The 144,179-nt window shown below is 43.1% G+C and overlaps 1 protein-coding gene across 1 annotated transcript; it reads right to left on the bottom strand.

Annotated features, from left to right (window-relative positions):
• Window positions 1-31,182: 31,182 nt before the first annotated feature.
• On the bottom strand, window positions 31,183-109,170 carry LOC134603554 (venom factor-like). Its single transcript, XM_063449639.1, is given in 41 exon segments — window positions 31,183-31,324; window positions 32,876-33,011; window positions 37,135-37,218; window positions 39,180-39,263; window positions 40,570-40,659; window positions 41,332-41,437; window positions 42,989-43,078; window positions 43,348-43,435; window positions 43,964-44,015; window positions 44,513-44,612; window positions 47,162-47,221; window positions 47,480-47,638; window positions 50,023-50,186; window positions 57,423-57,573; window positions 59,127-59,225; window positions 70,792-70,951; window positions 71,127-71,202; window positions 73,370-73,573; window positions 74,106-74,192; window positions 74,529-74,595; window positions 75,602-75,656; window positions 75,658-75,812; window positions 76,059-76,198; window positions 83,437-83,522; window positions 85,264-85,375; window positions 85,844-86,041; window positions 86,359-86,433; window positions 86,608-86,737; window positions 88,414-88,575; window positions 88,901-89,104; window positions 94,468-94,680; window positions 95,589-95,735; window positions 96,115-96,230; window positions 101,171-101,291; window positions 101,585-101,687; window positions 103,564-103,651; window positions 104,974-105,056; window positions 105,350-105,444; window positions 106,717-106,787; window positions 107,458-107,620; window positions 109,088-109,170. Coding segments are annotated over 41 exon segments (4,719 nt in total). The 5' UTR covers window positions 109,091-109,170.
• Between the last annotated feature and the right edge of the window lie 35,009 nt (window positions 109,171-144,179).

The following is a 144,179-nucleotide window of genomic DNA, read 5'->3' as shown; positions in this document are numbered from 1 at the left end:
AGGCACTTCAGGCTTTTAACTTTCTTAAGACTACGTTCGCCTCTGCCCCTATTTTACAGCATCCTGTCCCCTCATTGCCATATATACTTGAGGTGGATGCTTCCGATATAGGGGTAGGTGCTGTCTTATCCCAAAGAGAGTCTCCTGACAAACCATTGCATCCTTGTGGCTTCTTTTCTAAACAAATGTCCAAAGCAGAAAGGAATTATGATGTGGGTAATCGCAAACTCCTTGCTATCATTTTAGCACTCAAAGAATGGAGACATTTGTTAGAAGGAACTAAAGATCCTATTCTCATATTTACAGATCATAAGAACCTATCCTACCTTAGCGAAGCTAAAAGATTGTCTTCAAGGCAGGCTAGGTGGTCACTGTTCTTGTCTCATTTTAATTATATAATTACCTATAGGCCAGGTGACCGGAACACTAAAGCGGACGCCCTGTCCAGACAATTCGAGACTATTGACAAACAGGAGATTGATGTCACTCCTGTCATTCCCCCAGACAGGATAATAGCAACTACTATATTGTCTATTTCCTCATCCCTCTTGCAGGCCATACAAGCGAAACAAAGCATGGCACCTAGCGAGAGACCTAATGATAAATTGTTCGTTGACGTTCCCGAGAGACGGGATATTCTGTCACTGTATCACGATACTAAGACTGCTGGACATCCTGGTATTTCCAAAACAGTGTCAGCCGTTTCTCGGTATTTCTGGTGGGATACCTTACGTAAGGATGTTACTGACTATATAAGTGCTTGTACTACTTGTGCATGTCTGAAAACCTCTCGTAGAGTTCCTTGTGGGCTGTTGCATCCGTTACCCGTTCCCGAGAGACCTTGGTCTAATCTATCAATGGATTTTATTGTTGAATTACCCCCTTCGAATGGTAACACAGTCATCCTAATGATAGTAGATCGGTTTTCCAAAATGGCTCACTTTGTGTCTCTTCGCAAGTTGCCCACTTCCAAGGAACTGGCTCTTATCTTCGCTAAAGAAGTGTTTTGATTACATGGTATTCCCTTATCTATTGTATCCGATAGGGGTAGCCAATTTATTTCCAGGTTCTGGAAAGCCTTTTGTTCGGAGATGGGTATTTCCCTCTCATTTTCTTCCGCTTACCATCCCCAGTCTAATGGAGCTGCTGAACGTGCCAACCAGTCTCTGGAGCAGTACCTCCGTTGTTTTGTGTCTCACCATCAGGACAATTGGTCTGACCTGCTTCCTTGGGCTGAATTTGCTCGGAATAATGCCACTCATGATTCTTCCGGCAAAAGCCCTTTTTACGTTGTCTATGGCCAGCATCCCGTTGTTCTTCCGGCTGCATTCTCCTCACAGGGCATGCCAGTTCTGGATGAGCATTTGGCTGGTTTGCGTAATACTTGGGAGCAGGTTCAGCGTTCTTTGGTGGACTCTGCTGCTCGCCAGAAGGCTCAGGCTGACAAGCATCGCAGAGCGGCTCCTTCCTATGTTGTAGGGGACAGGGTTTTGCTTTCCACACGGAATATTCGCCTCCGGGTGCCTTCTATGAAATTGGCTCCCCGCTTCATTGGTCCTTATCGCATTATACATAAGGTTAATCCCGTTTCTTATGCCTTGGGTCTGCCTAAGAATCTGCGTATTCCCAATGTATTTCACACCTCGTTGTTGAAGCCTTACGTACGCAACCGCTATACCGGGCATCCTCCCCCACCCCCTCCTGTCTCTGTGGAGGGTCATGAGGAGTTCGAAGTATCTGCTGTTATTGACTCTCGTTTCCTCAGGGGTCGGCTTCAGTACTTGGTACATTGGAAGGGTTATGGGCCTGAGGAGCGCAGTTGGATTTCTGCGGATGCTGTTCATGCTCCCGGCCTTGTACGTTCTTTCCATTCGCGTTTTCCTGCCAGGCCTGGTCCTGCCCGCCCGGAGGGCGTGTCCTCAGGGGGGGTACTGTAGCGGTACTTACCTTATCCGGGGGCCGGCCGCGGTCCTCTCTTCAAGCCGCGCGCGGTCCTGCGGCTGCACGAGACGCGCGCGGCTCATCCGACTGCTCAAACAGGAAGGCGGGCAGTGACCGCGAGAAGCGGCCACGTGTCCCGCCTGTAGCTAGAGCGCGCCGCGAATCTCGGGCGCGCTCTTAAAGAGACAGTGGGAGCCTAAATTGCAAAAAGGCTCCCATTGGCTCCTGTCATGCCAATCACCCCATACACTTACCTGTTGGGGGAGTGGAAGTGACAGGAGCCAATCACATTAGTTTGAAGGCTACTTATACTTACCCTTTTCCCTTAGTTCCTTGCCCTATCGTGGTTTCTGCTACAGTTCCCTTTAGTGCTTGTTGTGTTCAGTTGTGTCTCTCGTATTTGACCTTGGCTTTGTATTCTGACTTCGTTTTCGCTTTATCCTTGTCTGTACTGTTTGCCGGCTTGCTGATTCCTGTGTACCAGACCCCAGCTAGTTTTCGTTTACGCTGTCTCTTTGTGCCCTTGACCTCGGATCGTTCCTGACTCTGTCTTCTCCTATTACGTCGAGTCCGGCCACTCTAAGGTCCGGTAGACGTATCTCTCCTCTGTACTGTCTTCTGTTTGGCTGGATCCTGCGTGTAGGGGTATATACTCGTTACAAGTTGTACTCCCAGAACTGTGTGTCGTCTGGTTACTGGGGAGGATGTGGGATATTACTTGGCTGTTTCATTGTTCCTGATTATATTTTGGTGGATCTAGTGGAGAAGAGTCCCTGTTAGGTCTAGGGCTTCCGCTACACTTATGTCTTCCCTGGTGTGGTAGACTCCTGCTTCTATTGATCTGGTGCTGAGTGCCTATTCCTGTGCTGCTAGGATTAGTGCCTCAGCGCTGTCTTTCAGACCTGCCTTTTCCAACCACTATCTACCAATCGTACACCCCATGGAGAGGTTTGTCTTGCCATGGAACCTCCTCCTTTTCTGCATCCTTTATCTGTTGATGTCTCAGGCATTCTTTGGAAGCCATCTTTGTGATGTACTTGTGGATGATTTGTGTTTCAGCCAGGACTGTGGCCTTGGGACTCATCATGCCACAACCTCCTTCATGCTGATGTACAGTCTCTGGGTACTGGATTTTAGGTGGAATCATCCATTCATAGTGAGTAGTTTCTGGGTCTTGACATCCATGGTGACCAGTTGGGTACCTGATGACTGGTAGGGCATATGTGTTGATGGTTTGGATCTTGTTCATGCCATTTAGTTGGGACTTCAGGACCTGTCTGACTCTCTGCATCTTCCTCATGGTTGCCATGTGTTTGTGGAACCACCAGGTATTTGTAGCTATTGTCTACATCTTCTATTTGGCCTTCTGGTACATGAACTACATCTGTCCTGATCATCTTCCCTCTTTTTGCTATCATCCGCCCGCACTTCTCTAGTCCAAATGACATTTCTTTTTTTACAATTTGAATTTTTATTCATTTTTCCTTTTAAATGTCCTTGCTGTATATGCTAGTTAGGTGGATCAGTGAGTTAATGTCCCGCTCATTCTTGGCATACAGCTTGATATAATCCATGTGGAGTAGCTGATGGTAGCTCCACTCTTGAACCTGTATTCGTATCCACTCTTCTTGATGATCTGGCTAAGGGGGTTGAGGCCTTTGCAGAACAGCATTGGGGATAGCGCATCACCTTGGTATATGCCACATTTGATGTTCACTTGAGTTATTGTCCTGGAATTGGTTTCTAGAGTTGTTTTCCACTTGCCCATCAATTTCTTGATGAAGGCTCTTATTGTCTTGATGACCTTGTAGAGAGCCAATCATTCCAGTATCCATGTGTGTGGCATTGTGTCATAGGCTTTCTTGTAGTAAATTCAGGCTGTACACAGATAGGTCTGTCTGGTCTTAGAATCCCTTGTGACTGCTTGACCTACCAGTAGTTGGTGTTTTGATCCTCTGGTGTTGTTTCCAATCCCCTTCTGAGTATTGCTCATATGTTGACTCACATGACCTTGGATCTTGGAGGCTACGATGCCTGACAGGTGTTTTCATGTTGTGGGGAGGCAGGTTATTGGTCGGTAAGTGTTGTTCCCTTGTGCGGGTCCTTTATGATCAGTATTGTTCTGTCTTGTGTTAGCCAGTCAGGGTGGGAGCTGCTCAGCATTCATGCAGTGCTGTTAACATTTTTATCCAGTATTGTGGATCACGTCAGGTCCTGGGGCTGACCAACTCTTCATGTGTGCTGCTCTCTGTTGGATATCTTCGACCTGTTTTGGCAGCAAGCAGTGGTGTTGCTCTCAGGCGCAGCAGCCACTGGGCCTTGTTGTTATGAGATGCTTCTTTCTCCCAGATATTTTTCCAGTACTGTCCAGTCTCAGTTCTGGGTGGGTCTTGTGCGAGGAGATGTGGTGGTTACCCTGCAGCTGTGCATATACCTTGGATGATTCTTTGGTAAAGAGGGCATTGATTCTCTTAGTCTCTGCTTCTCTGGTGTATCTGCTCAGTCTGGTTGCCAGTGCTGTCAGTCTTTGCTTAGCTGTTTCCTGTCAGGATCCTGCGGGCGGCTGCGAGGAGAGGCTGCAGTCCGCTCGCGGCACTCACCTTCCAGCCGTCCGCGGTCCCCTTCCTGCCATGCACTCGGCGGGCAGCATCCTCCCAGTCACGGATGCCGGCCGCGTCTTCCTCCACATCCCCCAGCGGCAGCATGCATGACGCTGCACGCTGGGAGACCGCCCATTTTCATAAACGCCGGGGTCAGCCACCTGACCCGGCGTTAAAGGCACAGTGCCTCAATCACAGTGGGAGGTCTAGATATCTCCCACGTGTGATTGTTAATTCTGATTGGAAATTATCCAATCAGAATTAATCAATAGGTTTAAATACTTACCTTTCCTGTCTCTCCCTGCCCTGTTGTGGTCTTTGCTTGCTAGTATTGCTACTGAAACTTTTTGCTCCTGGTTACGTACTCTCTGGCTTGTTTATCTGACTTTGTGACTTTCTCCTACCCTTTGACCTCGGCTTGTTTCTCGTTATTCTGTCTTCTGGTTCCCCTTACTCGGCTTGTCTCCTGACTATTCTTTGTGTGCTTAGCCCGGCCACTCTAAGGTCCAGTACTGCACCTTTTCTGTGTGTGTGTTAGCGTGTTTGGTTCCCAGAATCGTGGCATTTCCAGAGCCTCTGGTATGGGCATATCTTACTTTTGCAGCAGGCAGGATATACATTTGATCTTTCCACCTCTGTTAAGTTGATCCAGCTTTCTAACTTCCTTCCTTCCTGTTGTCTTTATCTGGGCTTCCACTCATAGTCTCCATGGTGGGCATTGCGTCTCTTTGAGCTTGATCTTGTAGTCAAGTAGGTGGAGGACCACTAATGCTGTGGCATATATGAGCATACATTGTCCACAATCCCAACTTGCACCATCACAGAGACCAACAGGATCATATATATATATGATACAAACTGAAAGAATGGGATGGAAAAAACACTCACTCATGGTGAATGGGATTCAATCACATTCCAAAAATACCTCCTAGGGTAAACGTAATAAAAATATGGTAACAACCTTTATTGTAGAATAATAATAATTAATTAATTAAAATAGGTAGAAAAACTACCCAAAATAACTGCACCAAAAGTGTGTATAGGCAGTGGTAACGTGAAAACACCAAATCTTAGTTAAAAGCCTGGGAAGATGCTCCTAAATCTCACAAAGACAAATATATACATATATGAAGGGTCCACTAGGGTGAATTGTATGGAGCCTCAAAAGGATCAAAATGGTACCACAGAGACCCTCAATATATGAGCAATAGAGAGAGAAAGGGAGCAAGGTATGAACTGTTCCACATAGGACTTATGCAGTAAATCGTATAGCTCTATTGGTGGCAAATCCTTGGGTAATATTACTGGGATAGTAGGTGCCCGGCAGTAGATATAATACCAATGCAGTGATGGAACTTGACTGTGGTCACTATTATGGGTGCCCCAAAGGTGTCCTAAAGTAGCTCACTGTATAGAAATGGAGCCACAAGGGAACACAGAAGGGTGCTAATTGCTGTGTATAGCAGTCCCTGCTGTTGAGCCGCTCTGAAGATAATGTATCTCGCTTGACAATACAAAGTAAAGGAAGTATCCAGTAGTAATGAATCTCCTTCAAACATGAGATACAAATTAGACAGGGACAATAGCGATGAAGAGACAAATGCTAATAAAAAGTGCAGTAGAGAAGCCCCCACTCCAAAATTCATAACAGGAGAGGGAAGGAGGAAGTACCCTAGGACACCCATGACTCAATGTCTAGCCCAAACACAAGCCATGAATACTAACTGCTACTTTGAGGCAGCCTAGCAATATTCCTATAGACTTTAAAAAATGTTACAGAGCATAATAAGAAAAAGTAAAGGCATCAGTCACACCCAGGTACAAAAACAAAAAATAAGGAGAATTAAAAGGAGCTTAATTAAAGTAAATCCATACGCCTTTGTCAAGAGCTGACTGGTAACTGAGCTAGGAGCTTGTTATAAGGGAGCATAAGTACTCCCCTCAGGTCATAAAACACGAATTTAATAGGTCTGTCTCCCTTCTTAACATCAATGAAGACAACCTGAGATTCACTGCAGAATTTGGGGGGGGTCATCCCTTAATTTTTTGGATCTAACGATTTCCATATGTAAGGATAGATCCCTCAAGACCACCTTGTTTAGGAAACCATCTGCATCAAATTCCCTTCTAAAGTGGGACAGCTGTCACCCGAGACCTTTGAAACAGGGCATCCCAACTGGACAGTATCTTAGATTGCGACGCAACTGTACCTACTGTCAGGACTTTCAAATAAAAGCAAAAGTCTTGAGACAGCAATTTAAAGAGAAGGGATACCCTAACAAGTGTCTCAAAAGCCTATAAAAGAGCACTCACAACTAACAGGGCAGATCTTCTGTCAGACCACGCTAAACCAAAAAATATCACAAATAAAACTATAAGGATGATAGGAACTTTTGACACAGGCTGGAACGAGGTTAAAGGCTCCATACAGAAATTCTGGCCAATTCTTCTTAAAGATACTCACCTGAAAGAAGTACTGGGCCCTCAAGTTACTATAACAGCTCGGAGGGGCAAAAACCTCGGGGATATTCTGGTCCCCAGTCACTTCACGGTTAAACAAAATCTTCAAACCACGTGGTTAGCATGGAAAATACCTGCAGGGACATATCGTTGTGGAAGATGTGTGGCCTGCAAATACATTCTTAGGGACTCTAAGAAAGTGAGTAACAGTGAAGGCACACAGTCTTTCCAGATCACCTATTTCTTCCACTGTAATTCTGTAGGGGTGATCTACCTCCTCACCTGCAGTTGTAAATGAATGTATGAGGGTAAAACTTTCCGACCCTTTAAGGAAAGCATTAAGTTAGTTAGTTTTGTTAGATCTACTAAAAATCTCCTGGAGACTCTCCAGACATCTCAAGGAAAGCCATGGAGGGTCCTCAAGGGATATACGTTTCTGTGGTTTAGAGTTGGTTAAACGACAACAAAGACGGGGTGATTTTGATAAAATTTTGCGTCAAAAAGAATGCAGGTTTCATTTACAAATTAAACACCTTTTTTATTTTTTATTTATTTTATTATATTATTTATAGAGCGCCGTCAAATTCCGCAGCGCTTTACAATGGGTGGACGAACAGACATGTAGTTGTAACCAGACAAGTTGGACACACAGGAACAGAGGGGTTGAGGGCCCTGCTCAATGAGCTTACATGCTAGAGGGAGTGGGGTAAAATGACACAAAAGGTAAGGATAGTATTAGACTAGTGACAGTTGCAGAAGAGGAATCAGTTGGGAGCTATTAAGAGTTTAATTGATACGCTTTTATGAAGAAGTGGGTTTTTAATGATTTTTTGAAGGAGTGGAGACTGGGTGAGCATCTAACGGAGGAGGGAAGCGAGTTCCACAGGAATGGTGCAGCCCTCGAGAAGTCTTGAAGGCGAGCATCAGAGGTGGGAGTACGGACAGAAGATAGACGTAAGTCTTCAGCAGATCGTAAGGGCCTAGACGGGACATACTTGTGTATAAGGGAGGATAGATAGGTGGGAGCAGCATTATGTAAACATTTGAAAGCAAGAACCAGAATTTTAAATTGAGCTCTATATTTTATAGGAAGCCAATGTAGGGACTGACAGAAGGGTGAGGCATGGGAGGTGCGGGCGGACAGGAAGATGAGCCTCGCCGCCGCATTCATTATGGACTGTAACGGCGCAAGTTGGGAGCACGTAAGACCACTGAGAAGCGGATTACAGTAGTCAAGGCGAGAAAGTACAGTGGAATGGACCAACACCTTAGTCACATCTGACGTTAAGTAGGGGCGGATGCACGCAATGTTTTTGAGATGGAAATGACAGGATTTGGCGATAGAGTGAACATGAGGCTTGAAGGAGAGGTCGGAGTCAAAGAAAACCCCTGGCAACGAGCCTGAGTGGTGGAGCTGATGGTAGCACCGTTGACTTGGAGGGAGACAGACACAGGAGTAACAACACCCCAGAGGCCTCAATGAAGGGTTTTTATTCACTCCCTTTTTTTGATGTAAGAGAGTCTCCTGTAAACTTTTGTATAAAAGTTTGTATATTTTGTATATTCTGTATATATTCGCTATATTCTGTACATAGGGTGTTTGTTTTTCTTTTTTGCCTGTCTCCTATGCGGCATGATTTTGATTTTGATTCTGCGTTGTCATTAGATGTACGATTAGTGATCATTACATGTACACAATTTTTGGTAAATAGCAACCTTTCTGGTACACTGACCCTAGGTGTCCTGTATCAAGACGAGCGCACTCGAATACCTCTAGACTGATCAAAACACCCTTTCCTTATCTGGTGTGACCTCTTCATCAAAGTGCTATTTTTTATTTATTCAATTTTCAGTTTCCAGCACGAGTGGCCACTTGCTCCTGCCCACGCGATATGACCTAGGGGATGAATTACCGAAATTATATAAGATGGGTTTTTGTTATTTTTACCTTCATATCAATCAAACCTTGTAATGGGACACAGCATGACTACATATGTAATTTTTGACTTCAGTAACTTGTCGCACATCTCTCTTTATTATACCAGGTTGTCTGAATAAAGCTTCAGTCACAGCATTTTTGAATGATCCATATGTTATCCCCCATTCCATTATACTGATCACCATTGTATTGTAACTTGGTCCATTTATTACTGCTATATATTTTTTCTTCAGTCAGGGATATCTATAGTCCAACAATTCTTTTTTCCACTTACGGGTTAGGGACGTATATAGTCCGATATATGGACACATATGACATATGAGCTCTACCCTTATACACTCCCTACCTCGGGATATTTACTTTCATATCCATTTAGTTATTTTTAATGACATAATGTAATGGGATTGGGTCATTTCCTTTTTATCGCAGCACAAGCTTATTTTCAGTTCGACACTTGGTTACATACCATCTATTCATGTATCTACTTCTACACAACCTCTGTGCCACTTTACGGATTGAATGAATACTTTTTTAATTTCCCTCTTCCCCCTCCCTCCCCCTTACAGATCGGAGCGCGACATTATCACGCCCACCTTTCATCTGATACATAGGAGGAGGAAACAATACAGATGACGACCAGCCCATTAACGGTTCACATTCACGGATTGGTGTTTGATGACCTGATGGGAGTGCTTATGCTCCCTTATAACCAGCTCCTAGCTCAGTTACCAGTTAGCGCTTGACAAAGGCGTATGGAAACGCCAAAACGTGCGTCGAGCCCTTTGCTGATGCATTTACTTTAATTAAGCTCCTTTTAATTCTCCTTTTTTGTTACTTTTGTACCTGGGTGTGACTGATGCCTTTACTTTTTCTTATTATGCACTGTAACATTCCTTCAAGTCTATAGGGTATTGCTAGGCTGCCTAGAAGTAGCAGTTAGTATTCATGGCTTGTGTTTGGGCTAGACAGTGAGTCCAGGGTTTCCTATCGTACTGCCTCTTTTCCTCTCCTGTTACGGATTTTTGAGGGGGGGCTTCTCTATTGCACTTTTTATTAGCATTTGTCTCTTCACCGCAATTGTCCCTGTCTAATTTGTATCTCATGTTTGAAGGAGATTTATTACTACTGGATACTTCCTTTACTTTGTATTGTCAAGCGAGATACATTATCTTCAGATCTTCAGATCCCAGGCTCAACAGCAGGGACTGCTATACACAGCAATTAGCACCCTTCTGTGTTCCCTCGTGGCTCCATTTCTATACAGTGAGCTACTTTAGGACACCTTTGGGGCACCCATAATAGTGACTACAGTCAAGTTCCATCACTGCATTGGCATTATATCTACTGCCGGGCACCTACTATCCCATTAATATTACCCACGGATTTGCCACCAATAGCCCTATATGATTTATCGCATAAGTCCTATGTGGACCAGTTCATACCTTGCTCCCTTTCTCTCTCTATTGCTCATATATTGAGGGTCTCTGTGGTCCCATTTCGATCCTTCTGAGGCTTAATACAATTCACCCCAGTGGACCCTTCATATATGTATATTGAGATTTAGAAGCATCTTCCCAGGCTTTTAACTAGGATTTGGTGTTTTCACGTTATTTCACTACCTATACACACTTTTGGTGCAGTTATTTTGGGTAGGTTTTCTACCTATTTTAATTAATTATTATTATTTTTCTACAATAAAGGTTGTTACCACATTTTTGTTACGTTTACCCTAGGAGGTATTTTCGGAATGTGATCCCATTCACCATGAGTGAGTGTTTTTTCCATCCCATTCTTTCAGTTTGTATCATTTGATTTGCCTTGGGGTCAAGCCCGTTATTCCTCCTGTAACCTTTTTCGGGGTTCTGGCATTGGTCAAACACCACTACCCATATCTCTTATTTAGGATCATATATACATATATATATATATATATATATATATATATATACATATATATATATATATATATATATACATATATATATATATATATATATATATACATATATATATATATATATATATATATATATATATATATATATATATATATATATATATATATATATATATATATATATATACACACACACACATATATTTATAAGGCAAGTTGCATTGAGGAAACTAGCCATGGGAAAGTAAGGAGGGTAAATCGGCTTGGACTGCACCTTGACCACTTATGTGTTTTTATAAAACCAAGTAGATAAGCCAGAAACATAGTTGAACTTGGTCATTTCTTCATAAACTTATCATCAAACTGGACGATTCTTAGCAATTTTAGGTGTCATTATGATAAGGAGACATTCAACAATAATCATCATTATATTTATTAATCGTTTATAATCTTTGTGCTGCCTCTACAGGGAGCCTGTTTACACAGCGTATCTTATTTGTATTATAGCATACCTCTGTGTGGACATTGTCAACATTTCTGCTATCTCTCCACCAAGTTCACAAGGTATGTTAACTTATTTTTCTAATTTCTTGTTAGTAAAGTAGCTCTATAGTTCCTGAATTTTAACATTTATCTTCCCCAGAAATTTGTGACAACAAAGTTGGACCAGGATTTGCAAAATCCTATTCACCATTCGTTACAAGAGATGGCCTACTCTGCATTTCAGTCTGTGATTCACGATCCTCGAACTATTACGTATGTAACAGCGGCACCTGCATAGTCCAGAACAATACAGGACCAGAATGTTTGTGAGTGTTTATGGCAACTTATTAAACCTTAAATTCAGCAGATCAAAGTTAAATCAGAGAAAGATCTAATGACAGAGGCATTGTTCTGCTGAATTGTGTGCTAGAATTATTTTAGTTAAAAAAAACTATTTTACAAATGAGAAATGGTTACTTAATATTTGCAAGGCATCAATCTATAAAACATGATTTAACTCACTGTGCTATCAAGACATAAAACAAAAAGTATTCAGAGAGAATCTTCTCTCCGTAGATGCTTTTTTTGTTTTATGTCTTGATAGCCCAGTCCTGTCTGATGCAAAATAAAACAAAACCTTTATTGTAAATACAAAATTATTACGTAATAGGATAGGAGACCACATGGTATTTAACAATGGTTCCCAATTCAGTCATCAAGATCCACTGATGTTACAGACAGGGACGGACTGACAAGTTATAGGGCCCTCGGTCAATAGGAGATCAAGGGCCCCCCTCCCGGTGCAAGGTCTTTGTGCAGCTGTCATACAGATATGTTCGCGCTACCCAGCATGGCTGTGTGAGTCATGGCGTCCCCCAAACAGGGCCAGATATACTTTAAAGGGTTAATCCAACCAAAAACAGTGTTTAAATAAAACATTGTTTTTGAGCGGAGTGCCCCTTAAGAGCTTGCCTTACGCCCCCCCTCCCCCCCCCCATTAAAATAAAGACATAAAGCAAATTTAATTAAACACTTCCTCTGTGTTTGTTGGTGACATCACAAGCAGCATCTCCCACATGATCAACCATGCAAGCAGCCTCCAAACACATGTGTTTGGAGGCTGCTTGTGTGGTTGCATGTGTGGGATGCTGCTTGTGTTCCTGTATGTCAACATGTTGAATTAGAATTAATTGTTTGACTTGTTTTACCTATTGTACTGCGCTGCGCAGAATATGTTGGTGCTATATAAGTAATTGTAATAATTGCGTTTGTATGTATAAGGAGGCTGTATGCAGTATTGCCATGCTGGGGATGCCTCTTGTGATGTGTGTGTGTGTGTGTATAAAGAGGCTGTATGCAGTAATGCCATGCTGAGGATGCCTCTTGTGATGATTGTGTAGGGAGGCTGCATGTTGTATTAAATGTGTGGGAATGCGGTTTGTGGGATTACGTGCATACAGTGAGGTTCCTTACGTGCATACAGTGTCGTATGTTAGTGGAGAGGGCTGGTTGTGTTGCAGAGAGTGTGTGGATAGGGGTTGTTGTGTGTGTGTGTGGGATAGGGGCTATAGTAGGCAGCTGGGGGATACTGGGACTGTAGTGTATGTTTGTATGATACTAGAGGCTCTACTGTGTGGGGGAGATACAGAGGCTGCAGTATGTGTGTGGATAGTGACTGCAGTGCATGAAGGGGGATATGAGCTATAATAGGTGCAGGGGGCATACGGACGGTGGGGGGATAGCGGCTGCAGTGGGAGCAGTGAGGGATAGGGGCTGTAGTGAGTGCAGGGAGGGATAGGTATGAGAGTGATGAGGACTGTAGTGGGTGCAGGAAGGCATAGGGGTGAGGTGGATACAGGGCGAGAGAGAGGCTAAGGAGTGTACAAAAAGGCACAGAGGCTGTGGTGGGTACAGGGAAGGATAGGGATGAGAGTGATAGGGCTGTAGTGGGTGAAGGGGGAGTGGGATCTGGGATGGTAAAGGGGCATAGGGGCTGTGGTGGGTGAAGGGGCATAGGGGCTCAGATGGATAAAGAGGGCAGAGGAACTGTGAAAGGGGGCTCAGATGGATAAAGGGGCATAGTGACTGGGATGGGTGAAGGGGCACAGGTAGTGTTATGGGTGAAGGGGGCACAGGGCCTGGGATGGGTAAAGGGGGCACAGGGGCTGGGATGGGTAAAGGGGGCACAGGGGCTGGGATCGGAAAAGGGGGGCACAGGGGCTGGGATAGGAAAAGGGGGGCACAGGGGCTGGGATGGATAAAGGGGTACAGGGGGCTGGGATGGATAAAGGGGGCACACGGGCTGGGATGGGTAAAGGGGGCCCAGGGGCTGGGATGGGTGAAGGGGTACAAGGGCTGGGATAGGGAAAGGGGGGCACAGGGCCTGGTATGGGTGAAGGGGTACTGGGGCTGGGATAGGTAAAGGGAGCACAGTTACTGGGCTAGGTGAAGGGGCACAGGTACTGGGCTGGGTGAAGGGGCACATGTAATGGGATGGGTGAAGCGGCACAGGTACTGGGATGCATGAAGGGGGGCACTGGAGCTGAGATGGGTGAAGGGGGCACTGAAATGGGTGAAAGGGCACTGGGGCTGGGATGGGTGAAAGGGGCACAGGGGCTGGGTGAAAGGGGCACGGGGCTGGGTGAAAGGGGCACAGGGACTGGGATGTGTAAAGGGAGCACAAGGGCTGGTATGGATGAAGGGGGGCACAGGTGCTGGGCTGGGTGGGGGGGCACTGGGGTTGGGATGGGTAAAGGGGCACATGGACTGGGAAGGGTAAAGTGGGCACAGGGGCTGGGAGAAAGGGGGCACATGGGCTGGGATGGGTGAAAGGAGCACAGGGGCTGGGATGGGTGAAGGGGGCACTGGAGCTGAGATGGGTGAAAGGGGGCACACGGTCTGGGATGGGTGAAAGGGGGCACACGGTCTGGGATGGGTGAAAGGGGGCGCTGGGGTGGGTTAAGGGGGTACAGGTGCTGGGATGGGTGAAGGGGGCACAGGGCTGGGTGAAGGGGCACAGGTACTGGGCTGGGTGAAGAGGCACATGTAATGGGATGGGTGAAGCGGCACAGGTACTGGGATGCATGAAGGGGGGCACTGGAGCCGAGATGGGTGAAGGGGCTCTGGGGCTGGGATGGGTGAAAGGGGCACAGGGGCTGGGTGAAAGGGGGCACTGGGGCTGAGATGGGTAAAGGGGGCACTGGGGTGGGTGAAAGGGGGCACTGGGGCTGAGATGGGGGAAGGGGGCACTAGAGCTGAGATGGGTGAAAGGGGACACTGGGGCTGAGATGGGTGAAAGGGGGCACAGGGTCTGGGATGGGTGAAAGGGGCACAGGGTCTGGGATGGGTGAAGGGGGCACTAGGGTGGGTTAAGGGGGTACAGGTGCTGGGATGGGTGAAGGGGGCACAGGGCTGGGATAGGTGAAAGAGGGCACTAGGGCTGAGATGGGTTAAGGGGGCACTGGGGTGGGTGAAGGGGGGCACAGGGGCTGGGATGGGTGAAGGGGGAACAGGGCCTGGGATAGGTGAAGGGGGCACTGGGACTGGGATGGGTGAAGGGGGCACAGGGCTGGGATGGGTGAAGGGGGCACAGGACTGGGATGGGTGAAGGGGGGCACAGGGGCTGAGTTGGGTGAAAGGTGGCACTAGGGCTGAGATGGGTGAAGGGGGCACTGGGCTGAGATGGGTGAAGGGGGCACTGGGGTGGGTTAAGGGGGTACAGGTGCTGGGATGGGTGAAGGGGGCACAGGGCTGGGATAGGTGAAAGGGGGCACTGGGGCTGAGATGGGTGAAGGGGGCACTAGGGCTGAGATGGGTGAAGGGGAGCAGGGCTGGGATGGGTGAAGGGGACACAGAGCTGGGATGGGTGAAGGGGGCACAGGGCTGGGATGGGTGAAGGGGGGCACTGGGGCTGAGTTGGGTGAAAGGTGGCACTGGGGCTGAGATGGGTGAAGGGGCACTGGGGTGGGTTAAGGGGGTACAGGTGCTGGGATGGGTGAAGGGGGCACAGGGCTGGGATAGGTGAAAGGGGGCACTGGGGCTGAGATGGGTGAAGGGGGGAGCAGGGCTGGGATGTGTGAAGGGGGCACAGGGCCTGGGTGAAGGGGGGCACTGGGGCTAGGATGGGTGAAGGGGGCACAGGGCCTGAGATAGGTGAAGGGGGGCACTGGGGCTGGGTGAAGGGGGGCACAGGGCTGGGGTGGGTGAAGGGGCTGGGCTGGGTAAGGGGGGGATATTAGCTTAAAAAAAGTAATATTTACTTACCTGCTGTCTGCCTGGGTTCAGCAGATTCTGCAGGACAGGAAGTGATGTAACTTCCCCTATTTCGGCCCCACCTCTTCCACTCACACGGAGCTCCGCAGACATTGAGGAGACCTGGCAGGAGCAGCAGGATCACTGCCAGGTCTCAGAAGGTGGCGGTGGAGGGGGGGCAGAGGGGGGAAACAGAAAGAGATAGGTTGCAGGAGCAATCTATCCATAGAATATGTGCAATTCTGTTTGTTTCTGGCTGGAAAGATCTGTGATCTGATCTCCCCAGCCAGAGCATGTTTATGCAGCCAGCCGGGCCCCTGACTGCCTCGGGCCCTCGGTCCATGACCGATTTGCCCGAGTGGTCAGTCCGCCCCTGGTTACAGATTTTGTCACTTCTATTGGAAATGTTTAAATTCTGGACTGCTGGTATGCCGTGAAGATTGGGTTGAGAATAACTGGTATAGATAAATCATACAGTGAGGGGAAAAACGTATTTGATCCCCTGCTGATTTTGAACGTTTGCTTGCTGACAAAGAAATTATCAGTGTACAATTTTAATGGTAGGTGTATCACTGTATCTCAGTGAGAGACAGAATAACAAATAACATCCGGAAAAATGCATGTCAAAAAAGTTAGAAATTGATTTGCATGCCAATGAGTGAAATACGGATTTGATCCCCTATCAATCAGCAAGATTTCTAGCTCCCATGTGTCTTTTATACAGGTAACAATCTGAGATTAGGAGCACCCTCTTAAAGGGAGTGCGCCTAATCTCAGCTTGTTACCTGTATAAAAGACACCTGTACACAGAAGTAATCAATCAGTCAGGAGGAGGAGGAATGCTGCCTATGACCCCAAGAACACCATCTCCACCGTCAAACATGGAGGTGGAAACATGCTTTGGGGGTGTTTTTCTACTAAGGGGACAGAACAACTGCAACACATCAATGGGATGATGGACGAGGCCATGTACTGTCAAGTCTTGGGTGAGAACCTCCTTCCCTCAGCCAAGGCATTAAAAATGGGTCGTGGATGGGTATTCCAGCATGACAATGGCTCAAAACACACAGCCAAGGCAACAAAGGAGTGGCTGAAGAAGAAGCACATTAAGGTCCTGGAGTGGCCTAGCCAGTCTCGAGACCTTAATCCCATAGAAAATCTGTGGAGGGATCTAAAGGTTCATGTTGCCAAAGGTCAGCCTCGAAGTCTTAAAGGGACACTATAGTCACCTGAACAACTTTAGCTTAATGAAGCAGTTTTGGTGTATAGAACATGCCCCTGTAGCCTCACTGCTCAGTCCTTTTGTTTAAATCCCTTTGTTTATGAACCCTAGTCACACCTCCCTGTATGTGACTTGCACAGCCTTCCATAAACACTTCCTGTAAAGAGAACCCTATTTATGCTTTCTTTATTGCAAGTTCTGTTTAATTAAGATTTTCTTATCCACTGCTATGTTAATAGCTTGCTAGACCCTGCAAGAGCCTCCTGTATGCGATTAAAGTTCAATTTAGAGATTGAGATACAATTATTTAAGGTGAATTACATCTGTTTGAAAGTGAAACCAGTTTTTTTTTTTTTTTTTCATGCAGGCTCTGTCAATCATAGCCAGGAGAGGTGTGGCTAGGGCTGCATAAACAGAAACAAAGTGATTTAACTCCTAAATGACAGTGAATTGAGCAGTGGAATTGCAGGGGAATGATCTATGCATTAAAACTGCTTTATTTAGCTAAAGTAATTTAGGTGACTATAGTGTGGAGAAGATCTGCAAAGAGGAGTGGGACAAAATCCCTCCTGAGATGTGTGCAAACCTGGTGGCCAGCTACAAGAAACATCTGACCTCTGTGATTGCCAACAAGGGTTTTGCCACCAAGTACTAAGTCGAAGGGGTCAAATACTTATTTCACTGATTGACATGCAAATCAATGTATAACTTTTTTGACCTGCGTTTTTCAGGATTTTTTTTGTTTTGTTATTATGTCTCTCACTGTTAAAATCATTAAATGATAGACTGATAATTTATTTGTCAGTAGGCAAATGTTCAAAATCAGCAGGGGATCAATTACTTTTTCCCCTCAATGTATCTGTATACTGCCATACTTAGCGTACTGCCATCATGGGGATAAAATAGAGATTATTACCTGTATATTCTTCAGTTAAACATGTGTATTTTTAGACAATGGAAAAGGACTTAAAAAAGTTAGGACGCAAAAATGGTCTTGTTTATTCAGTCAATTGCCAATGAATTGACACATTTCTGGACTTTTATATCTTGTATTTGACAATTTCTATGCAGATGATTAATTGTTTGTTTGGGGGGGGGGGTTGGGGGGTAAGGGGTGTATACTGCTTTACTACTGATTTTATTTGTTCCCCGATAAAGGGTTTGTTCTACCTTTTTACTGGGACAAGCAGTCTTATTTGCTTTTCTTCTATTTATAAGGACAGCAGTATGATAGCTAGCTTCACTCTAAGTCTCATTTGTCCTACAATATATGAGAACATTATTATTTAAAGTAACACGCTGAGCACCATGACCACTGTAGCCTGCTTTAGTTCTTATGATGTCAGGAGTGCCCTGGCACCCGCACAGTGTGCAGTGAATGGCCAAACTGTTTGTAAATTAATTTGCAACTCACCTGGGGTCTGCCAAGCACATGTCTCCTCCTCCCCTGAAGCAGGAGCTTCAGGACTTCAGTGGAAGAGAAGAAAAGTACCTGGCAGACCCCAAGTACTTTTTTTAAATGGTTACACTGGGAAGGAACCAAAGCAGTTGGGTTGTGTTCGGCTTTATATTTTTATTTTTTTTAACTTTCAAGGCAGAATTTACAGAATATTTAGCGAGTAGAGTTCAGGTATGAGTTTGTTGTCTTGAACTGAACTGATGTGGTTAAAGAGACAATAAACTTGATGGGTTACAGTCAATTTTGCATGAAGTGTTATTGTGAAATAACATATTGATGTATCTCTTTACAGATGCCCAAGGACAGATAAATACCTCTACACTACCTCACAATGTGGCGGTCCTGTGTTATTAGCAGGCATCTATGGTGGTGTTGGATCTGCCATTGTTGTCCTCTTTATTGCGGCAGTTATCTTGGTAGTCATTCTGTTCAGAAAGAGAATGCATGAAAGAGTCCACATTTATGAAGATATCAAATAATAACTGCCTACTGCTGCCACTGAAAAACAATGACGTTTTGCAGTATCTTCCAAAACCTTTTTTTATTGGACTAACATAAGCTTGTATTGACGAGTCTGACCATGGTGAAACAAGCAACTAAGATATCTGCAATGCGGTTAAAGCAGCAAAACCTCTATTACAGGGTGTTGTAAATCTGCCCTGAGATGGGGGACTTGTAAAAAGAAACAAGAGTTAAATGAAGAGATAGCAAGTCAATTTCTCCCATCCCAGGATGAAACTCTGTAATAGTTGTTGCTGTTTTACTTCCTTATTGTACATCTACATGACTGGACTAATACGGCATCTCAAATATCATCACTGTTACTGCAGTAAGACTATATGATGTGTTTCTATAAATACATTCATTTCATTTGGATTCACTGTCTAAATAGGAGTCTTAAGGCAGAGAACTGGTCTGTTAGTATAATATATAATATGAAGGATGTGTATTCGATGCATTAATGATGATGTTCATTTTTTTTCTTTATTTGCTAATTCTAGCTTTTAATTTCAGTTTATTTTTTTTTATTCTTTATTTTTGTAGTGCAGGTGATTACATACAGCTTGTCATGCCACAATAGCATTTAACAAGAAAGTCAGGGTACATAGCTTACATGGTATACGGCATTGAGTTAGTCTTGCACTAATTTTTACAAGGGTATAATAACAGGTTTATAAACAAACTTGTGAGATCTATCTAGAATCCGTTTACAACATCAACATTCCTGGTAGGTGAGGTTATCTAGATATTAGATGAAGTGTGTTAATACAAAAGGTTATCCTTATTCTATTTCTGCTTCTTTTTGGAGCTGCTAAGTAGGATGTGTTCCAGTTTGGCTGCCCTATCTGTGTGAGTGGAATATGCTTTCAGCCACATAGAGGAAAGCTTCTTGGTTACTTTGGCACACTGAGTTATACATATGAGAGAAAACAATTCTGAGTTACATCCTAATAACAAACATGAGTAAAATATAGCGGTGGATGGGGAGTATGATGTAGCATGTGTGCCATGGCGGGTTCATAAGTCTCTTATAAGTAGGTGGGGCAGGCATTAGAGACTGGTGCCCGGCTGAGAGCTTATAGAGTATAGTCACCCTACCCCTTGTATGGGGAATGCCCAGTCCCGCACGGCATCCTGAGTCACATATGTCTCCGGTCTCCGGCCATGGCGATCCACCAGCATTCTCCAACACCATGTCGCCTTTTGGGTAGGTCTGTACAGGTAAGTCCCGGGTTGGTGCAATGTGCTGCGTGTGTGGGTGGAGAGGCGGCCGGCATTGTGAGGCCGATAATTAATCCCAGACCTGCATTTTCATGGATGCCGCGCATAAGTTGGGACCCTGGTGTTCAGCCCAGGTCTCCGGCTCCGCTTTGGGCCTTTGCTAGGCCTCGGTAGCAGTTTACCTCGTGTTGCCGCCGGAGGTTTCAGGCGTGGAGGCATCGCTGTGGTTGGCAGTTCCGGTGTGGGGCTCTGCATTCTGTTGGTCAGCTTGTTCCAGAATTCAGTAAAGAGTCTGTCCAGCCTAGACTCCAGGTCGAGGTGTTGGCCCCAGGAACACAAGGCATCAGCCATTTTAGTAGCGTCGGCATGTCGAGTTTGGCGTCTCAGTTCGGTTGTGGAGGCTTTTGTTGCCGGGATATCCCTCATCGGCAGGGGGGGGGGACATGTGTCTAAGAGACCTTCGGTGAGAGGCACCGCGGCCGATGGAGGGATCGCCCACCTCCCATGCGCCGTCCGAGCAGGCCCCAGCTTAACCTCGGGTCCATCCCTGCGCCGCTGAGAGCGGTCGTTTTCTCGCTTGTGTATTATTGCAGTCGTGGCCCCTTGTCTCTGGGGTAGATATACAGGCATTGTGAAGGGTAAGTGCTCGATTTGTCCTTGTTTTTGCCCGTTTGGCCCGGAGCTCCTCTGGCCTGCGACCACTCAGCTTGGCCGCTTGGCTCCGCCCCCAATTTCAGTTTATTTTTAATTTTATTGTTTTCATTTTTTGTGTGAAATACTTTTGTGGAGTCATTTTTCATCTCTTTTTATATTCAATAATTCATTTGTACTACTCTATTGTATATAAGCACACCATAGCCCATTTATTTTTGTTGTAAAGTGGATATATATATATATATATATATATAATCCATTTAATAAAAACAAAGGATTCTCTTGAAGATGTGTTAATATGTTTTATTAGTGGTTTATCAGTATTGCACCGTAATGGTTAATGCAAATTTTAAAAAGTATATGTATGAAAATTATACAAAACAACCATAAAAGTTCTTAAATATCTTAAATAATACACATGCTTTCTACAGAATAAAATGTTCTACGAATTAGTGCATGTAAGAAAATAAATAGAAACCTACACAAGCAAGCCCTGAGCTCAAGCTCCCTCTACTCCTGGGTGCTGCAATCACTAAAGTACACATCAGACCTAAGCGAAGCTCAATCAAGGTGAATTGTTAGTATAGGACTCCCCTAAGAGGTATACAAGTAGATGTGCCTTTAAGGGGGCTACTACACTTCTATGTACAGCAGCATCAGTAGATGATCCACCGTACAACTTAATATGTGTATAATCAAATTTATTGTAAATATAGTAAATAAAAACAAAAATGATAAATGAACACATACAAGTAAAAGAGTCCTGAGGTTCTTCTTAATCCGAAACGCGTTTCACTGTATAATAACAGCTTTCCCAATCGGTAGCTTGCTTGCTGTTCTGTGTGGTTTAAAATCCCCTATCCTTGCTCTGATTGGAGGCAGCGTTTGTGATTTCACCAACCACGTTCGTGGATTAGGGGAAGTGTGCTGGGCATCTGTACATCATTGGTAATCTCGCCCTTTCTTATGATGTCACACGCAATACGTTTAATTGCATGTGGCGTTACTTTTGGGCATGTCCTATTAGTCCAGTGGTTCACTTGTGAAGCATTGGTATCCAGGAAGTAACGCAGCAATACAAGCATTGCACCACTTCCCCAACGCCAGGCGGCCATCTTGGAATCGGTATAGTTAGTTCTGCATGGATGTGATGTGGCGTTCCATGCTGTTGACATTCCTTACTACTCCCGCAAGTAAGAATCGAGCAGGGTCCCGATTATAGTGTCCATAGATGGAGTGTCCAGCGGTCTCCCCATAGTAAACTACTCCATATAAGGCATGATGTTTAAGGGGTATAACAGACACATAATAGTAAAATAAGTGGAACATATTGTACTGGAAAAAATTACTTACAAATATAAAAATATAACCTAAATTAACACATCTGCAGACAATTCTATTATAGTTTAATATAGTCTTCTACATTTACATATATAAACAGTAAATATATTCAGATCCAAATAAAAGCTACAGTGGACTTAAATCACAATGAGTGGTGTATTTCAAAGGGGCCAAACTGGCATTGTACCCAGCGAATTAGGTAAATAGTAGTAGGATTCTAAAATAAATACAAAAGGGGGGCTTCACCTGATAGAAAGTCTTTAAAATAAAAAGTCACAAAATAAAAAGTCTATATTAAAAATTACCTAATTAGTAATACCTAATTAAAAAATAAATAGTGATGTGTGAAACAAAAAAAATAAAGAGAAGGTTAAAATGAGAATATACAGAACATATAATTTAAACTAGTGGAAATTAATAATTTAGAGGGATAAATGCAGTCATAAGGGATAAACAGCTTAATTACCAACTATTAAAATATCAAGGGGAATGTAGCCCATGGAGCAGCGTAGCTAAAGGAAGTGGGCCTTGACATTGCCAGGAGACAGGCATCTAAGGGTCAGTGGTTAGGGATTGGTTTAAGAAAATTGATTTGGGGTGGAGTTATAAGGGGAGTATAAGAAGGGGCCATTTTAGATCTAGGGATTACTTTAATCTAAGTTGCACTTACCTGTTGTTGTCCCACCCACCCTCCCTTTGCTTTCAGGTGTTTCCCGTCTGGTCACGGCAGCGGGGGATGAAGAGTAGAGTTGGGGGGGAGAAAACAGTGAGATGGGGTAAAAATTTGGAGTTCAGGGCTAATAGGTAGGCCTTTGGACTGGTTTGGTAGGTTTGAGCTCGTAGGTAGCTCCAAACCAGGGTGTGTAAGGGTGTCTCGGTATGCTCCTACACTTGTGGTGCCCTTTGGTGGCAATGGATGGTGCCCTTTGGTGGCAATGGTCATGTTTCAATGTTAAGTTAAATGTTACAATGTTTTGGGTATTATGTTATGTGGTTATGTGGGAGTGGGTCATTGTCAGGGAGTTTAAATTGTAAAATGCAGGATGGTAATTGTGCAGGCCAACATTGGCCTGCTGTTGACAATGACCTTTATATTTTCTGTTAAGAATCAATAAAGCTGTGATATCAATTTTGCCAAAAACTATGGTGTCAGTGTTTTATTGGAAGTGGGTAATGGTGGGGTTTATGCATATGCCGACAAGGCGACTATGCACATGTCAAGAAAACAAATATATAATCAAAAAAATAAATATATTATAAGAAATGACATAACTCAAAATCATTGTTAAGACCATGTGGCTGCATAGTGTTAAGTTTAAAAATCTATTGCATCTCTATTTCTCTAATTTTCTTAATAAGGACACCCCCTCTCCAATCCATTTTTATTTTCTGGGTGGCAAAAAAATTGGAGATAGCAGGAGTCGCTATTATGTTTGAGAGCCCCCCACTAAAGAGAAGCCCCATGGGCATGAGGTTAATAACTCTAGTTGAGTAACACGTCATCATTTGTTTTATCTTAAAAAAAAAATACTATCCCGGGGATGTGCAAACTCCTTTATTAGTATTTTCTTACTATTAGAGTTCTTACATGAGGTTTATCGCCATAGACCATATTCCCTCCCTTGCACGTGGAGGGGATAGATCCAAATTACTCCTACAAAGAGAGCCTCATTGGATTCACCGATTGGAAACTGTAGCTCCCAAAGTGCTTAATGAGAACATTGTATACTCTATATTCCTATGATTGGGTAAAATACTTGGTGGCGTATGTTGCTCAGCTTTTTTATTTATTTTTTTAGTGTTTTTTTTTGTTTGTTTTTTATAGCTCGCCTTTCTATGTATTTTGATACATAGCTTTGATATGTTAGTTTAATATTGAACATTAAGTACCATGATTTAGTCTTCCATATCTTCAGCTTTAGTTTTCTTGCTTTGTGCGCTATGAATTAGATATTGAAAGTAACATTGATGCATCAAATCTGCCACCTAGTGGTGTGATGCAATATCTTTCTATCCTTGTATTTTGGGGATCCAGTCAGTGATCTGGGCTCTTTTTCACTAATTTTTTTCACTTATTTAATTTTCAGCACTTTTTTTGCAGTCACACATATTTCACACAATGCTTCTTATCTGCACTCCTTACTTTGCCCTGAGCCTGTCGTCCCTTGCTCGCAACTTATTGTAGGTCCTCTCTGCTTCTCTTTTACACCCAAGGTGATTTTTCTGTCTTATGCACTTATTGTGTACACTTTTCCTTGCAACCACTGGAGACACGGCATCTCACGTCCCCATGTCAGGGGCCATATGTCACTATATAATAATGGTTTATTGTATTACACTGTGATCTTGAAAAAGACCCGAATGGGCCGAAATGTCGACCAGACACGTATGTAATTTTTTTGCTGATTTATTAAACAACTTCTTGTTTTTTGGAAGACCTCTAAGTGCGACCCTTCATTAGCCTTTATATATTCAACACAGGTTTTTGACACCTAGACGGTATCCATTTATATGTTTTATACATGGCGAGTGCCACGTGATTTGAATAAAGTATAGAATTTTATATTAAAAGACCGTGAGTTCAAGCCTTTTCCTCCAACATATATATATATATATATATACTCGGGACTTTCATCAGGATCAAAAATGACAAAACACAAAGAATGTAATTTTTTATAGCCAACAAGTTAGAAATAATTGACTTACCACCAGTGTTTTGTGTGTCCCTGCCAGCGTCTCTCAGTGCAGAGTCCGTATGCGTGTGCGTGCTCTGCCCCCAGGGCCGGACTGGCCCACCGGGATACCGGGAAATTTCCTGGTGGGCCGTCGGCACCTGGGGCCGGACAGACAGCTGGCTCTTCTGGCGGCCGAAGGGGGGAACTGACTCTTCTGGCATCCGCAGGGGGAGCTGGCTGTGCTGTCTCTGCCCCCCCCCCCCCTCCCGACATCATATTCTGGCCCCATATTCTGGCCCCGGTCTCATTAAGCTGCGCGCTGGTGAGCAGAGACAGCACAGCCAGCTCCCCCTGCAGCCGTCAGAAGAGCCAGCTCCCCCTGCGGCCGTCAGAAGAGCCAGCTCCCCCTGCAGCCGTCAGAAGAGCCAGCTCCACCCTGTGGCCGCCAGCACACCTGACCCAGCTGTGTGCCCTGCACGACCAGTCGCTCACAGGTAGCTATTATGTGTCAGTGTGAGTTTATGTGTGTGTGTGTGTCATTGTGTATCTGTGTCATGGTGTGTGTCTGTCATGATGTGTGTGTGTGTGTCTGTGTAATTATGTGTGTGTGTGTGTCTGTCTGTGTCATTGTGTGTGTGTGTCTGTGTCATGGCGGGTTTGTGTGTGTGTCTGTGTCATGGTATGTCTGTGTCATGGTGTGTGTGTCTGTCTGTCATGGTATGTGTGTGTCTGTCAAGGTGTGTGTGTTTCTGTCATGGTGTGTGTGTGTCTGTCATGGTATATGTGTGTCTGTCAAGGTGTGTGTGTCTGTCATGGTGTGTGTGTCTGTCAAGGAATGTGTGTGTCTGTCATGGTGTGTGTGTCTGTCAAGGAATGTGTGTGTCTGACATGATATGTGTGTTTGTGTAATGGGGTGTGTTTGTCATGGGGTGTGTGTGTCATGGGGTGTGTGTGTGTGTGTGTGTGTGTGTGTGTGTGTGTCTGTCATCTGTCATGGTGTATGTGTGTGTCTGTGTGTGTGTCTGTGTGTGTGTTTAGAAATAGTGTTTTTACTCACTTTTTTTCCCTACGCCGTGCTTCGGGGTTGGCATATATTTTATTTCCAGGTCTGCTCTGTATCCCCAGTCTGGCCCTGTCTGCCCCATGTCCCATGATGATGCATTGTGTGTTGTCCTATCAACATGTGCAAGTAACAATCACTGTAGAAACCAAACGTACACTGTGAGACAAACGACTAATATCACCCGTTGTTGAAGCGATCAGCTATGCGAATGGGGGTTTACTCCCATTGCAAATAGTGCATAAATTAATTTATATCCTGACAATCTATATTTATGGTAAAACATGAATGTAAAAAGATAAATGGTAAAAAAAAAAATAGTATAATGCTAAGATAGCTTACTGTATAAACAGAACTTGAAAGTGGCCTGTTGCTAGTGCTAACACTATAGTATATATGATAAAGTGCTCTAAATATCGATAAAATGCTTGATACTGTGCTGGTAAAAATAAAAATACATATGTTAAACCTTGATAAAAAAAATACTAGTGCTGTGTATATAAAGTGCACTCCCATCTTAAAACCAGTTGCTAATAGACATTACTATAAATTATTACTATACTAATTAAACATTCAATTAAAAGCAGATGATGCAGAGGAGTTATAAGAAAGAATGGTATGAAATAGTTTCAGTAAATCCTCCAGGTGATACAGTGTCTTATTCAAAAATCCAGAATGTTTTGGAGTTAAATAAATAAATAAATTTTGACTTGACTTTGCGGAATGTGGTCTATGCCAACAAATTTCAAAACTGTTAGTGGATGTTGATGTTTCAATAAATGTTTTTTTAATAGATGTATCAGAATAGCCATCTCTGTAAGCCGTTCTAATGCTAGACCTGTGACCCTCGATCCGTTCACATAAAGGAGTCTCAACCCACGTAAGGAGTCTTGCAATGATGTGTCTAATATGATATTTTCTGTTCTTGTGTGGATGATTAAAGATGCATGATGGCATTATTTGTCCACAACTGACACAGCCTAGGCACCTCACGCTGCCGCGGTTCTTCATCCTTTGATCATATTAAAACCTTCTCACCAGATCAGTGTGTGCCAGCATGTTCTTTTATTCCTTTGAAAGCAAATCAAAGGTAGTTCTAAGAACACCTTCGGGAGAGTATCATCACAGGATAACTTTTTCCAAATATTCGGCACAATTGAAGAGACCTTTGGAGCTGACTAAATGTAGGTCATAGGAAAGACAATCCTACCTTGGGGTCCCATTCATAGTTATATAGCTGAAAAGAGACTTACGTCCATCAAGTTCAGCCTTCCTGACGTATGTTGTTGCTGTTAATCCAAAAGAAGGCAAAAAACCTAGTCTGAAGTGCATCCAATTTTGCCACAAACTAGGAAAAAATTCCTTCTTGACCCCAAAATAGCAGTCAGGGGGCGGAGCCTGGCTGTGGAGCTAAACGGACGCACGCTGTAAGAGCTCCTGGGCCTAACCAAGCAGATTGGACTCTAAACAGGGGCCAACCTGGCGATTTGGACCCGAACCGGCAGAACCAGGCTTTAAGCCACTGGAATCCCCGGACCGAGGCGTGCGGCCTACACCGCGTGTTGCTGTAGAGAGGCGGCCGCTCTCTCAGCCCTCGGAGCCGCGGAGCAACTGCTGCAACACAGCTGCCCTCCTCCCCCCCCCCGGACCGGAGGGGGTTATCCCGGTCCAGCTCCAGACCCAAAGGAGCACAAGCCGAACACACAATGACACAGCACCTACCCAAAATGGCGGCTGCATACAGGGAAATGACACACGGGTGCCACGCTGGCCCACAACTACTAAGCGATGACCTGCCAGCCCACATCGACCAATTGTTTGCAAACTTCTGGAAGAGGCTGCAGGAGAAACTGGTACTCGGAGCTGGACAAAACACAGCACCAAAACGACCTGCCTCCCTCCTTCAACGTAACGCCTCTATGGCGCCGAGATCGGGACAGTCTGGGCCCTGTCGGACCCCACGGAGAAGGGGAGCAAGGGGAAGCCGTAAAGCTTCAGGCAGCCCCACCTGTCCGGTACAAGGTATGCCGACCCAAACCGCCTCACGAAGCACAACCGCCCTCCCACGACCCGAGGTCGCCAGACACAGTCCTCAAAGGCACCGGCGGCGGAAACCCCGTTCAGGCAGCGACCCATGCACCACTCACCCCACAAGCTTAAGACCGCACAGAAACACAAACTCAGGGAAGACCTCACCGGAGAAGCCGCAGCAGCAACCAACGTCCTTAACAGCAGCACGGTGCAAGCTCCAGCCTGACAAACAGGGACCGGACGAGCCACGGCAGACCAGCACCTACAAGTACATGACTCACCCCCAGCTGCTGATGCCTCTGACTACGCTGAAGGACTTTAACACTTTTCCTGACCGCACAGAGTCCCTGCTCTGTACCCTCATGCTGGACAAGTCGGTACGCCAGGTGGGCAAAGGCTGAAGGGACTAACAAAGAAACACTGTTACCACTGGCAACAACCCACAGCCCAGACACCTACCTCGCAATCTATGTACCTATTGAACTGTAAACACTCTATTACTATTGTGTCTTAATACTTCAGCAGCCTTGACTAACACATCTTCTATTCCACATAAGTTCTAAACTGTGTAGTCTCAGTGCAAAGTTGACCAAGGGTCATATTAAGGTGTCGTTTAACAGTTCACCTCACTTAGGGAAAGCATAAACCTAATTAACCTTAACACACAATGCTCTGTACTGAGGTTTGTTTTAACTTCAACTGCCTTACCGAGAGGTACCTGCACTGTTTAAGCCTAATCTCAAGCCATGTCTATTATAGTGCACAACACTTACTTAATCATTTTACCACCTACAAGCCGGATATCTCTCGGTTTGATGCTCCTGCCTAGTTGTTCCCACTGATGCGTAAGCTCAAGCATTTACTATACGGCAGTAATCCACAGCAACTAATCATTTATGTTCAACGTGTTATTATTTAGTTACATGGCCACTCGGGCAAACCCCGGACTGCCAGGGATTCTTTCTTTCCATAGTCCTTAATCACGCTAGGCTACACCCTAGACACAGCAACATACACCCACTCCCGTAGAGCGGCTTTCCGACCGTGCATTAACACGCCCCCGTACCCAACTGAACTACATTAACGATCGAACCAAGCAGCCCCTGAATCGGGCGTCAAACTCCTGGCCCCAGCAATAGTCCAAGCTATACTAGCAACGCTTACAATGCACACCTAGAGGTCTAGCAACAAGCAGTTACCGCCATGTACCCTAGACTGGCTAGGTAAACCAGCGATCAGACTACATTTAGTTTGTTGCTGCTTTTCGATTTTATTCACCAGCGCCCAGCAATATATAGTGATACACACACTAACTGAGTGGAATAACCTTTAAGTTGAATGTTAGGAACCTGTTTAAATGCGCTGATATGGCACGATGTATAGTCTCTGGGTAAAACTATAACTTACAAGATGCTCTGACACCATGGCAGAACAAGCCTGTCTAAGTTGCGGCCTAACCGCTAAACGCCTGTGTCTGGTCAACCTCCAAGGTATTATCATCGTTCAATTTTAGGACTGTGAAATGAAGCCTGTTTATACTTTTCTGTTTATGTAGCCTACATCGTTTACGAATCGTGCCGCTACTCTACGGCCATGCCGACATAATTAGATGTAGGCACTTTCCTACCGCTAGTATGGAACCTAAGTTAATGTATAGCATGACATATCCCGATCCTGCAGACTTTATTTGCATGTACCTACAACCATCGTAAACTCATCCTTATACTTACACTTAGCCTGTACCCACACACTAACCCTTGACTCAGCATGAGAATTTCCTGACTAGATAGCAAAGCGGTGCTTATGAAAATGTTTAAATGTTTAACTCTTACCTGTTGTTATGTTATAGACGAAAACATTTTTAATCATAATTAACTTAACCAGCTGAGAACCATACATAGACATGTTTGCCTATCCTGATCATAATATATTTAAAAATGTGCTGTTACCTACATGCCATAGCTATTTCAAACTGTGTTGTACCTGAGTTATTATATGCCGTTGTGGCATTGTCCAATGTTTTGTTACCGCATGCACAACGAAAAATAAAGAATTAAAAAAAAAAAAAAAAAATAGCAGTCAGATGTTTCCTTGGATCAAGCAGCTATTCATCTAACTTGTTACACGTGCATACTTTGTTTCACTATGCAGTAAGAGGTAGAGGCAGAAAATCTGCCTGCACTGATTCAATAAGTAGTAACAACAGTATAACCATGCAGCAAAAAAACTCCCACTGTAGTTCCTCCAGTGTATATCAAAGCAAGAAAAAATGGAGTAATGCGCAACTGGTATTTAAAGTGCACACCGGGGTGCTACCATATTTATTGGAAGGATAAAATAAGAAAAAGTTACCTGCGCTCTCTCCTTAATCCCTATGTATATTTAGACAAATGGAGGTCATTTAGTTGCTCCAATGGCCATTGGAGGGAATGCCCGCCTGCCAACGTCAAGGCAGACCCCCCTAAGCGGGTCCCAACACTGACCCTTCAGCCTGCTTCCTTGAGCTTCTGGCAAAGACATCTGTAGTCCTTGCTGCCGGCCCATTAGTGATGGGAGTGAGCGCAGGACTTCTCTTTTTGTATTTGTATTTACTTTGTATCACACAGCCTGGTTACAATGCTGCCGTCCATCCCATGTGTTCCCTATTAAGGGTTAATAAGTATGTAGGGGTGTATATAAAAAATACCCCTCTCTGTCTCATTAGAGATGTCTATGCCAGAAGCTCAAGGAAGCAGGCTGAAGGGTCAGTGTTAGGACCCGCTTAGGGGGGGTCTGCCTTGACGTTGGCAGGCGGGCATTCCCTCCAATGGCCATTGGAGCAACTAAATGACCTCCATTTGTCTAAATATACATAGGGATTAAGGAGAGAGCGCAGGTAACTTTTTCTTTTCTTTGGTTTTTACTATATATTGGGGCTGATGTGTACTGTAGTCCTTGCTGCCGGCCCATTAGTGATGGGAGTGAGCGCAGGACTTCTCTTTTTGTATTAGGATAAAATATAAGTTGCAAACGTTTCAGGCAATTTCCCTTTATCAATGCTAATGTCTTTGATAAAGCATGGATACAAACACACATGTATACATGAAAAGTGCTGCCACCCACGTATCAAACTATTTCCAGCGACGATCCACCTTACCGAGCATTCCATCCACTTCCTGGTAGCTGTAAATAGGCACACAAAGTAATTATGCATAAAAAAGACTTATAGAGAAATAAATACATAAAAACATCCAACTTTAAAACATTTTGTTATCAAGAAGCCTGTTGCTACTAAAAAAGTAACAGGGTTTAGTCACACCATGTGGTGAAGATAAAACAAGATTCCACAAATGAGAGTTACAAATGATATTTATTGAAGACATTGATATTTATGCCTATCAATTGCTGTTTTTGTTGTTGTTGTTGTTGTTTTTTAGAGTTGCAGAAGTTTGTAGTCATGTTGAATTGTTATGATGGGCAGCCAGCATGTTCCAGCATTTCAGCCACCATATTGAGGGCTTCACAGAGTTCAGCATTCTCTGCATTCTGACAATCCCGGACATTTGGCCACCACTCGATCCAAGTGTCTCTCCCAATGATATAGGTGTGGCTAAAGAAATATTAAATAATCAGCTTTGAGTACAAAATTAGCTAGACTAGTATGGTAACAGAAATACTTGTGCAAACAGGTCCCTAATCAATTATCGCTGTTATTTTTATTGATTTACAATATACCCATACTCTAGAGCTACATGTTTATATTATAAATATATAATTAGTTATTTTAAAGGGACACCATAGTCATCAAAACAACTTAAGCTTAATTAATCAGTTTTTGTGAATAGATCATGCCTCTGAAGTTTCACTGCTAAATTCTCTCCCGTTTAAGAGTTAAATCAATTTTGTTTCTGTGTATGCAGCCCTAGCCACACCTCCCCTGGCTGTGAATGACACAGCCTACATGAAAGTAAAATGGTTTAATTTTTAATCAGATGACACTTATTTTTAAAGTTTTTATCTCCTGCTCTGTAAATGAATTTAATTACATAAGGAAGGATCCTGCAGCGTCTAGCAAGCTAATACCAGAGCAGGAGATAAGAAATGATTAAACTGAATTTGTAATAAAGGAAGTGTAAACATTAGATGACTCTTTACAGGAAGTGTTTGGGAAGGCTGTGTAAGTCACATGCCTTGTGTGACTAGGCCTGCATAAACTAAGTGATTTAACTGCGAAATGGCAGGGAATTGAGCAGTGAGAGTGCAGGAGCATAATCTACATACCAAAACTGATGTATTAAGCTAAAGTCGTTTTGATGACTATAGTGTCCCTTTAATGAGAAACGTACACTACTGTCGATGTAGGAGGCAGGATATTGGACATAATGCTAGGTTCATTCTGAAAATATTTAATGTGTACTGAATAGCAGGTTAGGAGAGTAGAATTTGTTAAAAACAGCATCATAGCATAGAATCAGATGAAGATGATTGTAAAAACAATGGTATGTTTATACTTAATGTCCTCCTTTTACTACTTTGTCTCAAAGGCCTATATACAGATGTTATTTTGTTTGTTTGTATAGTATGTCTAATAGACATATAATACTTTTTAGGTAATAAAAATGTGGTTGAAATGTTATAAGTTAAAGTGGCACTAAAAGTACCCTAATTAAGTAGTTTTGGCACATATATCCTGTACCTGCAATTTGGCAATGTAAAACATGACAGGGAATTTTTATATTTGGCCTTAGTGGACTAGAGTCGATTCATATGTGAAGACTTTCAGTTATTGAAATTCTTCAAAGTTAGCAATATCATGAACAGCGTGACGTTGCTGAATGCAGTGAAAACATCCAAGTGGATGAGCGCAATAATTGCCACAAATGCCTTGTAGGTCCACAATGCTTCTCTATGAGAAGTCTTATTTGGACAAGAGATCATCCCTCCAGATGATCTTAAAACAGGAGGACAATCTATCCATAATGTCCTTTAGGGTTTTTCTGCCCTTTAATCTGATGTTCTTGAAGGAATTTACCATAATACATTATCCACAGATGATTTTCTTTAACACATTTAACTATACCACAGTCTAACCACATTCAATATTACTTGTTTTGGAGATTGTTATCTACCTCCATAGCAACTCGGTAGCTTCTTCACTTACCTAGAGCCATGACTCTGAATGTCTTTATTTACACCCCAAATGATGTATTCCAGCCCAATGTCTAAATGTAATGCCTTTTCACATTTTACATGACTAATAAAATCACGTTGGTTTCCAAGGATGTCTTCGTCCATACCTGCAGTTCAGGAGACATGGAGAAAGATAGAATAACATAAACAAGGGCAGAGATGAAGGACACTCATAGTAGGATTTATATGCAGAAAACCACTCATGCAAAATAACACACTCTGTAAGGATGGACAAATGATGAAATTACATTTTTGAGTGTTGCACTGAATGTTTGTGTAGAACAAAGTTATGAATTCATTTTCTTTTAAAACTGTATGTTCCTCTTTACTGTTGATTTCAAGGTTAGTATGACTTCACATCAGGTACACCTGCCGTGCAATACATGTTTTTAGTCTAGCCAGCTATTGCTGATTAACTAATACTTCTAATTTAGTGGCTAGTAATGTTTGTCTATGTGCTGCTGCTGTTTTACTCATATTTTATATATTTTATTTAACCCCTTAAGGACCAAACTTCTGGAATAAAAGGGAATCATGTCACACATGTCATGTGTCCTTAAGGGGTTAAAGGGACACTGTAGTCACAAAAACAACTTTAGCTGAATGAAGCAGTTTTTGTGTATAGATCATGCCTCAAAAGTCGCACTGAACAATATTCTTCAATTTGGGATTTAAATCACTTTGGTTTCTGTCTATACAGCCCTTGCCACACCTCCCCCATCTGTGACTCACCCAGCCTGCATGGAAAAAAAAAACTTTCTTTTTCAATCAGATCTTAACTCACTTTACAAGTTTTTATGTCTTGCACTGTAAATTGATCTTTAATCACACACAAGAGGCTCCTGCGAGGTCTAGCAGGCTATTAACAGTGCAAGAGATAAGAAACTCTACATTAAACAGATTGTGCAATAAAGGAAGTTTAAACATTCGATCACATTCTACATTAAAGGGAAACTCCAGTGCCAGGAAAACAATCAGTTTTCCTGGCACTGCAGGTTCCCTCTTCCTCCCAACCCGCAATCCCCGGTTGCTGAAGGGGTGAAAATGCTGCATGCGCATTAGCGCTCCCCATAGGAAAGCATTGAAAATGCATTTCAATGCTTTCCTATGGGGAAATGGGCGACGCTGGAGGTCCTCACATAGCGTGAGGACGTCCAGCGACGCTCTAGCACAGGTTTCCTGTGCTATGATCCAGGAAGTACCCTCTAGTGGCTGTCAGGTAGACAGCCACTAGAGGTGGAGTTAACCCTGCAAGGTAATTATTGCAGATTATAAAAAACTGCAATAATTACACTTGCAGGGTTAAAAGTAGTGGGAGTTGGCACCCAGACCACTCCAATGGGCAGAAGTGGTCTGGGTGCCTGGAGTGTCCCTTTAAGTGATTAGGAAAGCTGTGTAAGTCACATGCAGGAAGGCGTAACTAGGGCTGTATAAACAAAGTGATCTAACTCCTAAATGGCAGAGAATTGATCAGTCAGACTGCAAAGCTGCTTCATTAAGCTAAAAGTTGTTTTGGTGACTGTAGTGTCCCTTTAAGAACATGAGGAGTCTTCCTGTGCGCTAGATCAGCTGATGTAATTTCTCGTGTAAGACTTATTATGTTATGCAACTGTATGTTGGTAATAATACTCATTTGTTATATGTTAACATCTGAATAAAAAATGCAAATTACCAAAAAAACTTAAAAGAAATTAAAGGACATCAAAATATTATTAGTCATAGTGTTTCATCTTATTAAATAGTGTTGAACAATGGGCGGATGAGACATACAAATACATTTACAAGATAAGTTTACCTTATACATGCAATAAGTAATGAATTCAAGTAACACTGTCATAATTTTTTAATTAAAGGAACACTATAGCGTCAGGAATACAAACAAGTGTTTCCTTATCTATGTAAGTGTCCATCACCTCTCCCTTGCAGTGTTTTAAAAGGTAAGTTTTACGTACCTTATATTTCCCAGAACTTTAGTCTTCACTAGTCTCAGTGATCTCAACCAATTCAATGCTTCTCCATAGGAAAGAATTGGGAGGCTAGTGTGCTTGTGCAAAAACAAATTGCACTGCGCCAATCAAGTGTCATTTGAGCTTTAACAGAGTTTTATTCTGTTATAGCCATGGAAGCTCCTCAAGAGGCTGTCTTCCTGACCACTGGCGAATCTAGAGTTTGGCAAAACCGGACCCAGTCTGGGTCAAGGGGGACGCAAAAATCATGGTCAGCAGAGCTGGCACTATTTAAGCATTGGCCCTGCAGTGTGCCAAGAGGGCCGGCACTTAACTGGCAGAGAGGAGGAGAGACCTGGGAGCTCTAGCCAGCAGCTCTGCCGGATTGCTCTTGCGAGCACCATGACAGTGTTCCGATCTCGCAAAAGTAAACTCTAGCTGGAGGAGCTGCTGGCTAGAGTTCACTCCCCACCGGACCATCAGGGCTTTATCAATTTCCCCCCTCCAAAGGTATGGTCAAATTTGAGAAGGGAGGGAAGATATAAAGTATATTTTCTGCAAGAAAAAAAAAAAGACGCTTGTAGCAAGGTCTCTTAGTGTCTCTTGGTCGCTGCTTCTCCTTTCCTCCGTTGGTCCTGGATTCAGCTAGAGCATACATAAAAAGTGATTATAGCCCTCTAGAATTTCCCCAAAATAGTGGACAAGACCAGTCATTTTGGGTAAAACAAGAGAACTGTTTATTGCAGAGAAAACACATATTTTTATATCCCTACACACATCAGGGGGTCTTTAGCCAGAACAATGTACACCACTCTCTGGTGTCTTGGTGTCTGGGATATAAATAGGTTAAAACATGATAATTTAATTACCTGCTGGACACCAAGACACATTAGGAAGGAGGCCCGGGGTTGCCCAGATGGGTAAACCCATGGGTGGCTGAAATTACTGGGATACTTGTCCACTTGTCCACTTGCTGGGACAATCCATCGGCATTCCGATTGTCTTTCCCATGCCAGTATTGATATGTAAACGTAAAAGGTTGTAGCACCAAACTCCACCACAGCAATTTCCCATTGTCCCTGGCTACTTAATTTAGCCAGTACCGGGGGTTGTGATCAGTCAAGACGGTGAACTCTTTCTCATAGAGGTAGGGTTGAAATCTTTTGAGTGCCCAGATGAGTGGCAGACACTTTTTTTCATTAAACACGTTACCCTACCTCTCTGTATAATAGTTTGTGGCTCTAGTATGCCACCAGGTGTTCTTCTCCGTCGTCATTCAACGTCTTTATGGGTTTCAAAGGCTTGCTGACACTCGGGGGAATACAGGATTGTCCAGGGCAGCGATTTCTTTGTCTTGACTGTCAGGGGTTTGACCGTCTCGCTGAATTGTGGAACCTGCTGTCCCTAGGAAGGCTGCAACCTGCTTTTTTGTCTTGGGGACGGACCAGTTCAGGATGGCTTCTAATTTAACCGGCTGTCTCCCACTACCAACCAAGTGATCTTTACTTCGGCCATCCCTTTCTGGTTTTATTTTAGTTTTTATATTTGTTTAAAAATGTTTGCTGCAGGTTTAAAAAAATAATTGTGATGGTTGGACCATTTAACAATATTCATCTTCAATCATGAAGTTTTTTGTAACACTGGGCATCAAAAAAAAGGTGTGATTGGTTGGACTTTTCCAGCCAATCATATTGTTTTGTCAACGTTTGCATGATGCAGATTTTAATTGTCAAAGAATGAGGATATGTAAAATTAAATTGAACACACTGAATTGAAGAGTAATTGTGAATAAAGTGAAGCACTTATGTGCAGGGTTATAGGGGGACCTCTGAGGAGCTATACTGTGTAGCTACATAGATAGATAAATAGATAGATAGATAGATAAATAGATAGATAGATAGATAGATAGATAGATAGATAGATAGATAGATAGGTTCTTTTAAATGAGTTCTAAAAGAGAGTTTTGCAAATATTGAACAATAAGATTTAGTAAATTGGATTTTCGAATTGACAGCCACTCACACACCAACTAGATTAAAAGACCCTCACACCACTGCCCATTATTCTTACATTTATGTTTATGATTCATCCCTTTTCTCTTTGAATTAGCTCCATGGTGGTTTTGTACTAACTGAGAGTGACTTGAGCAAACTTCAATTACAAATTGCTTCAGCAGATTTGAGTTTGTGAACCACCTTTGCAGAACTCTCATGGCATTGCTACTGCTCTACTTTTTTCCTTCTCCCCCACCCCACCATAACACTTACATATCTGTTTAACTTACCTTGCTTTAAGACCTGGAGAATCGTCATCACATAAATATTGTAGTTACCATGTGGTTCTTTACTCTCGAGCTTTAATTTGTACACTGCAGAGAGAAGATAGTAGTGAGCACACTGATAAATGTCATTTCTAATAAATAATATTTCACGAAGACAGAAACATTTTCAGAACACATGAAATTCAGCTGGATGTTACTTTGGCTTGGCCAAATGCTATTTCAGGAACCTAATCAGAAGAAAAACAAAAAAATATGTAAAAATCAATGTGCTGCAAAATATTTATAATATAATATTAGGTATAGATATTTTACAGTACACTTGCATTTTCCCACCATTTTGTTCACAGATCAAGTGAGAAAAAGTAACAGATAGGGGGAAAACCAGTAAAAAAAATTAAAATAAAAATTCTATATTTATATATTATTTATTAAATATTTTTTTGATGCTCTTCCTGTTTTTCTCTATTGCTCACTTCCCACATGAGCTGTGAATAAAATTAACAATTAGTCCGCTAGCCATCAATCATCTCTTTTTTGCACCATGAGCAAAAATAAAAATACTAACTTCCCCCTCCTCCCCGAACATACCGTATTCAGCATTTCGCAGTTCACTTAGTCTGTGGGATGCAGGATTACCACATTAAGGACCAAGGCTTTTCAGAGAAACAGTGAGTTCACAAACAAGGAACTTCTGATATGTGTTCATCCCACCAAAATGTCCCAGTTTTTGTGTCCTGCTACTTCAAAGATCCCACAACAAGACCTAAGCTAATTCGGGGAAAATAGAAACATAGAATGTGATGGCAGATAAGAACCATTCGGCCCATCTAGTCTGCCCAATATTTCAAAATACTTCCATTAGTCCCTGGCCTTATCTTATAGCTAGGATAGCCTTATGCCTAGCCCACGCATGCGTAAACTCCCTCACTGTGTTAACCTCTACCACTTCAATTGGAAGTCTATTCCATGCATCCACTACCCTCTCAGTAAAGTAATACTTCCTCATTTTATTTTTAAACCTTGCCCCTCTAATTTAAGCCTTAACTAACATTAACCATAACTGATATTAACCTTAGTTAATCCTAACCTTAAATGACCCTAACATTAACTAACATTAACACTAGCTAAACCTTAATCTAACTAACACTAACCATAATGCTCACACCAGACCTAACTCCTCCCTAAACCTAAAATCAACCCGAACTCAAACCCTAACCCTAAGCCAATCCTAAAACCAACTCTAACCCTAACCTTAAGCCTAACCCTACACTAATCCTAACTCTAATAAGATTTCCCCTGCTTACACAGTATACAGAGCTTTTATGCCTGTTCTAACTCTATGTGATAATTGATAAAAATGAAAACTATGGGAGTCATTTCAGGTGCGCTTGTCTACATTATGGGAAATTTCCCCAAACGTAGACATAGCACCAGAGCCAGGAAGTCCCTCTAATCTATGTTCGGGGATATGTCCCGAGTGCTATCTTCCACACTGAATTATTTTCTTGAGTGTAGCAGACTCTTCAACATTCTAACAGTAAGTGATGATTTTTGTGAAACTTGAAAAAAGGTCACTTAAGGTTCAAACACTGCTGGGTCCTCTTGTGGATTAAATAAAACAGTCACAAGTATTATTGAGCTTTTTATGGTTTAAAGATCAATGGAACCACTATGACATGAACCACCTACAGTTATCTAGACACAGCAATGGGAAGCACTGAAGGCCACATGACCATACCGGTAAAGCTACAGAAAACCTCTGGCACAAAGTGATGATATCCTGACATTCTGATTGCAAAAGTTGAAAAAAAGTTTAAATAAAAGGTGAAGACATACACACAGGTAAATCACATCATATACAGACAGCAAACTCGATTACAAAACATAAACAAGCTAGATCTCACAAAGTTTTTCCTTGACAGGACATTTTATTTAGCTTGTTGTAACAAACTCTGCAGGTATATGGGTTCCTGTGAGTGAATTGAGAAGCAGACCAGGGAACTCTCCCAGATATTACCATATTATTATTAATGTATGATGGACCTTACCAAAGTCCACGCCTGGACCACATGCACTTTCCTGACGACTTACTGCATAAACATTTTCTAATTGCTGCTGCATGTAACAGTTATCTGTGAAAAAGAGACTGTGTGTCAAATACCAAGTGTTTACATAGAAAAAAAAATCTTTAAATGTAACCTCTCCCTATAACGCCTCCTATTACTCCATAAAATCTCTCCCTATAACTCCTCCTATTACTCCATATACCCTCACCCTATAACTCCTCCTATTACTCCATAAAACCTCTCGCTATAACTCCTCCTATTACTCCATATAACCTCTCCCTATAACTCCTCCTATTACTCCATAAAACCTCTCGCTATAACTCCTCCTATTACTCCATATAACCTCTCCCTATAACTCCTCCTATTACTCCATATACCCTGTCCATGTAACTCCTCCTATTACTCCATATAACATCTCCCTATAACTCCTCCTATTACTCCATATACCCTGTCCATGTAACTCCTCCTATTACTCCATATATCCTCTCCCTATAACTCCTCCTATTACTCTATATAACCTCACTCTATAACTCCTCTTGTTACTCCATATAACCTCTCCCTATAACTCCTCCTATTATTCCATATAACCTTTCCCTATAACTCCTCCTATTACTCCATATAACCTCTCCCTATAACTCCTCCTATTACTCCATATAACCTCTCCCTATAACTCCTCCTATTACTCCATATAACCTCTCCCTATAACTCCTCCTATTACTCCATATAACCTCTCTCTATAACTCCTCCTATTACTCTATATAACCTCTCCCTATAACTCCTCCTATTACTCCATATAACCTCTCCCTATAACTCCTCCTATTACTCCATATAACCTCTCTCTATAACTCCTATTATTCCATATAACCTGTCTCTATAACTCCTCCTATTACTCCATATAACCTCTCGCTATAACTCCTCCTATTACTCCATATAACCTCTCCCTATAACTCCTCCTATTACTCCATATAACCTCTCCCTATAACTCCTCCTATGACTCCATATAACCTCTCCCTATAACTCCTCCTATTACTCCATATAACCTCTCTCTATAACTCCTCCTATTACTCCTTCCTCTCTCTATAACTCCTCCTATTACGCCATATAACCTCTCCCTGTAACTCCCTATATCAGTTGTTTCTGGCAGCACCCTTTTGATAAATGCAGGTGAGTTCCCTTCTGTGTATTTTCAGAATCACTCTATTACACAGGCTCAGACTGATATAAAACGTGCCGGTAGGGATGTAAACAGGGACAGACCTCTGATTAGTGCCTGAAATCTCTCAGCCTCCTGTACGTATTGCCCTTAATACTGACTTTATTTGAACATGCCTAATAGCATTTAATGTGGAACCAGCCCTGCCATATCTCTTACCTTCTGCACAGCGACACACATCATCCTGACAGATTCTGCCGAGCAGAGAGCTGCCCTCGTTCACATGGTAAAATTTGGTGCAGCGACTCTCTGTAAATACAACAAAAAAATACTGATTTATACACAGAAGTGATGTTCTACCTTTTTGCAGATTTCATTATATAATATTATTGTTTCAATCGGATTCAAAGCAAGTTTAATAATTTATGGCTTTACAATGAATTGAATAAAGTAACACTTTAGTGTTAGGGATATAAACATGTATTCAAATGCTATAGTGTTCTCCTCCCAATTTATTTTACAGGGCATGCCTAAATCAAATTGTAAAAAGGGTTTTTACTTTTTTTACCCTTTTCCAGCACTAAGCCTCCCAATCGGCCTTTGTTTTTGTCCAACAGTCTATATCATATAAATTTTTTTGTCAAATCCAGTGCTTCTCATAGAGAAGGATTGATGTCAATGCTTCCTTATGATCAGCTTTAGATGACGTTCAACCTTGAACATCACATTACCAAGTCAAACTCAGTCATCACAGTGGAAGCGCCCTCTAGTGGCTGTTAAGAAGACAGTCATTAAAGTTGTGTTTAGCCCTGAAATGAAAACGTTGCTGTTTCTACAAAATGCCAATGTTTTTAATTGCAAGACTAAAAGGACATGGCCACTGCACCCAGACAACTTCTTTAAGGTGAAGTGGTCTGGGTGCATGTCCTTCAGTGCATAGAAGATAAAAACTAATAATTATCAAGAACAGAGATGTATTACCTGGATTGTAATAGTTATAGACTGTGACCAATGCCGGCTGGATAAGACCCACTTTAAACATCTGATGAGCAAAAAGCTTCAAGCAGGTTTCTTCTGAGTGTGAGATCTGAGGGGAGTGAATTGCTGTGAGTACATAGCCGGCAAAGAATAGAGAGAGTATAAGCTATTGGTATCGGAGAAGGAGTCACTAACAGGGTTATTCACTTAAGTAAATTTCAAATTGAAGGTCTAAGCAGATGAAGCAAAGTTGACTTAGATCATTTTTTCAGTAAGGCTATATTGTTCTGACATTTGAAATTAACTTTGCATTCACATTGAATTCTGACTCTTTTTCATAACTCTGTAAGTTATTGTTCAGAAATATAGGATGACAACCAGGAAGTACAGTGTTGTGGAGTCAAAGGTTGTGGAGGGTTTGAAGAAGAAGAGAGACAGCCTATGTTCAGGAGTATTTGCCCTGGATGGAACTATTTGCCAGCGAACATAGCTTGTTCGCGTTCGCCTCGGCGGGCGAACATATGCGATGTTCGGTCCGCCCCCTATTCTTTATCATTGAGTAAACTTTTACCCTGTACCTCACAGTCAGCAGACACATTCCAGCCAATCAGCAGCAGACCCTCCCTTCCACAATGATAAAGAATAGGGGGCGGACCGAACATCGCATATGCTCGTCCGCCGGGGCGAACGCGAACAAGCTATGTTCGCTGGCGAATAGTTCCTGGCGAACCGTTCGGGACATCACTATTAAGGAGATTTAAGAGACAGTCATTATCTTTAGATTTAGCAATGCTTATATCATTAGTCACATTAATATGAGCAGTTTCAGAAGAATGATGGTAGCAGAAGCTAGATTGATTGAGAGAGTTAGTATTGAGAAATTGAGTTAGGTGGTTAAACATAAGAGAATATTGCTGAATTTGGTCATTTAAGCTGAGTTTTAACTATGATAAAGAAACTAATTCAGACATATCTACTAATGGAAATAAAAACACATTCGGCTGAATGACTGAAAGACTTTCGGATACAAATCTTTAATAAATAACGGGAGACTAGAGATTAGAGCTTAGAGTAAACTCTTGATGAGTTCCTTGACACTATCAATTACACATTTTCAATGATGCTTAGGTGCAAACTAGTATCTTAGATCTTATATTGATTCTTTGCAACATGGTATTCCAGAGCTAACCACCCATAAGGGGTTGATTTCACAAACCTTAAAACTAGTTGAGACTTGGACACACAACACAAGGCACAAAACCTTGCACAGTCAGGATGAAGTATACTTTCGCCTATGATGTCTAAGATTGGGGGTGGACATATAGCTAAAAAGCATGGCACTATCAGGCGTTTGAAAGCAGATTTATTGTACCTAGATATCTTTCTCTAGACCAGGGTTGGGTAAAAAGTAGATTTTCTGTTGTTGTAGAGCTATATCTGTCATGAGGCTTGCTTTGACAGTATTTAGAATGGGATAGCTTAATAGAAGTTGCAATTGTACTTCAGGAGATCTACCTTATGCCCAATACTGTTCTAGACTGTTGATTCTATCTGCTGAGATAAATAGATGGCAGTATTTATGATAATCAATAAGTGACTGAAGTTCGTAAAAGAAAGCAATAAAAGCATTAACATAGCTACAAAAGTACAAAAGGATTACCTTGTCCACATAAATAATGACGGTCTCTTTGTCCGTTACTCTCTTTTTGACCTCAAATTTAGAGATGGATTTGTCTACCCCTCGTTTGAGCTGTACATAATAAGAAAAGGAAAGTTAGTGAAGTGAATACCTGACACGAACAAAAGTCTCAAAACATACATGAGATACAATTTACTCTTGGTGTTTCACAGATTTTTTTTCTAAGTAAATGTTTTTCTTTTCAAACTATAATCAGGAAATATAATTACTGAAAATCATATTGATCGGACAATGCCATTTTCAAAGATATAAGTTATGTAATGATTCAGTGCTGGAAAAGGGAAGTGTGAAATGTCTCAATATCTGCCTTTTGCTCTCACCTTGTTAAGTCCGTCCACAGCTGGAGCAAAACCAGTCAACATTGACACCTCAACGATAGACATGGTGGCATCTACATCTTTGAGATGTCTGAAATTAATTGTAGAAAGAAAGTAACACAGAGGAGATAAATTGATTTTGTTTAGCATTTATATTATCACAATTTAATAAAATTAGATTAAAAGACTAAGTTTTCTATTTCTTTACTCTTCTCATTCTTTTGGATTGTTACATTTATCTCACTTCACATCATCTGCCTCTTTAATTAAATTCTTAATTTCAATCTACCTCTTCAAAGCTATTCAACTTTTCCTTTTTTTTTCTATTGTGTTGCTCACCCTCTAAAACATTTCCTAAACACACTTCCATTATGGATTCTGTCCAACAATCTATTTTATCTCACCATTCTCTCACCCACCACTCTCTTCCCTATTTCCACTCCTCCAATGAAACTCTCCTGCCATTTTATCTCCTACTTTCTAAATAATGCTAAACTCTAGTCTTCGGCATCCTTGCATTTCAATCAGCATTGGCACTGGAATAATTGGTCTCCTGAGGATTCCAAGAGATAGGCTTTGCCTCATACCCAAGATAGAGATTTAGAAAAAAATGAGATACCTGACACAAATATCTAAAGCCACCATTGAAATTGCGCCTTCAGGTCTCCTAACTGGATGAAGAGATAAAAAGAGGGTATGACTTATTGGCAAATATGACCTTAATGCATGACAGAAATACCCCATATACAAACATAGAAAGTGAAATACTACTGAAAATGCTAAACACAACAAAGAAACCTTCACATACAGTCTGACTCAAATTTCCAAGACACACCGACCATGATTTAGGAAGAAATTATCCAAGCATAGATAAAGACTAATCAGTGATGGGATGTGCTCAATTAAAATATTATTACAAATAATTAAATGTGTTTTTTTTTCGTTAGTTTTTTTAAAGGGGGGGTATAAAGACAATTTTAATTTTGAAAATGATCTATTTCTTATCAATATTTAACTTGGTGAAACATTTTTACTAATAATAGATAGTAATAGATTATAAATCATAAGATCTATGCAAGAGGCAAATACTGTGTTGCCAATTATTTGTAAAATGTATATATATTGTATTACGCTAGAGGATATATATCAAGTCAAATCACATGCTTACTTGTTAAATCATCGTCTTCTGTGACATTTATTGAAAGTTCAAAGTTGTTGTTGCACTTCATCTCTTTCTCTGTCATTAATGCTTGATACACCGTCATTACCTGTACAAGATTTATGAAAAAAAAAAAATTAGATTAATGTTTTGTATACCCAAAGGCTCTGTTGTTTTTATTGATATAGCTTTCTGGTAAGTCTACAGATCCAACTTATTCAGGGACTATTAATACAGTATCTCTTTGGAGGAGGTGCTATGGTCTAATGACAGAGCTGTGGGGATGCTCCGAGTGGATAGACTCCCACTTGACTGAAAGAGCAATAGTGATCTGTAGGACCAGGGCTCTAGAATTGTTTGCAATAGTTTTGGAGACTCTGCAGAGCCAAAGTAAACTCCACTGTCTCTTTGAAGAAACGTGGAAAAGCAGGAGATTCTAAATTCTTCAGACAGAGTTGTTAGACATTGCAGAGTCAGAGAGGGATGTAACTGTTCCCAACCAAGAGCATCTATGCTAAACTCAAAAGGGTGAAAACAGGTGATTTAATCAGCTAATTCACTGTTGTTAGATGTTAGTTAATTACTGTATTTGTCACAGGTTTGGGGACTGGTAGCAGCATGCTAAACTGCAAATGAGGACTGGAGTGCAGAAAACTGACATTTTACAAGGATGGTGAAACCTGTGTATTATTTAGCTTAAACCCTGATAGTAAGGGATATTTATGTTAGTAAGTGCTCCGATAAGCTAGGATTTTGTTTGTAGGTGTCAGGATCCTATCCTGACAAACAAGACTTTTAGTTCTGTTTATTCTGTTCCTTTAAAAACCAAGTCCCTGCACTGATTTTATTTGCCACTAGTGGCCTCCCTAACCACTAGCACAGAGATTTCCATCTCATCCTCACCTGCCTGGACTAATTCAGATCCGATAAAAGGTTACACCCAACTCACCTCATGGCCTTGACATTGAAGTTGATGATTGCCTGAAAGACTTTGAATTCTGGCTCATGGGTTATATCCTGTGGACTTACCTTATCGGCTCCATAACCTGATTTACTCACCAGCTGGCTCCAGACTTGCATGAACAACTCTACCTACCTGCTTTATATACAAACCTGCACCATACCGGCCTGAACAACCCTAAATTCCTGCTTGACATCCAACTTGTTTAAATCTATACTGGACTTTAAATGTATTATTACATTGTGGCTACCTGCGTCACTACTATATTGGATTTACAAATATTCCAGATTATATTGGCATCTATCATAAAATACCTGCTACTACAGTACAATCTCTAATCCAAAGAGACTGAACAACTAAAAACCCTTTATAACATAATCTTTATATATCGGTTTAGTTCTGTTTAGTTATTTGTTTTCCTGTAATTTATTATTTCATTAATAGATTTTCAATCTCTCTCTCTTATAGGTTTCCCTGTTTCTTTATATCCGGTTCCGGGGTATATTGCCTGAATCCTGTTTTCCCTCAAGATTTGTACCTATAATTTCTTCTATAGGTTTATCTTCAATCTCCTACCTATAACTCCATTTATAGGTTTACCTTATTTCCACTTTGGGCTTATTGTCTAAACCCTTTACTTGATAGCCTAGTTATTCTCACCTGTAATCTGTTATTCGATTCTGTTTTCTCTCTCTTTCATTCCTATAATTTCTATTATAGGATATCCTGTTCTTACTATAATGTCTAAGATAAAAAAAAAATAAAGTAACTGAAGTTAACCCCAGTTTCAGTCTCATCCCTGACCTGCGCAAGATCATGGCAGTAGAGATATTTTCTTTTGTGATTTATTTATAATGGACTGTGCAATACATTATATGGATTTCTTTGATTCTACAAGACTGTGTCTTTTCTAATACCCAAGAGGGTATTTCAAGCGCCTAAAAAGGTTGAAACCAAACCTGGGGCTAGCACCAAGTCCCAAGAGGTAGTTTGTAGCCATAGAAGAGAAAAATAAAATCCAGGCACTCCAAGGCTAAGATAGGCAAATGTATTGGAAGTATAGTGTTCAGCAGCAACTTTGACCAAAAGGTCATATCAAGCTTGAAAGGGTTAACCAAGGCAAGGTTAACTCCAGACTTGGGGGACTGGCAACCTTTAGGAAGTCCACAAAACAACTGCGCACAGAACCAAGGGTGGTGTATGCCTAAGTAGGGGAAAGAGAGTGGGATCCCTCTAGTGTAGGTAGGCATCCATGCCCCCTATACACCTAACTGGTTGTTCCCCTCACTGTTCCCAGGATATCAATATGGGTTCCTCAAGGTTCTGACACCAAGGGGATCCTGGATCAGTGTGGGGGACACTACTTACATGCCTGCCCGAGGGTAGACAGGTCTAAGAGGAGACAGAGCTCACCTCCCTTCCCCTGCAAACCGCTAACCACGTGGTACGGCTGCAGGGGCTGGCAGGCATGAACGAGTGTGGTGCGCCTTGCAGTCATACTATTCCACTGAAGATCTGTGGATCCGGCTGGTGGCCATGAAGGGAGACAAAGGCATCCATCACTCCGAGACACCGAGAACCATGTGACAGCCGGTGAGTGAGCCAGCCACTCCCATGACAGATTAGTGCTATGGTTATAAGAGTTATTGGACAATGCTTTGACAATTAAAATATGGAATATGCTTGGTTAAACTCACCGACATAATTGCTTGTCCTTTTCCCTTTGCTTCCACCTCAAATCCTTTATTCACAAGAGTCTGTAGAAATCACAACCATAGTGTCACATTTGGCACAACATAGCCAACATCTTCATCACAAAGAGGAATGTACTGAAATTCCAAAGCAGGCATACCAGGACTGAAATCTGTGGTGCCTGTGTAATCACAAGCCAAAATATACTTTTTTTAAGATACCACTTCCAAGGATACAGTGAAAGAAGTGTGGGCACGATATTATGTGTGTTCTGGTCAATCATAGTTTTCTTTTTTTATCATCAAATGTAAATTAGGTTGTACCTCAGCTGAATGGGCTAACAAAGCATTAGCCAAATTTAGGCGGTAAGTTAAAGGCTGGTTTCTCTCTGGCAGATGAAAAGAAACATTCAAGTCTAATTCATTCATTCCTGGGACGTCTTGCTGATATTGCGCTTGAGCCTGGAAATATATGACGGTTGCCTAGAATAAAGATATCAAAATTGTGCTCATCTATAACTGTGGTCCATTTTAAAGTAACAGCCAATTTAACAATAACAATCAATAAATCACAGTGGGCCCACAGAGTCAGAAAAGACAGTTAATCCAAAGACAGTTAATCTAATCAATAAAATAGTAAAACAATTTAAAAAATTTGAAACAAGGGAGCTGCTTGCTCTCCAAGGAGAAAAATCGTTTCATATGTGTGTGAATGCAGTAATAAAAAAATACATGTAATTCTGCAAAAAAATATTGTGACAAAGACTTTGTTGGAGACACGTACCGCCTACCAACAGTAGTATGTGTTACAAGTGACATCTTTGGGAAAAAAAAGGTCAGTTTTGTGTTTTAGACAGCATGATGAAAACGTGGAATAAAATACCATTTCATCGTCATGTTCGTTGCCACAGCCAAGCTGTACTGAGACAGAGAGGGTATTCTCTCTTCTCTGCACCTTGTGTAGAGAGGGCAGAAACTTAACATCATATCCTGCCTTCTCTCCAGTCGCAATGCAGAAGGAACGTGACAAATGTACAGATTGGGTGGAAACCCTCTGTCTCTGTACCACTTGGTTGTGTTACAATTAGTGTAGATGAGAGGGTTTAGGGAGGTGAAGGAAGGCACACACAACAGTGTGCACAGATAGAATGCGGGTAAACAGAGAGCATGGGGAATGGACGGGGAAAAAGTACAAATAATAAATTCTAGAGATTTGCATGGAAAGAGGTTTTATTTTGGTCCATTCATTTGCTCCAAAAAAAATTCGTCATTTGATTTGTAATAACATTTGTTCCCAAATCTATTTGTTTCAACTAAAATTAAAGGACCACTCTAGTGCCAGGAAAGCATACTCGTTTTCCTGGCACTAGAGTGCCCTGAGGGTGCCCCCACCCTCAGGGACCCACTCCCGCCCGGCTCTGGAAAGGGGAAAAGGGTTAAAACTTACCTTTTTCCAGCGCTGGGCGGGGAGCTCTCCTCCTCCTCTCCGCCTCCGTTCCTCCCCGTCGGCTGAATGCGCACGCGCGGCAAGAGCTGCGCGCGCATTCAGCCGGTCACATAGGAAAGCATTCATAATGCTTTCCTATGGACGCTTGCGTGCTCTCACTGTGATTTTCACAGTGAGAATCACGCAAGCGCCTCTAGCGGCTGTCAGTGAGACAGCCACTAGAGAATTAGGGGGAAGGCTTAACTAATTGATAAACATAGCAGTTTCTCTGAAACTGCTATGTTTATAAAAAAATTAGTTAACCCTAGCTGGACCTGGCACCCAGACCACTTCATTAAGCTGAAGTGGTCTGGGTGCCTAGAGTGGTCCTTTAAGTCAACTGTTTGTTTGTTTATTTAAGAAATTTAAAGCAAAACGCTGTAGAATAGAGGCAATAAATATGCAGAGGTTAAGCTACTGAAATACCTTTTTTCTTTTATTCCCCAGTCATTTAGGTTTTTTTAATAAATGTTTAAAAAGTTATGTGGACGTTGGGAGCATTTGTTTTTACCTTTTTTTTTTCTATTACAAATTTATCACAAAGAAGAATTCTAATTATTTTAATACATTTCCAAAAGATTATGTCTCTGCAAAAAAATAGTGACAGATTTAAAAAAAAAAAAAAAAAAAAAGAATGTAGTGCTTTACAGGGCCAAGCACAAGCAGTTTTACCGGAGTCACAAAAACCCCTAAAAAAATAAAAAAATAAATAAGTAAGTGAAAGCTGTTGGCTTCTCTATAATCAATCTGATGTAAAGATCAATAGCCAAGCTTGGGCAAGGTGGATTTTAAAGCAGTGACTTTCAACTAGATCGGTGACCTCTGGGGAATGAGAATGTAACTAAGAAGATTTGGGTGGCATGGCAGCATCTGTTGCACAATCATACTTAGGCCTGGACACACCTGCCTTTTTTTACAAATTAAGAGGGTCAATAGTAGGAGTCTAAGTAGGTTCATAAAGCTATGTTTTTACCATTTCTGCAGCGCTACTCTGGCATGATGGGTCTTCAGTGATTCTCTCCAGAGTGGTAAGAACCTCAGCCCAAATGTTTACTTCTCTGCTCTCTCTGCCTCTGCCTGTATCACCACCACCACCACAGACACCAGCTAAGGAGGAGGCTCTATGCATAACTAAAAGGAGTTTTACTAATTTCTCCCATTGCCAGCCCCTCAGTTCCTCCCTGATCTTGCCCCTCTTTCTTTGCATCGTATGCACTTTATTAAAAAATAATAATACCCACAACCAGACACACATCCACTTACCCCTTGCAGCTCAGTTGGTACAGCTCATCTGATAAGCCTTACATAATAAAGAGCCTCAAAAGGTGATGAGTTTAAAAAGAGTGTACAAGAGTATGTAATAATAGTGATTATCACTCACTTGTGTTGATCCATAAACAGCTTTGAAATAGATCTTCTTCGTAAGCCAGCGTACAATGGCGCCAGTCCGCTTATACTGCTTCATTTTAAGTAAGGTCATAAGGCCATAAGCTGTGGCTTCTATTGTGATGAAATGAGAACCTTCCTCTTCCCAGTGAGCTTTATCTAGTGGTATGAAAGACAGGGACAGCATGTTTTATTGGGAGTTACAGTGTGACTTCAACAAGAGAAACAAGGAAAGAGCAATACAAGATGATACATTGTTTGCAAAGTGGCCATTATAAGAGACAATGCTCTACCCCAGTAATTTACCTGACATTAATTTTCTACACTATGGTCTTGTGTGAGCTTTCAGTGCGTGGTAGTGAAGCCCATGGAACAACGCAGTAGGAGGAGTGGGCCTTGACAGAGCCAGGGAGTGGGCAGGTGCTAGTGTTTGGGGGTTGGACTAGTTTAATGGAGCTTGGGGGCGGAGACAGGGAGTATAAAGAGCAGCCATTTTAGAATAGGGGCCATTTTAACCAGAGCCCCTCTTACCTGTAAATTGTGTCAGGTCGGCGAGGTTCTTTTTCTTTGTCGTTTCTGCAGGATTATGGCGTCGCTAGATGAGATCCTGGATGGCGTTCGGGCAGCTGTGAAGGACAGAGGACTGGATTGGCTTCATCAGCAGTTGGGGACTGCCGGGCCTGCTCCTGCGGTACCGGCCCGTCGACCGGCGAGGAGGACGAGACAACCTCAGCGTTTGAGCCCGGGCGCTGGGCCCGCAGCGCGGCGGAGGAGGAGCCCTTCGACGGGATGTGGTGTGACCGACGGTCCGGGTGAGGCCCGGTCAACAGAGCCAGGCAGGCGCACGGCTCGCTCCGGTGGGCGCGGCAGCGGCCTGGCGAGGACGGCCGCACAGCGCATGGTGGCGGAAGGATCCAAGCCACGCGGTTCCGCGGCTGGCAGGAGGAACGGTCCGGGCGGATCTCAGAAGACGGCCGGGACGGAGGCCAGGCCGGCTGGGAGTCATGTGAGCGGCGGCACGAAGCGGACACGTCCCGGTGAGTCAGCCACTAGTGCGAATGCTGGAGGGCAGGGGAGTGATGGTGATGGCGGATATATGATGGCCCCTCAGGCCTTGGGGGGAGGCCAGGACAGCGGAGTGATGGCAGGGACGTCTCAGGCTGAGGCAGGTCAGGGAGACAGATGCAGGGACAAGGGGACCTCACAAGAAGCGAGTGGGTCTGGGCGCACGGCAGGCTGCCAGGATAGCGATGATGAATCTGGCTTGGGGCAGACGGCCGAGGAGAGGCCAGGCTCGGCACTGACAGTTGAGGGACAGGGTGCTCCTACTGTTAAGCGGGTTCGGGATGTCAGCGGTAGGCGAGAGGGCCCATCTGGCCGCTCCCAGGGTCAGCTTCATGACAGGGAGGCCGCAGGGAGTGAGTGGAGAGCAGAACGACGCTTCTCTGGCGTCAGGCGCAGCGTTTCGAGGAGCAGAACCAGGAGTTCAGGGAGCAGGGAAAGATCACCTGCGCGGAGCGGGTGCAGCGTAGCAGGCTCCTGTTACAGGAGGCGTGATTCCAGGGATAGCAGGAGGAGGAGTCAGCGGAGAAGATCAGGTTCACCGGGAGAGAGGCTCAGTGATCGGTGGAGGGGACCACCTCGTGTGGGCAGTCGCCCTGCGAGACGAAGCGTTGCTGAGGAGGATTGGGAGGAACGTAGGGAGGAAAGGCGGGTGAGGAAGGTTCAGGACAGACTACCCAGATTTCCTTCTCCCTACAGGTCTCGGAGCAATACCCCTACGGTCTCGAGGCGAGTCCAGGCGGATGGGAGTCGGCGACAACGGGATTCTCCGGTGCCTGAAAAGGTGGACGGAAGGACGGCGCCTCTGCAGCCAGCTGCGGCCAGAGGTTCGAGTGGTGAGTTCCCACACACACGACACCCAGGACAGTTGTTAAATGATTTAAGAACATTTTTAGATTCTTGGTCTGGGACAGAGGGGTCGCCTGCACAATTCGGGAAGGTGTGGGCGCGAGAGAGTAGTCGGGACACGGCGGCAGGGCTCAGGGGGACACAGCGGTCCGCGCCCGGCGGAGGTGAGTCAGGAGCGGGGGCTGAGTGGTCTGGGTTGGAAGGAGGGGGCGAGGAGCGTGAGGTAGGTGATGTCCCGGATGCGGCGCGGCAGAATGTGCATGTGTCCTTCGCGGGCCCCCTCGGATGTCATTTAAAAGTGGAAGTGAAAGAGAAGATATGGAAAGGTGAGTTTGTGGAGATATTTTCCCTCCTTCCCCTAGAGGAGTTCTTAGACTTGAAGGAGGAGGATAAGAAGGATGCCAAAAAGGAGGAGGAGGAGAAAAGGCGGAGGTATCGCAAGATACCTAAGACCTTTGGGAATTGGCTGAGGGCCTTCTGCATTCTAGCTAGTGTAATCGGGGAGAAGGCTCCGGGGCGTTGCTCAGAACTATTTTGTTATTTGGATGGGATAGGTGATGCGTACCGAACCTACGGAGGTTTGGCTTGGTGGAGGTACGACGAACAATTTCGTCAACGGCTGGCAGCGAATGCGAGCATGCGGTGGGACCAAATGGACCTGCCGTTATGGATGCGCCTTATGATGGCCCAGAAGACGGCGCCCTTTCCTGGGGCAGCCGGCACGGCCTCAGGGGCCGGGTCGGCTGGGCAAAAGAAAGGTTTCTGTTGGATGTTCAACGAGGGACATTGCAAATGGGGAAATAATTGCAGGTTCCGGCACGAATGTTCAGGCTGCGGGGGGACCCACGGTGTCAACCGTTGTTTCAAAAAGGGTAAGTCTGGCGGGGGAAGTGGGCCCACAGGGGCGGCGGCTACCGCAGCTTCCGTTGGGAGTGTCTCCGGTGAAAATAGACGTGATGTTGCCTTGGCTAAGGCGATACGTTAACAGGGAGGATGCTATTTTCTTGTGGCGGGGTTTTCGGGAGGGGTTCTTTATTCCCTACGTAGTTAGGGGACCTGGTATGTTATGTGGGAATCTTAAGTCAGTGCGGGAACACCCGGAGGTAGTGAAGGACAAGCTAAGTAAGGAAGTGCAACTGGGGAGGATGGCGGGACCGTTCTCGTCACCGCCATTGCCCGATTTGCGAATATCCCCGCTGGGCGTGGTCCCCAAGAAAGAGGCAGGCAAATTCAGGTTGATTCACCATTTATCGTACCCGAAAGGGGCTTCGGTGAATGATGACATCGACACGGCTCTTAGCTCCGTCTCTTATACGTCATTTGACAAGGCAGTCGAGTTGGTTCGGAGGCTGGGGCATGGTGCGCTGATGGCAAAGGTAGATGTGGAAGCAGCATTTCGACTGCTCCCGATACACCCGGACTGCCATCATCTGCTCGGTTGCTGTTTTGAAGGGGAATATTTTGTTGACCTGTGCCTGCCTATGGGGTGTTCGATCTCGTGCGCCTATTTCGAGAGGTTTAGTACCTTCTTGGAGTGGGTTGTGCGGACGGAATCGGCAGGGGGCGCGGTGGTGCATTACCTCGACGATTTTCTTTGCGTGGGCCCGCGGGACTCGGACCGTTGTAAACAGATATTGGACGCGTTTCAGTGGGTGCCGCACAAAGTAGGGGTTCCCCTGGCGGAGGATAAGACGGTAGGGCCTACGACGTGCCTTAGTTTTTTGGGCTTAGAAATTGACTCCGGTAAATGGGAATGCAGGTTACCGGGGGACAAATTATCACGGCTACGGGAGCTGGTGGCCACGGTAGGGAGGGCCAAGAAGGTGACACTGCGTGGGCTCCAATCGCTGGTAGGGAGCCTTAATTTCGCGTGCCGGGTCATACCCATGGGGAGGGTTTTCTGTAGGCGCCTTGCGCAGGCTACGTGTAAGGTGCGACTGCCGTCACATTACATTAGGGTTTCGGCGGATATGAAGGCGGATTTAATGGTGTGGGACCGGTTCTTGCAGGATTTTAATGGGACGGTGATTTTTCGAGAGCCGGCGGCATCAGGGGAGGTTGTTGGTCTATACACCGACGCTTCTGGTAGCATAGGCTTTGGGGCTTACCTGGGGGGTCACTGGTGCGCTGAGCCATGGCCTGAGGCCTGGAGGCAGAGCTCGCTGATTAAAAACCTAGTGTTTCTGGAGCTATTCCCGGTGGTGGTAGCGGTGAGTTTGTGGGGGCAGGTGTTGTCCAACAAGCATATTGTATTTCATTCGGATAACATGGCAGTAGTACAGGCGATCAATAGTTTGTCGGCGTCGTCTCCCCCTGTTTTGTGTTTGCTGCGGCGTTTTGTCCTTCTTTGTATGTCTTTTAATTTGGTGTTTAGGGCTAGGCACATCCCTGGTATGTTGAATGTGGTAGCTGATGCGCTTTCTCGTTTTCAGTGGGAACGATTTCGGGAAGCGGCGCCGGAAGCTATGGCACAGGGGCAGGCTTGCCCTGGCGAGATGTGGCAGCTCGGGACCGCATGCTTGGGGAGTGTATAAAGAATTCTCTTGCGCCGAGCACTTGGTCAGGCTACGTCAAGGTTTGGAAAGAATGGGACGAGGCGGTACAGCAGGTAGGAGGTGACAGTTCGCAGGGGCAGAGGGTCGACGTGCTGTTGTGGGTACTGTGTCGCTTGTTTGCTAAACAGGCGTCACCGGCCGTGATAGATAGGTGCATGTCTGCCATGGCGTTTTTGTTCAAGTTCAACGGGTGGGAGGACATTACGAAGAATTTTCTAATACGCCAGGCTTTGAAGGGCTTTAAGAAGGGTAAGAAGCTCGCGGACCCGAGGCGACCGGTGTCGTTTTCGGTCTTGCAAAACCTGTTAGGGGTGTTGTTCAATCTGTGTAATTCCCCTTTCGAAGTAGCACTATTTTCTGGGGCGTTTGTCTGGGCGTTTTTTGGTGCTTTTCGCATTAGTGAGTTGGTGAGTGCCAACAAGTTGGGGAAGGGCGGTTTGATGTTTGAGGACGTGGTCATAGGTAGTGAACGGGTGCAGATATGGCTGCGCCGGTCTAAAACGGACGTTTACGACAAGGGACGTGCGGTGGTACTATATGAGTTGCCAGGATCAGGGGCTTGCCCGGTGGCTTGCGCCACAAGATACTGTGAGGTTCGGCCGGAAGGGAAAGGTTGTTTCTTTTTACACGCCGATGGTTCGGCGTTGTCGCGATTTCAGTTTCTGCGGGTCTTTCGAATGGGATTGCAGAAAATGGGCCTGGAGCCGAGTCAATTTGGGACGCACTCTTTTCGCATTGGGGCAGCGACGGAGGCTGCGCGTTTAGGCTTGGGGGACGAGAGGATCAAACAAATAGGGAGGTGGGAGTCAGTACGATTCCGCTCGTATGTAAGGCCAGATAAGTTGGTGTAATTGCTTGGGTGAAAAAATATGGGATGGGGACGTTGCCTTTTTCTGCCACTAATTTTGTCTCTTTTCAGGTTTGGAAATTTGGTTGCTGGGCCACTCGTATGTGTACTGGGCGAAGAAGAGAGCCGCAGTTCGCAGAAGCGGATCACAGCTGGGCTTTCCTTTGGAACGAGTGACTCTATGTTGGTTTGGTTTTAGGGGCGCTAGTTGGCAGAGTTTATGTAAATTTTTGTTTCAGAAAGTGGTTAGTGGGTCGGTCCCGGATGTGGTGTTGATTCATGGAGGGGGGAACGACTTAGGTGGGATTCCGCAAAGGGAATTGGTGAGACGGATGAAAAGGGATGTGGATCGGCTGAGGGAGCTGGTTCCTGGCGTGGTGGTGGTGTGGTCCGAGATGGTTCCACGCTTTGCGTGGAGACACGCCAGGGATCCGGCTGCAATAGCTCGATCAAGGGGTAAAATTAATAAGATAATGGCAGTTTTTATCAGACGTTCTGGGGGCATAGTGGTGCATCACAGGGAGTTGGAGGGCATGTTGCCTGGGTATTTTAGGAGGGACGGGGTACACCTGTCAGACGTGGGGAATGATTTGTTGAACCTTGGCTTCCACGAAGGTATTGAGCAGGCCCTGTTTAGGTGTGGTGGGGGTCGCACATGCGCTTAAGGAGGTCAAGCCATGTGCTGTGGCGGAACAGGGCATAGTAAAAATTGGAATTTGGCGTGGAGTTTGAACTGGACAGGCCGAGGTGTAGGCCTGATGGAATTAAGGACTGGTTGGTTCTAGCTCTTCGGTGGCGACGAACCTGTGGGTGTAGGGGTGTCTGAGGTACACCCCTACAGTTAACAATATGATGTGGGGCCTCTTTGGTAGGCCGTGTTTCAAGTGAATTGTTATTTGGTTATATATTGTTCAATTGGTAGGGTCATTGTCAGGGGTACTGTGTGGGGGGTATAGTAATTTAATGTATAGTTGGACAATGACCCTAAATTATGTTAATTATGTTAATTTATGATAATTTAATTAATAATTTAATTAATAAAAGCTGTGGACTTTATACTCCAACAGAATTAACAGTGTCCGTGTCTTATTTAGTATAAGGTTATAGTGCATGACGAATAACGTCTGTGCAAAAAAGGTTTATATAAAGTTTTAGCACATGCCGAATAACGTCTGTGCAAATGTCATGAAGCCCATGGAACAACGCAGTAGGAGGAGTGGGCCTTGACAGATCCAGGGAGTGGGCAGGTGCTAGTGTTTGGGGGTTGGACTAGTTTAATGGAGCTTGGGGGCGGAGACAGGGAGTATAAAGAGCAGCCATTTTAGAATAGGGGCCATTTTAACCAGAGCCCCTCTTACCTGTAAATTGTCCCACCCACCCTCCCTAGGTTTAGCAGTTCCGTTTCAGTCACAGCGGCGGAACAGGGCATAGTAAAAATTGGAATTTGGCGTGGAGTTTGAACTGGACAGGCCGAGGTGTAGGCCTGATGGAATTAAGGACTGGTTGGTTCTAGCTCTTCGGTGGCGACGAACCTGTGGGTGTAGGGGTGTCTGAGGTACACCCCTACAGTTAACAATATGATGTGGGGCCTCTTTGGTAGGCCGTGTTTCAAGTGAATTGTTATTTGGTTATATATTGTTCAATTGGTAGGGTCATTGTCAGGGGTACTGTGTGGGGGGTATAGTAATTTAATGTATAGTTGGACAATGACCCTAAATTATGTTAATTATGTTAATTTATGATAATTTAATGAATAATTTAATTAATAAAAGCTGTGGACTTTATACTCCAACAGAATTAACAGTGTCCGTGTCTTATTTAGTATAAGGTTATAGTGCATGACGAATAACGTCTGTGCAAAAAAGGTTTATATAAAGTTTTAGCACATGCCGAATAACGTCTGTGCAAATGTCATGTCCATTGACCTACCCATAGAAAGATCGGGAAAAACTGCCACTAACTTAAGAATGTTGTCATTTGACATAAATGAAATAAATAATGACAATGTAATAATACCCCCTTAATTGCTCCTCCTGTGCTGTGGTATCCCTTTGACAATGTTCATCTGAATGAATATGTTACCTGTGGATGCAGCAAGCAGGGTCCTTGTTTCATTCAAAACTCCAGCCATAGCAAGAGCGTATGAGGTGATTGCAACAGTGTGCGGTTTGCGTAATGTTGGGTACTGGCCCACTAGGAAAGCTGTTGCTCTTTCAATACTGTGTCTCAGATTCTGCAGTAGAAAAGAGTATTGAATGACGTGAGGTAAAGGATGGAGGAGATCAATGGTGCACTATTGCAGCCATAGTAATGGCACAATCTTTCATCTTTCAACATGAGGACATAGACTTAAATTAGAGGGGCAAAGGTTTAAAAATAATATCCAGAAGTTTTACTTTACTGAGAGGGTAGTGGATGCATGGAATAGCCTTCCAGCTGAAGTGGTAGAGGTTAACACAGTAAAGGAGTTTAAGCATGCGTGGGATAGGCATAAGGCTATCCTAACTATAAGATAAGGCCAGGGACTAATGAAAGTATTTAGAAAATTGGGCAGACTAGATGCCCCTAGTCACCCCCCTCCCCGCCCCCCCAAAAAATAACCCCTAACTACGCCCCTCATCCTAAAAATAATGAGGGGGACCCTTATCTAAATTCCTGTAAAAAAAAAAAAACGTACCATTTGATGTCTTCTTTCTTCGAAACTCTTCTTTTTTCAGCCCCCAAAAAGGGCAAATAAAAATCCATAATAACCGACGCACTTTAAAAAAAAAAAAAACAAAAAAAAAACAAGCGCAAAATAAAATAATCAATTTTCACCCATGGAGGGCTCCGTGCAGACTGAGCTCTGCAAGGCGGGGGAAGGCTTATAAAGTCTTAATTTTTCAGCACCAAAAAAGGCCAAATAAAAAACCATCATACCTGTCGAACTTAAAACAAAATAAAAAACCCAAGCGCAAAAAAAAAACCCGACGCAAAAAACAAAACCCGATGCTAAAAAAAATTAATCCATATTCACCCGGTGAGGGCAAAGCGGAGACTGAGCTCCGCAGAGCAGGGAAAGGCTTATAAAGACTGCTCACTGATTTTAATCTCCCTTATGCTATTACGGGGGTCATATTGACCCCCGTAGAGTGAGGGAGGACATGGGGGGCTTAAGAAGTGGCGGGGAGCACTGGTCCCTGACGCTCTATCTTTACATATTACAAGGAGGGAGCTGAGCGCCGGTAGCTCCCTCCTTGTAATAAACTGAACGAACAAACGAACACTGATATTCAGTGTTTGATCATCTGAAATTTCTATTCATTTATTCATCTTTCTGACGATTAAATGGACGAAATTCCTGTTCGCATGCCCAAGTGTATCATTGGGCATGTGCAGGAACCTCACAGCGCTATCTAGTGTGGGCAGATGACGTGTCCCACAGGGACTTCATCTACCCACACAAAGATGGCGGCGCCCAGAATATAGATCGGGGCAGAAAATAAAGATTAAAAATAGGTAATATGGGGGGTTTAGGGGCATTTTGGGGTGACTAAGGGGTCAGTTAGATGTAGTGAGGTCGGGAGGGGGGGTTAACAAAAAACGGATTCGGCCATGACAGTGCCGCTTTAAATATAAAAAAGCATATGGTGATGGTAGAGAGCGAGCAATATCAGAAGACATTGTATGCTCGAGATACCTGCAGAGGAGGCGTTTGGCGATAAATGGGTTATATTGGTGGACCTTAATAAATCATCGTATTTAATCTCAGAAATGATTGGCAGCATGTTAAGCCAAGCTACTCACATCGACATGTGCGATACATATTTTCTCACTCTCCAGCAAAGCAATGAGAACAAAGGCTGTGAGAACTGCATTGTATTCGTTGGATCCCTTGATTCCTCCCTGTATAACATAGATTGACAAAGAAAATTGAGCATCATTATGAGACAACTATAGATAGGTGGTATAGATAGGATACGTCATACATGCGCACAAATTCCTCTAATTCAGTGAGGTACACAATATATACCTAGAACCTATTTTAATTTCTTCAGTTTTCATTAATAAGCTGTCTGTTGATTTGGATGCTATATACATCACTATGTGTTTAGCTAATACAAGATAAAGTTCTAAAGTCATAAAATAATATTAAGAAAAATATCTGTTCTAAGTTACAGACTTCAAATCTGCAGTGGAAATATCATTTGAAGGGCCAATGAGGGACAATTTTCACAATTACATTTTAAAGATAATAACATTAATAATAGAGCTGTCCCGAACGGTTCGCTGGCGAATAGTTCCTGGCGAACATAGCATGTTCGCGTTCGCCACAGACGGCGAACATATGCGATGTTTTGTCCGCCCCCTATTCTTCATCATTGAGTAAACTTTGACCCTGTACCTCAGAGTCAGCAGACACATTCCAGCCAATCAGCAGCAGACCCTGCCTCCCAGACCCTCCCACCTCCTAGACAGCATACAATTTAGATTAATTCTGAAGCTGCATTCCTTTTTTTTTTGTGTTTGTGTTTATTATACATTATCCTCCATAGCCAGTAACCTGTGTTTATTATACATTATCCCCCATAGCCAGTAACCTGTGTTTATTATACATTATCCCCCATAGCCAGTAACCTGTGTTTATTATACATTATCCCCCATAGCCAGTAACCTGTGTTTATTATACATTATCCTCCCATAGCCAGTAACCTGAGTGTAATATAGAGATACTGTGTGTAATACAGAGATACTGAGTGTAATACAGGGATACAGTGTGTAATATAGAGATACTGAGTGTAATATAGAGATACTGAATGCAATATAGAGATACTGTGTGTAATACACGGATAATGAGTGTAATATAGAGATACTGTGTGTAATACAGAGATACTGTGTGTAATACAGAGATATTGAGTGTAATACAGAGATACTGTGTGTAATATAGAGATACTGTGTGTAATGCAGAGATACTGTGTGTAATACAGAGATACTGAGTGTAATACAGGGATACTGAGTGTAATACAGGGATACTGTGTGTAATATAGAGATACTGTGTGTAATACAGAGATACTGTGTGTAATACAGAGATACTGAGTGTAATACAGGGATACTGTGTGTAATATAGAGATACTGTGTGTAATATAGAGATACCGAGTGTAATACAGGGATACACTGTGTAATACAGGGATACAGTGTGTAATACAGAGATACTGTGTGTAATATAGAGATACTGTGTGTAATATAGAGATACCGAGTGTAATACAGGGATACACTGTGTAATACAGAGATACAGTGTGTAATACAGAGATACAGTGTGTAATATAGAGATACTGTGTGTAATATAGAGATATTGTGTGTAATACAGAGATACTAAGTCTAATACAGAGATACTGAGTGTAATACAGGGATACTGAGTGTAATGCAGGGATACTGTGTGTAATATAGAGATACTAAGTGTAATACAGGGATACAGTGTGTAATACAGGGATACTGAGTGTAATACAGAGATACAGTGTGTAATACAGAGATACTGTGTGTAATACAGAGATACTGTGTGTAATACAAGGACTATTGGAGAGGGGCAGTAAATGTTATATAATAGAATTAAGGGAGGAAGACATGGAAAGGGGGGCAGTAAATGTAATATAATAGAATTAAGGGAGGAAGACATGGAGAGGGGGGCAGTAAATGTCATATAATAGAGTTAATGGAGGAAGACATGGAGAGGGACATGGCACTAAAAGACTGTGTCCACTCTGGGCACCAGCCAGCTGACCCGTGTGAGTCAGGCTGGGGCTGCCGGGAGTGGACAAGGTGGAGATTTGTGGCGGGACATCGCCACTAAGTACCATGTCCCCTGAGTATTCAGAGGTTTGGTTTTATATTTTGTGTCTTCAATATGTACTGTGATGGTTTTCCCTTGTGTATGTCTTGCTATTACTGCATTGCAGAACATTTAAAAGTTGACAGTTGACAGTTAACTCCTGGAGCCGTGAATAAAAATTGTCAGTTGGCTATGTGTCGTGTGGTCCTTGGGAATGGGAATTATGCTGTGTGTCCTGCCTTCTGTATGAGGAATCCTGAGTACCAGCGGAGAGCCCTTGGATTAACCCCTGCCGCTCCGCTACAAGGCTCCCATTGACCCACGTCATTCCAGCACCCCCACACACGAACGTTTTGGGGGCGTAGGCATGACGTGGGCCAATCACTGGTGTAACAGTAGTGTACATTTAAAAAAAAAACTAGAAATTTGACTGTGAAATAATAGCAGTCAGTTTCCTTCACACGTGTGCGTTTCAGGGCCTGCCAGGGCACAGTGTCAGACCAGTGCAACTCATATCTGGTGTAACAGTAGTGTACTGTAACGGATCGCCTGGCACCCCGACTTGGTACCTCCGTTAATGGATGCTCCTAGTGCTTCCTGAGGACTCCAAGCACTCTGGCAGACACCACCATCACCGAATCCGAGAAACCTTTTAAATTCTCCCAAGCATATGAATGCTGTAGACCATTGAATAGGAACCATACGAATAGGCTTGTACTCCTAGCAGTCAACTGGAACAGCATGCAATAAATCCTTCCCCCAATAATGAGACGACACATCACTTTGAGGGTAAAACAGGAACTCTCGACTGGCTCATCCAGCCTGGCTTTTATTTCCAACTCACACATACAGGCCACACCCAGGGGGAGGCATAAAAGAACCAATGACATAGATGTTACCTCCCACACATCCCCTCCCCTTAGTGTGACACATAATCCCATTATGCATACAGTGTAAAATATGCTTTTACACAACTTTCATAACTTTAAAACCATACATCACATTCACATAAAAATACATATCCACAATCAATCCATTCAGGGGAACAACATATTAAAAAATGGCATGAATCCGACCAGGGGTTCAAAAGTTACTAAAAGTATCTTTTGTTCCTTTCTGGCTGGCAGAAAAACATCCCCACAATGCACCCTGGTTTCCTCCCTTCTGCCCTGGAGTTAATTGGAGAAGTAATCCAATTACCCAGGACTAAAGGCAGACTCCATTAACCACATGGTTGCAAAACAACATAAAACACTTTAAAATACATAAAGTCACATTTACACATAACACACAGACATTTCACCCATCCCCAGATAGCTGGGATCTGCACGCACAAAACTACCGAATAGCGCGCAGATCCTACTCACACAGTACAATTGCCATGGAGCTAAAGTCTTTCCCATAGTCTTTCATTATATGAATAGGCTCCATGGTATGGCTATCTGGGGTATCACATTCCCATAAAGTCTGGTCCATAGTCCAAAGGCAAGAGGCGGGCAATCAGCCCCCTCCAAGGACACGTGGCGAGGTCGGTTTCGCCACACTTCTCCCCTTTACCCCCCAGACTAACAGGGTACTTGACCTCCTGCCGGTCAGTGCCCTTGTTAGTCCAGCAGCCCACCCACAAGACAGAAACAGCAGAGCAGCCCACCCACAATAAACAGTTACTACACCTGGGTGAGGGAGAATCTTGTCCAGGTTCAGGTGCCTCACCACGGCTGTGTGGGGGACTGGTAGGCTGCCTTGGTAGGTTGCTGAGGGGGCAGAGACCAGCGGTACTCTGTCCTGTTGCCAGCACTACCACGGGAGTAGTCTGGTTGGAGCCTGGTTGCTGGAGACCGACTGTCTCCCCTTTAAATACACCACTCTGCTGCTGGAGACCGACTGTCTCCCCTTGAGTTACACAGCTCTGCTGCTGGAGACCGACTGTCTCCCCTTTAGTTACACAGCTCTGCTGCTGGAGACCGACTGTCTCCCCTTGAGTTACACAACTCTGCTGCTGGAGACCGACTGTCTCCCCTTTAGTTACACAGCTCTGCTGCCGGAGACAGACTGTCTCCCCTTTGGCTAAACAGCCCTGTTGTGGGGGGGCAGGACCGACCGTCCCTACCGCCTGTGCTGGAAGTGCAGAGACCACGGTCCCATCTGCACAGGTGTGGGGCTTACAGTCTCCCCCTGGTACATTAAGCTGCCGCTGGGGAGAGGTGGTAACCAGCTCCTCTCCCATTAGAACACTCTGCCGCTGGGGAATGGAGACTGGGCTCTCTATTCCCTGTACATTAATGATCCGCCGCTGGGGAGAGGTGGTAACAATCTCCTCTCCCATGCATACTTCCCTACTCTGTGGAGGGAGACCGACTGTCTCTACTCCCAATACAGTGTCCTGCTGCTGGGGGAAGGAGACTGGGCTCTCTCTTCCCTGCTGGACCCTCTGCTGCTGGGGAATGGAGACTGGGCTCCCAATTCCCGGCACATCCCTCGGCCGCTGGGGAATGGAGACTGGGCTCCCAATTCCCAAAAAATCCTGCTGCTGCTGGGGGGGAAGGACGACACCTTCGGCCCCCTGGGGTTCACACTGCCGCTGGGGAATGGAGACTGGGCTCCCAATTCCCAACAAATCACACTGCCACTGGGGAGGAAGGACGGCACCTTCTGCTCCCTGGGTTACACACTGCCGCTGGGGAGGAAGGACGGCACCTTCGGCTCCCTGGGTTACACACTGCCGCTGGGGGTCTGGGTTGGTTGCCCAGCATCCCTGTAGGGCCGGTAGAGAGACCTCGGTCCCATCTCTACCTGCCATCTGGAGGTCATCGCAGGACCAGTCAGTGAGGTCTGGTTCTGCTTGTCGGGTAGGTTGGGGCTGCACGAAGCTGAGCAGGTGTTGGTAGTCCTGCTCCAGCTCCCACTCCCTTGTTACCAGGTGGGTCATGTCTTGGCTCACCTCGCATTCGTCAGCCCAGACATACATGCCCATCCGGTAGTCGTAGATGTCCCAAAACCTAGACCCCTCCGTGCTGCCAAGATCAATGTCGTCCTCCAAGGCATCCCATAATAAACCCGGGCCATCATAGTCATCCCCCTCCGGTAAGTCGTGCTCGGCCGTCCAGGGGGTAAGTCGAATGGTATGCCACCAGAGGGCCTGGTATGCGTTGTCTAGCCAGATCTCTCGCCATACCAGGGTCTCTAGTCTTGTCACCCACTCATCCAGGGGCTGCTCTCCCAATAGATACATCCGCATCGCCACACGCTTCTGTAGCCGCTGCTCATCACTGGGGAGACTCTCACCTCGCCGCCACTGGGCGTCTTCCAGGGCATCATACCAGACTTCCTTTCTGTCTGCATCCCTGAAGTCCGCGGCCGCCTCCTCCTCCTCATCATGGAACGCTGTCCAAAAACTAGCTGATTCCATCCTGCTGTAGCCAGGGGCGCTGTACGGATACTAGCGTTGCCCTCAATTTGTAATTCCAAACGTTACCAGTGTCTCTGAGCTGCTTCTCCTCGCACTAGGACGCCATCCCACCGCTGCCACCAATGTAACGGATCGCCTGGCACCCCGACTTGGTACCTCCGTTAATGGATGCTCCTAGTGCTTCCTGAGGACTCCAAGCACTCTGGCAGACACCACCATCATCGAATCCGAGAAACCTTTTAAATTCTCCCAAGCATATGAATGCTGTAGACCATTGAATAGGAACCATACGAATAGGCTTGTACTCCTAGCAGTCAACTGGAACAGCATGCAATAAATCCTTCCCCCAATAATGAGACGACATATCACTTTGAGGGTAAAACAGGAACTCTCGACTGGCTCATCCAGCCTGGCTTTTATTTCCAACTCACACATACAGGCCACACCCAGGGGGAGGCATAAAAGAACCAATGACATAGATGTTACCTCCCACACATCCCCTCCCCTTAGTGTGACACATAATCCCATTATGCATACAGTGTAAAATATACTTTTACACAACTTTCATAACTTTAAAACCATACATCGCATTCACATAAAAATACATATCCACAATCAATCCATTCAGGGGAACAACATATTAAAAAATGGCATGAATCCGACCAGGGGTTCAAAAGTTACTAAAAGTATCTTTTGTTCCTTTCTGGCTGGCAGAAAAACATCCCCACAATGCACCCTGGTTTCCTCCCTTCTGCCCTGGAGTTAATTGGAGAAGTAATCCAATTACCCAGGACTAAAGGCAGACTCCATTAACCACATGGTTGCAAAACAACATAAAACACTTTAAAATACATAAAGTCACATTTACACATAACACACAGACATTTCACCCATCCCCAGATAGCTGGGATCTGCACGCACAAAACTACCGAATAGCGCGCAGATCCTACTCACACAGTACAATTGCCATGGAGCTAAAGTCTTTCCCATAGTCTTTCATTATATGAATAGGCTCCATGGTATGGCTATCTGGGGTATCACATTCCCATAAAGTCTGGTCCATAGTCCAAAGGCAAGAGGCGGGCAATCAGCCCCCTCCAAGGACACGTGGCGAGGTCGGTTTCGCCACATGTACATTTAAAAAAAAAAGAAATACAGGGGGCTTGTTGTCACCTTTCGGGGACCCTTGGTGTTGTACGTGGCTGGGTGGAGGAAGAGACCTTCAATGACATCAGTCAGGACAAGGAACGGGACATGGCTAGCTTGGTATCCAACCTTGTGCAAATGGGGAGTTTGCGGTTGTGCAAATGGACTGTTTGCGGTTGTTTGCGGTGCGTTAAACGGGGAGTTTGGTCTGTCACTGTGAAGCGGGCGTAACCCTTACACTACCTGATCAATACAACATCATACCTGATGTTTTAAAGCACGTTATTCCAAACAATTTAGGAATGTTGGGTGATTTGTGCCCTTTATGGATTAAAACCAGACTCTGCATCAACTATGTAATTTTCCATGGGAGTTTTGCCATGGATCCCCCACCGGCATGCCACAGTCCAGGTGTTAGTCCCCTTGAAACAACTTTTCTATCACTATTGTGGCCAGAAAGAGTCCCTGTGGGTTTTAAAATTTGCATGCCTATTGAAGTCTATGGCGGTTCCCCGGGTCGCCCGTTCGCTAACATTTGCGGAAGTTCGCGTTCGCCGTTCGCGAACGGAAAATTTTGTGTTCGCAACATCTCTAATTAATAATAGTAAACATGTTATTGTGAAGTATAGACCATGTTGAGATAACACATGTTGGTTTTCAATGAAGTGGCAATTGGTAGTTGATAAGGGATAACTGGGCAACAAGGGTAAGTGTAATAGACATGCTTGATAGAACGGCTATAGTTACCAATATGGAATAGCATTGTGTAAGATATTCAGGACTACATAAACTAGTAAGATAATAGTCTGAGTGTCCTGCTTTACCTATAGCTCACATTATCATTGGAACAGTTTGCCCGCTATTAATTTCTGCAATAAAAGGCAAAGTGACCCAGTGCACTTTGGAGGCTATGATAATTGGACAAAGCAGAGTTACTTACTGATCTTCAGTGATGATCCCAAATAGGTGTTTACTTTTGCTTCCCTATACACCCTGAATGTGGGTCAGTGCAAATGTTGAGTTCAAACATGTTGCCTGATGAACCTTATTAGTTGGAGTTGCAATGTTACGCTATATCCCAGAATAGAGCCATTTGGAACCCTTGGCTCAAATTTCTTAATGAAGGTTGTTGTTACGCTACTAGGGGTGATTTGGATTGGAACTCAACTGCAGTTTGTAATCTCCCTAATTACAATAGTGAAGAAATAGAGAATCCTTAAGTTTCAATACTGTAGCTTTAAGAAAAGAGAGAATCACTGGTAACTTGATTCAACCGAAGTTTTAATAAGTGTTAAACTTAAATAAATTGCATTTAGGCAATAATCCAATAAGAAGAAGTGCAAGTAATCAACAACACAAAGTTCATTATTAAGTATTTCTTCAGAGATGCATTCAGTAACATTTGTTCATGAGAATAATCTTCAATAGGAACAATAATCAAGTAGCTAAGAATATTTGCAAAGCAAGAACAGTTCATAGTGAATAAGCATGATGGGAGTTGTCCTTCATGAGATTAGTAACTTGAAGCACTGAATGTAATTGCAAAGCAAGAACATTTCATAGTGAATAAGCATGATGGGAGTTGCCCTTCATGAGATTAGTAACTTGAAGCACTGAATGTATTTGCAAAGCAAGAAACAGTTCATAGTGAATAAGCATGATGGGAGTTGTCCTTCATGAGATTAGTAACTTGAAGCACTGAATGTATTTGCAAAGCAAGAAACAGTTCATAGTGAATAAGCATGATGGGAGTTGTCCTTCATGAGATTAGTAACTTGTAGCAATGAAGATTTGAGTAAGCAAGCATTAGTTCATTATTAAATGATATTGCAGACAAATAGATGAAAGATATACTTAAGGTTAATATGGGTAGTCCTCCAATAGTTCAGAGATATGGTCCACTTGTAAAGTAGCAAAGTATCCGTTCTCCAGTAATCCTTTATGGCATGCAGCAATCCTTGCATTTGCTCAAAGGCTTGTCTCAGCTTGAGGAGAGGTAAGTCTGGTGGAAGTAGCTCCCAGTAGCTGAGCCTGTGGAGCCCGCGGTCTCGCGGAGGCAGGTCACACAATCAATCACCAAGCACCCTCCCTCTGGCCCAGTCTCCCTAAATACTGTCAGAGCTGTGTCAGAGGGGGGCGGGGTCCGGCTCCTCGCCGCTGAGTGACGAACGCTGAAGTGTTACTCCATGAAAGGTGTCAGGGGAACAGAGGGATGGGAGTTGGGGCCTCATAGAGGGTAGGATGTTGCCCTCCTGTTCCTTGATCCATCACATTCTTTATCATGTGCCTTGCTTCTCTTTTGTAACTTCTTTGTTTTTAGACATCTTTTTACCCTTCCATTTGCTGCTCTCTATTGCTTTTAGTACCCATGACTTTAGATTTAATCTAGGGCTTCCTCTGCAGTACTTGAGTTATATTCTTCATTACTTGACAATATCCACTGATTTCATTCTTATTGTTTTCATGAGCTCATAACGGGATGTTCATATTATACTTACCGTATTTATTAGAGTATAACGCGCAACATTTTGTACCGATTTTTAATCTAAAATTAGGGGTGCGCGTTATACTCAAATAAATATTAGCCCAGCAGAAGAGGGAGGGAGTGGGTGCTCCGATAATACCTCCCAGGACCGCCGGGCTCATTACAAGCCCGGCGGTCCTGGGGGGCGGGCAGCAAGCGTTTACTCACCTCCCTGCAGCTCCTCCAGCTCCCCAGTGTAAATCTCGCGAGACCCGCGGCCAGCTCTGACGGCCGCGGGTCTCGCGAGATTTACACTGGGGAGCTGGAGGAGCTGCAGGGAGGTGAGTAAACGCTTGCTGCCCGGCGGTCCTGGGAGGTATTATCAGAGCACCCACTCCCTCCCTCTTCTGCTGGGCTAATATTTATTCGAGTATAACGAGCACCCCTAATTTTAGATTAAAAATCGGTACAAAATTTTATACCGATTTTTTTTTTTTTTTTTTTTAATTCTTTATTTTTGTTGTGCAGATGAGCATAATATAACAACAAAACGCCACAACAGCGTATGAAAGGATTCATAAAAGTTAGACAGTGGCATAGTAATTCGCACCATTTTTTTTTTTTTTTTGCTTAACTAAACAGGAGGTTAGCAGAGTAGAATTAAATATAACAAAATAAAATAAAGATGTTTGTTGCTTAACATTGCTAGATCACCTATGCTAAAGAAGGTATGGTATGAACGCGTTTTGTAGCAGAGCTGTATCTAATTATAAGCAGTGTGGCTTATCATTGCTTGGATATTTTCACGTTATGACATGAGATTTTTAGAAAGTTGACCATCATATTTAAGTGGAAGGTTGAGAGTTAGACTAACTTACGCTTGCATTACGTTAGGTGCGCTATCACAGACAATATATGAATGTATTGATCCAGGCTAACGCTTACATTGTCGCTTAGAAAAAAAAAAGACTAGACCCTTAGGGCTGGCCAGGACATTTTGTATGTATTGGTCTTAACTTAATTGATTATAAAAGTACAGAATGGCCCGCTAAACTATGGTTAGCCCAGCAATGTTGTGTCCTTAATAAGCAGAGTGGAGAGAGGTGCCTAGATATATATTCCCAAAAGCGTGACAGTAGTCTGGCTTATAGGCTATTGCAGATTGGAACAGGAAGCCTTACAGTTAAAACAGGAGGACCATGTTAAAACAGGTGTAGGGAACATGTTAAATGTAAGCACATTTCAATCGTAGGTTCCTAGTAATTATCGGCACATATTAAGCAGTCATTGGCACATATCAATTATGGGCATACATATAAAGGATGTAGCTGGGGTACTGTTGCCTCCGTCCTTATGGAGAGAGAGTCTCTGCTCCGTAGGCAAGGTCGCGGGCTGCAGTCCGGGTTGCATCAGCCAATGCCCGTTCTGGATGCTTTGAATGCAGTCCCTGGAAGGTGGTTCAGGAGTTCCTGTGGGTCCAGTCCGTGATGACAGGTGGATTCAGCGTCGCCTCTATGCAGCGATTCAGATCCTCCAACGGGTGTCAGTGTGGTCACGCTCACCTTGATCCGGTAGGCGGCTGCAACTTCTGAGGGGCCCCGGGTGCCGCGCTGGGCTCTGATTCTCTGGCTCAGCGTGGGTCTCGCTTGTGGGGCCTGCGCGGCACTTAGGTACTTGTGTGGGTGAGGTTGAGTGTTTGCGCCCGTGTGCCCGGGTAGTGTTCCCCGCTTTATTGGATGTTTGCGGCTGCCCCGCCGGGCAGTTGTTCTGAGGGCCCTCGGCATGGCGTCGTAATAGCGGCGTCTGGTGGCCGGGCGCAACCACGCGTTCACTGCTCTCATTGCTTGAACTTGTGTGGCTCCGTTGTTGCGGAGTATTGCCCAAAAGCTTTTGCAGAGCTGATCTAGCGTTGCCATGGGCTGGGGTGATGGCTGGGTGTCTGTACCTTTCGGCTGGGGCCTGTAATGGGACGCCATCTTGGCCTTGCCTTGGCTGTGTTGCACCTCTACAGTCTGCTCAGCCCGTCCTCATATGTGCTTGATGTGGCTGGGGAGGACCGGGATGACCCCCACCGGTCCAGAGGGGGGGGGGGGAGGTTGTTTGCCGGGTTATTCCGAGCTCGGGATGAGCGGCCGTCTCGCCCCGGTTTCAGCTCCTGTATGTCGCGGTAGGCGTCCAGTGCTCCCGGCCCCGACGGGCGTCGGGAGTGTGTTCGTTGCTTGCTTGGTGCACCCCTAACTTAGGGAGTGCACCCTGATGTGTCTGCGAGCTTTTTAAGTCCGGTTTCCGACGATTTATTTGCCCGTCGAGCGGGAGCTCATGCGGTCCGCGTCCACTCCGCTTGGCGGTCAGACTCCGCCCCCTTTATACCGATTTTTAATCGAAAATTAGGGGTGCGCGTTATACACGTGTGCGCGTTATACTCGAATAAATACGGTATATAAACCGTTCTTTACATTTCCTTTCTCTTGCTTACTTTGCATCCCCTGTATGAAATGCCTCTCTTTGACTGTTTCATATTTCTATTTATTACTAATGATTGACCAAAAAACATAACCTATAAAACTAAGTTAATATAAAAATAAACTAGGAACTGCTAATTATTGGTATCTCCACCTGTACATACAATCATTTCCTGATGAATGATGGGTGCAGTCTCTTGAAATAATCCATCAGATTTCTGTTTCTCTAGAACCAACCACGTAACAGCCCCACATACAACATTACTGTCAATATCCACCACTGTCTGTGCCATTGCAAACACCTTGACAACGTAAGCAGTGAGCCTAAGAAAAGAAGAAACAAGGGTAGAAAAAGGGAAACATTATTTAGAAGAAACAGGAAAGTAAGAACAACTGTAAAATGAATAGGGAGGGATCGGAGGAAAAAGAGGAAGGAGAGGACCTTGTCTGCATAGGATTCAAAAAGATCCATAAAGGGATGGAGTGGACTTGGATTTACCATGTACTGGCTGGTGTATGTAAAAATGCTGCAAACGAGTTATCTGCTTTACGGTATGCCAGTTGCTGAATATAACCTGCAAATATAATGTAAATGTGTTAACGATAATTCCAAACATAGAATCTGGTCATAACACCATGAAAACTACTCAAGGCTGACCTTTATTTCACACAAGTTCTGCTGAAAGTAAAAGGGAACTGTCACTTCCTAGGTCTTTTTATATCATGTAAATGTAAACCTAGGTTACATAAAAAAGTATTTGTGACGTGTAAAAAATTGTTATCAAATTCAAGGTTGACTTTATTTCCCATTCAATGGAATAAGTTTCCAACAATTATCAAATGATGTACACACCCAAAGGCCTTGGTTGCAAGTTCCCCGCATGGCTGGGCTTACTGAGTTCTTATATTTAGATGCTCCTGTACATCATTCACAGGGGACACACAACGCACCTCACCTAGTCTCTGACATCACAGTGATGCTGAGCAATAGCATTTTGTGACTTCCTATATATACACTCAGTTCTGTTTAGCCTATACCCTGTTGTGGTCTTTATACAGTATAGTTATTTTGGCTTTGACCTGGCTCAGTTTTGACTACCTTGACCTTGCCTTTTCGTTCTGCTGTTCCTCTGTCATCCTTGATCTCGTCCTGTCTCTGACTTTGCTTCACCTACTTGCTGCTGCATTTGCCCTGCTTACTTGAAGCCCGACCATTCTAAATACCATGTACATCATAAAAAATATAACATTTATTGTAAATATAATTTTAAAACAATAAAATAAATATACTCAAGTGCTAGTGCTTGATCCGAGACGCGTTTCGCCTGTATGATTCGGCTTTGTCAATTGGTAAATACATGCTGCAAATACAAATTTTAAATATCCCCTAGTGGTAGCTAATTGGAGAATGGCGTCCATGATACATCCAATCACGGCGCTCATGTAGGTGGGAGTGTAGGGACTCAGCTGCTGATAATGTTCTCCAATTAGCTACCACTAGGGGATATTTAAAATTTGTATTTGCAGCATGTATTTACCAATTGACAAAGCCGAATCATACAGGCGAAACGCATCTTGGATCAAGCACTAGCACTTGAGTATATTTATTTTATTGTTTTAAAATTATATTTACAATAAATGTTATATTTTCTATTCAAGTGGACTAGTGATATATCTATGCTGCTGCAAAGAAGGGCTGTGTCACTCTATATTTGACACTACATCTGCATACTGGGAGCCCAGTTATCGGCTCCTGACAAGGTGAGAAGCCAATTGTTATTCACATTTGACCATCTATTATATCAAGGATTTCCACACCAGGGTTAGCACTGCTTCCCTGTTTTCTCTGTTTTTGTTTCCATCTTGAGGTTGCTCACCTATCGTGGACATACAAGGACTTCCTGATTATCTACCTATATCTCCTGAGTGTTACAGGAGTAAGTGTCCATTTTTATTGTTAAAGCGCTCCACATTTTGCACTATTTAGCATTTATTTGCAGAATAGCGTTGTTTGTACACATTTGATTGTTAATAGGTTGGAGAGTACCTATTTTTGGTGTGTGAGCTGCTACCACTTTGTTGTGTACTGTACTGCAATCCACCTCTTTTAAGCGCCCTTTATCACAGAATTATTACTTTATTTTACAACTATGTTTACAATAGGGTTAATCCAGCCTCTAGTGGCTGTCTTGTTGACAGCCGCTAGATGCGCTTCCGCGCTTCTCACTGTGATTTTCACAGTGAGAAGACACCAGCGTCCATAGGAAAGCATTGTGAATGCCGCGCATGCACATTCTGCCGAGGAGGAGGAGAGGAGGAGGAGAGTCCCCCGCCCGGCGCTGGAGAAAGAGGTAAATTTAACCCTTTCCACCCCCTAGAGCCCGGCAGGAGGGGGGCCCTGAGGGTGGGGGCACCCTCAGGGCACTATAGTGCCAGGAAAACGAGTATGTGTTTGCCACAGAACTCCACAGAAATAAACTTCCCAATAAAGTGCATTATACACAAATACATCAGAGAACTCTGCAGCACTAATATTCACGGTGCTTATTTAAATTATGGTAAATGCATTTAGAACGGAGACCGCAATAAAATAATCTTGCCGTTTTGTAAATGTAAATGTTCTGAAATGAGCTAAAATGTGAATTTGTATAAAATAAAATGTTTGCAATATAATATGTACATTTTTGTCATGTTCGAAATGCCTTTGAACTTATTCTGTGTCTGCAGTTATGCTATCTTTACCTTTTTTTATGTTCTCGATGACTCGTTCTCGGCGGTTTAATCCTACATTCTTCCACTGATTGGTGACATCAAGGTAACGTGTGGCTATGACGCTGGTAGTCATAAAACCCATGTTCTGTTCTCCACAATCAGATGGCGAGGCGATCAAATGATTTAGTTTTTTGCCAACAACAGCATCTTCCACCATGAGACTGATTGGACTTCCTGCGTGCAAAAATTAATTTAAAAGCATTAGATCTAGAAACTGGTCCTCTGACCAATTTTAGCAGACTTTCAGTAGCACTGATTTTATAATTATCATTCTAGATCAGAACTGTGCCATCTCAAAATCACTGACTGTTTGGTACCCTAGAACTAGTTTGAGAATCAGTAACCTAAAAATTGTGTGTCAGCAGATGTCTTATGCACAAAAAGAAAATCAAACCCCAGCACTTGGAGCCTATCACTGCCATCCAAGTTTACATGGCTTTGGAAGGGTAAATTGGGAGTGGATCTTCCACTTCCACTATCTGAGTTACACACAAACAGTCTGATTGTGAGTGTTAGGGAAACCTGGGTTTTTGTTAAAATAATCAAAATTGTTTTGAGATAAAAAGACTCCTTGTACTAAAACAACTACAAACTTACGTAGTGATAATGGTGCTTGGGTTGCTTAATATGATCTACATTGACATTATTTGCATTTATTGAATCATTTATATGGTATTTATACATTAACAACATTTTCTAAATTTACCTGCAACAGTTACAATTGTCTCAATGTCTGTTCGGGGAACAATGTTCTTCACATTCACTAGTAAAACTTTTTCTCTCTGCACACCATCTATAATAAATAAGAGATCGCATAAGACATTTAAAAAAAAAAAAATATTTAACACTAATGACATGTGACCAAAAATCCACACTTACGGAAGCATTCTCAATCAGGGTCACTTTAATGACATCAATAAATCTCACATTAAAAATAGTCATTATCATGATTTGGTGGTTAGTCTTGGGTAGAATAATTCCATGCCAACTCATTGGCAATATTTCAATTTCATATTTGCACTCAACAAACCCATGACAAAACCCATCATTAAAAGCCCCACACTTTGCATTAACACTTATTTAAAGACCAAACAACAGACTCAGCCTCCCAAAAATAGAGAGTACACACCTACTCCTTTCACCTGTGGTTTTAGAGTCACTGACTTGATAAGGTTGGTCCGACGCATTCCTTCTGGCTAGAAAAATATATAACAATGTAAGAACATAACAGCACATACATTTGATTGGTTAGTATGTAATATTAAAATGATGGTTATTATGTATAAAAAAATGTCTTGCTCACTGTTTAGGCTATTTTACTTTTCCTGTTTATACCTGCAGTATCTCCAAAATATTCTGTACTGTCCCTCTTCTGTCATTTTTATTTGCCAGTTCTATTATAGTTTTTTTTTTTTTTGGTTCACAAATTAGTTTCTTGCAATGTATCAAAAGAGGAACATGAAGTTTTTTCTGACAACATTTTTCAACCACTCTCAAATTTAAGGCCAGAGTAGCCAAACTGGAAAACTAGAAGCATTTTTTTATTTAGATAATCTTTCCAATTTGCTTAGTTTGACCTTAAATTTAAGAACCAGGTTTTATTGACTTTGGGTTCTTACTTTAGCCAATTACCTTGTCAGAGAAGTAAATGTTTCTGTTAATATTACTCATTTGTCTTATTTTGTGAAATGAACCAATGATAAAAACATCACAGGGTGAAAAAACAGAAAGAAAAATTAATACAGAAAAAATGATCAATTTGACAAACTTGGGGCAAACATTCACCACTGTATAAAGGTGAAGTAACAGGTTTATACATAAAAGAAATTGGAGCATTCAAACAAAAATAGTGCAAAAGTAAAAGTAAATGCAGCAATTTTAATACATAACCCCCTTAGTTTGGAGATAATAATGTTTTGTCACTCAACCATGGCATAGACAATAAATACCATAAATGATCTTCAGAACCAGCTCATATGTAAGAGTCACATGTTTGGTGCTATATGAAACAACTTAATATCCTTCATAAAACACAAATAAATATTTCCACCACGTTAAGGCATATAGTTTGCTTTCCCTCACCCTTATCAAACATTTAAAGTTAATGATTTTCTGAGTCTCGTGTAAACACCATAGGTAAGTGTTCCCCAAACAATTCCCCATACCTCAAAATTGGCAACCAAGTCACAGGTTTGAACTCACCACAACATTTAGCTTCTTTTTAACACTGTCTGGCACAAATGTACCACCAGGCGACCCTTACTTCCAGTTCATGTTGACCCAAGTTTAGAGGCACAATAATGAGTGGGACAACAGCAGAGGAGTGAGCACTGATGGACACCAGTTTGTGGAAGTTCTTGTTAGATGTGGAGAGACTACAAAACTCTGGGTTGTGTGTCAGTTCCACATGTACCTAGCATGTAAACACAAAATAAATTGATTATTTTGACTTTCAGAATAATGACTAATACTGCAAGAGAATCAGGTTAAAAGCTACAGGACCTCCCTCTACATGGACATATAGTAGATAGATTTGTTCGAAGAACTGAACACTATCTCCTCTAAAATTGTTCATGCCTCTGTTCCATCTTATATTCTGCGTTTGCATTATCCATTTTTGTTATTTATTATACAGGGGCATCTACATACAATAATTTACCTTTATACTTCCTTCTCCATAGTTGTAGAGAACAGCCCGGATTTCCACCTGCTCATTTCTCACAACAGAATAAGGCAGTCTCAGGTCAATGAAGAAGTTCGTCATAAGCTGAATCTCATATGGTTGAGCCACACATATACCTGTGCATTAAAAACAGACCAATTTAGCCTCTTGGATCCACATTTTACATATGAAATAGACCATACAGGTTTCTTATTCACACATTACACAGGGAAATGAACTATCCTGACCCTAAACACCGTGCATCATAAATCAAGTCCTCTAGACCAGAGTTCCCCAAACTGTGTGCTGCTGCGCCGTTGGATGCCGTGACTTGCACACAGGTGCACAGTGAAATGATTCCCTAGTGCTATGATAGCACTGGGAAACATTTTTGCTGACCAGGGGCCCGGTCGGGTGACGCAGCCCTTTAAGACCGCAACCGCATCCCTGTAGTGTCGGCCGGCTGGAAGGAAGAGACCGCCTGTCACTTCCTCCCAGCTTTGTGCAGAGAAACAGTGTAGGAGAGGAGGCAGCTGCAGAGGCAGCATGAGTGGGGGGGAGGAAAAGGAGCACAAAGAGCTGCTCCAGACTGCTCACTCCCACTTGCCAGCAGCAGGGACAGAACTACAAGCAAGTCACCCTCCTGGACACACAAGGTAAGCTAACAGGAGGGTGGCTGTAGGTATAAAACAATATTACATATATGTGTTTATGTGTATGTCACATTTTGTGTATCAGTGTGTGTATCAGTGTGTGTATCAGTGTGTGTATCTGTGTGTGTATCTGTGTGTGTGTATCTGTGTGTGTATCTGTGTGTGTGTATCTGTGTGTGCATGTGTTAGTGTTTGTGTGTTTCAGGATGTGTGTGTATGTTGGTGTATTTGTGTGTCAAGGTGTGTGTATGTGTCGGTGTGTGTATCTATGTGTGTGTATGTGTCGATGTCAATAGGAATTTGTGTGTATGTGTCAGTGTATTTATATGTTTCTGTGTGTTAATGTTTATGTATATCTGTGTAAGTATGTATGTGGCAGTGTATATGCAATCAAATACTAGCACAATATACAAACACACTCCTGCAATCTAACACAAATATTATATACAAACACACCCCTGCCATCAAACTCCAAAATTATATACAAACACACTCCTTCACTCAAACACCAATACTACACACAAAAGTACATACACATTTAAAAGCGAACATTACATCCAAGCACACCTGCAATCAAACATTTCATACAAACACACCCCTGTATTAAAACACTAAAATTATATACAAACACCCCTTCACTCAAACACCAACACTATATATTATACTATAGCACCAGTATATGCCGCAGCGCTATACAGATATACAACTTATAACTTTTTTTGACTTGGGGTGCCTTGGAAAAATATTGAAATATTAAGGGTGCCTTGAATCTTAAAAATTTGGGAACCACCGGGATAGAATATTAAGTTGTGTTTTTTCATCAGCATGTTTTCATTTGGCTAATGGCACAAGACAAGGATGCCCTTTGTCCCCTCTCCTTAATATTTTGTCATTAGAACCACTGGCTCTAGCTACTAGGGACAATGATGAAATTGTATGTTTTAAATGTACTAAACATAACATTAATATTGATGTATATATAGAGACAACAGTACTCTTACTTTACAGAACCTGGAAGAATCAGTCATAGCACACATGAGAATTTTAGATACATTTTCTGGCTATAAATTAAATTTGGATGAATCTGTAATCCTTGACAGTAATGTTTCTAATGATATAAAGAACTAACTTACTGAATAGTTTGTGTTTGTCTGGGCCAAACAATCAATTGACGATCTGGAAACTGATATTGGGGCGATCAAAAAATAATAATAATGAAATCAATTTCCTTCCTTTATTAATTCAGACTAATAAACTATCTAAAGAATAGAAATATTTGGATTTTCCTGGAAGGGGGAATAAATATATTCAAATCTTATATTCTTCCCAAATTGTTATATATTTTTAGAATGATCCAATTGTGCATCCCAGATAGTTGGCTAAAGATGGTCAATTATTAATTTTTTTCAATATGTTGTTACTAGTGATGTTGCGAACATAAAATTTTCCGTTCGCAAGCGGCGAACGCGAATTTCCGCAAATGTTCGCGAACAGGCGAACCGGGCAAACCGCCATAGACTTCAATGGGCAGACAAATTTTAAAACCCACAGGGACTCTTTCTGGCCACAATAGTGATGGAAAAGTTGTTTCAAGGGGACTAACACCTGGACTGTGGCATGCCGGAGGGGGATCCATGGCAAAATAGAAAATTACATAGTTGATGCAGAGTCTGGTTTTGATCCATAAAGGGCATAAATCACCTAACATTCCTAAATTGTTTGCAATAACGTGCTTTAAAACATCAGGTATAATGTTGTATCGATCAGGTAGTGTAAGGGTTACGCCCGCTTCACAGTGACAGACCAAACACTCCGTTTAACGCACCGCAAACAACCGCAAACAGTCCATTTGCACAACCGCAAACTCCCCATTTGCACAAGGTTGGATACCAAGCTAGCCATGTCCCGTTCCTTGTCCTCACTGATGTCATTGAAGGTCTCTTCCTCCACCCAGCCACGTACAACACCAAGGGTCCCCGAAAGGTGACAACACGCCCCTTGGGACGCCTGCTGTGTTTGGTCTTCCACCTCCTCAAAGCCACCTTCCTCCTCTGACTCCTCTTCTTCAGACTCCTCTCTCTGCGTTGCCTCTCTCTGCGTTATTATAAGGTGTGTTAAGTAGTACTATTCCTATCAGTTGGTCCTCCTACTTCAAATTTGGGGCACTGCGCGTGTAATCTAATGTGCCACCAGATAGAAGTGGTGTGTTAAGTAGTCCCCCTCATCAGGCCTTTTTTAGTCGAATGTATTGCCCACTGTCAGTCCCTTCGGGATCCATCCCTCATTCATCTTAATAAAGGTGAGGTAATCTAGACTTTTTTGACCTAGGCGACTTCTCTTCTCAGTGACAATACCTCCTGCTGCACTGAAGGTCCTTTCTGACAGCGGGACAGCGGGGCAGGCCAGAAGTTCTATCGCAAATTGGAATAGCTCAGGCCACAGGTCAGGCCTGCACACCCAGTAGTCAAGGGGTTCATCGCTCCTCAGAGTGTCGATATCTGCAGTTAAGGCGAGGTAGTCTGCTACCTGTCGGTCGAGTCGTTCTCTGAGGGTGGACCCCGAAGGGCTGTGGCGATGCGTAGGACTTAAAAAGCTCTGCATGTCCTCCATCAACAACACGTCTGTAAAGCGTCCTGTCCTTGCCGGCGTGGTCGTGGGAGGAGGAGGATTACTTTCACCTCTTCCCCTGTTAGATTCCCGTTGTGTTGTGACATCACCCTTATGCGCTGTGTAATTTATTTTGGAACTGCTGCATCCTTTCCGACTTGCGGTAATTTGGTAACATTTCAGGCACTTTCTGCTTATACCGGGGGTCTAGTAGCGTGGACACCCAGTACAGGTCGTTCTCCTTCAGCTTTTTTATACGAGGGTCCCTCAACAGGCACGACAGCATGCAAGACCCCATTTGCACAAGGTTGGATGCCGAGCTACTCATGTCCCGTTCCTCGTTCTCAGTGATCTCAGTGATCTCTTCCCCCCAGCCACGTACAACACCACGGGTACCAGATAGGTGACAATGAGCACCATGGGATGCCTGTTGTGGTTGGTCTTCCTCCACCTCCTCAAAGCCACATTCCTCCTCTGACTCCTCTTCCTCACAATCCTCTTCCAGCGTTGCCGCAGGTCCAGCAAGCGATGCTGATAAGGCTGTTTCTGGTGGTGATGGTGACCACAACTCTTCCTCTTCCTCTTCATGCTCATCTACGGCCTGATCCAGCACTGTTCGCAGGGCACGCTCCAGGAAGAAAACAAATGGTATGATGTCGCTGATGGTGCCTTCGGTGCGACTGACTAGGTTTGTCACCTCCTCAAAAGGACGCATGAGCCTACAGGCATTGCGCATGAGCGTCCAGTAACGTGGCAAAAAAATTCCCAGCTCCGCAGAGGCTGTCCTAGCACCCCAGTCATACAAATACTCGTTACCGGCTTTTTCTTGTTGGAGCAGGCGGTCGAACATTAGAAGTGTTGAATTCCAACGTGTCGGGCTGTCGCAAATCAAGCGCCTCACTCGCATGTTGTTTTGCCGCTGGATATCTGAAAAGTGCACCATGGCCGTGTAGGAACGCCTGAAATGGCCACACACCTTCCTGGCCTGCTTCAGGACGTCCTCTAAGCCTGGGTACTTATGCACAAAGCGTTGTACGATCAGATTACACACATGTGCCATGCACGGCACATGTGTCAACTTGCCCAAATTCAATGCCGCCAACAAATTTCTTCCGTTGTCACAAACCACTTTGCCGATCTCCAGTTGGTGCGGAGTCAGCCACTGATCCACCCGTGCATTCCGGGCGGACAGGAGTGCTGGCCCAGTGTGACTCTCTGCTTTCAGGCAAGTCAACCCCAAGACGGCGTGACACTGCCGTATCCGGGATGTTGAATAGTACCTGGGTAGCTGGGGGGGTGCCATTGATGTGGAGCAAGACGCAGCAGCAGCAACTATGTCCTCAGAACTTTTTGAGTTCAGGGTACGTGGCCTCTGAACACTGGGCATTATTCTAGGGCCATAGGGAATCACAGCACCACGACCACAACGGCCCCTGCGGGGTGGCCTGCCTCTGTCTGTCATTTTTTTTTCGATTAGTGGTACTATGCGTGCAAGCTACTGTGACAACAGATATGAGTGGCACTGTGCACTGGCAGAAGTTGGCAGAGTAGACGCTGTAGGCCTGACACACACGCTTGCAGACAACTAACTGCTATTCAATCTATTACAGTCAATTTATTTTTATTTTTTTAAATGTATACTACTGTTATACCAGATATGAGTTGCACTGGTGTGACACTGTGCCCTGGCAGGCCCTGAAACGCACACGTGTGAAGGAAACTGACTGCTTTTATATTACAGTCAAAAAAGTTTTATTTGTTGTTAAATGCAAGCAATTGTGACACCAGATATGAGTGGTGGCACTGGGCAAGTGGGCATAGTATACGCTGTGAGCCTGACACACACGCTGGCAGACAACTAACTGCTATTCAATCTATTACAGTCAAAATTGTATTTTTTTTATTTTTTTTAAATGTACACTACTGTTACACCAGATATGAGTTGCATTGGTGTGACACTGTGCCCTGGCAGGCCCTGAAACGCACACGTGTGAAGGAAACTGAATGCTATTATATTACAGTCAAAAAAGTTTTTTTTTTGTTAAATGCAAGCTATTGTGACACCAGATATGAGTGGTGGCACTGGGCAAGTGGGCATAGTATACGCTGTGAGCCTGACACACACGCTTGCAGACAACTAACTGCTATTCAATCTATTACAGTCAAATTTCTATTTATTTTTAAATGTACACTACTGTTACACCAGATATGAGTTGCACTGGTGTGACACTGTGCCCTGGCAGGCCCTGAAACGCACACGCGTGAAGGAAACTGACTGCTATTATATTACAGTCAAAAAAGTAGTTTTTTTGTTAAATTAAAGCTATTGTGACACCAGATATGAGTGGTGGCACTGGGCAAGTGGGCACAGTATACGCTGTGAGCCTGACACACACGCTGGCAGGCAGGCAACTGCAATTAGATTACACAGAAAAAATAAAAAAGCAGACTGATGTTCTAGCCCTAAAAAGGGCTTTTTGGGGTGCTGTCCTTACAGCAGAGATCAGATGAGTCCTTCAGGACTGTAGTGGACACTGAATACACTAGCCTAGCTATCAATTTCCATATTAAATCAGCAGCAGCACACTGTCCCTCCTCTCACTAAGAATGCAGCTTCAGAATGAATCTAAAATGGATGCTGTCCAGGAGGTGGGAGGGTCTGGGAGGGAGGGTCTGCTCCTGATTGGCTGGAATGTGTCTGCTGACTGCGAGGTACAGGGTCAAAGTTTCCTCAATGATGATGAATAGGGGCGGACCGAACATCGCATATGTTCGCCGTCTGTGGCGAACGCGAACAAGCTATGTTCGCCAGGAACTATTCGCCAGTGAACCGTTCGGGACATCACTAGTTGTTACCCAAATGCCAAATATGAAACAAGAAAGATGGTGTGATGTAGAACAAGGGTTTAGTGATTGTATTCGAATAAAAAGGCTTCCTTAAATATATTTGTTTCAAGGTAATTCGAATAACCTTTATAAACTGGGCAAATTAATAATGGTGACCGATGTGAAAAATATAATTAAAACATGTGCCCTAATTCTGAAGAAATGTGAGCTCAGACCTAGGTCTCCCGCTCTCAGAAAATGGGAGACAGATTCAAACAGGACATTCAGTTGGGTTGAAAAAATCCTGGTTATTGATTGCTAATGTGTTAAATGTTTAAACTCGTGAAATTACACTTTAAGTTCCTTAATATACTTTATTTAGTCTCTAGTATATTGGTTACAATGAGGAATGATGTTGTGGATACATGCTGGATATATAATACGTAAAGAGGAGAGTTCTTGCATATATTGTGGTTATGGGAGCCAGAAATTCTGCCAATAGTTAGAAACAATCTCTAGTGTGACATTATCATTGTTATCAGAGATGATTCTTTTACTTTCAGATTTGTCAAGATTAAATAGGAATATCACATACTTCAATATCGATGTATTCTCTGCAGCCAAAATATTGATAGCTAGAAATTGTAACTGCTAAGTGCTAAGTACACCGGTTAGAGCGACATCAATAAAATATGCATTTATACTTTGTACATCTACTCTTTTAGCTATACAGGGATAATGTCCACCATGTTTTTCTAGTCCAGGGATAGAAAACCTTTGGCATGTTGTAGACTACATCTACCCTGATGGTTTGCCAGCATTATAGCTGTAGGACCATTATAGGATATGTAGTCCACGACATCTTGTGTTGTCCACCCCTGTTCTAAGCTCAGAAGTATGTATACTTCACATGCTGCGGTTCAATCGTACCATTTCTTATGCAAGCTAGTGTTTTGTAGCTTTTTCCCACCGTAACATTTTCATAGCCAAATATACATGTATGAGGGTTTGATGGAACTTTCTTAACTGCATACCAGCAATTCCTGGTTTGCATCAATGTTTCTCAAAGGATTCTTTAACAGTCACTAGCGTTTTGGATTTTAAAGATATACTAATTTTTTTCCAATAGACATTTTAAAGAAACCTGGAAATCTTGGAGTTTCCTTTGAGATCTCACTACACAAGAGGACATTTTTACGATGGCCATTAACCAGTCTGATTGTTGGAACCTCACAGCTGCAATGATACATCAACATTTAAATAATAGAATTAACTCTTCAGCCACTTACCCTTATTTTCAGACAGACTCACAGCCAAAACCTCCCATGTGGTGATTGAATCCTTCAGGAAAACAGGCAGCACTTTGGTGGAAATACTGGAAAAGGAAAATTTTAACATCACATTTTAAATATATAGAGGTTCAAATTTAACCTGAAAATATCAAAATTAAAGGAACACTATAGTCACCTAAATTACTTTAGCTAAATAAAGCACTTTTAGTGTATAGATCATTCCCCTGCAATTGCAGTGCTCAAATTACTGTCATTTAGGAGTTAAATCACTTTGTTTCTGTTTATGCAGCCCTAGCCACACCTCGCCTGGCTATGATTGACAGAGCCTGCATGAAAAAAAACTGGTTTCACTTTCAAACAGATGTAATTTACCTTAAATAATTGTATCTCAATCTCTAAATTGAACTTTAATCACATACAGGAGGCACTTGCAGGGTCTAGCAAGCTGTTAACATAGCAGGGGATAAGAAAATCTTAATTAAACAGAACTTGCAATAAAGAAAGCCTAAATAGGGCTCTCTTTACAGGAAGTGTTTATGGAAGGCTGTGCAAGTCACATGCCGGGAGGTGTGACTAGGGTTCATAAACAAAGGGATTTAACTCCTAAATGGCAGAGGATTGAGCAGTGAGGCTGCAGGGGCATGTTCTATACACCAAAACTACTTCATTAAGCTAAAGTTATTCAGGTGACTATAGTGTCCCTTAAAAACAAAAATAGCCAAAGAGAATTTATTTCTCCAACTCAGCAATATTTCATAATTGAACTAATTTAGTCTATATTTTGATTTCAATTCTCTTTTTTTTCCCCATACTTAATTAATGTGTGTGTCTATTTATGTTTCATTAACATACACAAATTGCTCTTATACAGAACATGGAGAATTAAAGAATTGCAACTCTCCTGCCATAGTTTAGCTAGAATTTCCAGAGCTCTGATTAAGGGAGTTCTGGTAATGCCAAATTCTGGTAACCCCATTCATGCCAAAGGCATGCATATGCAATTTAAAAATGTACAAAAATATCTCCACAACCAGACCACACTGAAGATCTCCCACAGCACACGCCCCTTACTGGGAGGACTCACTGCCAGCTCAACTTGCACTGTGCGATGGGAGAATGTGATGTACTAAAATCTACTCTAGTCACACAGGAAATTGTGGGGCAGGGCTGAGAGTCAGGGCATTACTGTGGGCAATGTGAGTGCCTGGGAGTAAGTGTGGCAGTGTGCATAATGTGTTTATCAGAGTGATAATAGCAGTGCATCTAATGTGTGCGTCTGATAGTGAGTATGGCATTGTTCACAATTGGTGGGTTTGGAAGTGAGTATGGCAGTGTGTATAATGTGTTTGTCTGGGAGTGATTGTCGATGTGTTATAATGTCGATGTGAGTGTGGCAGAGTGTGGCAATGTGCATAATGTGTGTGTTTATCTGGGAATCTGTAGAAGTATGCTTCTGTGTGTATGTGGCTATGTGTTTTGGTGTGTGGCAGCACATATCTGTGTGTGTGTATTTGTGTGTACGGCAGGGCCTTCCTGTGTGTGTGTGTGTGTATGTATGTATTCCAGTACTGGGAATCAGTGTGTATGTGTGTGTCTGGGATACATATCAATGTGTGTTAGATTGTGTCTGTGTCGGTGAGTGCATACAAGTTTCTTTGACAGAATGACTAAGAGAATTAACTTTAGGCAGCACAGACAATCCCCATGACATGCCAAACACTTTATATCAACATATTAGACTTAGGGTCCACAGAGTTATAATTCAGCAATAAATAAATGTTGATGATAAACAAAGGTATCCAACTAGTCCAGAAGCTTACTGACCCATTTACATCTGGCATTTCTGTCATTTGTTCGACTTTCCAGAACCAACTCTCCAAAAACTCAGTCCTGGACACGATCTCAGCATCAGGCGGGAACTCATTATCTTCATCTCCTGGTGAACAAAATTATACATGATCACATGGTGAACAAAACGGTTAATGTTTCCTAATATCTCCAAGCTGTTTTAATATTTTACATTAGAGACTGTTTGTGTGGTTGCCATTTGTTTTGTAAAACATTCCATAAGAGAAAGCTGAGCTTTATAAAGAACTTTATTTGCTAAAACCTCTTTTACTTTCATTTATTTTTTTTACTTTTACTTTCATTTAGTGATGACCTCCTGCTAATGTCTCACTGTGGACTTGGCGTTGAGGTTATGTTAGCTTGAGAATCCATACGATTCCTCTTTGTGAGATACACAGTCTCAGTTAGTTAAACATGTGATGCTTTCTGCAGTGCTGTATGAAGTTTCCACTGCCATGAAACACAACATCCTTCTATACATGTATTTCTCAATTTGAACAATTTGGTCATCTTTACTTGGATAAAACTATTGCCTAATGCTACCTATGTTCTCGACTACCCTGAAAATACGCGATTGTCGAGTGCTTTTCTTTTTCCTTCTTCTTCTCAAAGTTTTTGCAGCAGTCCAGGAAGGCATCCACACACGCTTTCCCATCAACGATCATGCGTGCTCGTTGTTCACAGCTGAAGCTCATTAGATGTTTCCTCATGCCATCTTCACAGCATGTCTTTGCATGGCCACTATAGACTGAAGCTACAAAACAGACAGTCAAGATTAGAATGCTGCCGACAAACCATAGCACATTTTATCCAAAACGTGTGACGGTAATAAAACACATAATTAATAATTCATTGTGAGTACAGAGTGAGAAGAGGCAAGGAGATGGTGATGAGAGAGGTTGGAATCGGGAGATTCATGGATAGTGCATAAAGAACAAATATACAAAGAGTGAGAATGCTTGAATAGATTACACATGGTTTAGTGCACAAATTGATTATATATCTCGTGGGCATTATGAAGACTGTAAATTCAAGTAAAAAAAAATGAAGGTAAAACAATTACTCACTTACATTTGGTGGCTTTAAATTTAGTAAGCACTGTTGCAGAACGCCGCTCCCTTACTAATGGTGCTGGGCAATGTGACTCTAAGAATGAGAAAATAATATTATAAATGGACAGCAGCATTTTTCTAAAGTAAAATCCAAAGAGAAACCAGTACAAGACGAATGGGAAAAAAAATTAGATATAATCTATCACATATCACAAAAAAAGATGGATGACATAGTTTTCCACAAATAACTGGATAGGGGTGCTTTTACCTGATCTTTGAGCTGTGGAGATCTTGAAATTTGTCTGTAAAGCCAAACCAGCGTCATAAAATACTCCCACACTGTCAGCACCACTGCTGGGTGTACAGCCAATGTCAGACTTTTCTACATAGTCCCACACCTGGGAAATAGGACAGAGGGACATTAAATAAACAGGTGGCCATCCACTCACATATTGGATATTACTAAGACTCCAATGAAAGATACAAAAGTTATATGAGGGAACCCTGAGGTTGGCGAAAGTAGAAATTGTAACGGACCGTTTCGCATACAAGAGGTTAAAAACCGTTTAGGCGATATTCCCCTTCCAGATAGACAAGCAGCTACTGCAAGCATCTCCCGAACTGCAAACTACACGAATCTTCCAACTCCCGAACTGCACACACTTGAATTCCCCAATCTCCCGAACTGGAAACAGGGGAATACTCCAAACTCCCGAACTTGAAACACACGAACACTGGAAACAGCTGAACAGGAAAAGCATACAATCCGCTTACACTCCTGGAAATCAGCATATAATGCAATTCCCCCAAATACAAGACGACACTTCGTTTTGAGGGTAAAGCAGGAACAGATTTACTGGGGCTACCTGCCCGGCTTTTATGCAAGTCTCTCACCTGGTGGACACTCCCCTAGGGGACCAGATGGGAAACTGGGAAACATATTGGACATGGACCAATCACAAGCTAACAATCCCACAATGCATCATAATCCCTCCTCTCTGTCCTGGAGATAATTGGGAAGTAATCTAATTATCTCCAAGGACAGAGGCAAGACTCCATTAACCACATGGCAGACAAAGGACAATAAAAGACATAAAAATACATACTGTTACATTTATCACATAGAACATACACATTCTACCTATCCCCAGATAGCTTAGATCTGAGCGCACATTATTACCGGATGGTGCTCAGATCACATACATACAGTTCAATCGCCATGGAGCCAAAGTCTTTCATACAGTCTTTCAGTATATGGCTGGGCTCCATGGCATAGCTATCTGGGGTAGCATGGCTTTAACAGTCCGCAGAAAGGCACGAATAAACCTTTCTGCAGGTAAAATGAAAGTTTAAAGTGCAGGACCATAGTCTAAAGGGAGCAGGCGAGCAACCAGACCCCTCCAGTGGGCAGTGGCGAGGTTGGTTCCGCCACAGAAATATATGTGCATAAACGGTTAAACATAATCCTTAAGATGGGCCTTAATTAAGTTATAACAGATATTTTTGTCTTGTCTGCAATACTTGGACTCAATAATGGATGGTCAAACGTTATGTGAACAACTTGATATGTGATATTTTGTGATTACTTGTGAATTCCCCTCCCTCCCCCCTCCCCCCCCCCTCTTTTTAACTTCTGTACTCCACCCAATACAAAATTTCAATAAAATACGAATAAAAAAAATAAAAAAATAAACAGGTGACATATCATGCTGGATTAATTTATTTCCATGTAAGATAGACAAGAAACGCATGGCATGACATGGCTCCCAGTTACTAAAGCACACTTTTTATCATCAGCTGTTGTTTGAAGATAGTGAGAGCTACAAAACGATGGCAAAAAAATGAAAAGAAAAACTACATGGACATGAGTATTACCGCCTGCATAATTTTATTAAATATGTGCTATATTGACTGCAACGTTAACATTAGTCAAAATCTAATAAAATATTGCTGCTCCTGAATAAGGTAAACAAAACTGTTTATTGATGTATTTTTAAAAGTCAGACACTGATAGCAGTACAAGATATAAAAAACAAAAAAAAACACATTAAACCTTTCTCTAGTGTGTTTATACCTTGCTTTGAGAAAGTTTAAACTTCTTATTCTGCATAAAAACACGTTTGTCCACAGCAACGAGTCCCACATTGGCTCTGTGGTCTGCACTAACTTTCAGCCGCAATGGGGAACCTGGGCTCTGGATACTGTTATCTCTCTCTCTCTCACCAGTGACCACCAGCTGTGTGTGAACATCAATGAACTGTTAATACATTACTAATCCCACCAAAAGCAAAAGACATAATCAAAAACAAATCAATGAAAAAAGGAAAGAACAAACATGTGTAAGATGGATTTGTAGTTCTTCTTCTAAAAATATATCCCCTCCCACCGATATTTTAATGAAAGTTACCACAATCATGCATTAAAAGGGGGATAACTGGTATGACTATCACAATAACAAAGCAACATGTTTATTTGTAGGCTAAGACTGATGACTTCAAGATTCCAGAAACAGAGAGACAATTGTAGGCTGTACCTTCATGACGTCTGTTAAGTCAACTTACGGTGCCCATGCAGGTATCTTTGACATCCACCCAGGCAGAGTCCGACACTAATTCAGGTCCTGCTATTGTCTGCACGATGTAATAAGCCACAATACGGAAAGAAGGAATTACATTTTCTGTGACTGGGATAGATACAGCCACAAGGGACTGACCTGGTTGGCGTTGTTGTCTGGCCACTTTCATTATTCTGCCCTTGTTTATAATCTAATGGGAGGAAGAGTTTGATAAATAGGTTTATTGTACTTTACATTTCTTTACCAGCCATGAAGAAGAGATTTTTAATTCTGTATTCAAAAACTATCACAGATTGTCTTTCAATTATGCAAAGTTTAACAAATAAATGCAACGTATATTTAACACATATGTGAAACATATAACATAAATATAATTGCTTCACATTATGTGTTGCATGTATGTGCTAAATGCAAAACCCATTTCAGAGATTTTTTTTCTAAATGCCACAATTGGGTAAATACACATAGAAATACAAGTCCATGTGTTGGAGATATCAAAAGTTTTTGTTTTTTTTTTCCCTGATATATAAACTATACACTGAATCGTAGCAAACTCGTAACAATGTTTTAAAGATGGTAATTGAAATACTCATTGTGATTCATGGTGACATGAAGTAACATGATACATTTCAAGTATGCAAATACAGAGATGTCAAACTCAGCCAAAAACAGACACAAGCTAGGCAATATTTTATCATGTTCTGAGACCATTGAATTGTATTCAAGTCCCATAAATCCTTGAGCTATAAAGCACCACTGATGGAATAAGTTAATTAGTGCAACAGAAAGTTAAGTAAAAATCATAAATCTTGGGATTTAATCAAAATGTGTAAAAAGTCCCCTTAAAAACAATCCAAAAGAAAAAGACTTTAAAATACAATTTATTTGCAATTAACACTAACGCCTTTTAACTGAATGACTTTCCAAAGTGTGTAATACAACTTTATGTATCGTCCATGTAGTTATATTAGCGAATTTCGTACTCAAAGAACCAATTTCATGGTTCTGGGATCGATTTCTGGTATGTGATGTCAGTGTGTCACAACGTCCTTCTGTCATTCGGCAGAGCTGCCCCGCATCACATCCTCCATCTTTGTGGGGGCAATCCTGCCTCCAGGCTCGTATTTATAAGCTTCACTTATTTCTTTACATTGCAGATTTTAACATTTAAATCATGCCCCTGCTGTCTCACTGCTCAATTCTCTGCCATTTATGAGTTAAATCACTTTGTTTATGAAGTCCTAGCCACACCTCCGTACATGTGATTTACAAAGACTTCCTAAACACATCCTGTAAAAAGTTATCTAATGTTCACATTTCCTTTATTGAGAACTCTGTTTAATTTAGAAAACATTATCTCCTGCACTTTTCATAGCTTGCTAGGCCTTGCAGGAGCCTCCTGTATGTGTTTAAAGTTCAATTTGCAAATACAAACTTTTAAAGTAAGTAACATCTGATTGAAAAGGAAACCATTTTGTTTTAATGCAGGCTGAGTCAGTCACAGCCAGTGGAGGTTTGGCTAGGGCTGCATAAACAGAAACAAAAGTGATTTAGCTCCTAAATGGCAGAGAATTGTCCACTGAGACTACAGATGCATGATCTGAACACAAAAACTGATTAATTAAACTAAAGTTATTTTGGTGACTATAGTGTCCTTTTAATATTTAATATGAGGTCTGTCCAGAAAAAGAACAGTTTGCTTGACATCGATGTAACCTGACAGCCATGGACTAGAATGCACATGCATTAACAATGACGACTTCACTGTACTCGTCAGTGGGTGCGCTAGACGACATTGACTGAGCATGTGCACTGTGCAGCCATCGCATACAAAATGACTGAGCGAATAGAGCAATGAATCTGCATCAAATCTTGCATTAGGGTGAGAATTCCTCCGTGGAAACTATTTTTATGATTCAGAAGGCTTTCTGGATGATGCAATGGGTGCAAATGCATCAAAGATGGTTGAGATACTGTTGAAATATTTAATGCCCTGTGACTTTTTAGGCCATCAATGAGATTCAGGTATATGTCCTTGTGGTCAAAGTTTAAGTGTACTGGCTCTATGAATGATCACTGTGCGTATATACAATGGCGAAATATATGCACAAAACAAACAAAATTGGCCAATATTTCTATGAAAATCTGAACAATAACATCTCAAACCCTAGAAACTTTTGGAAAGTCATAAATAAACTACAAACTCCCCCAATCCACTCCCAACCCATCCACTGTCAAAGTGGATAACCAAACCCTGCAACTTCCCTTAGATGTAGCAAATGCCTTTAACAATTATTTTGTCAGATGCTCTACTGCCCTGATTGCCAAGCTAATAAATGGCACACATCCTGAAACTACAAATGTGGATCAGGTCTCACTAAATTTGCAAACGCCCAATATAGACAAGTTCATTTTTAGACCTGTTCCTGTTAGTGTCATTGAAAAACATCTTAATAATCTAAAAATTAAAAACCAGTCCGGACTTGACCAAATCCCAGCAATGCTGTTGAAGCTCAGTGCGCCGGCAATTGCAACTCTAATTAACAAATCCTTGGTGTCTGGATACTTACCCAAACTTTGGAAGACTGCGAGAGTAGTGCCTATCCATAAAAGTGGTGACACTTCTTTGATTTCTAACTATCGCCCTATATTATTGCTCCCGGTATTGTAAAAAATCTTAGAAAAATGTGTCCATACGCAACTATGTGAGTATTACCAACAATCAAACTATCTGACCCCTGATCAATCGGGCTTTCGCCAGAATCACTCCACTACAACTGCCCTCTTAAAAGTTTGCAATGACATCCAAACTGGCATGGAACAAGGAGACCTAACTGGAGCTATTTTCCTTGATTTTGCTAAGGCCTTTGACACAGTAGACCACGACATTCTACTGCACAAACTCAAAAACTCAGGAAATTGGTGATCATTCGCTAAATTGGTTTCGATCGTATGTATTGGATCGCTCGCAATATGTGTCCATTTCTGACAGCGACTCCCTCCCTCTCCCAGTCACGTGTGGTGTTCCCCAAGGTTCCATTCTCGGCCCCCTACTATTTTCATTATTTATAAATGATCTGCCTAATGTCTGCAAATCCTCAAATGTACACATGTACGCAGATAACACGGTAATCTATGCGAGCAATTCCGATCTACCGCAGCTTGAGGCTGTGCTCCAAGACCAGTTTACAGAGGTAGAAAAGTGGATCGCAAAAAACAAACTCTTCCTGAACAATGACAAAACTGTCACAATGATATTTGGAACAGTACCTAAATTACACAAATTACACAATTCCCACCTATCCATCAAAACAATTTCAAATGGCACACTGACCGCAGTCCACTCTTTCAAATACTTGGGTATGATGTTAGAACCCAATCTATCTTTTGGCCTGCACATAGAAAAGCTTGCATCTAAACTTTATCCAAAACTAGGTGCCCTGTACAGAAACAAATCCTGCCTAAGCCCTTCAGTAAAGGAAAAGATTGTACAGCAAATGCTGATGCCAATCATTGATTATGGGGATGTAGTATATGCATCTGCATCCCAATCGCACATTAAAGGACCACTCTAGTGCCAGGAAAACATACTCGTTTTCCTGGCACTAGAGTGCCCTGAGGGTGCCCCCACCCTCAGGGACCCACTCCCGCCGGGCTCTAGGGGGAGGAAAGGGTTAAACTTACCTCTTTCTCCAGCGCCGGGCGGGGAGCTTTCCTCCTCCCCTCCTTCTTCCTTGCGACGTCATCGGCTGAATGCGCATGCGCGGCAGGAGCCGCACTCGCATTCAGCCGGTCGCATAGGAAAGCATTCATAATGCTTTCCTATGGACGCTTGCGTGCTCTCACTGTGATTTTCACAGTGAGAAGCACGCAAGCGCCTCTAGCGGCTGTCAATGAGACAGCCACTAGAGGCTCTGGAGGCTGTCTTAACCCTCAGTATAAACATAGCAGTTTCTCTGAAACTGCTATGTTTATAAAAAAAAAGGGTAAAAGCTAGCTGGACCTGGCACCCAGACCACTTCATTAAGCTGAAGTGGTCTGGGTGCCTAGAGTGGTCCTTTAATAAACTCAACACATTGTATAACTCGTTCTGCCGATTTGTGCTACAATGTAATTACAGGACCCACCATTGTGACATGCTAAAAGAACTAAACTGTCTGTCGCTGGAATCCAGACGCACCCTTCATCTTTCCAGCCTTGTGTTTGAGAGCTTTTCTGGGAAACTCCCACCCTACCTGAACACAATGCTTTCCCCAGCTGTTCCCACTTCCTATAACCTCCGATCCAGTACCAACACTTTACTTAGTCTACCTCAATACAAAGAGAAAGGAGCCCGATCCTCCTTCTCCTACAGAGCACCGCGATTGTGGCACAACCTCCCGCACAAATTAAAATCTTCCCTAAGCTTAAAGTCCTTTAAGAGATCCCTCTCTACATACCTCAAAACAGAATGCACCTGTCATGGTTGGTTATATATTTCCTACCTGTTCTATGTTAAATTGTGTATCTATTGTATATTAATATTGTTTTTGTATTTTATTATACACTAACTGTAACAATGCAATGATTTGTGGACCCAGGACATACTTGAAAACGAGAGAAATCTCAATGTATCTTTCCTGGTAAACTATGTTATAAATAAATAAATAAATAATGTGTGACGAGACAGTTGATGGTGATTCCAACAAAGGATTTTGCAGAGCATTTTGAACCATGGAAGAGACACTGGAAGAACTGTAACCGTGTGAGATCCCAAGGTGCCTACTTTGAAGGGGACTGAGATGTCATATGAACAATGTTTCTTATATAAAAATATCATAAAAATGAAATGCTCCAGGAGCTAATCAAACAATATAGGGATAAAACGCATAAATAGCAATATATAATATACAAATATTAGTGATACGACATGCATTAAACTAAGTCCATAGAACAAGTCCCAAATAAAATGCTAAGATGCTAATAATGCGAGATAAAATATGTCGATAACTCCAGTAGCATAGACAAGTTAATGTATATAAGTCCTGGATAAGATACCAAATGTAGAGTTGGTACAAAAACAAAAAATAGATAGAACAGTCCAATAGTCCAGTTTTGCAGGAAGGCTCCCGAACTGTGTGTTACCTATATACATAGTGAGGTGTGTTTTTCCCTCCTGCTACATTTTGTGGACTATTGGACTGTTCTATACATTTTTTGTTTTTGCACCAGCTCTACATTTGGTATCTTATCCAGGATTTATATACATGAACTTATTGTCTATGCTATTTTTTTTTGGCCAGGCAGTGTATAAATATAGTATCAAAGCGTATTTTTAAACACGTTTATCACATTTTTTCTATTTATTGGAAAGCAGAGTTTATTTTTAAGTATCACGATTGGTATCACGATTGTTTAGAATTCTAGATCATCAGTCACTTCCTTGTTTAGAATTCTATTCTAGATCATCATTCTTTGGACCCCTGTGTAAAGGTTTATCTTGGAAATCTAGTATGTCTGCAGTCCTACGGTTGTTGCAATTTGACATGAATAAGAAAAATGCATTGTGATTACCAAGTATGTGAAATGCTGGATCTGGTTCTGATTCGCCAGAATACTGTTCCTTATATTAAAATTCACAGCCATATTTTCTCCAGGTTTCATTTCTGAACCGGTGATGCCGATATGCAGGAAATTTTCGATTCTACCTAATGGCTTGTAAGCTGTGGCTGTCATGGACGCTGATGCCTGGCGGTTAGGGGGTAAAGCAGGATGCGCTGTTTTTACCTAATAACAAATAAAAAGGTAATAAAACATATCACAAATAAACGATAAGGAAATAAACAAATGAAATAGAACACGTAAGAAGAGTTTTATGTACGACTACATAACAATGTGATACCAAATGGTATACTCTGAGACAGCAAAATTAACACTTTAATAAGGACCATCAATTTGCTATTTTATTAAGTTGTACCAAGTCCACTCTTATGGATATATATGGCTTTAAAACTAGCAAGCAGAAGTGTTTATAAAATCAATTTACATCTGCTGACTGAACCATGTAATGAGCATGGCCGTTTCAAATAATTGAATTCTACAAAATTTCCCATTCAGGTCCAAATTGATTTCAATATTGCATCATCGTGTGTTATAATGGCAGATTCCATAGAACAAAGTAGTAGGTCAGGCCACCAGAACCCCCAATAAAATGAAGCAGAAGAAAACGTCATTTAAAGTTACAGTAGAGTGTTTTGAATCTTAGAGCTTCAAGAGTGCTCTAAGTGCAGCGAGGTAGTCAGTGGCCATACAGTAACCCGTGTGTTTTCCTGGATCCTAATATATTTCACGTGTCATTTTTGTTAGCCCACAAAACATGGCGAGAGGTTCTCATTTGGTTCCTGACCCTTAAGAACTTTTGATCCCACTTGACAGCTACTAAAGTAGGTTTTGGCTGCACCTAGAGTAATTATCCTTGTAGAGATACATTAATGTGCAAACATCAACAATTGCTACATGGCACACAGCATTCTAAATACAGAAAGTATATGATATCTAATACAAAGCATGCTATGGCTAATACAGAGAATGCAGAGGTCCTAATGTAAAATGCTATGTCCCTGGTGCAGAACATGCAGAATGTTTAATAAAAAGCAAAGGCCATCCTGAATATTGAGCATTCAGATGTGACTCACTGTTATTGGCAGATAGTTTATTCCAGTTGGGGTATTAAGCCACAGCCTAGTAATTCCATTACTCTGTGTTGTTGCCAGAACTTTACCCGGGTCAGCTATCACAGGAATGCGATTCGCAGGAGAACCATCGGGATTCGTGACAAACACCTGTGTATTAAACGCTCACATTAAATAAATGGAAGGAAATGACCAAAAGATTATCCTTAGTGAGAAATCAATCAGTATTGCCCCCTTTGGGGAGAGTAAAGTTATGTTACATCACATGTTCCACTTCCATCATCAGTTCAGCCTTGCTCATTGCTAAATGAAACTGTATCTGAAATCTATCTGATAGGTTGTCATTGTGAATCAGTTCTAGCTCCTGGTTGTCAATACATTCTTACACACCCACCAATCCTCTACTAGAAGATAGCAGTACTGTATTTATAACAAACTGACAAAAACAGACAAATTGCATCTGAAATGCATTGAACCATGTAATGGCAAGTTCCACAGTATTAATGTAGACAGAAAGAGGTTAACATACCATTAGGTCAAAAGGCATGCCGGGCTTAAAATATTTCGAAGTTTTGATAAAAATGACTTTATACGGAGAGGTTACAATATGAATATTTTCCAGCTCAGCTGCCACCACGTCACTACCTGCAAATTGACAAGGAGAGTGAGACAGACATTACACACTGGCAGAAGGGAAAAAAACTTCACAGCAGAGGTTTTTTTTTATTCTGTTTATTAGGATATGAGCCTAGCAATTTTCCAGTATAATAACGCAACCACCCTGCATACTTATTACTGCAACAATTTAACTCCAGCCTATTATATTAATCGTCTGTTTATTGACTATTGGCTAGTTTAGATTGATTTAATTCAAGTTGTTAAAGGAAGGTCATAGATAGCAATTCATATATTGAATCAAATAACAATTTTTTACATAAACAAAATTTTATCTCTTCAAATTTGACAGCTAAAAACTGTTACAGTTACTCAAACACCCACTACTCCTGTGCATGGGGATTTTGGATTGTGTGTAACCTTTTTTTGTTTTTCTTTTATGTATTTGGGCTGATGTATACTGTAGCCATTGCTGGTGCAAAGAGCAGTGGGAGTTTGAGCACAGGGCTTAGTTTTGTTTGTTTGCAATTTTTTTGTGTTACACAGCCATGTTACAGATCTTCTGCCCATCCTGTGTTTATTAAGGGTTAATAAGTATGTAAGGGTTTATAAAAATATAAGTTTCTGTTTCATTAGAGATTTTACATTTTGGCTTAAAATAGCAAGATTCATTGTCAGTGTTAGTGAATATCTTTTTAAACACCGAAAAGTTTTGTGAGAGCTAAAACAATTTTTTTCACTCTTTTATATGTAAGTATGTTGAAATGTTTGATATCAAATATTTTTCATATTAAAAGTTAGCAGTTTGTAATATGAATATAGTCTCATATTTCATGCAAATGGCAAAGTTGACAGGATTTCACCAGGAATTCCATAACTATGCTGCACCTACTTGTCAAAAAAGGGAACAAAGGGTTTATACCTAAAATTGGATGGATCATTATGAATGCTATTCAGAAAGAAAGGGTTACATTGGAAAATAACTGTATAATGTTTGGGAAAACTGGTTTTAATAAATGTGTGTTTACAATTATTTGAAGTAAAAGCAAAGCCGTTAGAGATATAATGTAAAACTCCATTGAATGCATGAAAATAATGGTGAAATGTATAAAGCAGTCTAATTGTGCAAGAAACTAAGAAAAAGTTACACAGTGATCATGCAGGAGAATATGGCCGTGTGATAGTGTGGTCAGTAGACATGTGCAATTCGTTTTGTGCCGAATGTAAATTCGGACGAATTTCTGCAATTCGGACAGTCAGATGCTTCCAAATGTCCGAATTGCCGAAGTGCCGAATTTCGTAAGTGCAAACCGAACCGAATTGCCCAAGTGCCGAATTTCGGAAGTGCCGAAGTGCTTCGGATTTGCAAGTGGCAAAGGGAGGGAAAATTACAGGAATGATGACAGGAATCTAACCCTAACCCTACCCCTAGCCCTAACCCTACCCATAGCCCTAACCCTACCCCTAACCCTACCGCTAACCCTTACCCTAACCCAAACCCTACCCCTAAACCTAACCCTAGATGTGTAAGTGGTTGTAGTGGTTAGGGGTAGGGCCCAAGTGTCGAATTGCCAAAGTCCTGAATTGCCGAAATCCCGAATTTCGGAAGTGCTGGGCTGAATTGTTTGCCCATGCACACCCCTAGTGGTAAGCGATTTGAATGAAATTGTTCAAGGATGCACACAGTTTAGAGTTACTTAAGCTTGCTAAATGTTATAAGCAGAGAGTGGATGAATTGTCAGCTGTAGTTAAGATGATTGTGCTGATTGCATTTATTTAAATGCCTCAGAAGCTGTGGAGTGGTGACATTTATCTCTGAATGCCCAAGTTGAGAAACGTGAGAAATAGAGGTGGGAATATGCATTTATTACATATAATCAGGCATGCTATTTGTAATGTGGTCCCTTTGCATACAGACTTAGAGCCCACAGCACTGTAGAGAACAATTAAAGATGTTATCAAAAAGGTATGAATTATCGCATGTGTGGCAGATCTAAATGTAATTAACTGGAAAGGACCATATATGGAAGATTTCACTGCTAGCATGAGATTAAGGTACTGTGATAGGATGTGGGAGAAGCACAGTGTGGGAGAAGTTCAAGGATAGCCCCATCTACTAATGCTAGCCAGAAAAGATGTAACTATTTTCATCCATCTAGAGCAGGTATTGTGAAATTAATGCAGCAATAGGGCATGCATTGGTACAATTTTGAACAATGTTGATTTTTACTCCTCCTCCATGCCAGTTTGCTAGATGCAAAACCAGCAGCCAGGGGGACAGTAAAAGGTAAAAAATTAAACCCACTGAAAGTGCTATTGTTCTGGTGAAACTGTCCGCTTGCTATCACCTGATGTAGCAACTATACTGAGTGCTGCAGTCCCAGATATATTGGATACCACTAATCTTACAGTCAAACAAGCAGACAGGGGGCAAGCAGTGATCAAACTAGCAAATGCTCTCCTTTCTATTCCAGAGAAGAAAGAACAAGTTACCTTTGCATGGGAATTAAAAAAGAACATTCACCATCCAGAGAGTGAACTGTGAATTTGCAACATATGCTATAACACCATAAACTTTAAAGACTACTATAATGATCAGTTATCGAGTCCCATATCAGAGCCAGAATAGATAGATACCTGTGCATTAATATTAATATTGAGCTATGTGATTTCAAGAGTCACATAGAAAAGAAATGGAAATGTGATGAAAGAATGTAAGCAATACAACATGTAATCGTATTCTGTCCTCTAGTTAGAGATACACGACAACATGTGTTGCATTGGAGTTAACCTCCCGATACAATAATGACAACAAACAAAGTGCAAGCAGACAATGGTTACCTACAGTGATATAAAAAGGAGCCCAAGAAGATGGTAACAAAAAAAAAAGTGGGCATGACCAACAAAGAGATTTTCTATCAAGAGATACAATAGAACTGCTATGTTGCTTTGGGGAACTCTCCTAAATATTTGGAAGTATAGACTTGCAAGACTTGCCAGCCAGAAGTTTACTTTTAATAAGAAACAAGCCCTTGGGGAAAAAAAGTGTATTCAAGAACTGAGCATAATATGGGCATAATACCACCAGTGCCACTGAGCAAGTTAGGCAACAGCAAACACATGCCCAGCACCCTAAAGTGTCTGGGTAGATAGTGTGGTACAAAGAGCTTTTAAAAGTGCAAACCCAAGAGCTCTACACAGATTAAGCATGCATGGTGGGAAAAGTCATTATGAAAGCATTCCCACATGCAATCTCAGGCTCTTTAATTGACAAGTTTCACTTCTCTTGTCTCGTTTCATATTTCCTGCATGTTATCAGTGAGCTGCCTAGTTGTTATTAATTTATTACAGTGAGCAGGCACTGCCTGCTCTTTGTTTGGTAGACATGTCCCACCAAAGGCATGGTAATTGGGGGCATGAGGGAGGTATGAAACCTCACTTGAACTAATGTAGGGTTATATAGACCCCATAGGCTTTTATTTAGTTAATGTTAAAGGAATACTGTATTCACTTAAGCCAAGCCCTCTAGGTAGGAGAGCCAGGAATGTTACTTCCTGGAAATCATACCCAAGCATATCATGACGTCACACATGTATGCTCAGTGCTGCCATGGTCTGTCATAAAGAATCATTGCATGCAATGCATCTTTAGGGCAGAATTATAGGTATGTCACTGCAAACCTACAGTCCCCAATGATCTTCTATGATGAATACTGGATTGAACCATCATCCTGAGTGCACAACTTCTGGATAACATCTCACAGGGAGGAGGCTCCGACAGCACAGAGGGAGAGACTCCACGCTGAAGAGCAGGTGAGTAAAAACTATTTTCTTATTTCACTTTGTTACATGGAGGGGTGGGGCCCTGGAGATAACAAGGGAAATTAAGACTATAGAGATAGGAATATGTATTTCTCACTCTACAGTGTCCCCTTAAAAGGTTAGTAATAAAAAAAGACAATACATATGCTTCCAAAGCACATTTATCAGCATTTTATTTTTGTTTTGATTTTATCTCTTGAGCAGTCTACCTACTTATTGAATCCAGCTGCTCGCATTTTGGTTGGCATTAAATCCAGCTGAAATTCAAAACCAAAAAATTTATGCAAAAATAGTCAATATTTATTTTTGTCTATAGAATTTTAAAAAATCTTTAATACAAGGATGGGCTGTCCAGGACCCTCCATATGTTGTGGATTAAATCTCCCATGATGCATTGCCAACATTACGAGTGTAAGAGCCTTATAGGAGATGTAGTCCCTTCTGGAGTGCCAAAAGTTACCTATCCCTGCTTTGAAAAATACAGCGTTAAAGGCGAGCTGATGTTGAAAAGTAATTACAAAGTAAACATATACTAACTTTAAACTTTAGGTAATTAAAGAAAGACTGTAGGCACTTTTACAACTTAATTTTTAACCCTCCCTCACCTACCCCCAAAAACACTGTAGTAAACTAATTAGAGGGCATAAATGCACAGCTTCAAGCCACGCCTCCAAGCCCACTGGGTACGAAATTTGGGACTTCCCGGTTCTCATACCGTAACATACTGTGTCGTCACGCGTACATGCGTTGTGCCATCACGTGCGGCCATTGAGAATCATTGTTCAGGTGCACAATGCTATGAGGAGCATTATATTGGAACATCCATCAAGGAGAAGGCAATGCCGAGGAACAGTCGATGCTGGATAAACAGTAAGTAATTTGTTTTCATTTTTTTTTTATTTTGGTTTTATATTTGCATTGGTGGGGTTGGGGCTAAATTACAAGGGTCATTAGGGATGTAGCTTTAGGAATACATTCCTTAAACTACAGTGTTCCATTAACACTTCAACATGAACTACTAAGTTCTTCCATAGTTAATTTAGTTTATTATTATACTATGTCATACCCATATTGTAATGTGTCATACTAAAGTGAATAGGAACAGATCTGAGTATGGATAATCTGCAGGAGGTCACCACTGATACCTACCTGAAGAAGTGATGACTGTAACGGTCACATACAAGGTAAACTCCAGTAAGTCCTCTGGTTTTTGTACATAACGGATAAGATCTTTTCTTTTCAGCTCACATTCTGCTTCACCATCTTCAAACTGAAAGGCACAAGATTAGTAAGGATGTGAGGAACATGTAAGGATGGAGTGTAGAAAAGTAATGTAGTGGTGTGTTAAGATATAAAAGCAGAGATGCGAATTAGCAACAGGAAACTTGGACAGGTTAGTGGATTACTTGGGTACAGCCTTGGTGGGCTATCGATCAAAGAGCCCTCTTACTCACTTATAGCCCAGTACGGGCTGCAGGACAATGAACTCAAACATGATCATTAGGGAACCAAGCCACGGAACAGTAAAATGAAAGGAAATAAAATGGGGTGAGAATATAATACCGAAACTCTTCGCAGAGTGTTTGGAATTCCTTTCTTCTCACCGTCTTTCATCAATCCAAACAACACATAGGCCTCTCCCTCCACAGGCTGCCCATAAAGGAGACTATAAAGATGAAAGATACATTCTGTACAGTGTGAGAATGCTAACACCCAAATATCCACTCTATATCAGTAGAAGCCAACACACATTGTCATCCTCTCTACACACTCTAACCCCCTTCACCCAGTCACACTCACTTTAAATAGTACTAATCATGTCACACCAACCCCTGCAACAATACCAAACTCACCTGCTCTTGCTCTACCACACTCACCTTATCACTATAACTCCCCTAATTCTGTGACACTCACATTCCCTTGTACTATCTCACTCACCCCGAACCCTGTCACGCTCATCCTCAATCATACGGTCACCCCCCACCCGCCGTCACCCTTCCTCACTAACCCTATCACTTTACCACCTCCAATTGTGTCATACTCATCCCCCCAACCATGCCACACTCACCCTGTCCCTTTAAAACCTCCAATCCTGTCATACTCATACCCTAACCATTTTAAACTTTTGTTCTGGTGTCAGTGTGTTCTTTATATTGTAGAATCAGTTCAGTTCAATAGTATTATAACCATGGGGTTTATATTCTAAACTAGCAACTGCAGATAATTAACAACACAATTTCAAATTTCAGGTCAAAATAGTTTTAAAAATTGTTCAGTTGAAATAATGTCCCATATTTGGCTTTTTCTGTGGAATAAATTAGAAAATTCCTTGTTAATTCTGCAGTTTCAGATTTAAGTGGCAAAGATACCTGACCGTAGCTTGTACTTGTGTTTGCACTATATTCTCCATGATGTCAAGTCAGCCTATAGAACAGGGTTAGGCAACATTCAGCACTCCAGATGTTTTAGACTACATCCCCCATAATGCTCTTACACCCATAATGCTGGCAAAGCATCATGGGAAGTGTAGTCCAAAACACCTGGAGTGCTGAAGGTTGCCTATGCCTGCTGTAGAACATGTAGTTCAAACATATGCAGTGCCAAGATTGCCCTTTTTTGCCCTTTTAGCCTAGCTAATTTTGGGACATAGGACTCTTTTATTTCCATCTTGTGAGTGAACAGTTTACCTAAAGGCTGTTGTCATTCTGCTATCAGGAGATAACAAATGACTTGTCTTAGTGAAAGACGATCTGTGCTATTAGACAAACACGTCTGCAGAGTATCCAGCAGTGGAACACTCAGACAGTCAGTGTAAATATGTATATATTTGTTTCATTAAAGTTATCTAAGTTATTCAAAAACCTCATCATGTCAGTTTCATGATGGATTGATTGATGTAAGTATGGAGTGAATGGTTTGTGATTGTGTGCGTTACGGCTAAAGAAGTATAGAAGACTGGATGTGTTGATATGTACAGAGGCACTGTCTTGTATGAATGACACAAATGGTGCATGAGTGTAGAGCAACAGTGGTTGAAGCCTTGGTGTGGCGTTACTGCCCACTTGGACTGGCCACGTGCTAAATCAACCAATTTGAGTGTCTGTGATTGATATAAAATAGTTTACATGAATGACTGATTTTTGTAAAAATGTTGTAATTTACACTTTTCATTATTTTGTTTAAAGATTACCTCTTAAAATAATCGATACAACATTTGAAATGGTACACAAAACAACATAATATAAGCACTCGTTATCCACGTTTAATGTACAGAGAGGAAGAGGTGGAGCTCTAAGAAGAAAAATGTAGAGCATAAAGAGGAAGGGTGGAGTTTACAGAAGAAGGGGTGGGACTTAAACAGGAAGAGGTATGGCCTTGACAGGAAGGGGTTGGTCTTATATAAAGGACACGCCCGAGTTTAGTCTTTCCTAGGACAGCACAAAAACAAAATATACCGCTGAGCACAGCTGTCAAATCATAAAGTATCAGCTTGTTTCCGACACTTGTTTTATTATCTGTATTTAATAAGAGCCAATACTCACTTAGCTTTAATACTTATGTGAAATGTGTCATCGTCTATGTAGAAAAAGTTTTGTTTTACTAACAAGGAAACCGCAATACTGGGAATAACTGTAAGAGGAAAACAAATAGCTGTGATCGGAAAATGAAAGAATCCACATTACAGAGACAAGATGCAAGGGTTTTATAGGCTGAACTGCAACTGGTAGAAAATTGAGATTTGCAAAATGAAGAAAGATTGTCAATAAACTCACTGTTTAGTGAAAAAATTCTAATATGTAAAGTTTATTCATCAAAAACACATTTCTATTATCTATATTTTTTATTTGAGTTCAGAGACTCAAGAACAATTAAGCACACACTAAGCACTAAAACAGGTATGGTGCTCAGAGCATGACTTTAATAATAAGTCACATGTAAGGAAACTAAAGTCATAGCAGCATTATCCACACCAACTGAGGAAGCCCCAACCGGCGAAACGCATTTGGTACTATATTGGACATTATTAAGAGTTCAATCTCCGTTTCTTTTATCCATTGTTTTTTTTTTATCTATTAAATTGAATTCTGCAGTTGATATCTGGGAGAATATTGGAATACCTCCAGACTATCTGCATGGGGATTTGGATCACCCAAAAAGGTCCTTAGGATATCCACACCAGAGCCAGGTCTAATATATGGCTCTACTCTTGTGAGTGTGTTTCTTAAACTCGAAATATGTGTATGTTTTAAATATATATGCACTATTATATACCCCTCTATCTTTTCAACATTGCTAGATACATTCAGAAGCGAGAAAAGTATATTATTTGCTCCACCTAACTTGTTTGTGTTATATATGATTTAAGGTGTAGGGGATTTAAGGTGTAGCTCAGGCATTTTGAGCTTCCACTACTATTGGATATACCACTTGTGTTTGTTTTTCATGACTTTATTAATAATAATTAATTTTAAAAAATGATTTTCTATCCTGTAGATTCCTCATGTCTATGTCATTTTCTTCTGGGAGGGATAGGTCTATGCCTCTCCTGCATTTGTCAATTTGTGCTGGGATAGTAAGACTCCATGACCTATGCTCCCTCCTGTCTGTGTCACCCTGTGCTGGGAGAGACAGACTACATATTCCAAAGTGTCCACCTCTCGGTAACATCCTGTGCTGGGAAAACAGTCTCCATGTTCCCTGACTTTTTCTAGTCTGAGTCACCCAGTGATGGGAGGAACTGACTCCATGTCTTATAGCTCCATCCTACCTGCATCCTCTTTTGGTGAGAGATAGACTACATGTCCTATTCTCCCTCCTGACTGTGTTCCACTGTGGGGGGGTGGGGGAGGGGGAGTTGGGGCAGATTCCATATCCCATAGTTCCCTCCTGTCTGTAATACCTTGAGCATTTATTATTATATTTACCATGTCCCCTGAATGAGAATCTCTTACCGTATTCCTTCACCTCAAAGTTTGTGGTGAAATTCTGCTCAGTTGAGTCTTCATACTTTGCAGAGATACTCCAAACCCCCAAACTGCAAACGTGATAAATAAATGCAGTATTATATAAATAAAGTAGTGTTAAAGACAAACATAATGAATTGTGTAATAGATTCAAAACATGCATTAATTATTTTTCATATTTTACATCTGGGTCAAATCCAAAGGTGCAGGGACACAGATTTATTACTATATTTTCTTTTAAGAATGTATGTATACATGTACTGTTCATGAATAATTAAACCCAGTCATTGAGATATGCATTGTTTGAAAGAGAGTGTGCGTGTGTGCATTCGTGTGTGTGTGTGCGTGTGCAAGTAATTCTCACCTCACGGGTTCAGGCAGTACGTAAACCTGGGAGATAATACCCGATTGGCTCTTGTGATGGATAGTGTCTCTCTTTGCAGTGATCCCATCTGGGGTCTGAGGATGGGAAAGGATATCTAGCTAATATATAATACAACATATGCTGAAGCCATTGTGAAACAGACTACATGGTACACCTTGAGAACGGCTTTCATCGGAGGCTGAAACACATGTTTTCTTTTTATCTGGTGTGGTTAAGGAATAGTTAATATTCCCCTTTTGAATTTTCTAGGTATGTGTTACACCACAGGCAAGACATATGATGTAGTTATAGTTAATGATAAATAAATTAAAAAAAAATGTGTTTTCTGCATATTCAAATCTTATTTAAATCAAAGGAATGTGATTTCGATATTTAGAGTCTGCAGTCGTTGTATTAAATGCAGAAATTCAGGCGACTTCAGACAATCAAACAACTCATGACAAGAACTTAAAATTCCAAAGTACCGATTTTACCCAAATTTAAAAAAAAGTTCAAATATATTCAATAACAGAAGAAAACACAGACAGGACAGATTGTTCCGAGCTTTGTATTTTGATCTGTTACAGAGTTTTATGTTCTAAACAATATTCAGTTGAATAGAGAGTTTGAGGAGACTAACTAGGCAAGGTTAAACCTTCCTGTCCCCCACCAGCGTTCTACAATCTTGCTTTAAGGAAGATATCTATGGCTGCTGTAAAGTAGTATTGATCAACATAATTATTGAAATTGCACTCGCTAATTCCCAAATCCTAAACTGAACAAATTTCCAGTAGCTTGAGGTATAAGGAATTAACCACTATAGGGCAACATGAAATTGACAGCATGCTAAATCAGCAAAACCCTTGTTCTTCAAAATACTGCAAATTTGTTCTAAATTGTTAAAATATAGATATATGTCCCAATTTAATTTACCATATAAATAAATATATTGGCTGTAAATGAAAAATCTGTGTCATTTGATGCCCTTTGCTAAACTTTGTTAACAATTAAATATTAATTTAAAATTTCAGATGAACTGAATAAAAATGAATTGCACCAAATTAACTAAAATATTTACGATCACATTTTGCAAACTGCAAAGCTTTATGAATAAACTCACAGATTATTTACTTGTCCTCAGATGAAAACCAGTCCAAAATCAAGTTAAACTAGCCGCATTACACTAACAGGGTTATTTACTAAATTGATCATTCATAATGAATGTCAAATCAGACTTTAGAGACTAAGAGAATTAATTTTTTTGGCTATTTTGACCTTACATTTGAATTTTACTTTGAATTCATATTAAATTCTCACTTTAGTAAATAATGTTACTGGCATTGAGAGTTTACTTTTTTTTGTCTTACCAGGAACTCGATGATCACTGCCTTAGACAATGGTTTCAAATTGTGGTCCATGCTGAAAATCCGATACATGACTGAGAATAGATATATAGAGAAAGAGAAACATGTTACAATATGATGCCAACTTGGAAATACGTCTCTGGCCAAACTGCAATTCATCCAAATGTATTAAACCGGATGATCTGTCGAATTTCTGAACTCTGAGTTAAAAAGTACACAAATCATGAACCAACCGAAGCGCACAATGGCCGAGCATGTTCGTTTCGGGTCTTGATTTTGAATTCTGCCCATAGCGCCAATAAATCCCCCCAAAAAATTCAGTTTTCGGGAAAAATGTTTCAACCAAGGTTAGTTTTCTCATCATGCACAAGGCTAATGGCAATGTAATCTGGTTAATCTGGTTGATATTGGTTGGATTACATACTAAACCAACTAAGATTTGTGGATGAAAGAAGAGCGGCCTTTTATTGTTGCAAGCCTAAGGCACACCTGTGCAATAATCACGCTGTCTAATCAGCATCTTGAGGTGGATGGATTATCTCGGCAAAGGAGAAGTGTTTGTATACATAGGAAAAGTCTTAGATCTTTGAGAACAGCTCATGAAAAATGGGGGGGAAAACAAAAGTGTTGTGTTTACAATTTTGTTCAGTATACTTGTCTTCCAACAGGTGGAATTTGCCACCTTCCTCCTAAATGACAAATGTGGATTCCATACCAGGAATTTGGAAGATTTCTGTAGGTTACCTGTAGATCCTGGGGTGTAGATGGTTTTATCAGTCTGAATAAAGATGTATCCATTCTGGAATACCAGAAGGACAACTTTCTCCAGCGTACATTGGGGAGACTTCACATTGACATAGACAAACTGCTTTTTCTTTGAGTCTTTTAGCAAATCCTTGGAAGGAACCTGCAAAGAAAGAGAAACATGAACTTATGGAGAAAATTAACTAATGAACTAAAATAATCATAATTGCTCATCTTCCATTTAAAACTGCTTACAATAATATAAGAAATGTACATTAACGCATCAAACAAAACAAAAAACAGTAATCATTAAAGCACATGCACAAACCCATCAATATTTATGTAGTTTTGATGACAATGTACATGGATGAGGGTTTCAAAGGATGAACTAAAACTATACACAAAAGAAGAGGATGAACAAATGGGATCACTTTTTAGTTGAAACCGAACGTAAAGCCTATGAAACTAAAATTGCAGGTAATGCAACCACAATACATTTATATTGTTTTATATTTGTTTTCAGATACAAAAGCCGTAATAATGCAAAGTTGGTTATGGTGCAAAGTCGGTTGTGGTGTGCCGAAACCGACGTCCGAGTAGGCCTGTAAATAAAAATGGCCAACCAATGTAGTAATATGAGAAAGAGGGATGGGATAAACTGAGTGACAACGACCCAGGTAAGATGGTTGACTGGGTTTAAATAGCTGGGTAACCTCTCACAATTCCAGGCTGCAGCCTTTATATTTGTGGTCGGGGACAAAAGCCGTAATAATTTAAAGTTGGTTGTGGTGCAAAGCCGTTTTTTTGGGGGGGGAGCAGGGCCAGGCTGTTGATCTAGCAGGCAGCCATCTTTTGCCTGCTTTTTTTGACAGCTGAAATCCAGACCAAATTACTAAATCCAGACATTAATTAATTCCTTTAACAACGTCCGGATTTTGCAGTCTGAATGGCCCCATCTGCACCCGGATGGACTTTAAAAAAAAAAAAACCCTGATAGTCTCTATGGCAGGGGTGCCCAAAAGGTAGATCCTCAGATGACCTACAACTACCAAGATGCTTTGCATGCCCTTAAAATGCGTTTAGAATGACAAAGCAAAACGAAAGATGTCGTTTTAAAACATCTGGGGATCTACCGCTTGGGCTCTCCTGCTCTATGGTCATCTCTGTTTCACTCCCTGCAGAGCAGTGACACCATCAGATCGGCTTACTGTCAAATTCAAACACTGTCTGGCCCATGTATATGGCTGAAGGATCCTGTCACATACTAAAGATAGCGATTCATGTTTTTTTTTTTTTTTTTACATATACTTCATCTAAAATATTTCCTATTAAAACTTGGTGAAAGGATCATTATATTAAAAAAAAAAAAGTGTTGAGGTAAAATCTCTCTTTTAAGGTCAAAATAGACAAACTGGAAAAACTCTAATTCAGCTATGCTTCCATTTTTGCTACTTTGGCCTTAAATTTGAAATTTGAAAATTAATTTGAAATTCCCTTTGAATTCTCACTTTAGTAAATAACCCTGACAGTGTAAACACTTCATAAAAAGGGTACAGGCATAATCTTTGCTATGTCCGCATCTTGGTCTTTCTATTGACAGCAGTCTCTCTCTCTCTCTCTATCTCCTTACCATCAGTTTCACTGTCCCGAGGTAATTGTTGGAGCTATTCAGAGAAACATTGGCCTTAGCCAGGGAGAATTTTCTTTGAGGAAAGTCTTGGATCTCAATATCGGCATCAAATGGTGAACTGTGTCCTTGTCTATCTAAAATGATGGTCTCCTCACTCTCCACACGGAGCAAATTGGGCAGGATCAGAGTACATCTGTCAGGAAGAAATATGTCCATTAATATAAATATAAAGAGAGAAAGATGGAAAAATTGATATATGTAAACATTAAATAAATTATATATATATATTGTCAGAAGAGGCTCAGCCATAGGGGCACTTGGGGCATTGTCCCACCAGTTTTCATGTGGGAGTAATGATTAAGGATTATTCTACTTTTAGTGACAGAATAATCTAAATTTTATTACAGAAAGGAGGTGAATATTTGCTTAACCTTCTGTAAACAATGTAAACAAAGAATGTAGCAAAGAAACTATTAAAGGTATAAAACAGAATCAACCACTCAGAATGCATATATCAGACCAGGAAACAAGCAACAGAAACAGTGGAGATGCTGCAAGAAATAATGAAATCCAAAGTATAGTGTGGAAAAAAAAAGGGTGGAGGGGGTATTTGCCTCCTGTCTTTAATACAATTTAGATTATTCAGTCACTAAAGCTAGAATAATCCCTCATTTTATGGCAAGGAGGTTTCATATTTGCTAGTTTAATTCCTAGGAATTAAAAGAAAAGATGCATGAGAAGAGGGTCGGAAATAAAAAGTACAGAAAGTAGATTCCCTAGACCAATCGGCTGATGAGAAAATGTCAGAAAGGAAGTGACGAGAGAACAAGTCTGCCACAAGGTTGTCCAAACCCGGGAGATACTCTGCTCGAAGGGGTTCCTGCCAATCCACACGGAGCAAATTCGGCAGAGTAAATCTGTCAGGAAGAAATATGTCCAATAATATTAATATAAACAGAGAAAGATGGAAAAAGTAATACACAGAAAAAAAAATTATATATATTTTGTTAGTGGAGGCTCAGCCATGGGGGCACTTGGGGCGGTGCCCCACCAGTTTTCATATGAGGAAAATGATTGGCAGAGTTCCTCCGTCATGTCCAAGAAGTGTTTGGAACAGGAGCCTCGTAAACAATTCATGTAATGGACAGTCGAAAGGTTGCGCATCCAAAAAACCAACAAGCAATTGAAGGTATCCTTTGCAAAGCTACAAACCGCAAAGGAGCCGGCAATCAATTTGAGGCAATTGATGCGTAAAGTCACGCCCCAGCAGGAGAGACTAGCATCTAATTCTAGGATGAAATCCAGTTGGGAACCAAATATCCCTTACTGTTCCATGCTTCCATATTTTGGATTCACCAATCCAACTCTAAGGGGACTTCCTCAGTCAGAGAAATTAGTTGAATGTAAGACACAGATTTCTGCAGGTAATAAGTCTTGAAGCGTTGCATCGCTCTGTAGTGTAATGGACTCAGGATTATGACATGAATGGAGGCTGATAAGAGACCTATGACTTTTGCCAAGTCATGAAGATAGATGCGAGGGGATCATTGTAGTCTTCAAATGTCCTTCTTGATGGTTTTTATTTTGGAGGATGGGAGTTGGAGAAAGGCTGAACAGAGACCCAGAAACTCTGATAACCCAGAAAATGGACAGTTTGTGAAGGGAGAAGTGAAGACTTCTCAAAGTTAATTACAAACCCGAGATTCTGAAAAGGGCAATGGTCATTTCTGTGTGTCGTTGAAGAGTTTCCAGGTCCTGAGCCATGAAAAGCATGTAGTCGATGTATATGATGGATCTCATGCCCTGAGAGCCATAACCGGTTTCATACGTTTTGTTCAAGCACTAAAGGGAGGAGGAGAGACCAAAAGAGAGGCAGGTGAATTGCCAGAGGTCGTTCTACCAAAGGAATTGTAGGTAACACCAATGGGAATGGGAACCTGGAATCATGAGGTAAGCATCCTTCAGGACTCCCTCGCATAGTAGGTCACATAAAAGATCATTGCCTTCCATCTTTAACTGCTGATACATGACGGATAGGTTTAGGTCTCTTAAATTAATGACCGGACATAATTCTCTGGATTTTTTCCTGACTAGGAAGATATTGCTGAGGCCTTTGGCTCAATAGCTACTTTGTCTCTGTGGTTTCAGAGCTCAAACTGCAATGTTGCATTGTCTGATTGAAACATTTAGGGGTGACTCTCCTGTAGCAGGTCGGACACAAAGTCTATCTGAATTCCAAGATTTTACTATTAACATGACTTAAAGTCATGATTTTATTAATGACACGGCGGCTCCTATTATGCTTCTCTTTCTTGCATTTTCCCTCAGCAGCGAAGAGAAAAAATGTATATAAAAGAGAAAAACAACATAACATTAGCATATTCAACAGTGCTACTAATCAGTATCCACCCCCTTCAGGATATAAGGTGTAGAACTCTCTTCCTCTTTCTGTAGCGATCCGAAGACCAGCCAATAACCGAACGATGAATGTAACGGATCGACGGGCACCCCTACTGGGTACCTCCATTGAAGGATGCTCCTAGCGCTTCCTGAGGACGCCAAGCACTGCAGCAGACACCACAACCACCGAACCGGAGAAGCATATGAATGCTCTCAAGCATATGAATGCTGTAAACAGCATACAATCCAATTCCCCCAATAACGAGATGACAATTCGTTTTGAGGTCAAGCAGAACTGACTGTACTGGCACATACAGCCTCTTTTATTCCCAATCCACAAACATAGTACTGCCCACAGGGTTTTGAAATACAACCAATCAATCCGTACAATACACACAGACACTCCCACACAAAATCCTCCCCTCTGCCTGTGATATGATTACTGAACACAATGGCTAATATAATTATCACAGGCAGAGAAATACAGTTTTTACCAAATATTAATAACTTCCAAAATATACATGCCACAAACATAAAAATCACATATTCGAACTCAGCTCACTTTAATTATAAACATAGTCAAAATTCAGCCAATTCCATACAGGGGTTAAAAAGTTAAGGGAGGGGCGGGGCCTAACCATCATGGCGACGAGACGTGTCTCTCAAGGGATCCCGCTAAACTATAGCGATATAGGCTATCTAAGACGGTACCCAGCGAAACAAACAACGATACCACACTCACATAAGCTCTCTACCACAGAGGGTATGCAGTGGGAGGGTAAGAGACCCACGCAAAATCTGTTGGTACCGCGACCGACAGTGCGGCCTAGCTCACAACGGGCGGGAGAGACGGCCGCTCTCCTGACCCAGAGACGCTCCGATGATACATACAATCTGAGCAAGCCCCGTTACCCCCCCCCTCTGGACCACTGGGGGAGATCCCGGTCCACCCAGCGGAGACGACCCACAGCAAGCCAAAGCAACTCGTGGGCAAAGCGAGAGAGTAGAGCTTCACTTAAGATGGCGGAAGTTACAGAAGCTGAGAGCCCCACTGATGTTGCACAAGACGTCCTGGTGAGGATCAACAGACATTTTAAAAGGTTCTGGAAGCAGCTGGAGAGCAGGCTATATCTACCTGCCCCGCCACACAGCACTGACCTCCCTGAGCAGACACTACAGCCAAACCGGCGGCCAGCGGCCCAGCGCCATGGCGCCTGGTCAATGCCACCGAAGACGAAGAAGCCTCACTTCCCACCAAGCCATCCACACACACGGCTCAGGCAAATCAATAAAAGCAAGCAGCACAGAGGAGACCCTTACGCGACAACACAAAGTACAAAGCAGAAACTCCGGTGCAAGCGGCAATACCTCGGTCCTAACCCGTTGGGAGAAAAGACCCTGCTGCAGCGCAGGGGACACCCTGTGAAGGAACCAAAACGTAATCCCTTAGACATCGGCAAGGCCCGGTGCGTGAAGCCCAGACCCTCCAGACGATCCAGTACGCACCAGCAAAAACCAACTATACCGCACCTGTCGCCTGACGGGCCACTGGCAGCCCTGCACGAACTGTCTTCACATGGAAGCTTACAGCCCAGCCAGGGAATTAGTTGAATGAATGCTTGACTGTACTGGCATGCCAGGCTTACTGCCAGGGCAGATCACTCCTACATTGCCAGTGCTGTATGACTAACTGACCCAGTTCTCTTTGCCACCAGTTGATGCTTAAATGATTTTGCTAGCTATGTTTTTTTCAACATTTATTTTTTTAACTTTCTTCTCACGCTGACATAGCTTTACATACAGGCTCTTAAGCCATGCATCGTTATAATTGGAGTGTATCTTATAAATGCAAAGCCAGCATACAATCACACTTATAATGAGCCTCAGAATTATACCTAACCTGTGTTATTGTAGATCAGATCTGTCGGCAGTATATACAATGCAGATTTCTCATCTATATATAATTAAGACTAACAGTGTTGTCGCATTTAGCGTGGCTTACCATGTTTAAGCTGTCTCACCTTAAAGATCTAAAGCGACAGTAACAGATATTGATGCAAATGCTTATGATTAACCTTACGTTGCCACTCAATACGCACACCCATAAATAACACTTGATCTAACATAGACACTAGCATAGCATGTTATGTCCTATAGGCATTTATGTTATCAGTTCAAGCTTTATTTTTTTGTTGTTCTTATGTCTAAGACCTGGTTACCTCACCATAACGTGACCTACCAAGCGTTAACTCTAAGGCACTTATTCAGAGACATACCGGTTGCAAGCATGTAAACTTACAATGAGTGAAATAGATAGCCTCTGGAGCAATAGGGCAAACAGCAAGTAACCAGTCCTTTTCTATCACAATAGTCAGCATGTTCCTGCTAGATCACTGTTTCCTCTCATAAGTGTAATTCTACGTGCCAGAGCAGTTAGGATGATACAAGCATATATACTCGCGAATAGATTGTTATTACATAGAGAAAACTACTTAATTTACCATACCTTTAAACAAAGCCACTGTTTAATCTTACTATGTTACCATATTATTGAACGCTGTTGTGGCGCATGACTATACTCTGTACCCACCTGCACAATAAAAATAAAGAATTAAAAAAAAAAATTAAGGGAAAGTCCTATTTGACCAAATGAAGCATGGCTTTTCTGCCCCAAACCAGTTCCACAGAGTCTTCTATCATGTAGATAATTGGGAAGTAATCCAATTATCTCCAAGGACAGAGGCAAAACTCCATTAGCCACATGGTAGCAAAATACAATAAAATACATAAAAACATATAACTGTGCAGCTATTGCATAAAACATATACATTCAACATATCCCCATATAGCTTAGATCTGAGTGCACATTATGACTGAATGGCGCTCAGATCCCATACATACAGTTCAATTGCCATGGAGCCAAAGTCTTTTACATAGTCTTTCGTTATACGAATGGGCTCCATGGCATAGCTATCTGGGGAAACACTGCTCACATAGGGAAAGTACAGAATGACCCGGCTTTTGGTTCTTTGCAGGGGAAAATCAAGCATTTTAACATGGGGCCATAGTCACAGGGCAGGAGGCTGGCAACCAGTCTTCTCCAATGCCCAGTGGCGATGCTGGTTTCGCCACAATGAACTTGAACCGGAACTGTAACATCGGATAGCAGTCATACATCCCTTCCTTATTGGAAAACGGTAGAGCCGTCCTTTAAATCTTCTTTATCACTCCGATATAAGTATTCAGGCTAAAAGAGAGGAGAAATATGGTAATATCTCGATTGACATCTGGTTGTAACATACCACATTATATGTATGGTTACTTAGGTCTGGAGAAAAACCATAGTCATAACATTATCAGACATGAAAATATATTATAAAATTAGCGTGATAATCTAGTCTTTATATTCAATATCCGATAAAAAAACAGGAAAGTTCCAACATGTAAGGTATGAGGATAGAGGCAGACTCAATCTAATCCTGACAGGCATGTGAATCCCACAAACTCCACCCAGGGAGGGAGGGAGGGAATAATACTCGCCTCCGTGTCATTAATAAAATCATGACTTTACGTCATGTTAATAGTAAAATCTTGGAATTTTATTAAAGACACGGAGGCTTTTTTATTATGCTCTTTTAAAGCTGAGCTGAAATCTTATCTGAAAAATGTTGGATAGGTTTAAAATAAAAATTCCGGAATGTGGAGTCCGTAGACCAATCTGCAGCCTTCAAGATGTCTTCCAATCGACATCCAATCGCCGATGCCTTAGAGGCCATAGCACCCCTGACGGAGTGGGATGAGAACACCGAGACATCTATCCCGGCCGAAGCCAATAACCATTTGACCCAACGCGCAAGTGTAGGAGTAGGTACAGGAAGATGTGGATTCTTCAGTGAGATGAACAGAGGTCCGTCATTAGATGGGCGTAGAGCAGAAGTGTGAGATTCGTATTCTTTTAGGCACAGCATCAGGCATAGATTGGGTAGATTTGTGATTCTTGGGTAGTTTAGTTGCTGATTTCGTTCTCCGCGAGATATCGAATGACACTCCTTCCAGAGTGAACATGCGGGCCTGCCAATCCAAAGCTCTTACGTCGGACACTTGCTTCCAGGATAGAAGACAAAACAGCATAAGCAATTTTGCCGCCAATTGTTTTAATGACAATTCTGAGTTAGGGGGCCATCCATCTAGGAGCTTGAATACCACGTTGACATCCCAAAAGGATCCATATCTAGATGTAGGAGGACGTGAGAAACGAACACCCTTAGGCAGACGACAGACGACAGACTAAGGGGTTCTGTCCGAGTGGGAGTCCGTACAGGTTGACGGTGCGAAAAGGCTTTGCCTGATTCGAACAGATGTGTCAGGAAGTCCAACACCAATTTCACAGAGGCTGATACAGGATCCAATGATCGTTCCAAGCACCAATTGGCCCACTGATAAAGGCATGTCGTGTTCCCGGTGCCCATGCATTTGCCAGGAGTTGTGTAGTTGTGCTCAAAACCTCTGTGATTTCCCAGGGTCCCCGGAAAGGAGCCACACCATGAGACGGAGGAGCCCTTGTACTATCAGAGTGTGACTCTCCGCGTCTGGATTGGTTAGGAGAGATGGGTGATCTGGTAACAACCGTTGGCGATCGATTGCCATTTCCAATAGGTGGGGAAACCAAGGTTGGGACCTCCGACATGGGGTTATCAGGACCATCGAGCTCTTGAAGCATCGGAGGTACGCCAGGCAACAAGCAATCAGGTTGAATGGAGGGAAGGCATATGCCCGGCCTTTGGTCCAATCTTGGAGGAATGCATCGGTTGCCATGGCTTCCGGGTCCGGTCGCCAGCTGAAGAACTGAGGCAGTTGCGTGTTCAGTCTGGACGCAAACAGGTCCACACTCAAAGGTCCACATAAGTGAGCAATCTTGTGGAACACACTCGGTTGAAGTCTCCAATCTCCCGAGTCCCTCAGGTAACGGGAGTTCCAATGACACATTGTTCTGTAAACAGTAATGCCAAAAGTCTCGAGCCAAGACCGCTAAGATGCGTGACTTGGTGCCTCTTGGATGGTTTATATACCGTACTGCTGAGACATTGTCCAATTTGAGTAAAATCGAGCATGAGATGCCCCTGGGTGAGAGACTGCGAATGGTGAATGAGGCCGCTAGCAGTACCAGAGAGTTTAAGTGTAGAAACAATTCGTCGGTGGACCATCTGCCTCCTGTGGATATGGAGCCGCAGCTCGCGCCCCAGTCATGTAAGCTGGCGTCCGACTCTATCACCAGGTCCAGGGTGGAACCGAAGATCGCTCTTCCGTTCCACGCTTCCATGTGGGTCAACCACCAGTTCAGTTCTTCCCTGGATTCCACGGCCAGAGTAACGTGGGATTCGTATAAGTGGCCACTTCGTAAGCGGGTAGCTTTCAGACGCTGTGGTGCCCAGTAGTGAAGCGGTCCCGGAAAGATCGCCTGGATGGAGGCCGCCAACAGTCCAATGACCCGTGCCAGTTGTCGCAGGGAGATGTCCGGCCGGTGCATAAGTCGTCTTATCTCTTTTTTGATGTTGGACATCTTTTCTGCCGGGAGGCATAGAATCTGTCGAACGCAGTCAACTCGAAATCCCAGGAATTCCATTTGTTGTAAGGTATTATAACTGATTTCTTCCAGTTCACCAGGTTCCGAGGTTCTGAATGAGATGCAGGGTCCATGTTAAATGAACTAACAGTAGGGACCGTGTCCCGGAGAGCAGGAGGATATCGTCCAGATAAATAATAAGTCGGACCCCGTGTAGTCTGAGAAAGGTAACCACGGGTTTCAGTACCTTTGTGAAGCACCAGGGGGCGGAGGACAGACCAAAGGGAAGGCATGTGAAACGCAGTTTTTGTCCCCCACCGGAATTGAAGCAGATCTCTGTGCTCTGCCGCTATCAGGACTGTCAGATACGCGTCCTGCAAATCTAGTTTGACCATCCAGTCTCCGGGAAGGAGTAGGTCTCTGAGGCAATGTATGCCCTCCATCTTGAAGTGTCGATATTGGACGAAGGCATTCAAGGTTCGCAGGTTTATAACCGGGCGAACGCCTCCTCCCTTTTTCGGCACTAAGAACAGGTTGCTCACAAAACCTGGAGTATCTAGAGGGATTTCCTCGATAGCCTTCTTGGCCCGCAGTTCCCTGATCTCCGAAGAGATGAGATCGTGGTGTGATTCTGACATGGGGATCACCCGTGGAGGGGTGCCCTGAACGGGAAAGGACGTCAATTCTAGGTGGTAACCCTCTATAGTCTGTTGGACGTGATCATAGCCCCCCCCCCCCCGTGACCAGCCTCCCCCGCAATGAATGCAGTGTGTGTTAGTGTAATAATTGCAGTGTGTGTGTCAGTGTAATAATTGCAGTGTGTGTGTCAGTGTAATGAATGCAGTGTGTGTGTCAGTGTAGTGAATGCAGTGTGTGTTTTTGTCAGTGTAGTGGATGCAGTGTGTGTGTCAGTGTAGTGAATGCAGTGTGTGTTTTTGTCAGTGTAGTGGATGCAGTGTGTGTGTCAGTGTAGTGAATGCAGAGTGTGTGTCAGTGTAATGAATGCAGTGTGTGTGTGTGTGTGTGTGTCAGTGTAATGAATGCAGTGTGTGTGTCAGTGTAGTGAATGCAGTGTGTGTTTTTGTCAGTGTAGTGGATGCAGTGTGTGTGTCAGTGTAGTGAATGCAGAGTGTGTGTTAGTGTAATGAATGCAGTGTGTGTGTTAGTGCAGTGGATGCAGTGTGTGTGTTAGTGCAGTGGATGCAGTGTGTGTTAGTGTTGTGGATGCAGTGTGTGTGTTAGTGTTGTGGATGCAGTGTGTGTTTTTGTCAGTGTAGTGGATGCAGTGTGTGTGTCAGTGTAGTGAATGCAGAGTGTGTGTCAGTGTAATGAATGCAGTGTGTGTGTGTGTGTGTGTGTCAGTGTAATGAATGCAGTGTGTGTGTCAGTGTAGTGAATGCAGTGTGTGTTTTTGTCAGTGTAGTGGATGCAGTGTGTGTGTCAGTGTAGTGAATGCAGAGTGTGTGTTAGTGTAATGAATGCAGTGTGTGTGTTAGTGCAGTGGATGCAGTGTGTGTGTTAGTGCAGTGGATGCAGTGTGTGTTAGTGTTGTGGATGCAGTGTGTGTGTTAGTGTTGTGGATGCAGTGTGTGTGTTAGTGCAGTGGGTGCAGTGTGTGTTAGTGTTGTGGATGCAGTGTGTGTGTTAGTGTTGTGGATGCAGTGTATGTATTAGTGTTGTGGATGCAGTGTGTGTTAGTGTTGTGGATGCAGTGTATGTGTTAGTGCAGTGGATGCAGTGTGTGTTAGTGCAGTGGATGCAGTGTGTGTGTTAGTGTTGTGGATGCAGTGTGTGTGTTAGTGTTGTGGATGCAGTGTGTGTGTTAGTGTTGTGGATGCAGTGTGTGCTAGTGCAGTGGATGCAGTGTGTGTGTTAGTGTTGTGGATGCAGTGTGGGTGTAAGTGCAGTGGATGCAGTGTGTGTTAGTGTTGTGGATGCAGTGTATGTGTTAGTGTTGTGGATGCAGTGTATGTGTTAGTGTTGTGGATGCAGTGTATGTGTTAGTGCAGTGGATGCAGTGTGTGTGTTAGTGCAGTGGATGCAGTGTGTGTGTGTTAGTGTTGTGGATGCAGTGTGTGTGTAAGTGCAGTGGATGCAGTGTGTGTTAGTGTTGTGGATGCAGTGTATGTGTTAGTGTTGTGGATGCAGTGTATGTGTTAGTCCAGTGGATGCAGTGTGTGTGTTAGTGCAGTGGATGCAGTGTATGTGTTAGTGTTGTGGATGCAGTGTGTGTGTAAGTGCAGTGGATGCAGTGTGTGTGTTAGTGTTGTGGATGCAGTGTATGTGTTAGTGTTATGGATGCAGTGTGTGTTAGTGTTGTGGATGCAGTGTGTGTGTAAGTGCAGTGGATGCAGTGTGTGTGTTAGTGTTGTGGATGCAGTGTGTGTGTAAGTGCAGTGGATGCAGTGTGTGTGTTAGTGTTGTGGATGCAGTGTGTGTGTAAGTGCAGTGGATGCAGTGTGTGTGTTAGTGTTGTGGATGCAGTGTGTGTGTAAGTGCAGTGGATGCAGTGTGTGTGTTAGTGTTGTGGATGCAGTGTATGTGTTAGTGTTATGGATGCAGTGTGTGTGTTAGTGTTGTGGATGCAGTGTATGTGTTAGTGTTGTGGATGCAGTGTATGTGTTAGTGTTGTGGATGCAGTGTGTGTGTAAGTGCAGTGGATGCAGTGTATGCTTTAGTGTTGTGGATGCATGTAAATGTAATTAAAGTTATTCCCCCCCTCCCTGTTTCTTACCTGGTTCAGGGAGGGGGGAAGATTATTTGATCCCTGGTGGTCCGGTCCAGTGCCATTGTGGGGCCCCCCGCAGAGAGGGCCCAGCGAGCTGCAGCTTTACTTTCCAGCATTTCCTCGCTCTAACTCCCGCGAGACGTGGTGTGCGCGGCCGCACGTCTCGCGGGAGTTAGAGCGAGGAAATGCTGGAAAGTAAAGCTGCAGCTCGCTGGGCCCCCTCTGCGGATACAGGGAGCGGGGGGGCCCGCGGCTGCACCTATATATAGCGATCATCGCTATATATAGGTGCAGAGAGTAATTGTGGGGCCCTGGACTGCCAAAGCAGTCCGGGCCCCCCAGGACCGCCGGGCCCGTGACAACCGTTATGGTTGTCACCCCCTGATGGCGGCCCTGGGGAGAGATTCTGCAATGGCAGAGAAAAAACAGGCATTAAGCTCGGCAGTGAAAGAGGGGTCTGGTTATTCAGACATAATGGATTTTGTGCCCTGAGTAATTAAAACTAAACTGAACAGGAGAATAAGGGCAGCATATTATTAAATAATAAAATATAGGCCCTAAAGAAACTAATAAATGAATGTAGAAATAAACCAATTAAGATTTATCCAAATATAAGTGGGGGCTACCCAGTAACAGTTGGGGGTCACCCAAACTGAATATTTATTGAGACTATTAAATAGTCTAGGGGGTCACCCACAAAGTAGACAAAACTGGTACAAGTAAGGGGGGGTCACCAATAATAAGGAGAGTATAATGCAGACAGAAGTCAGAGTCACCCCCCAAAGTTATAGTAATTAAGTGGGGGTCACCCAAAACACATAGGGCGCTGATGCCTAAACACAAGAGTGAGATTATCACCAATATAGTAATAGAAATACTGGTAAAATATGAGGAGGTCATCCTGTGCAAATTGGATAATCTGGGCCAAAACAGGGGCACCTCGGGGCAGTGGAGCAATTAGGTTTAACCGAAAACCTGAAATAAAAAGGGAAGAAAGAAGTGGGAAATTAGTAAAGACCTCAGATCAGATTCTGAAATGAGAAGGTAAAATGGAAAAGGCTGACCTTGAAACAGTCAGAAACAGTTGTGGAAGCTGAAAAGTAAGGTGTGCAGCAGGAACTGTTGTAGGCAAGCTCAGACACAGCCAAACAAAAGGGTGGAAAAAATGAGCAAAAAAAGGCATCAAATCCGCCAAAGAAAACGGTCACCTGCGCCAGTAGAGGAGGCGAAATGTGCAACAATAAAAGTATGTGGAACAGGGGAATAAAAGGCGAAAAAAATGCAAAGTGCAGCCTAGCAGATTTGTGAGGAAAGATATGAACAGAAATGGTTGCGGCCGCGAAACAAAGCTGGTGACGCGATTGACAAAGGCTGAAAGAATAAATAGATGAGAAACTAACCATAGTTAAAAAGAGACACAGTGAAACATTGGTAGGATATATAATTAGAATAGACTCACTTGGGAGGTAATCAGCAAAGAAAGAGGAAGTGGGAGGAGTCTCACTGCCCTATGTTATGGAAATGTGCATTCTGATTTAATTCTGTTTTACATTTTTAACTGTTACTTTTCTAACTCTAATTTTCCAAAACACCATAAAATCTGTACATGGGAGGTACTGTTATACTTGGGAGACTTCACTGAACACAAATATTAGTGTTTCAAAACAGTAAAACTTATCACAACAATAATATCGTCAGTAAATGTGCCGTTCATGTGTGAAAAATGCAAAAGAACTTAACTTTTACTAAAAATGTCATAGTTGTAATACAATTTACCATTTTGAAACACTAATATTTGTGTTCAACGAAGTCTCCCGAGTAAAACAGTACACCCCCCCCCCATGTACAGGTTTTATGGTGTCTTGAAAAGTTACAGGGTTAAATAAAGTGCTTGCAAATTAAATTCTCTGCACTCTGCCTGGGTTGTCAGGAAGTTCAATCAAATTTTATTAATAAAATCACATAATTATGCTAAAAGATTACTTAAATATACACATAGAATTTTAATATATATACATATATATGTATTTAAATTCTACGTGTGTATATATTTGTATTTTTATGTAGATAGATAGATAGATATAGAATGTCATTCTAAGTGTATTTTGTTATATATATATATATATATATATATATATATATATATATATTAATAACAAAATACAGTTAGAATGAAATTACATATTATTTTTTTAAAATATTTTATTTATTTATTTTATTATTTTATTTATTTGTTATTGTAATTATACGTATATATATAAATATAATATATATATGTATTATATATAATATATATATATATACATCTTATATATATGTAACTGTATTCTAAGTGTATTTTAATACTAATATATGTACTTATATTAACATTAAAATACACTATGTATGACGTTACATATATTGGAAGGCATGGCCTGAAGTTGTGGGAGGGGCTATAGACCTACAAAAGAGACTCCCCCTTTTCCCTACTTACCTTTGTGGGTCAGACGAATAGCACTTCCAGGTCATACAAGACGCCATTTTGATTTCACCTTTGCTCCATGAGGTCTCATACTCCAAGCTGAGTCCAGGAATCCTGCTGCAGGGCTTTCCGTTAATCCAGTGGCTTTCTTTCCGGTCAGCATCACATTTGGTGCCTCAGGGACTCTCAAACCGTAAGTTGACCCACCTGTCGCGCCAGGATTAGTTCCCACGGCGTTCAGCACAGCACGGGTCCTCACTTTACGGTTTCCTTTCGTTTTGCACGGTTATTTCATTACCTAATACTCACCCAGCTGTTCATGTTAAATCTGTTGTTTAAAATCTGTTGGGTTAAAATCATCTGTGCGGTTAAAACTACAAACGAAATACAATTTTTCGCCTACACACTGTCCCCTACCGGTCTTTGGGTGTACTACAGGCTTCTTAGACATTATTGCATTTCATGTACAAACCAACGAACCACTGCATTTTCGCCCACATACTGACCCCTATCGGTCATTTCGGTGTACTACAGGCTTCTCAGACATTATTGCATTTCATGTACAAACCAACTAACTACTGCATTTTCGCCTACACAATGACCCCTACCGGTCATTCGGTGTACTACAGGCTTCTTAGACATTATTGCGTTTCATGTACAAACCAACGAACCACTGCATTTTCGCCCACATACTGACCCCTATCGGTCATTTCGGTGTACTACAGGCTTCTCAGACATTGCATTTCATGTACAAACCAACTAACTACTCCATTTTCGCCTACACACTGACCCCTACCGGTCATTCGGTGTACTACAGGCTTCTTAGACATTATTGCATTTCATGTACAAACCAACGAACCACTGCATTTCCGCCCACATACTGACCCCTACCGGTCATTCGGTGTACTACAGGCTTCTCAGACATTATTGCATTTCATGTACAAACCAACTAACTACTGCATTTTCGCCTACACACTGACCCCTATCGGTCATTTCGGTGTACTACAGGCTTCTTAGATGTTGTTTGCATTTTCATGTATAAACCACTAAATTTTCACCTACACACTGACTCCTATTGGTCATTCGGTGTACTACAGGCTTCTTAGACGTTTTTCATTTTCATGTACAAACAAATAAACTACGGCATTTTCACCTACACACTGACCCCTACCGGTCATTCAGTGTACTACAAGCTTCTCAGATATTATTGCATTTCATGTACAAACCAACGAACCACTGCATTTGCGCCTACACACTGACCCCTACCGGTCATTCGGTGTACTACAGGCCTCTCAGACATTATTGCATTTCATGTACAAACCAACTAACTACTGCATTTCGCCTACACACTGACCCCTACCGGTCATTCTGTGTACGACAGGCTTCTCCGACATTATTGCATTTCATGTACAAACCAATGAACCACTGCATTCGTGCCTACACACTGACCCCTACCGGTCATTCGGTGTACTACAGGCTTCTCAGACATAATTGCATTTCATGTAGAAACCAACGAACCACTGCATTTTCGCCTACATGCTGACCCCTACTGGTCAATCGGTATACTACAGGCTTCTCAGACTTTATTTCACTTCATAAGCAAACAAACTACCTACAGCATTTTCGCTTTTATACTGACTCCTACGGAATATTTGCATGGTTGCACGCTTAAAATATAAGTCCTTCCAATTACGTACTTTCACACATTAGGTTATTCAGCAGCCAGTCATGGTTCACTACACATGTTTCCGGGTACAGTTGTATTCCATATCACAGATGATATAACACTCCCGACAAGTTAATTTCCTTCAAACAGGGGCATTAACAAGCATACAATAAACATTGGGACGGAGCACTTCGCGCTATTAAACATGCATAACACACATATAGGTATACGCTTTTAAATGTCTATATTCAATTTTCATACATTGTTTTACCCGTCCAGGACACAGGTATTAATAACCCTTATGACCAGTAGGGGTATCTAATCATACTACCAGGTAAATACACCTGCTTATGTGGTATTTACATACATTTTCTGTTTTCCCCTGGATACATCCTTAGCGTACTGGCAATTAGGGACTATAGGTTTACAATAGGTATTCTCCTTTCTTGGCATCTACGCCTGTCGTATAGTGGTCCCGCGAGGCCAACACCCCGCCTCAACGCTCGGAGGCAAACACCCATCGGGCCACTCGTGAGCTAGCCGCCTCGCATGGTATATAGAGAGGGCCTCACCTGTCACTCCCCTCACCTTTTTTCTGGTTACAGTCACCGAGAGGCCAAAATCCTGCGATTACGTTGGTGGCCACAAAATTCCCTCGCGCCATTGCATAGATAGAGCCTCTCAAGCCACTTGGCAACTAGCAGGGCCTCACCTGTCACTAAACAAAGGATTAATTGTTTCGCCATGCGGCTTTAGCTAGCAAGCCAGTACTAGCACACTGTGGGTTCATATAATAATGGCTATCTTCATCTTTCACTTGGAGAGGATGTTGCTAGTCCCACACAACAATTTTGTCCCAACACAGCGGACGATCACGTTTCAGGCTCCAAGCTCTAGCACCTCAGAACTACCAGAGACAAATTGGGTCGTCTCATTCTCTTTGGCAAATCCCAGATTTGAAATCTAGAATGCCCTAACTTGCAGTCATCACAGCAGCATCCAACAGCTAGCAATACACTCATGGCCCAAGAATGGCAGAAAGATTTCTACCTGGGCCTCTCCGATCTACACCATTTACCGCGTGGCGCAATCCCATTGGGATTGTCACAGGGAATCTTCCCTCACACTGTAACTGATCATAGACTTATCGGCACCTCACGCCTCGGCTACCCCAAGTCTCAACTCCCTCATGCCCTTCCGAGGAGTCTTCATTACAGTATGCCACCATTTTTCATACCATTACAGCTATCACTCAAGCCGCGGGGGAAGCCTGGTTAAGTAAAACTGATATCACAACACATTTCAGACTGCCATCATCCACCCTACACTGGCACTTACAGGGCATTTATGGGCAGCAGTCATATATTTCTTCTCCTGCTTAACTTTCGGGTCAAGAGCAGCCACAATCTTAAATATATTCGTAGAACTATTTGCTGGTTGTGGTTAAACATATCCAGATGCCCCACAGTCATACACTCCCGAGATGATTTCTTGTTGGTCAAAAGGAACGCCTTTCCCTCTAGAAGCTTCAAGGAAGCCATTAGTATGTCTGAACACTTGGGGGTCCCAGTATTCCCTAAGGTCACAGAAGACCCAGACACTATCGTTACATTCCTGGGCATACAACTTGACTTGGCATCCTTGCCAACAAGTTACCACATGAGAAATAGGAACAGTCGCAACAACACCAATTACCAACTCCTGCTTGGTACTCGCAACCGCATGGAACTACAATCCCTACCAGGTTCCTTAAAATTTGCCATGCACATCATACCGCAGGCTGCGCTTTCATCTCAGACCACTTTGCTTTTTCCACACTTCCGCATGATGATCAGGGGCTGTCCCTAGACAACCAAGCCACGGCAGACCTAACCACACGTAATGGTAAACTACTGTGGCAGCTGACGTGACAGCCGCCATGGCAGGGGGTCATTTATTGTCAAGGTCATGGATTACATGAACCTCGCCAACATAGCAGGGCTCTGACTAAACTGGCCTTGTCCACCAGCACTCAACACGCTTGCTACAGGGTTTCCACTTATACAATACGTTTCATGTCGGACCATGGTTTGAGGTTTCACCATTTATGGCATTCACTTTTTTGCCACCTTAAGTTAAAAATTCTCGCACAACACGGTTAAACTTTATCTCACGGACATTCAACACTATACGTATTTCTCCTTCCCAAACAACAAAGGTTCCTATTCTCCTACCCCATCCATACCTTACTTAGAGACATAGCCAAGCGGACATTCCCGCTACAACTAAATACTGGCCATAGACATACAATGTTCAAACCATATCAGAACCACTTGACCATGCACCTTCCGAACCATGCACCAATGCAGTCATCAAAACTGCTACCTATCTAGCCTTTAACTGCTTTCTCAAGGTATAACTCACTATCAGCTGCAAACATCATAAACAAGAGTGCCTGTTGACCTCTTATTGTTCTAAAACACACAATACCACTATGTCCGGTCCCTTCCTAAAACTAAGACGAGTCAGATGTGCGAACCAGTGCATATAACCTACTATCTTACAAGCAATCCTGGGTGCCCGGTTTAAGGTACCGGTTACGTTCTTGTGCACGCCACCATACGCACCACTGAACCATTACTGTCACTGTACAATACTGTCCTTACCACAGGTATGTTCATGCACTATTTAGCCAAGATATCCCCGCACACGTTAAAGACACGGGCCGCTCGGAATCAAAGGCTTATGCGACTTACATACCACAGCCGATTCAGGAATTAGGAAGCTTTCATTAAAATGTCTACCTGATGGTTAACAAATGCACTATGATCCTGTATAATGTTTTGCATTAATATTTCTCTTTTTGCCCACTTTTTACCGGCCTACAGCATAAGTCGGTTTCGGCACACCTCAACCGATTATTCCTAAAGCTACATCGCTACAACCATCTTATTCTATATCATATGAGAATGCCCCGAACACAAATTGGAAGGCATGGCCTGAAGTTGTGGGAGGGGCTATAGACCTACAAAAGGGACTCCCCCTTTTCCCTACTTACCTTTGTGGGTCAGACGAATAGCCCCACCCTCCACTCCCATTGTTCATATTTCCTCTATGTAAGCCCACTTTTTACCGGCCTACAGCATACGTCGGTTTCGGCACACCTCAACCGATTATTCCTAAAGCTACATCGCTACAACCATCTTATTCTATATCATATGAGAATGCCCCGAACACAAATATAAGATGTGTGTGTGTGTGTGTGTATATATATATATATATATAGGAAATAATGAGACAGAGCACTCCAGAGGTCTTGGTGATAAAGGTTGTTTATCCGTGTAAAAAATAAATCGACGTTTCGACCCGCAGGTCTTTATCAAGATGACTTAAAACTTGATACAGTGACTTTATATAACAAAAGTAATTAAGAGGTAATCACTTACCCTAACGTGACACCTATTCGGTAGCACACTCTCTCTTAGATATTTCTGTTTCCCAGACCGTAGGTGTGTACAGTCACTTATGTTTACAAAAGGGTATAGCTCGTACATCACCTGAATTAGATTTCAGGTGGTCTTCCTACTGGTTTTAATTATTGAATTTTCACTCACTTCACGCACGCGCACTCACTTTGTGTTTCTATGGTAACTTGACGCTCATTCACGACCTCTACGGGTCGCGCATCTTCTGACGTCATCATTTAGTTACGAACTCTACACGTTACAACTTAATCAACTCACAGCGGTTACACATGACTCTGAGGCAGCACGGTCACGTTAGGGTAAGTGATTACCTCTTAATTACCTTTGTTATATAAAGTCACTGTCAAGTTTTAAGTCATCTTGATAAAGACCTGCGGGTCGAAACGTCGATTTCTTTTTTTACACGGATAAACAACCTTTATCACCAAGACCTCTGGAGTGCTCTGTCTCATTATTTCCTTGCATATCCACGCTCTGCAGCACCGAGGCACTTTTTGAAGGATAAAACTTTTAAGGTAGAGTGCCAGATTTTGGATTTATATATATATGTATGTATGTATGTATGTGTGTGTGTGTGTGTGTGTGTGTGTGTGTGTGTGTGTGTGTGTATATATATGTATATATGTACATTTAATTTAAACATGTTTATTATTATTTCTTTACACTACCCACCAGCAGGGGGACTGTCTGGCAGGGGGACTGTCTGATCACATGGCTCCCTGGGGGCCTGTTTTGCCGGGGGAGGGCTGCCTGTGCTTTCAGGCAGTCCTCCTGAAGAGGATCGCGGCAGAGGTAAGTCCACCGGAGCTCCTGGGGACTTAAGCCGTTATGGCGTTCTATGCCGCCAGGGCCGGCCTTTGGGGTGTGTGAGCTGTGCAGCTGCACAGGGCGCCATGCCAGTAGGGGGCGCCATGCTGCTGACACAGCTCACACATGGCCCCAGTGAAAGCTGTGAGTGAATGCTCAGAGTCAGAGCTCTCCCCTAATGCTGGTCACGCTGCACAGCAAAACCAGCATTATAGGAGTGCTCTAAGCACCCCTAACACAGCACCCGGATTTATTATCCTCCACTCTGGTGTATTAGAGAGCCGGGGGCGGAGCTACACGACAGGCGGGGGCGGAGCTACACACACTGAACCCTCTGCCTGGTAAGTGAGAGGGGGAAGCAGGAAGGAGTGCCTGCTCCCTCACATAGCTTCACACTGCCCTGCTCCCCCCCATCTACCCACTGGGCTCCTGCTCCCCCCCATCTACCCACTGGGCCCCTGCTCCCCCTTACCTACCCACTGGGCTCCTGCTCCCACCTACCCACAGTGCCCCTGCTCCCCCCCACCTACTCACTGTGCCCCTGCTCCCCCCACCTACCCACTGGGCTACTGCTCCCCCTTACCTACCCACTGGGCTCCTGCTCCCCCTTACCTACCCACTGGGCTCCTGCTCCCACCTACCCACTGTGCCCCTGCTCCCCCTGTGGTGGAATCTCGGTAAAAATAAATTTAGTAGGCCAAGATTACCACGTGGCATGTGTACGTGCATATGCTGACGTATCGATCAGTTGGTTGCACGAGGCAAGATACGATCAGTAGTGTACAGAGCATGTGCAAGAATACAGGATGTAGTATTCCCCTCCTCCATTGTGCTGGACAAGCCATGCGGTCAAGCAGGAAGTTAATTCTTATTTGTATTGATTGGTCAAGAGAATGTGCGGGTGGAGCTTAATATGGGAGGAGTTATGTGCCTATATAAGGAGCCTGCACTATTGTCCGGGGCTCAGAACTTGCTGTATTTTGGTGACATTAGTCCCTCTGAGTCCCGATCGGTGATCCAATAAAGAATCTCTTCCTTCCTGAAGAAACCTGTGTCCATCTCTCTGTGCTTCGCTTCCGTCAGTTTCTCCGGTATCATTTGGTGCATTGGCCGGGAAGCTCATCGTTCAACGGTAGCTGAGAGGCAGAGGCGTGAGACGGTCTATCTTTGCCCACGTTCTCTACGGCTGCACCCCTGAACTTCTGCGTGGACCTCCCTTCGTCTCGGCGCCACTGGTCTGTTGTCCAGGAGATCATCGGCCTCTACGTAAGAAGTGCTGGGGTGTCCCCGTCGATGAGTGTGAACTCAGGTTCAGGAACGAGGAGGTAAGACAACTGCTGTTTTAGACGGCAGACCCACTAGGGGTATACCGATTGTGCGGTAGGCCCATAAGGGGTTATTTGTGTATGGAATCTGCCCCCTCTGTCGGAGGGAAGGAGCGAAGGCGCACCGCTCAATCGAACGCTCTTTAGTCAGACCGTTTGATTTGGTTAGTCAGGCGGGGTTCTGGTGTAAATAGCCCTAGCCGGACACCGGTGTCTTGTCTAGACTAGCGTTCTAGGGTGTATATTACGTTCGCTAGGTCGGAGGGACCGGGAGACTAAGCGGCGCCTGTGTAAATTCGGTTCGCTAGCTCTCAACCTATCTTGGCTAAGTGGGAAGGCGTGTAAATTTGGAACCCACTAGATTTTTGATAGTAATCGACTAAGAGGCGCCTGTGTAAATTCGGTCCTCTAGCTCGCTATATGTGGTGCTTGGGCAGTGTGGCTAACCAAAACGGGTGTACATAGTTTTAGGTAGTCCATTCAAGGTACTGGCCAATAGTTTAGTTGGGAATTGTAAATGTGTTAAAGATTGTTTAGTAAAGTGTATATCTTGTTAGATAGCGCGAGCTCAGCCGTCTAGCGAGAGTGTTAATAGTGTGTTGCTGTATTATAGTGCACGGTACCATAACCCTGTATATTTACTGACACTGTATATAAGTACTAATCATTGTCGTCTATTGCATGTTTAACACCATAACCACTAATAATTGTATTGTGACCTTAAATTGTGCTTTGACTTATGCTAACCGTACTATAACCGCTATTTGTAAAAGACGATGTTACTGGGGTGTGTTATAGACGGGTAATTCATATATAGAGAATTATAGCGTGGGTGACTGTATAGTTTCGCCAAAGGGCATAATATTGATTATCTAGTGACTGGTGTAACAGCTGTGTGTGTACGGGAATTCCCTGAGTGTTTATTGTGTTATTGTGTACGTTTCACTTGGTAACCGTACCACGTGGTGCTGTTGCCAGAGGAAACGGGTGTGACTGTTGAATAGTACGCGTGCATAGTATTCGTTGTCAACGACGTTCCATTGATAAGTATGGGCGCGTCGCAGTCAACGATTCCGGATCACTTAGGTTGTATGGTGAAGAATTTTAAAAAGGGATTCAAAACATGTGATTTTGGGGTTAAAATGTCTCCTGTACGTTTGGTCACTTTGTGCACTAGGGAGTGGCCTACTTTGGTTGCGGCATGGCCGCCGCGTGGCAGTTTGGATCCAACTCTGGTACAGCGCTTACACGTGGCTGTATCGGGTAGGCCGGAACTTTACGGGCAGTTTCCTTATATTGATTGTTGGAGACAGGCCGTAAATGACTCGCCAAAATGGATTCAGACATGCCACGAGGAGCAATGTCGCCTCATGGTGGCTAGGACTTGTTTGTCCACTAGGACTGTGTTAGGCCCATTTTGGACACGCCCCCTGAGTCCGAGATCCCTTTGCCGCCCCCTTACTTTCCTTTAAGAGGAAGTGACGCGAATGCAGGAAGTCCTGCACCCCTTCCCCCATTGCCCCCATCCACTTCCGCTTCCTCCTCCAGTACAGAATCCACCCCCTCTCGTACTAAATCTCCCCTTCCGGAACCAGAACCAACCCCCATTAGATCTGAATATCCTGATTTGGCGCCACTTCAGACTTCCGGTCAAGCTTCTTCTAGATCGGCTCGAAGTGTTCTATTTACTAACTTTTCCCAAAACCAAGCTCCCACATCCTCATGCTTTATTACCCCCCGACCGGAACCTCTAACTGACGCCCCTCCACGTAGCCCCATACTAACCCGACAACTGACCGGTACCCAACAATTAAAACATTATCAGATGCCTCTTCGTCTGAATCCCGGGTCAGCCTATATCGATGCCGCAGGTCAAATGGCACATGCTGACCCAGTCTTCGTATATGTCCCGTTCACGACAACCGATCTCTTGAATTGGAAGACCCACAATTCCTCGTATACTGAGAAACCACAAGCTATGACTGATCTGTTCACCTCGATAGTTCAGACACATAACCCGACATGGGCTGATTGCCAGCAGTTATTAATGACTTTGTTTAATAATGAGGAAAGGACAAGGATTAATCAAGCGGCCATTAAAGCGCTAGAGGATAGAGCCCGTGCTTTGAATCAAGCCAATCCAGCAGCATGGGCCGCAACACATTATCCTAACACCGATCCCGACTGGAATGTAAATGGTGCTGATATGGTTCAACTCAGAGCCTATAGAGACGCTATAATTGCTGGCATGAAAGCCGGAGGAAAGAAAGCTATTAACATGTCGAAGACAGTTGAGGTGATTCAGAAAAGTGATGAAGCGCCCAGTGTCTTTTATGACCGATTATTGGAGGCATACCGCTTGTATACCCCCTTTAATCCGGAAGACGCAGATAATTCCCAAATGGTGAACTCCGCCTTTGTCAGCCAAGCTTATGGAGATATTAAGCGCAAGCTACAGAAGTTAGAAGGGTTTGCAGGTATGTCAATCACCCAACTAATGGAGGTAGCGAATAAAGTGTATATGAATAGGGAAACAGAAAGTAAGAAAGAGGAAGAGCGCAAGATGCGTAAAAAGGCAGATATGTTAGCGGTAGCGATCGCAGGCGTAGATAGACGGGGCCCAGATAGAGGCGATAGTAGATGGAATAGGGAGCCTTTGAGTAGGAATCAGTGTGCGTATTGCAAGGAAGAAGGGCATTGGAGGAACGAGTGTCCACAAAGAGAGCAGTACGAGAGAGACCAACCCAGGGCAGGTTATGGAAACTTTAGAGGCAGAGCGAGAGGTAGAGGAGGCCCCGGAGGGAGTAATGGTAATAGAGGGAGCAATGGGAACAGAGGAAGTGTTAGGGAAGATAGGTATTTTCCAGCAGCGCAAAGGTCCCGCGATAGAGAAGGTAGGGACTTTGTAGGATTGGCTGACACGGTCATGGAGGACTATTGATACCGACCGGGCTCCATCCCCCTTGGTCGAGCGGAGCCTATGGTCGATGTATCAATAGGGGGAAAAAGGAGTGCGTTCATGATCGACACTGGTGCTGAACATTCAGTGGTGACTAATCTAGTTGCTCCTCCATCTGGAAGGACTATTACTGTAATAGGAGCAACTGGAAGAAGTGCTGAAAAACCGGTTCTTAAAAGTCGACTCTGTACACTGGGAGGCCACGTGGTAAAACATCAATTCCTTTATATGCCTGAATGTCCAGTCCAATTGCTGGGACGTGATATGCTATCTAAGTTACAAGCGCAGATTACGTTCCTACCAAATGGAACAACATCCTTAAAGTTTAATGGACCTTCAGGTATTATGACATTATCCGTACCAAAGGAAGAAGAGTGGCGACTTTATACAGCGTTGACTAGCCAAAACCCTAGGAGTGATGAGTCCTTATTCAACATACCAGGAGTTTGGGCAGAGAACAACCCACCAGGACTGGCCCGCAATATTCCACCTATTAAAATTGAACTAAAACTTGGGGTTTATCCAGTGAGCCTAAGACAATATCACATCCCGCAGAAGGCTAAGAAGAACATCCAATCTTATCTGGATAAGTTCATACGGTATGGTATCCTAAAATTCTGTACTTCCCCCTGGAACACCCCATTGCTGCCTGTTCAAAAGCCCGGTACAGATGAGTATCGACCTGTGCAGGACTTGAGAGCAGTCAATGATGCGGTTGTTAGTATACATCCAGTTGTACCCAATCCATATAACCTGCTTGCTTTAATTCCGGGCGGGGCTACTTACTTTACAGTCTTAGACCTCAAAGATGCCTTCTTTTGCCTCCGAATTGCCGCAGAAAGTCAATGTATTTTCGCTTTCCAATGGGAGAATGCTGTAACGGGCTCAAAACGCCAAATGACCTGGACAAGACTGCCCCAAGGGTTTAAAAATTCACCTACCCTATTTGGTTCAGCTCTAAGTCAAGATCTACTGGATTTCGAGTCCATCCCAGGAGAGTGTGTATTGTTACAGTATGTAGATGACTTGTTGATAGCAGCAGTTACAAAGGAAATATGTCAGCAAGCAACGCACGATCTACTACACATTCTCTGGAAGGCAGGATACAAGGTGTCTAGAAAGAAGGCTCAGTTGTGTTTGCCAACTGTCAAATATCTGGGATTCCATATCTCTGAAGGTCAAAGAATTATGGGGCCAGAGAGAAAAGAAGCTGTGTGCCAAATACCGATACCCAAGAATAGAAGACAAGTGCGAGAATTCTTGGGGGCAGCAGGCTTTTGTAGGATATGGATTCCCAGCTACGCGATACTGGCAAAACCTCTGTATGCAGCTAGCAAAGGTACAGAGCACGACCCCTTCTTATGGACTCAAGAACAGCAAACGGCATTTGAAGATGTGAAGAAGGCTTTGATGAGTGCCCCAGCATTAGGTCTACCTGATCACACACGACCATTCTACCTATATGTACATGAGCAAAGAAGAATGGCTGTGGGAGTATTGACACAGTACTTGGGATCATGGCAAAGACCTGTTGCCTACATGTCTAAGCAACTGGATGCAGTGGCCAGCGGACTTCCACCTTGTCTAAGAGCCGTAGCTGCAGCCGCCCTGCTAGTAGCTGAAGCCGATAAACTCACTCTAGGTCAAGAACTTTATGTACGAGTCCCACATGCAGTACAGACGTTGGATTACAAAGGAAATCATTGGTTTAGTAACAGCCGTATGACCAAGTATCAAGCAATGTTGTGTGAAAACCCAAGAGTGCATTTAGAGACTGTAAACACCTTAAATCCAGCTACCCTTTTGCCACAACCTACTGAAAGTCAACATGATTGTTTGGAAGTAATGGATGAAGTATTTTCAAGTAGACCAGATCTTCGTGATTTTCCCATCCAGAACCCCGATGTTCAATATTACACCGACGGCAGTAGTTATGTGAAAGAAGGGATCCGCTATGCAGGATATGCAGTAACAACAATAGACAAGGTGATAGAAGCTCAGTCACTGGCGAAAGGAACATCAGCACAAAAGGCAGAATTGATAGCACTGACACGAGCGTTACAATTGGCTGAAGGTTTAAGAGTGAACATCTACACAGACTCCAAGTATGCGTTTTTAACCACTCATGCCCACGGAGCTTTGTATAAAGAAAGAGGACTATTGAATTCAGAAGGCAAAGAAATCAAGTATGCAGCTGAAATCCTACAACTATTGGAAGCAGTGTGGGAGCCGAAAGAAGTCGGTATTATTCATTGTCGAGCGCATCTGAGAGGAGATGGTGATGTAACTAAAGGAAATCGGATGGCAGACAGTACAGCTAAGTGTGCCGCTGAATCGGGAAGACAGGAGTATGTGGGGCATATAGCTGCTCTTATACCAACTCCACTGTCTCAATGGACTCCAGTTTATACAGCTCAAGAAGAGGAGTGGTTAAAGACTGAACCTGGAAAGTATTTGGAGAACAAGTGGTATCAGTTAGAAGATGGAAGAGTAGTCATTCCAGCATCACTAGCGGTAGAAATTGTCCAAAACTATCACAATGGGACACATTCTGGGAGAGACAGCACAGAGGAATCTCTCAGAAAACATTTCTACATACCAAGATTGTCCAACTTGACTCAGGCCATTGTACGAAGATGTGTAACGTGTGCTAAAAATAATGCAAGACAAGGACCAGTAAAGCCACCAGGAGTCCAGTTTATGGGGGGACTCCCCATGTCCGATTTACAAATAGACTATACAGTGATGCCTAAATCGGGTGGACATCGTTACCTGCTGGTAATTGTGTGCACCTATTCAGGCTGGGTAGAAGCATGTCCTACTCGTACAGAGAAAGCAGGAGAAGTTGTGAGATTCCTGTTACGAGAAATAATACCCCGATATGGACTACCCTGCTCTATAGGATCGGACAATGGTCCAGCTTTTGTTCATCAGTGCCTACAACAACTGACTCATATGCTTGGTATAAAGTGGAGGCTTCATACGGCATATAGACCCCAGAGTTCTGGTAAGGTAGAGAGAATGAATAGAACTATTAAGAATCAGTTGGCTAAAATGTGTCAGGAAACCCAACTTAAGTGGAACGTTCTCTTACCCATAGCTTTATTGCGAATCCGCAGTACCCCTACCAGAAGGATGGGCCTCTCTCCTTTTGAAATTATGTATGGGCGACCACCTCCCGTACTTGGTAACTTAAGGGGGGACTTGAGTCAGTTGGGAGAAGGAATTGTAGAGTTGGGTAAGCAGGTTGTAGAGTTGGGTAAGACTATGGAGGAGGTACAGAAATGGGTACAAGATAGATTACCTGTGAATATTTATCCCCCAGTTCATAGTTACCACCCAGGAGACCAAGTGTGGATAAAAGAGTGGAATAATGTACCGTTAGGGCCCAAGTGGAGAGGTCCTTATGTTGTTCTTTTGTCTACCCCTACAGCGATAAAAGTAGCCGAAGTGACTCCGTGGATACATCACTCCAGGGTTAAACCAGCAGCAGTCGATTCCTGGCAAGTTACAGCAGATCCAGAGAATCCCTGCAAGATCCGGTTAAAACGCACGACTCAGTCGGAGTGACGAGGAACTTTGTGGATTACAAAATTTTATTGTTTCAGAGATTTGGTACGTGAGTGAGGAGGCCATAATAAAGCCTGTCCGCTCACCGACGTATAGTGCATAAGTCAGGGAAAGTCTCGAAGGGACTCCTGTGAAGACGAGCAGAACTCCATTCCCTGCAGCCCTTACATCCTGGAAGCTGAGGTGCCTTCGCACGGACGAAGACTGAGGATGACGACGAAAGATGTGTTCTTGATAATGTTTATTTATGTGTATTTTTATATTCAGGAAGGTAGAGGTACCGACACTCCTAGCTGTGAGGTATGCATTAAGACTACAAGAACAGGTAACCATATTTCCCAAACCCTAATATGGCATTCACAATACGAGTGTAAAGGAGATGTATCAAGATGTAGATACCTAAATATAGAATATAGTGTGTGCCATTTAGGAGTAGGAGAACCTAAGTGCTTCAGTCCGGAGTATCAACCTCGTACAATTTGGTTGACTCTCAGGAATGGAGATCCTCAGGGGACCCTAATTAATAAGACGGTGTTAGAATCCATACATTCTTCGGGTGTTCTGCTATTTGATGCGTGTAAGGCGATATCAAGTGGTAGAAAGCCGTGGAATGTATGTGGGGATCTTAGATGGGAGAGGACGTATGGGTCTAACGATAAATATATTTGTCCCAGTAGTAAAAATAAATATGTGAGTCCTAGATGCCCAAATAGAGATTATAACTTTTGCCCATATTGGTCTTGTGTGGGGTGGGCAACTTGGGGACAGACAGTAGACAAGGACATGATAGTGACTAAGTTGCCTACCAGCCCATATTGTAAGTCTATGGAATGCAACCCAGTCCATATACTTATAAATAACCCCGACAAGTTCTTAGATACATATGGTAATTTATTTGGGTTTCAAATATATGGGACGGGTTTAGATCCTGGGACAGTATTGTTTATAGGGATAGAGACTGATACGGTATCCTCCCAGACTCATCAAGTATACCATTCCTTTTATGAAGAGATGAGTATAGATAATAAGATCCCCCATAATGCTAAAAACCTGTTCATTGATTTAGCCGAAAGTATTGCCGGTAGTCTTAATGTTACCAACTGCTATGTGTGTGGAGGTACTAACATGGGAGGCCAATGGCCTTGGGAAGCAAAGGAGGTAATGTCCGGTTCTGAGGCAGTTGACCAATTAATATCTACACAAGCCGATTATCATATGAGTGTTAGAGGTAAATCTGAGTGGAGATTAAAGACCTCCATCATAGGTTATGTTTGCATAGCAAGGAAAGGAATGATGTATAATACTTCTGTAGGAGAATTAACTTGTCTAGGGCAAAAAGCTTAAGATGATGATACAAAGAATACAACTTGGTGGTCGGCTTCAAATGTCTCAGAACCATCTAACCCGTTTGCTAGATACGCCAATTTAAAGGATGTGTGGTTTGACCTATCCATCACATCTACCTGGAGAGCCCCAGCAAATTTGTACTGGATCTGTGGTAAGAAAGCCTATTCGGAGTTGCCACAGGACTGGGAAGGGGCATGTGTGTTGGGTATGCTCAAACCATCCTTCTTCTTGTTACCTATTGAAACAGATGAGACTTTAGGTGTTAAAGTGTATGATGTGAATCATAGGAAGAAAAGGGGACCCATAGAAATAGGCGCCTGGGAAGATAATGAATGGCCTCCCCAGCGTATTATAGATTATTATGGGCCAGCCACGTGGGCAGAGGATGGTACTTTTGGTTATAGAACCCCTATTTATATGCTCAACCGTATTATAAGATTACAGGCGGTGGTTGAGATTATTACTAACGAGACATCACAAGCGCTCAATCTTCTAGCGAAGCATAATACCAGGATGAGGACAGCAGTCTACCAAAATAGATTAGCCTTGGATTACCTTTTGGCAGTAGAGGGAGGTGTATGTGGGAAGTTTAACCTGAGCAATTGCTGTCTTCAAATAGATGACGAAGGGCAAGCAATAGCTGAGCTTACTAGCCATATGGTTAAACTAGCGCATGTGCCTACTCAGGTATGGAAAGGGTATAATCCAAGTAGTTGGTTTGGTAGCTGGTATGAGTGGTTTGGAGGGCTTAAGGCAGTGGTAGGTGGAGTCCTACTGATTTTAATGTTGTGTCTACTCCTGCCGTGTCTTATACCCTTAGTAGTTAGGTCTGTGCAAAGCCTGATAGAAAATATAGCAGAGAGGAAGGCTGCTGCACAGATAATGGCAATTTATAAATATAAGGCTCTAGATCAGGGAGAACCAATGCAGGAAGATGAGTGTTGAAGATTCACATCATAAGATAAGTCTGGTCTGGTTCAAGGTAACTTGCGGTGTATGCAAACTAAGGTTAAGTGATGCCTCAAGTAATTGTGAAATATTAAGAGGCATCAAAGGGGGGAATGTGGTGGAATCTCGGTAAAAATAAATTTAGTAGGCCGAGATTACCACGTGGCATGTGTACGTGCATATGCTGACGTATCGATCAGTTGGTTGCACGAGGCAAGATACGATCAGTAGTGTACAGAGCATGTGCAAGAATACAGGATGTAGTATTCCCCCTCCTCCATTGTGCTGGACAAGCCATGCGGTCAAGCAGGAAGTTAATTCTTATTTGTATTGATTGGTCAAGAGAATGTGCGGGTGGAGCTTAATATGGGAGGAGTTATGTGCCTATATAAGGAGCCTGCACTACTGTCCGGGGCTGTATTTTGGTGACATTAGTCCCTCTGAGTCCCGATCGGTGATCCAATAAAGAATCTCTTCCTTCCTGAAGGAACCTGTGTGCTTCGCTTCCGTCAGTTTCTCCGGTATCACCCCCACCTACCCACTGTGCCCCTGCTCCCCCCACCTACCCACTGGGCTCCTGCTCCCACCTACCCACTGGGCTCCTGCTCCCACCTACCCACTGGGCTCCTGCTCCCACCTACCCACTGGGCTCCTGCTCCCACCTACCCACTGTGCCCCTGCTCCCCCTTAATCACTGTGCCCCTGCTCCCCCCACCTACCCACTGTGCCTCTGCTCCCCCTTACCTACCAACTGTGCCTCTGCTCCCCCTTACCTACCCACTGTGCCTATGCTCCCACCTACCCACAGTGCCCCTGCTCCCCCACCTACCCACAGTGCCCCTGCTCCCCCCACCTTCCCACTGTGCCCCTGCTCCCCCCCACCTCCCCACTGGGCTCCTGCTCCCACCTCCCCACTGTGCCCCTGCTCCCCCTTAATCACTGTGCCCCTGCTCCCCCCACCTACCCACTGGGCTCCTGCTCCCACCTACCCACTGGGCTCCTGCTCCCACCTACCCACTGGGCTCCTGCTCCCACCTCCCCACTGGGCTCCTGCTCCCACCTACCCACTGTGCCCCTGCTCCCCCTTAATCACTGTGCCCCTGCTCCCCCCACCTACCCACTGTGCCTCTGCTCCCCCTTACCTACCAACTGTGCCTCTGCTCCCCCTTACCTACCCACTGTGCCTATGCTCCCACCTACCCACAGTGCCCCTGCTCCCCCACCTACCCACAGTGCCCCTGCTCCCCCCACCTTCCCACTGTGCCCCTGCTCCCCCACCTACCCACTGGGCTCCTGCTCCCCCTTACCTACCCACAGTGCCCCTGCTCCCCCCCACCTCCCCACTGTGCCCCTGCTCCCCCCCACCTCCCCACTGTGCCCCTGCTCCCCCCACCTTCCCACTGTGCCCCTGCTCCCCCCACCTCCCCACTGTGCCCCTGCTCCCCCCACCTCCCCACTGGGCTCCTGCTCCCACCTCCCCACTGTGCCTCTGCTCCCCCTTACCTACCCACTGTGCCTCTGCTCCCCCTTACCTACCCACTAGGCTCCTGCTCCCACCTACCCACTGTGCCCCTGCTCCCCCCACCTACCCACTGTGCTCCTGCTCCCACCTACCCACTGTGCCCCTGCTCCCCCTTACCTACCCACTGTGCCCCTGGGACTGTGTGCAGCACAAATATCACGCACATATATGACACAATACAACCATTACAAATATTACACACAACCTACACGCCTATCACACACAGACACCACGCACACTACATAATATTATTATGCACCTGGTAGAGGCGCCGGCCAGATTCTTAGCATACTGAATCACCAGAGATCATCATGCCCCCCCTCCCTGCAAGGTAACAGGGAAGGGGGAATACATTTTTGTTTTTAAATAATTATTAATTTAATAAATATTATATATAAACATAACAAATATTGACACACACTACACATGGATGATGGGGTATGACTGGCGGGGGGGGGCGCTGTGATGAATTTTCGCACAGGGTGCCTAAAGGCCTAAGGCCGGCCCTGTATGCCGCCGCCGGCTTTAAAGCCTATTGGAATGGTGACGGCATAGAACGGTGTTAAGGGGTTAAAGTGATATTTCTTAAAGCAAGTGTTATGGCTTGACTGGTGTGTGTATTTGTGTTTAGCAATGTATTAACTATATATATATATATATATATATATATATATATATATATATATACGGAAATTAAGCTATACCAGCACAGGAATTGTGGTGCTATATGTAAAACTACTGCACTAGAAAGAAAACAGACACAAAAACAGTTGACTGCCTTAGGGCGCACCGGCCCTGGGGGCGCAAAATCAGGGTGACCGGAAGGAGGGAAGCGCACTGCGCTCCCCTCCAACCGACGACCTATTGTAGCGTGGCCGAGCGCCCGGTTCTGCGGGCGTGCGATGGAGCACTCTCCCATGTGTGCTTCCTCTTCAGCTCCCTCGCGCGCCGCATACTGATACCGGAGCCGGAAGATTACGTCATCTTCCGGCTCCGGCATCCCTATGCGGTGCGCAAGGGAGCTGAAGAGGAAGCACACATGGGAGAGTGCTCCCTCGCGCCCGCCAGCCAGCCTGCCTACCCGCCCAGGAGCCCAGCAGCACCACTGGACCCCAGGGAATCCCTTCAGCACTCCAAAAAGGTAAGGAGGCTGGGGGATTAAATTAAAAAAAAAAAACGTGTTAGTGTGTGTGTGTCAGTGAGTGTGTCTGCTAGTGAGTGTCAGTGAGTGTGTCTGCTAGTGAGCGTCAGTGTGTGTGTCTGCTAGTGAGCGTCAGTGTGTGTGTCTGCTAGTGAGCGTCAGTGTGTGGGTCTGCTAGTGAGCGTCAGTGTGTGGGTCTGCTAGTGAGCGTCAGTGTGTGGGTCTGCTAGTGAGCGTCATTGTGTGTGTCTGCTAGTGAGCGTCAGTGAGTGTGTCTGCTAGTGAGCGTCAGTGAGTGTGTCTGCTAGTGAGCGTCAGTGAGTGTGTCTGCTAGTGAGCGTCAGTGAGTGTGTCTGCTAGTGAGCGTCAGTGAGTGTGTCTGCTAGTGAGCGTCAGTGAGTGTGTCTGCTAGTGAGCGTCAGTGAGTGTGTCTGCTAGTGAGCGTCAGTGAGTGTGTCTGCTAGTGAGCGTCAGTGAGTGTGTCTGCTAGTGAGCGTCAGTGTGTGTGTCTGCTAGTGAGCGTCAGTGAGTGTGTCTGCTAGTGAGCATCAGTGAGTGTGTCTGCTAGTGAGCATCAGTGAGTGTGTCTGCTAGTGAGCGTCAGTGAGTGTGTCTGCTAGTGAGCGTCAGTGAGTGTGTCTGCTAGTGAGCATCAGTGAGTGTGTCTGCTAGTGAGCGTCAGTGAGTGTGTCTGCTAGTGAGCGTCAGTGAGTGTGTCTGCTAGTGAGCGTCAGTGAGTGTGTCTGCTAGTGAGCGTCAGTGAGTGTGTCTGCTAGTGAGGGTCAGTGTGTGTGTCTGCTAGTGAGCGTCAGTGTGTGTGTCTGCTAGTGAGTGTCAGTGAGTGTGTCTGCTAGTGTTAGTGAGTGTCTGCTAGTGAGTGTCTGCTAGTGAGTGTCTGCTAGTGAGTGTCTGCTAGTGAGTGTCAGTGTGAGTGTCAGTGTGAGTGTCAGTGTGAGTGTCAGTGTGTCTGCTAGTGAGTGTGAGTGTGTCTGCTAGTGAGTCTCTTACTGAGTGTTTGTGTGTGTGTATTAGTGAGTCTGTTTGATGTCTGTTAGTGAGTGTGTGTTTGTCAGTGAGAGTGTATGTTTTGTAAGTGAGTGTGTGTGTATGTCTGTCGCTGAGTGTGTCTGTCAGTAAATGTGTGTCCGTTAGCTGGTGTGTATGCATCTGTTCGTGAGAGTGTGTGTGTGTCTTCAGCACTTACCTTTCTCCCTTGGCGCTGGGGATTCCTCCGCCTCTCAGCTCCGAATGCTCTTGCCGCGCACGCATTCAAACCGCCCATAGGAAAGCATTACTCAATGCTTTCCTATGGACGTTCAGTGTTTTAGAATAGCGGAAGCTCCTCTAGTGGCTGTCAGTGAGACATCCACTAGAGGCTGAATTAACCCTCGGTGAAACATAGCAGTTTCTCTGAAACTGCTATGTTTTCAGCTGCAGGGTTAAAACTAGAGGTACCTGACACCCAGACCACTTAATTGAGCTGATGTGATCTGGGTGTCTGTAGTGGTCCTTTAAGTGTGTGTGCATCTGCATGCACTGGCGTACATACCGCGGTCGCAGGGGTCACAGCCCTGCAACCCCTGCGACCAAGTGCCCGCCGCCATGTGTTGCGGCTCCGGCCCGCGCAGAGTAAGCGCGGGGGGGGGGCACGGATCAATTTGTGCACTGGGGCCCCATGGGTCATGTGTACGCCACTGCACCTACCCTGGTGTCTGCCGCAGGCTGTGTGGAGGGGGCGAGGATATGAATGACATCATATCCCTGCTCCCTGTGTACCACACAGCGTGGCTGGCGCCCTGTGATGGGGCTGGGCTGCAGGACAGGACTCCAAGGAGCCAGACAGCATGCATCCAGGGGACAAGATTGAACTGCTGTAAGTATGTAATTGTGTATGTATGTATGTATGTATGTCTCTGTATGTATGTATGTATGTAGGTCTCTGTATGCCTGTATGTCTTTGTATGTATGTTTCTGTATGCCTGTATGTCTCTGTATGCCTGTATGTCTGTACAAAATGTATGTGTCTGTATGTTTCTGTATGTACAAATGTATGTGTCCGTATGCCTGTATGTCTCTGTATGTACAAATGTATGTGTCTGTATGCCTGTATGTCTTTGTACGTATGTGTCTGTATGCCTGTATGTCTCTGTATACCTGTATATATATGTGTCTGTATGACGGTATGTCTCTGTATGCGTGTATGTCTTTGTATGCCTGTATGTATGTGTCTGTATGCCTGGATGTCTCTGTATGTATGTTTCTGTATGGCTATGTATGTATGTATGTGACTGTATGACGGTATGCCTCTGTATGTATGTCTTTATATGCCTGCATGTCTCTGTATGCATGTATGTCTCTGTCTGTATGTCTCTGTATGATTATTTCTGTGTTTGTATGAACCTTATTTTAAACGAGGGTAGGGGCACCAAAATGCATCTTCGCCTGTGTAACTAAAAATCCTAGCACCGGTCCTGACTGCCAGTAAAGTATTGGAATCTGAAACCACAGCTCAGAAGGTAGAAACGCAAAAGAGACGTGTTCAGCAGCCACCAGGTGGCAGTAAGGAACAGACACTAAAGCTATTGCTTTTTCAGTATCCACTCAGGAACTGTAACTGTAGCAGAGAAAAGATATGCTAAGCGGCCACTGGGTGGCAGTAAAGAGCAGACACTATAGTTGCACTAAGAAACCAAATGAAAACAATCATATTTTGGAGAAATTATTTGAAAATTGTTTAATATGTGCATGAAAAAGAAAATGTAATTAACCTAAATACAAAAAAATGTACAATGCTAAGAGAGAGGTGTTTGACGTATAAATGCAAGTAAGATTCATAAAACATATGTAAAAGCAATTGCTACTTTCAATATAATTGTGTTAAATAAATTTTAAAAAATGTAAAGTGTCAAATGGGTAAATAATATAAAACAGTATGTAGGCTTATTCACATAGCCAAGATACATATTCTGTGATCTAGAAAGGAAGTGAGAGGAACTAACGCAGTCCGGGTTATTTATTAAGATGTCAAATGTTGAGATTTCGTCTTTGAATTGCACTTTTTTAAGACAACATTGCTGGAGCGGAAATATGGTTCACATGGACAATTCATGTTGGCTACTTTGACCTAGAGTTTGAAATTCACTTTGAATTCACTTTATGTTCCCCAAATAAATCACAATTTATTGAATAAC

The sequence above is a fragment of the Pelobates fuscus genome, chromosome 3 (genome assembly GCF_036172605.1).
Source record: "Pelobates fuscus isolate aPelFus1 chromosome 3, aPelFus1.pri, whole genome shotgun sequence".
Lineage (NCBI taxonomy): Eukaryota > Metazoa > Chordata > Amphibia > Anura > Pelobatidae > Pelobates > Pelobates fuscus.
This window is presented reverse-complemented; position numbering and strand designations above follow the sequence as displayed.